General features: G+C 40.6%; 4 protein-coding genes and 1 long non-coding RNA gene across 22 annotated transcripts in view; 3 read left to right on the top strand and 2 right to left on the bottom strand.

Moving 5' to 3' along the window:
• LOC141803460 (uncharacterized) overlaps positions 1-27,132 on the top strand; it is a 51,028-nt gene extending 23,896 nt beyond the window's left edge. Inside the window, exons 3-4 of the long non-coding RNA XR_012599564.1 lie at positions 25,530-25,672; positions 27,069-27,132. This is a non-coding gene — a long non-coding RNA (uncharacterized LOC141803460). The remainder of the gene's footprint in view (positions 1-25,529; positions 25,673-27,068) is intronic.
• On the bottom strand, positions 1,028-4,411 carry LOC141803227 (kelch-like protein 10). Its single transcript, XM_074687188.1, has 4 exons — positions 3,928-4,411; positions 2,186-2,791; positions 1,675-1,824; positions 1,028-1,396 (listed from the first exon to the last, which is right to left on the bottom strand). The coding sequence occupies exons 1-4, from the start codon at positions 4,342-4,344 to the stop codon at positions 1,028-1,030; spliced, it is 1,542 nt and encodes a 513-aa protein (XP_074543289.1). The 5' UTR covers positions 4,345-4,411.
• A 29,774-nt stretch (positions 27,133-56,906) lies between the features above and the next one.
• eomesa (eomesodermin homolog a) lies at positions 56,907-61,834 on the top strand. Of its 9 annotated transcripts, none has more exons than XM_074687511.1 (8): positions 56,907-56,942; positions 58,077-58,183; positions 58,330-58,697; positions 59,140-59,294; positions 59,993-60,114; positions 60,313-60,471; positions 60,643-60,704; positions 60,828-61,834. In XM_074687511.1, the coding sequence occupies exons 1-8, from the start codon at positions 56,909-56,911 to the stop codon at positions 61,582-61,584; spliced, it is 1,764 nt and encodes a 587-aa protein (XP_074543612.1). In that variant the 5' UTR covers positions 56,907-56,908; the 3' UTR covers positions 61,585-61,834. The 9 variants fall into 9 exon arrangements, with proteins under 9 accessions (XP_074543612.1, XP_074543607.1, XP_074543609.1 ...); XM_074687506.1 differs by having other exon boundaries at positions 56,925-56,942; positions 58,077-58,249; XM_074687508.1 differs by lacking the exon at positions 56,907-56,942 and adding an exon at positions 56,949-57,298 and having other exon boundaries at positions 58,077-58,249.
• Positions 61,835-68,868: 7,034 nt separating this feature from the next.
• On the top strand, positions 68,869-118,187 carry LOC141803457 (sodium bicarbonate cotransporter 3-like). Of its 8 annotated transcripts, none has more exons than XM_074687498.1 (26): positions 68,869-69,037; positions 88,645-88,726; positions 91,131-91,280; positions 93,479-93,617; positions 95,067-95,227; positions 95,340-95,489; positions 96,522-96,881; positions 101,752-101,867; positions 102,635-102,792; positions 103,401-103,488; positions 103,610-103,756; positions 104,050-104,156; positions 105,099-105,273; positions 106,784-106,917; positions 107,016-107,261; positions 107,682-107,787; positions 109,509-109,670; positions 110,088-110,201; positions 110,306-110,467; positions 110,558-110,809; positions 110,969-111,037; positions 111,269-111,442; positions 111,679-111,816; positions 113,240-113,337; positions 114,148-114,264; positions 116,143-118,187. In XM_074687498.1, the coding sequence occupies exons 1-26, from the start codon at positions 68,996-68,998 to the stop codon at positions 116,222-116,224; spliced, it is 3,729 nt and encodes a 1,242-aa protein (XP_074543599.1). In that variant the 5' UTR covers positions 68,869-68,995; the 3' UTR covers positions 116,225-118,187. The 8 variants fall into 8 exon arrangements, with proteins under 8 accessions (XP_074543599.1, XP_074543598.1, XP_074543596.1 ...); XM_074687497.1 differs by having other exon boundaries at positions 95,340-95,528; positions 101,752-101,831; XM_074687495.1 differs by having other exon boundaries at positions 95,340-95,528.
• Positions 118,188-119,869: 1,682 nt separating this feature from the next.
• On the bottom strand, positions 119,870-127,577 carry LOC141802516 (homocysteine-responsive endoplasmic reticulum-resident ubiquitin-like domain member 2 protein). Of its 3 annotated transcripts, none has more exons than XM_074686045.1 (9): positions 127,448-127,577; positions 126,722-127,048; positions 125,710-125,787; positions 123,519-123,632; positions 123,230-123,360; positions 122,893-123,006; positions 122,515-122,805; positions 121,242-121,350; positions 119,870-120,961 (listed from the first exon to the last, which is right to left on the bottom strand). In XM_074686045.1, exons 2-9 carry the CDS (start codon positions 126,866-126,868, stop codon positions 120,794-120,796), a joined length of 1,152 nt encoding a protein of 383 aa, XP_074542146.1. In that variant the 5' UTR covers positions 126,869-127,048; positions 127,448-127,577; the 3' UTR covers positions 119,870-120,793. The 3 variants fall into 3 exon arrangements, with proteins under 3 accessions (XP_074542146.1, XP_074542147.1, XP_074542148.1); XM_074686046.1 differs by having other exon boundaries at positions 127,444-127,534; XM_074686047.1 differs by lacking the exon at positions 127,448-127,577 and adding an exon at positions 127,154-127,227.
• Between the last annotated feature and the right edge of the window lie 16,602 nt (positions 127,578-144,179).

Here is a 144,179-nt window from a genome sequence, read left to right as displayed (position 1 = left end):
ACCCTCAACCCTGAGTCCTGCTTCTTGTACTCCCTCAACCTTCTCCTCCTCACAGCCTCTGAGGAGAGGATTGTATTGAGCGGGAGCTTGAAACCATGCTTGTATTGTCAGAGGACTTGACGGCACTTACCTCCACTTGAACATTTAGTGCTGTCTTGCTGAGCCCGGACAGAGAATTGCACTATAGGGTCACTGATGAATTGCTATTTCTGGACAGGAGATAAACACACTGCTTTGTAGAGATTATCTTTCCAATCTGCGTTAGCATGGTCGAGATTTTTATCTTCTGTTTGTAAAGGCTGCATCACGCTTCAGTGATATTTAGTGGTGTTGAGTGATTATAGAACAACTGATGCATTCATGGGTGTCCTTCTTAGATCAAATGATAGTGGTCCTAAATTGTTCATCAATATCACACCATGTATTTCCTTCACCTCATTTTTTTAATGGAAACACTTGAATTAGTATTATTACCCAATGTTTAATACTTAATTTTGTTTGGTCAGAACACCATAAGAATATTTAATAATCCTCACCAGCAAAAAAATGTCACCGGGGACCTGATCGAAACTGACATATCATATCAATCTTCAGAAAGGGGTTCAGCACACTCAATCTTAGCCTTTGACGAAAACAATATTGAATCGAGCAGAGTTGGGTCTAGAGTCAAGAAGGCCGAGGTTTTCAGTCACTGACGACCACACAAATAAAGAGAAGCTCATCAGAGAGGTAAAAAGTTATGCATCTATGCTGTGGAAACACAAAGCAAATGCTTAACAGAACAGAGATGGACTGAATGTGGAAGTCTGTTTTTTCCACCATGGTACTATTTGATTCAAACCTTGTCTTCATGTTGGACACATTAACCTTATGAAAGGGAAAAACACAAAACTCTTAAACAAGCTGAAATGTTTAAGTCTATGAAGTAACCATAAATTAATGCAGGAAGTTTTTTTTTTTATTTCATTGTTTGATGCTATAAGTTTAGCCCGGTAGATGGTGACATAGGGCAGCAACAGACCAAAGTTTAGGACTGTTCGGAGTCTTCTGACTCATCAGACTCAATCCCAAACTCATACATCAGCAGGTTGTTAAAAGGCTCCATGAACCTGGCCATGTTGGGGAGCCAGGGCACCACGCAGCAGCTAACAGCGCTGCGTAAAATCTCCATGTTTGCGGCAGAATACCACTTGTTGGTTGTGGCGTCAAAGAACTCAACATCGCATGAGGTGGTGAACCCGTTGAAGCCCCCAACAGCAAAGAGAAAATCATTGATCACTTCGATCCCAAAGTTACTGCGGGGGTTCAACATGGAGGGCACTGCATGCCAGGAGTTGGTGCAGGGGTTGTAGGCCTCAACGCTTTGCAGGCGAGTGTTACCATCAAAGCCTCCAACCTGAAGGAAGAAAGTTGGGTGATCAGTTAAAATGCCAGATCCAGTTTTTAACACTTACCCACTCAGTGTCTCCATCTGAAAGTCATTGCAGTGAGTTAGTGTGTTGGTGTTAGCATTTAGCTCAATGCATTGCTTTGTTTTTAAGCTCCTATAGCTGTTTTGCTGTCCCATTGCATATGTTTGAGCCGTTAACCTTTGGCACCTTTTGTGAGGTAACAACAAAAAATCGGGAGATAAAACAGGAAAGCGTTAAATATTTATGCACTAAACAAACTCACTGCATAAATGTAGCCTGCATATGTAGTGATGCCAATTCCACTTCGCCTGCTGCTCATGGGGCTGATCATTGTCCACTGGTCAGTCTCTGGGCTGTAGTATTCACATGACTCCAGACACTCGTTCCCATTGAAGCCTCCGCAGATGTAAACCTGGAGGGAACATGACAGTTACAAAGAAAGTTAGTCTTTTAAGTGACAAAAACAAAACATAAACACAAACTAAGATCTACTTATAAACTAACTGAACATCTGCAAGCCTGGACTCAGAGTCATTGTAAGGTATGTTGTTCCAAACATGTTTTACATATCAGCTATTGAGGTGGCTGCTCTGAGAGAACCAATTAGCAAAATCTCAGTGAGATGAGTCTAAGAGTGCATTGAGAAGAGTATTGCTCAAGCTAGTTTAGCAAGGAGCTAACTACTGACATAATGCAGTGACTCAGTTAGTTCATTAACATCAGTAGTAGTACATAGTGGTGGTAACTGTAACTCAAAAATAGAAATCTCTCACCTTGTTGTTAAATGTTGTGCAGCTGGCGTCACTCCTCTGATCGTGCATGGGTGCGATCAGACTCCACTGGTTGTTCTCCGGCTTGTAGCGCTCAGCTGTATTGAGTCGTGAGTGTCTATCATAACCCCCCAAAGCATAGATGTATCCATCCATCACTGTGACGCTAACATAGCACCTGCGATAATGCATGGGGGCTACCTCATGCCAGGTGTACGTGCTCAGGTCCAACCGTCGAACGCTGTTGAAATACTCCGCTCGGTCAAAGCCGCCAACACAGTAGACACACCCGTTGAGGAAGACCGTCCCGTGGTAGGCCCTAGGACGCTCCTGATCATTTAGTACACTGACCCAGCGGTCTACTCGGACATTGTACGCCTCAATCCCATTTGTTGGATCACCCCCACTCCAGCCCCCAATTGCCAGCAGGATAGTAGGTGGCAGCCGAGGGCAGGCAAAAGGTGGCAAGAGACCAGTTATGGAGGGCCTCCTTGAGATGTCAGCCAGGAGTGCTTCGAGGGCCTCCATGCAAGCAGCGTTGTTTCTCACCAGCTCATTGGACATTACTTCCGATCTGATGAAAGTCATCCCCGCAAGAACCAGCCGGATCTATAAAGTGAAAAAAGACAGTGAGCCCATCTAACTTAAGCACAGTGTTTAGACATCAGCTATGACTCAATTATTTAATCCATTTATATCTTTGTGACTGAAATTTTGATTTGACAGTGAGTACATCTAAAGTCTTTAAAACTGCATCCATGTGTCTCTTGCCCTCACTCACCACCCATTCTTCCCTTTGTGTCTTAGTGTCTTCCATAAAGAATACATGACGAGACTCAAGGACAACACCTCTTTGGGGCTCATCCACAGATGCTCTAATGTCACAGTCCCATTCATGTATCACTGTGTATTACATTCCCAGTGAATTAGCAATGCAGGAGTAGGAGGGCGATAACAACAATGGTGTACTCCTGTGCTGTGTTTGTGAGTTTGTTGTTTATCTTTTATTTACACCATAAAAAACATTTTTTGTTTATTATGGGACTTTTGTCATGTAAACAAGGCCTTAGAGCAGTGGTCCCCAAACTATGGCCCAGGGGCCACCACATTTTTCCTGACCCCCTGAACCAATACCAGAGGCGCATTATGATTTATTTATTTTTTTTCAGTCTGGCCACGTGATTGAGACTTATGCATCCATAGAACTTAACTTTCTATTCCACCCTTCTGCAGTTTGTGCCCTATCTGAAACTCCTCCCTTAAAAAAAAATCCTGTAATACAACCATACTGGTAGTGAAATGTATTGTGCTGGTCACACTTTTTTTTACATACTGACCCTGGCCCCCTATCAGAGAACGGAAAAGTTGTTTCGCCCTGACGGGAAAAAGTTTAGGGACACCTCCCTTAGAGAAAACTTAATTTCGGAACAGTCTGTAACATTAGTTGGTGTGAAATTTCAAAAGTTTTAAATAAGAAGTTTAGGATATACACAGGGTCCCAGTGAGACAATCTCCCTGGCTGCTGGAAAATCTGAGACTTACACACATGCCATTACAACAAATGAGGCATGAGCGGGCAGTTTTGTTCAATGTCTGGGCTGAATTAACAGGTTTGAAAAAATTGACTTAGTTCTGAACTTATTTTTAATGATCTTCTCCCTGTTTTGATTTCTGTTGCAGTCATGAACTATGTCCACTCTAAAGATCTACATTTGAATAAATTCAGTAACAGAAAGTCATCAAACCTTTGACAGGAGCATTGTGATGTGTTTTTCTCTCTCTTCGGGGTTGTGATGTATCCAGGTAGTAACTGCTCTGAACAGGAACCTTTCATCACTGACGTTGAGCTCGTCTTTCTCCAGGATATCCAGCAGCTCCTCCAGAGAGAGCTGCAGAAACTCCTCAGTGGAAACTACCTTCTGAAAATGATTAGTGATGAAGTTAAAGGCCTTGCTCTGCAGTCCATAGGTTAAGGTGATGTTGCTGAACCTCCAGATGCCAATGCAGTTTTCTGGACAGAGCTGCTCGCCCAGGAAGTCACAGCAAGCTTTTACGATGTCAGTGATGTTAAACTGATCGGCAGCTAGCATCAGCTCCTGAACGTTGTCTTCATTCACAGAAACAGAGCCTGTGTAAGCAAACTCAATCATGAGCTTCATCATGTCAGGAGAGACGCCAGGGATGTCGAAGACCTTTTTGTCTGAGGGCGACCAGTTTTTGAACAGAGCTCTGTGGATTATTGAAAATCGCAGAATAAACAATTTACTTATTTCCCTTCCTGACATCCATGCCAATATTCTTTTTTGATTGTATGGAGAGAAATAATTGGATTAAAGATCCCCAAGTCAATGAACAGAGTAGCTGTGTATGAGTGTAACAGTTTAATACACAAACATTTACAGTGTATGTTCAAGAAATCAACATTGTGTACGTTTTGTGTTGTTAAATTAGGTTTCCAGTATTGAGTCAGAATACAACTCTATGACTAATATCACTGAACTCACTTTGGGATGTTGTTAAATTTTAAAACCAATCAGCAGTCAACATCAAACATCCCAAATATTCACATCTTTTTACTGTCATGGAAGTTTAGTTTTTTCAATCAAATGCAGTGAAAACTTGTATCTTGCTAATATCTGACTGTGTTCAGATGGAAAGGAAACCTGAACCCCCTGGTTAACTTTTGAAAAGTAAAGTTCCCTCTTAGTATCCCTGTCATCCATCAGTGATTTAACTTTGTCTTGTGTCACGAATGGTCCACAGATCAGAGTTACTTATTAGTTATTGTGATCAGTGTGTGTTTTGGGTTATGATCATCTGATCTCTAAGAAAGTGTATTTTTTCTGTCTGATTAAAGTTTGTAAAGTATCAACTGAGATCAGGTTATCTACTTACAGAAAGTAAGAGCTACAGTTGCTGAGGAAAATTTTGTGGACTTGAAATTCCACATCCTGGGCTCGGATGATGGCGTCACAGAAGGCCCCCTCCAGGCGGAAGTTGTTAAATAGTGAGTCGGACCACAAACCTTTGTCGTTCATTTTGATTTGGTTTGATGAGACCTTTCACTGCTCCGGCTGGTGGTTTGTTCTGTGAGTCTAGTATGTGTCAGATGTTGGTTTGGAGCCGATTGAATATCAACAAGCAAGCGTTGTCTGGATCAAACTTTGTAAAATAACAAAACTTGTTTCAACAACAACAGAACCTCAGTCTTTGGGGCCTGTGGCATCTGGGTTGAGAACTTAAGTCTCTATGAGGTGTTTAAACTTCTAAAACCCAACTACAAACCCACCTTAAAGGTACATAAAAACTAAATCTACCTTTATATATGTAGACATTAAACTGGACCCTTCAACAGGTTGAAGTAAACAAAGAACTAAACATGAAAGTCAGACAGTGTTGTCAGTCAGTATAAAGCATAAACAACAAAAACATTAGGATCAAGACTGCAGTCATTTACATCGCTTCCTACATTAAATACACGTCATCACAAACATTTACATTTTGGGGAATTCAGTCCTGACATTTCTGTATTTGAAAAATAGTGTAAAATTTTCAATTTTTTATGGTTTGCTGACATTTTTTTAGCAATTAATTTAATTAGTCCGGCATAGGTCTTTACATTTTATTAAAGTTTGGGATCAGGGTTATAAAAATGTGTAGCAAAAGTTTTTAAACATGTTAAGATATAACCTGATAAATGTGGTATGATGACTTATAAAGGGTTAAGAGTGGAGAAAAATAGGACTGAGATTGTTATAAAGGATACAATTATTTTGTAAATATACTTTTTTTTTTTTCATTTTAGAATCAACAGCTGCCAGGCTACCCCAAGAATAATTAATTTATTCAATTATTCATAAATTACTATATTTTTGAACGATTTAATTTGTCTAATTACTAAATAAAAATCTTGATCCATCGTAATTTATCAGTGATACAAAAACTTAGATCATGGCGTCATTTAGTTAAGTTCATGTGTCTGTAAAATCTCTGTTTCAGCAGGAGTTTATCTTTTTGTTTCACTTGTATCTTCAAAAGAACTCACATGTCCTAAGAGCAGTAACCTGTGAGAGCTCTGGCGTGTGTGAGACGCCCTAAACATCTGTCACTGTGCTTGTGTGTGCGTTTATGCATGTGTGTGTTTGTGCACATGTGGGTGTCTGTGCATTTTAATAATAAGGTGTTGACTCTGCCCTCTAAGGCTCACCTGTGGGGATTCCCAATAGTGTGTTATTTTGGACTTGTGTTCATGTATGTGTGTGCAATTTGTGCACATACATGTGTGTGTGTGCATGTGTGTGTGTGTGTGTGTGTGTCACTTTGGGAGTCACATATCCGTGCACCACAGCGCAACACCTGCCAGAGGCTGTGGCTGTTTATGACAGGGGCTGTGTGAGCCAGGGAGGACACAGTGGAGCATCGCCAGCACACACACACACACACACACACACACACACACACACACACACACACACACACACACACACACACAAAGAAAAAATAAGGTTTACAAAAAATGTAGTGATTGTTTTTGCAGTAATTCAGCCGCACAAATACAAAATTGACACAAGCAAACACTTCTAAACGGCCAGAAGTCACACCTACACAGCTACAGCAAAAACCCTCCTCTTTAAACACACACACACACACACACACACACACACACACACACACACACACACACACACACACACACACACACACACACACACACACACACACACACACACACACAGGAGTAAATGTAATAACCACAGGGCCAGTGTGATCTGTGTCTCTCTCCCTAGGTCTTGCTGGCTGTGCAGGTCCCCAGCAGCTCCTATATTACAGCAGAGGCAGGGGAGCCTGGCAGAGGCTGCGGCCTACAAAGTTCAATATAAACGAACAGTGGGATCTCCCAGGGACCTGGCAGGAAAAAGCTTAGCAAAGTTAAAGCCTCACCAGCCCCTCCTGGCTGCTCATGCCAATGAAACAACACACATGTACAGCAAGTATGGGCAAACAAACCTGTGCGTGTGTGGGCACAGTTTTACACTTACTGACAGCATTATGACCTACACTTTACCAACCCAGTGGAATGATCAAAACAGAAGACAGGAATGTTTGTTTTCTTTTTATTTTTTGGCTTTTTATGCCTTTAATTGGTGAAGATAAGACAGTGGATAGAGTGGGAAGCAGGGTGAGAGTAGGGTATGTGGAAAACAAGATGGATTTGACACTGAGCCTACCTCTCACGGGAAAAACCTCATGGGGCACAACCCAGACCGCAAGGCCATCTTTTTTTAAACAAACAAAAAGAAGAAATTTGATTTCTTTTTTTCTATATTTTTGCAGTTATTTTGGGGCTTATTATGCCTTTCATGATAGAGGAGAGGGCACTGGATAGAGTAGAAAAGGGGAAAAGAGTGGAGAGCGACACGCAGGAAGCAGGACTCGAATCCAGACCACCCACTCAAGGGCAAACCTCAAGGTGCACAGCCTAAGTTTCTAGGCCATTTGCACCCTGGCTTTATCTATATTTTAACAGACTTCAGTATGTATATTTACTATATCGCATAAATAGTATAATTTCTAATATTACGCAGTATGAACTTGGAACCCCAAATTAAGGCAATTTGTGTTAAGTAGATTATTTCTTTGTTGTAACAATGCTTTCTGGTAAATTAGCTTATACCAGTTTTTTTATTTATTTATTTTAACTTTTATTTTCATTTCCCTTTTATATAGAACTACATTTTTAAGGGATATGCATTTATATGATGAGCAGCAGAGTTGAGAATGTGGGTTGCTCCTGTGAAAAATTTCCCAAATCTCCTCTGGCAATGCCAAACAGGTTACCCTGGCATTGACTCTTTTTGTTGTTGTTGATTTAATCATTTAAGTCTGAAGAAACAAGTTGACAATCCGAGGATTTATTGTTTTTCTTGTTTTAGATGTCTAAGATAGAGGTTCTCAAACTTTTTTAGACCATGGACCCCTTTCAGGGTAGACATTTTTCAAGGACCCGATCATTATCGTATCCATGATAAGCATAATGTTGATACTATTGAATAGTGACTATGTAGCATTCTACAACAATAGAATTAGGCTACATTCATACTTTCCAAGTAATTCACTTTGTAAACTTTGAGAAAATGTTGACTCTGAGTTAGTGTTGAAAAACACACTGAAGTGCCCTCTTGGAGAGCAAGTGACCTGTCTGGGGCCAAACCATGTGCCACAGTGTGATCCGGGATGGCATATCACATTTAACAGCCCTTTTGAGTGGCTAAAAAGCACAATGTATGTGCCTCTTTTTCTTCTTACCCCCCATGCCCTTCAAAAGTCTGTGCACACTACTGCACCAGGGTGAATTTTGTTTGGAGTTTTTTTTCTATTGCTGTGAACAATGAGGTGATTGATATGTCTCAATCATATAAAATATGATCTCATGGAACAAAACTAAGTTGGACGAGGGTATCTGGGGAAAAAAAATGCTGATTTTATTGGTGCATGAGATCCTAGTTTGTATATACGCTTTTTCAATGATACAGCACACTTTTACAGTTGTTTTTAAATGATTCCAGGGACTCCAAAGCTATGGTTCATGGACCCTGGGGGGTCCTGGGACCCCACTTTGAGAAACACTGGTCTAAAACATCCACAAAGTATCATTTGTTTAAAGGAGCATTTTAGGAGTTGAAGATGCATTTTATGTGGCACTTTTTAGTATGATGATTATCCCTTTATGACAACAATCCAAACTGCTTTTAAGTTAGTAGTGACATTTTTTTTTTTCTTGATTGAGTGCAGAAAAGGAATCATTTGCTTTGTAAACAAAAAGAGAGTCTCTCCCTGACTCATTTTTGTTCTCCTCTTCCTCTGGCGCTCTCCATGCCCCTCAGCCTCCTCTCTGTCCTCTTTGCAGGGTTGCTCCCCTCTTCAGATGGCTGTGGATGCAATAATGACCCAACAGATGGGTTTATTAGAGGGCGGTTAAGGCAGCCAGCGGGTGGTTTGTTCAGGGGGAATGGCGAGCTGCAGCGCCAGGAGCTCTGGGTGAAAAGGAGACTGACAGGAAGCGAGTGACTCTGCCTCTCTCTTCGCTTGTTGATCCAATAGGCAGAATCTCTCCTTCGTAATGATCTCGGCCTCGACGACTGGTGTGTGTCTGTCCTCATGTGTGTGTGTTTCTGTGTCACACCCACACATATGTGCTCTCCTGCTTATGTAATGCATCCAGGCTTTGCATTGGTACATTTCGGTACATATGCCTCCATCTGAAGCATGTGCGCAGCTTTTGACATGCTAATGAGGCCGAGCTGGCTTTGTTAGCTACCTGCGTGTCAATGCCTGTTTAAGATGTCATCTGTCTCTTTCTGCCTCTCCATTCAGTGGGGCGGGTGGCGTGCTTTGTGTCTCCAGCCCCAGGTGTCAAAAGAGGTTTCTCCAACCCTCGTTAGTGTCCTAGAGAGAGTGTGTGTATTCATGTGTGTGTGTGTGTGTGTGTGTGTGTGTGTGCCCTGTTGGAGCATGCCTCTGTAGATCACAGGACAATATGGACCACATCAGATCATTGTGAGACCTTATTGTCCTCTCTGCACTTCTTGGTCTCTTTCACACTTGTTAGCTCAATAGAGTTGATTTAACATCTAAAGGCAGAAAAGTGGGACATTCACTCAGTATATGGGTGAAATCTGACATCAACGAGGAGGAAATTAGTAAATTAGTGTCTAATTAACTAATTAAAAGAAGATCAGAAGTTAGTTATTTATTATTGATTGAGAAGTAAATGTGGGGTGTTTTCAATTCTTAAAGAAAAGGGCCCAGAAAAAGAGAATAAACAAGAATTACTGTTCTTTTATTTATCATTTATAGAAGGAAGAGACATCAAAGAGTAGAAATACAAGAATAACAAGATTCAAGTACCAAATGTACAAGAATTAAGTTTAAACTTCATTATAAAAGAAGTTCTTTTAACAGGGTATAATTTATCTATATATTAAATCAATAACGGAGAACATCCAAGTCACAGCTGCCTGCGTTGAAACGATGAACATGGATCATCAACACCTCAAATCACCCAACACACAACTTGTCATTAAATTCATCAAGAATAAACAACTTTCTTACTCAGACTTCATTCCTGCTGAGATGGTGCGCAGAAATTTGAAAACTGCGTTCAGTGGGATAATGAGCTATTATAATTCACTGAGGCTTGCTTGTATGATTTGTTTTCGTTAATGAGACGATAACTCGAAAAAAAAATAAAAAAAAGTTCGAATTGGACCGCCTGACTTTCAAGTTCTGTGATATATTCCCCTTCGTGTGTCAAAATACAAGCCATGAGTTCCTGTTACAGACTCACGGAGGGGTTAGCTGAGGTGCGCTTGCTAAGTCGCTTACTTTGCAACAGGTGCATTGAGGTATTGATTTTTTAAATCCTTGGTCCAGTATGTGACAAAACCAGAGCCAGATACTTGGCTGACATCCTATTCTTGTTTTAGAATCATTTAGTAAAGCTGTCCGTCCGAAGTGCATTTAAGGATAAGATTCCTGTTCAAGGTGTTCCCTCATCATTTGATGGAAACATTCTTCCTCAAACCACCACTTTCTGTGTGTGATGACCTTTTCTGGCTCGAATAGATCAGCACAGCAGCTTTAAACACTTGGTTAAGCCTTAATTTGAAACTGTGAACTGCTACATGAATGAATTCAAAGAGAAAACATTTTGACTAAACATAAAGATAAATTTTGAAAAAAAAAAAAAAACAGAGCAAAAATATTCTGAGCTTTCTTTGACTAAATAGAGACTTGTACTGTAAAGGTAAAAAAAAGACCAAAAGGTGCAGGTGCTTGCGAAGTTGGAAACTTTCCATGGGAATTTTAAGGAATTGACAGGAGTTTTGACTGCATTTAACTAATCACATAGATGTATAAATATATTGAACATATTGGTTTGTTAAAAGTAGACATGAATGCAAACATGTCTAATGCAACATTTTTATGGATATTACAAATGAATTTTTCTGAAATCTAGCAAAAAATTTTCCACCCCTTTCGAACATAGTACAATTACTTCAAATCTAAGATAGTTGTCACTGTCCAGAGCTTAACTTTGTCCACCTTCAGTCTCCACATTTGAAAATGTACCTGTTTGTTGTTACCTCTTATTGTAGCCAAACAGCCCTCATAAATTATTTGAGAGTGGGACTTCATCACAGATTTTGGCTTTAAGTTTACCCAGTCTCCACTGCAGTAATGTTGACAATCCTGCAGGCTTACTGAAGAAGAGTAAAAATTTTCTTTCTTTTTAAATTTATCAGGCATGAAACTCATAAAACCTGACCCCAACCACATTTCAAACCCTCATTGTTTGATCCCTGTCATTTGTTTTATTCAACAATTTCATTCAATTTACATTTTTTTTTCCTTTTCTGGTAAAATAATATTTAAATAGAATGAAAATCAAAATCTTTACTGAGTGACTCAACCACTGTCCTGTTGTATGAAAAGATAGAAATCATCATCACACCATCGCTGCTTGTATAGATTTTGGGATTGCTCCACCACGCTCCACTGACACACACAGGAATGGCCTCAGAGGATCTGATGCTGCTGTGAGAGCACTCATCTGAGGAGTATGAGGCTCACGACACCTGGAGGGAGAAATCAAATGCTTGTTAGGGCCTGGTGGAGGGCCCTTCACGGTCTCTCACCTCTGAAACCTCAGCAGAGGATCCCCCCCTTCAAAAACCCATCCGGATGCTGGTGACCCCCTCCTCCCTTTGCCTCTCCTCTCTTCCTCTCCAAAGGTCAGCCAGTCCTGCCCATCGCCCCACTTCCCCTCCATCTAAAACCAGATAATTCAAAAAAAATAATAATATGAACACCAAGCTTTTATCCCTTCTCCTCTCTGGGGGTGAATCTATCCCCCTTTGTTGTCTCACTCCAGCAATGTACACATCACCTTGTCTCTCTTCATCACTTATGGATACCATGTCCTGAAATGGCACAAAAAAACTGAAGAACTGAAGAGTGGGTGGAGCGGGCGCCACACGGACAGAAGCTACAGTCCTCGTCCTGACATTATTTGTTACATGTCGTGTCACTCTCTGCCCACATTCCTTGTCTCTGTCAAGCTGTCCCATCAAAATAAAGTCCAAAAACAGTCTTTCAAACAAAGCTTTAATCTGCACATTGTGCTCCTCCTCTGTCATCGAGAAAACATCACAGAGTACACATACATAGTTAAAAAGGTGACGCAACACCACAAGTTATGTTCCCTAGCATAACTTTGTAACTCTTAAGGTAGGGTAAATAAATATTTAAAATATAAAAGACAGTGACACTGGAAAATTTAGAGGACGGAAATTTTAAGTACCGTTAAAGGGGAAGGAGAAAATGTTTGACAAAGGAATACGACAATATGGAGAGTAAATAATAAGGGTGATTAATGGAAAGAGACAGCATATTATCATTCAATGAATAATGCATATCAGCTTTTTTAAAAAGAAAAAAACATTATTATGATGATATATTTGGTGCAGTTGTCTGTCTGGACATAGTTTTCTGGCTCAGTTAAAATGACCTAGATCACATCCTCAGCAGTCGTGTGCTTTTCCTAGGCTTGGAAGGATTTTAGGCTAATTGACACAAGTTTATGTCTTGATTTTTGACAGGCTGTAAAATGTCCACACAATTTAATCAGAAGCCTCAAGTCACCTCATGCATGCACAAATTTCTATATGGATCTGGGCACATAGCTGTTTTAATCAAGCAACCTCTGGTCTGAAAATATGAAGCAATGCAAAGTTTGTCGAGTGTCCGCTTGAGGCTTGTCAGAGCCCAATTTGCAGCAACGATCAGAAATGAAACGGAAATAGATAAATTGATAATAATTAAGTAATAAAACCAGAAGTGCAATAAGTGATCCAAAATGTAACAAGGTGTTACTATTCAGGCTCAGCGTCTTATTACATTTTGGGTCAGTTATTGCACTTCTGGTTTTGATACATTTCAGGTCTTTATATATCTGGCTCTTACGGCCCATTTATCCTCCCTTCATATAAGAAAAAGTATCCGTCCTTCTCAAACAACGTTACCACCACTGCTCACATACTTCCATACATCCTTTACGTTTAAATTGCAGTTAACCAATACATCCACCTTGGGGGTCAGCCCAGAGTCAAAAGTTTATGACAAAGAAACTCAAAAACAATCATGGCGACTGTGGAGGAGGTATTGCTAATGTACTGCTTGCATTAAAGACAAAAACAGAGGCAGCGTTGTAGAAAGTGGAGGTCAGTGGGGCAGTTAAATACATCGCGAAAGTTCCACCATTGTTATTTCTTCTTCATGTGTCACTAAAGCTACGTACTGGGTAGTAACAGCAACACTGCCCCCATGGTTTCCAGTGGTACTGCTCTGTTTTATCTGTATCTGTTAGCTTCATGGAAACGTGCAGAAAAAGTTACAGAAAAAATAAGAACAGAGTTCAAAACAGCACTCTTTCTGTATCCTTATCCTTATCTAACGTTAAGCATAAAAGGGCCTTTACATTGGAAGTACCGGAAACAACATACACACCAAGCCAAAAAAAGCCACTTTCACATCAGAAATAAACATATTTACAGCCTAGCACAAAGCACAAAAATATGAAATTGTCTTCATTGATTTTTTTTTTAGATAATCAAAGCGAAAAACACACATTGACAACATACAAAAACAGTCAACAACCCATCCCACATGGACTGCCCCCTCAAAACAAACAAAAAAATAGCAAGGCAACACAGCACAAGGCACATGTAGGCACCGCACTGGATTTCTCAAAGATTAGACATTATCATGGATTCCACATTTGATAAAATTCTTTGGTTGACCCTTGAGTACAAAGCACAAAAATGACTTCAGTCTGAATAGATAATTTCTCTAACAGCACACTGTGTGGGGTGGGGGGTTTAAACTCGCCAGTTTAGAAGATTTTAAAATCATTCAAGATCCTTAGTTTACCCTGTGAAAACTCCCCATGAGTTTATCTGACTGACAGGCCGGCTCCCATAGCTGTTAGTGTGGAGGCTCATGAAGCGCCTCATTTCCAATATGGCCTCCGTTAACGAAGTTGCTTTAAAACTCTGTTTCAGAAACAGGTGGATGATGTCATGGAGATTACATCTTTTTGTAAGGCAGTCTATAGCCTAAATTAAAACACCCAAACTTTAGAGTGAATTTTTTTTTCTGAGGTCACGCCACTAGTTTAAAAGTTTTGTCTCTACTTACTTCACAGGCTTAAATTTTACATCAAAGTAAAAGACGCACATATGAGTTCACACATGTATCAGAAAGAGCATAACTCATGGGCACGCCTGCACAGACACAGCTCACCCATGTCTGTAATCCTCCTAATCTGTCACCATGACCCAGGGTAATGCCATGTCACCACAAGTGTTTGGCTCCACTTTCTTCTCAGCCATGCTGACACCCCACGTCTCCTCAGAAACTCTCCCTGACCCTGGCTGCAGCCCTCTGGCCTCCACCCCCTCCCCGCCCGATGATACCGTGGCTCCTTCTGCCCCCGTCTCGGGCAGCTACCATCGTCTCGGCCTCAGCTTGGCCTGGAGCCGACACCGCGGTACACAGGAACCCTGATTCAGGTGGCGTAAATATAGCCCGGCCTGACACTGAGTGGACGCTACATGCACCTGTAAACAAACTGAAGCATCACAAAACAAGCTAACCTCCCCGAAGCCTACAACGCAGCTCACAAAGGCTTACAACATCCAACATTGCCAGAATCTCTCGCGTCTCGCCTCTTTTCTTTCTTTGCATGACACAAGCGTTTGCGCCAAGCACCAATTGGCATGACAGTGTGACCCCCAACCTTTTTCTCCTTCCTTTCCGTGTCTCGTCATCATCCATGTCAACCCCCCCTCTTTCACTCTCACCCACACCCCTGCTCTTCCCCTCAATGACAATATCCTGGTAATGGTGGCCTTTGTTTTTCTTGGCCAGGGCGCCTGGATTTGTCAGGACGCATTTCCTGCCCGCAGACTGAGGGGGCTGCTGCTGCGTGGCAATCTGGGCTCACTTCTCAGGCAGCTAAACCCTTTGACACTGTGCTTTTTAATTAAAATTACATTATGATTAATCAGGCAGAAGGAGGGGCCCTCCCCCTCACTTGCACTCCCTCCCCCTCCTCCTCGCTCCTCATGCTCAGTTTCCAGGCAGGTTTGATTACAACCTGTGACGGACGTTCCTCACTGCCAAGCCGCTAAAGATGTGCCGGCAGATGCGGCGGCCGAGCCAGCTTGTCGAGCCCCGGGGTTGCGGGCGGCTGGGGAGAAGAGAGGGACGGAGAGAGAAAAAAACAGACGGAGAAGAAGAGAGAAAAACAAGAGAGGGAGAAAAAATTCAAGAGTGACAACCAGAGACTTAAAATCCTGCAGACACTCCAGAGACTGTGACAAGCCATCAGGCAGACTGACAGGCAGAGCTCCTTGAGAGGCCGTATTGATCCAGAGAGCTGTGTCGCGGCACACGCACTCACTCCCAGAACAGAGGAAGGAGACGGAGCAGACATGAAGCGGACAACCATTCCTCCCTGCAGCAGCACCAGGCGCCTGGATACAAGTACCTATACTTAACTCCAGTGTCTCGGCTGCTACTCTGAGTCTGATACAGCACAGGTGGAATGTAACCTGGAGCAGCGAGTCTGCTCACACATGTTTGCTTACTCAGGCTGAAAGAGCAATGTCAGATGTATGTTGAGACATAAAAACAAAAGGTAGAGCTGATGAGGAGCATGTCAATGAGAGAGCACAGCAGGCACAGCACATGGCATCAGATGGTGCTATAGTCTTTTACAAATCTCATTTTAAAAAAAATCAGAAAAGTAGCTTTAAAAAATGAACTTTTGTAAATGTTGATCATGACAAATTCAGAGCCTGTTGGAATTTATGAAAACAGCTGCTTGACACTTAGTGTAAATCAGGTCAAACGGCTGTTAGCACATCACGTACAGTCCTGTGACCCCGTCTTACATGAGCTACGATAAGTGTGAATGATACGCAATTTCATAATCGCATCCAAGATTTGACAGTGTGTGACATCATACATTTTTTAGCATAAATTCATGATCCTTTCTGGGTCTCAAAACTGTTTTCCCAGATCGCTCAGTCAAACTGTCAGTGAAAAAAAATTTGTGTCTAATTTTTCAAGATTTTATACAAGTGAGAACAAATTTAAACTCTAAAAAGAATTTCTAAAATCTAATCTCCAAATTTAAAATAAAAAAAAATTAAAAACAAAATTTTACATCCATGATTTAAATTCTTCTTTGTTTCCTCTTTCTGGTGCCTGTCTCTCCAAATCGCTGTCCTCCATTCAGCCCCCGGAGCTGAAACAGGCCTGTATTGAGCGTCCTGTGGCCACATTGACAGGCAGTATTAAAAGCCAGTAGGTGGTCTTTCACTGTCACCGGGCAGAAGCCCCTCGTCACAGCACATTAATTACACACTCTCACCGGCTCAAACTAGCCTCGCCTGCTCACGCATGGAGGAGGATTAGAGACGGAGTGAAGTGTGTGTTGTTTAAAATCAACAACTTAACCGCTCTTAGTTGCTGTTTTTTTTTTTTTTTATTTGAACATCAACGTTTATCAAGGACATGCAGCTAGAACGTTGACAAAGGGAAGTGAGCAGTCACTATTTTAAAATGTGAAAATGAGTTGCATCAACTTGAGTGGACCTTGTGATGGTGAGTGGGCAGGAAGGAGAGTACAATCTGGTTGCATTTGCCGTTTGCGATTAACTCTATAAATACCAATGTTGTGTTTTAAAAGAAAATGTCAGTGAGTTTCCGTCGATCCATGCGTGATTCTTCTTGTGCATGAGTGTCTAAACAAATTCCCCTCTGCACATAAGCACAGGTGAAGTTTGTGCGTTTATACAGTGCAGGTGCTTGCAGGTGAGCCTATGCATCATGTGTGCGCATGGACTATCACAGACCGAGTGCTGTCCGCTGCTTTCCTCCCTCTGACCTGACCCAGCAGTGAACTCTGCTGCCCTTACAATCCATACATATCGTTTACTCAACGCCCTCCCTGTCGTCTCGCCTAATGCATGGAGGCGTGAAACACCTCGTAATGCTCAATCACAGCGGGGCACAGCATGCGAGGAGCCATCCAGAGTGACAGGCCAGGCAGGGCAGAGAGAAGAAATACCACATCGCCCTCAGGGAAAGGGAAGACAGCGAGGTGGAGGAGAAGGAGGAGGTAAAGAAAAACAAAAGGGGGGTGAGGGGCTACAGGGGTTCGGATGAGGGGGGGTAAAGGAGGAAGAGAGTAGGGGGTCCAGGTTGGGAGGAGCTAGTCACTGAAATGTGGAAAAATCTGAAATCTGTCAGTTAGTCAACACGTTTACAGGTGTCTCATCACCACACACAAGATAACCGGAATAAAAGATCACACTGAACACAAATCCAAACATCCTGCGTGAGTAAGACATTCTCCTCACTTAAGACCAGTCTTCGACCACTCAGACATTTTTTGGAAATCCAGCAAAAATGAACAGCTTATTATTTCACCTGACACATATTTTGTTTCGACAAAGCTGATAACACAATTTAAGTGTTGTCAATCACACCTCTTCTTTTGCTTGTTAAACATCTGCTCATTCAACAAATGATTCAGTGACCTGTGCCTGGCGTCCGGTGTGTGTGTATAGAACGGACAATGTGCCTTCGGATGTGGAGTTGGAAGACAGCCTCCCTGGGTGTGGACATGTTGAGGAGGAACAGCCAAGGCAAGCACACAAGGGACAGGGCTGGACTGACATCCCACCAAAACAGGCATTGAACTTACCTCTAAAATGTGAAAACCTCTCAGGTGGTCATCTGATAGAGTGGACAGCGCCATTTACCATTGTACGGTTTTGAAGCCAAAATACCCCTGTCACAGGCGCCGCCAGTGGCAGCTGTTGTGCAGCCAGAGTCTGCGCAGTGGAGACTATAAGGGACGCAGACAGAATCTGAGTGGAGCCAGGTCACTAAAATAATATTTATTTATTTCGCTCCCAAGACTAATCTTGTCTTGGCTTTCCTTCCTGACATATTTTACAACTTACAAAAAAAAGAATGGCAGTTGTCAATCATCATTAAACGTGACATAAAGCCTCATTTTTAACCTCTAATAACTAACAAAAATGAAACTTGTAAGAGAAAAGGGGACATGGATACAAGGCAGCCAAACAACATCTTCAAATCATTACACCAATCAGATGTGAGAAACATTTCTATGACGTGTTTTCATTTTATAAAATTTGACCACAGCCCATCTAGAATGGCTGAGGAGATGGATTTTTTTTTACCTATACTGCAGCCAGTCACCAGGGGGAGCAGTTTTTGTGAGCAAGATAACGTCCATTTTTTTTACAGTTTATGTGCTCACCTGGTACAAAATGATGCACGAACAGAGCTGTCAATCAATCATTGTTTACATCAAATAACTTTCCAAAATTAGGGTGAGGTCACACCGACCTCCCATACCATACTCAAGCACAATTGGCCCACATGGCCCCTCGTCATAAAGCGCTGGTTTACATAAACGAGGGTCTCATCAGAGTCAGTACAGTGGGGAATATTGAGAACATGACTTTAGTGACTTTTTGGCTTATGTTAAGTTGTTTTGGTTCGATGCACTCCACCACCACACTTACACCTGCCATTGATTAAAATAAGTGTTGAGAAAAGAGGTTGCAGCAATCATACGCCATGTCTTTGCGGTCACACTGGCCAAAACGACCTGGGCTTCAGAGTTAAAGGGTGCTTGGGCGCAGTACGGATGGCCAGTGCGACTGCTCCCTTAGACTTCTCGGGAAATAGAGAAAAATATTTTTGTCATTATTTTTTAAAGTTTGACCTCTTTTCCATCTGTTACTGTGGGATGCAGGATGTACTATTTATAACATGTACTGCAGCTAGCCACTAGGGGGAGCTCTAAATCTTCTGGCTTCACAGTCAGAGTTATGGTTACCATTTCAATATACAGTCCGTGTTGCCATAAAACAAACTGCCAACTCAAATGCTTTTGGCCCTAACTGTCAGAAAACACTGTCACTTTGGGCAATCAATCCCTCTATGTGGTGGGAAAAAGAAACACTTTTGGTAATGTGGCGAGGGAAGGAAAAAGACAGTCAATTTGGAGTGGATTTCATTGTTCATTTCCCCAATCAAAGTACTTTTAATATCCCAGTTGTTTTTACTTTTGGTCTCTCAGTTAAGTCTAAATCCTAGGATAGCCTTTTTTTTATGCAGCTGTAGCCCAACGTACACCTCTTTCTCAATGTGACTATCAATATACCACAAGCCTTGTGATTGGTCCACAGTAGGCCATGCTTCCTATATTTACAACACTCCTATGACATATTCCCCTCTGATACACGTACTGGCCACTTCATTACGCACACCTGGAAGAACGTTGCCTGGTCTGATGAGTCTGGATTTCTGCTCCACATTCTGATGGTAGGGTCAGAATTGGGTGTCAACAACATGAAATCATGGATCCATCCTGCCTTGTATCAACGGTTCAGGCTCCTGCTGGTGGTGGTGGTGTAATGGTGTGAGGGAGATTCTTTCTTGGCTCACTTTGGGCCCCTTAGTACCAATTGAGCATGGTTTAAAGTCGGCAGCCTACCTGAGTATTGTTGCTGACCATGTCCATCCCTTTTTGAGCACAGTGTACCCATCTTCCGATGGCTACTTCCAGCAGGATAACGCTCCATGTCATAAAGCTGGAATCATCTCAGACTGGTTTCTTCAACATGACAATAAGTTCATTGTACTCAAATGGCCTCCACAGTCACCAGATCTCAATCCAATAGAGCACCTTTGGGATGTGGTGGAACGGGAGATTATCATCATGGATGTTCAGCCGACAAATCTGCAGCAACTGTGTGATGCTATCATGTCAATATGGACCAAATGCTCTGAGAAATGTTTCCAGTACCTTGTTGAATCTATGCCACGAAGGATTCAGGCGGTTCTGAAGGCAAGAGGGGGGCCAACCCAGTACTAGCAAGGTGTACCTAATAAAGTGGCCAAGTGCACAAGTTTCAGCTTGAATATCACATATCACTCATACTGATGACACTGTCCTCATGGGTTTTGGAGGAGTGTTGCAGAGCAGTGCAAACATATCAATGGAGTCAACTCTGAGGCACAAACCGCCTTCTTTGTATCTGATTTTGTAACATTTTTTTAATCAAAACGTCTCAAATACACTGTTTTAAATTCTGAGCAGTGGTTCTTAAAGATGCCAAGAGACAAACTTTTGCTTGTTTCCTCTGGAGAAAGAGGTAACTTCTGTTTTTTCTGATTTTGTCTCGTGAATGTTCTAGGTCATATTTTCAGTAAAAGAAAATCTTGCTCCACTGTAGTGTTTTTATTATTACGGCACGAGGAGTTGTAAGAGGAGCTCTCTTGTTATGTTGGCATGTTGTGTGTCAGTGTTCCAAATGTGGAAGTATCATGTCGAGTAGACGGTTTTGAGGTTTGCTGTCAGCTGATGAGAGATACTCTGTGTTATGAAAGGATCATTGAGTTTTGTTTTTTGTTTTTTTGCATCAAAAAGCACATAAAGCAAATAAAACAGCAAAATAAAATAAAGATGCAGAGTACAAGTGTCTGCTTCACCTGTTAGTTCAAGAGCCAAAGCATCCACCTTTTCAAATGCTAACACTACCATGATGAATCAGGAGTTGGTTGGATTGCAGTAGAAATATGGAACACATAGCAAGTTTTGCAAATAGACTATAAAGTTGTGTGCTTTCAACATTTTTTAGTCACCTGCGTTAAATTGAACATGGCATGGTTGTTGAAAAAGCTTTTACATGTTGAGTTTCCTGCAAAGCAAGTGTAGTGTTTTGAATTTACAAGCACAGAGTATTAAAGAAAAAAGAAATAAAGAAGAAGTAGGGAGGGAGAAAAAATGTTGAGAGAGAGAGAGAGGGGGAGAGAGAGACGCAACAGACGGAAGTCACACTTGTGAAGTTGAGGTGTGAAGGAAAAAGACTTGTTCATGTTTAAAGGCAGCTTTTTGGACTGCTGTTTTAAAACCCATCAATGTGCTGCTTAACTCTTTCTTTTCTGAAGGAGCAGAGCTGTTTTTTACAATTTACCAACAAACTTTGGAACAAGATGAAAAATTCAGAACAGTACCGTTAATGTTTGCGTGAAATAAGGTTTAATGTGCAGCCGGAATATTAAACATTTATTATAAATTCTTACTACAAAAACATCCAGCATTTTTCTCCCATGGTCTATTTTTCAAGGTGATTCTAGCAATGGCTAATAGACTGTGTACACTAAACATAAGACACTCCAGCCATCATTCTAGACACTTTTTATGACTCACTGGCACCTTCTCTACTTGTAAAAACCTGACTTGCTAGCATCTGAAGAATTTTACACATACATACATAAGCCTCAGAAAGTGTGAGACACTGATGCTGGCAGAGGGATCCATCCAATGCAACTGAGAGTATAAATGCTTTACGCTCAAAGTCAGCACAAATTTATATGAAATGAAAAAAAAGAAAGAAATGTAAACAAGAAGAGAGATCTCCTTCCAGCCTGGCAGAACCTCCCTTGTCCTTGTCCGTGCCCTGTGGACTCATGCCCAGGACCTGGACCTCTTGCGAGCCAAGCTGCCCAATGGTCCAGTTAAAATATGCAGCGCCACAAGGAAGCTTATGCTGCCCTATGCCAGTTTATGCCTAAAAAACTACAGGGTGTCGAGGCCAGAACCACAGTGAGAGGGGGGCCTGACAGACTGGCTTGGCATCCTAGGCCTTGGCTGGAATTTGAAGATGAGTGGACCCCTCAGAACCTGAGCGAGTGTCCCCTCCCTCTGCCCCCTCCCTGTGTTTCTCCCAGTGTCCAGGTCCTGCTGTGGGGCCGCTGACCCCGCTGACTGTGTGGGCAGAGACCCTGCTGACCAACACAAACACTGACATTACTGCCTCGCAGCAGGGAGGCAAAAACTCTGAAAGGCAGTGTGTGGGTTGATGTGTGTGCACGTGTGTCACTTCGGACTGGACCCGATGAATCAGGATGTCAAAATACTAACTGCACTGTCAGTTGCTGATCTTTGATACAGTGTATCATATAAATACTGTCAGACCCTTTGGTTTCATTGGTTATTGGCAGGGTCCAACTTTTACATGCAGAATAAAAGAAGTCTGTTTAAAGATACATTGACCAGGGAAACAGGGACTCACAGGATGCACAGATGCACAGACCTAAAGAGATGCAAAGGCCAGCAGAGATCATTCCAGGATTAGCTCGGTGTTTTGTTTTGTTTTGTTGTGTTTTACTGTCAAGGCAACTGGGGAAAAATTGTATGAAATTATTTCTAAAACTTAAATTTAACTGTTCTGGAAGAACTAAAGCAGCTGTTTGTACCAACCTAACTAACAGCTCTGTGTGGCTCTTTTTAAGTATTAGCCAAATGCTAATGCTGCCTTGTATAAAGCCAGTGTAACCTTTGTAGCAGTCTCTGTGGTTTTTCATCATGACCTCTGCATGCTAGGGGGAAGCCAAGTGTGACACTTGCACAGCATTAATGGGTTCCTCTTACACTTTGGTACTTCATTGAAGTTAGGTTCAATTTAGCTCGGAGGAGGGAAAACAATGTCTTGTGTTGATGTCACTGTTTTGGCACCAAACCTGGTACAGAGAGTATTGTTCATGACTTTTCACTACTATTTTGGTTGTACATTTGTTCATTATAGTTCATCAATACTTTGCTCCGGTCATGACCTCTGGCACTATATTCATTGTTTTATGGCTAATGCTGCGTTCCATTTGTACTCAGAAGTCCGAATTTTCAAGTTCAAGTGGGAACGCCCAGCTGGAAGGCCCCTCCAAAGTATGAATTTCTGACTTTTAAGCGGGAGCACCCACACCACCCTGAGTTCCCAGTAGAAAATTCTGAGTTCAGGGGCAAACAGTTATTAATCCCCTGTTATATTCTTTTTATTTTAGATTTTCTGATTAGTGTTTGTTACAATAAATCAGCTGTATATATGGTATTATTCAATGTTTATACACTGAATAACTGCTGTTATGACAAGTTCCTCTGACTTGGCAACTGGAACGCTGAACTCGGAGATGACGTCATTCCCACTCCCGAATTTCAAGTTCCAAGTACAAATGGAACACAGCATAAGTGCAGAAAATTTAACACTAACATAAGTCTCTAACAGTCAGTGACGATGCTAACATGCAAAGAGTAATCAGGCAAAATGTTAGCTGTCTCAGTTTAGCATTTCAGTTCTCTTAACAAAGCTTATGTCAAACTTACTCTCTAAGATGCACCCACTGGTTTCTGGAGAGACATTTTGGAGCACAATAAATGGAAGGCACAATGCTGTAAACGCATCCTATCTGTAGATCAACCTCGTAACAACAAAAAGGTAGGACACCCCCTACCTATAATACAAATCTTTGTTCAATTTTTTTCAAACCTGCTATTTACATGTCTAATTTTGCTGTTAAACAAGTAGTTCTAATTTGGAGCTTGTATGGTTTAACAAGCTTTTGTTGCTTACCCCAAGTGGACACAAGGGGAACTGCAGTTTCTTAAATTATCGTATTGGCTCAATTTTTTTTAACAACATGCACACTTACTTTCTGCCAAGATACAGGAGGTCCTCAACTTACACGGTTCTCGACTTATGTGGTTTCGACTTTACGACACCAGTAAATATATGTACGTGAGAAAAAAAGAGAAGGTTTTGAAGTTACACCGCTATGTCTGTAAGCACCTACGGCGCATTCTAGTTTTTGACGCGGAGTGCGTATGAATACACAGCTACACAGTGCTATGCAGTCATCAGCATCGTCCACATTGTCTCAAGTCGTGTCATAGTGTAGCTTGTCTTTGTTTGTGCTTGCAATTTTCTCAGTATCCTTACCTTTTTCACATCATGGAATTTGATTGTCTGTACTGTTTTCACATGAATATGAAGTATAACACATGTATTTGGATAGTTATTCAGAGATTTATGGGGTTTTTAGGGTCATAACGCTTCGTAGAAACGTAACTCAAGGACTTCCTGTATACTAGAAAGGGCCAACCACTCAAAGCTGATGAGGATGATAGGCATGTTATTAGTTTATTGTTTCAGGCAATAGTATACGACCAACTGAAATGATGACTTGATCTCAACTTTTTACAATTTCTACCCCCCTGGAAATGTTTAAGTGATCAAGTTTTAATGATAATTCATCAATGGGTTTGACATTTTTAGCAAAAGTGAAAAATTCTACCCTCTGAGTAGTGCTGGAAAAAGGTTGTTGTATTTTATTCACCAGAGTTAATGAACATTGTTCCTCACCAATCCATAGAGCAGTTGTGCAGAAATCTTAAGCTTGGACCACAGTGCTGGACCAAAGGACTGACAGACTGGTAGTGCCATTTGTTGCAGCACAATAATAGCTAATGTGGCTAAAAATGAACAAAAAGTCACAGTTTACATTAATCTGTGCAAGAAACATCAATTAAAAAGGACCTTGATGTCTTCAAAGATCAGTTTTGGGAGCATGCCAAATCAAACTCACACACAGAAACTACTTGAACACACACTAGCCCATCTGTAGTTATCTGTTTTCTAAACAGCTGAGAGACCTTGTTTTTCTGAGAGTGTGCTGTAACAAAGCACACTGGAGGTGTGAGCCTTCAAATGAGGAGACAAAAGAAGTCTGACTGCCCAGATGAATCCAAGATTTACTGTTAGGAAGCTTTTTTAGAGCGTGTGTACGTGTGTGAGTATTTTTAGTTTAGAAACAAAAGCATCAGATGAACACGAGCTTACATGAAGGCATGCATGCACAGAGAGGTGTAAATAAAAGGTGTGGTGTAAATAGGTGGGTTTAAAATAAGGCATGAGTGGTTTTTATGTGTGCGTTCATGCGTTTTGCATCCGTGTGCAGCGCCACAAAAGAGCAGCGGCGTGGATTGACAGCATAGTGGGGCTGGCCTCTGGCCGGCTGTGACCTTTGACAAGTCTCTGTCACTTCTCACCTCTGAAAGACGAGCTCTGTCATACCAACACTCACGACATCACATGCTCCGCTCCCCCCGCACGTCCTACCGTCTCTTCGATTAGGAGCTTAATGGATGTTTTAGTACTCTGCCACTTTGATGACAGCATGCTAATCTGCCACTGTTGGATCTCTGAGAAGCTGAAGGAAGAAGGAGGAGGAGGAGGAAGAGGAGGGGTGAAGATATCTTGCAGGTTAGGCGGGGCACTGACAATATAATCATGGTGAGACAGTGCAGTGAGGATTTTTTTTCTGTTTTCACACCCAGACCCAAAGGGGTGGTCCTGGTCAGGGCATCTAGCCGGAGAGCCTGGTCTCACCTCGCTGACATGGAAGCCACCCTGGCTGTCACTTTGCATCTCTGACGCCTTGAGAGGGAGACCATGAGCAGGCTGACAGGGGCAGGGGAAGGTGAGGACCCAAAATGCTTAAGACACACTTGGCTCTGAGCCAAACTCTGCTGCTCTGTAAACCAAAACCCCCACGTTTTTCTTCCTTCTCCCTCCCTTCGTCCTGACACTTCAGAGTGTGCACGTGAACTTTTATACTTTATGATCTTTCTAACCTTTACATTTCTGGAATAACATCTTAAAAGGATCTGATGGACCCATTAGTTCCTCTCTTTAGAGCTGATCAAGCGATTTGACACAAATGTCACCAGAGACAGATGTGATAAAAACATTTTAACACAAACTTTTAATTTAGTTATCTCAGTATGCAGACGACACCTTTAACTACGCTGCAGCCAGAGAGCCTCCCTTATGATGAGGTCACGCTTGCAAAAAGTGGATTGTTTGGAACAAACAGATTAAACAGAGATGTAATGAGGCACAGTGATTTTTAGAAAGGTGGTGGAGACAGGACAGAAAGTGAAAAAAAAAGATAAAAAGGAAGGAAAAAAACATGAAGAAGAAGAGTGATGCGACAAGAGGAAAAGTGAAGAAAAATAATTATAATGCTGATGATGAAGATGGAAGAAAAGGAAAAAAGAAGGGGAGTAAAGATCAGAGAGAAGGATAGATAGAAAAAAGAAGAATAGAGAAAGAGTAGAGAAAAGAGGAAAGGAAGAGGAGCGATGTAGAGGGGGGTAAAAAGAGGAAAAGAGAAGAAGAGAAAAAAGGAGAGAGAAAGAATGGAAAGGAAGAAAGAAAAAAGAGAAGAATATGATGATGAAAATGAAAACAGGTGCAGACAGATTGAAAATGAAAGAACAAAAGGTGATGATAGTGAAGAAGAGAAACCTACAGAGAAACGAGAAGAAGATGAAAGAGAAGAAGAAGAAGATTGGGATGGTAATGGAGAAGATTAATAAAAAGGACAAGAACATTAAAAAGAAACAGGAACAGAGGAAGACGAGTGAAGCCGGTGATGAGTTTCATCAGAAAAACAGTCTTTAAATGTAAGAATAAGTTTATTTGCAGCATCAAAAATGATTCAGTTTTTTATAAAAGCTCAGTAAGAACAAGTGTCATTCCCTTTGTTGATAATACAGCAGCCTATGTCACCAAGTTACAAATGCATTGTCTTCAGATTTCAGTAGATACAGCTCAGACCTACATGTGTCACCTCCCTGCATCGAAAAAAAAAAAAAAAAAACATGTGTGACTTTAAAGCGACCCCTCATGACTGGCAGATGTGATACCTCTGACTAATGTTTTGATACTGTGTAGGTGTTGGAAAGTGAACGAGGGATTCCGATCGTCTCACAACGATCTGAAAGTTGTGGGTGTACCAGCAAACAGCCCCAGTGGTTTCTGGTTTAAACAATTACATTTTTGTTTTTTGTTTTTTGTTTTTTGTCTTTCAGGGGTAGCATCAATCAGAGAGGATAAGACAGTGGATAGAGTCCGTAACAGGGTAAGAGTGGGGAGTAATATGCAAGAAACAGGCCGGGCTCGAACCTATGCCACCCGCTTGAGGGCGAACCTCATGGGGTACAGCCTAGACTGCTAGGCCATCTGCGCCCCACTTTTTTGTTGTTTCATTATTTTTTTAAGTGCTGAATTTGTTAGTTGGATTGTTTGGTCACAGAAAAATACTCCAGAGGTAAAAACTAAATAAATGAAAAAATATAAATAAATTAAAACTAGAAGAAACAATATTTTTGTTGAAAATCACATAAAAAGATTTTTTTAAAAATCAGAAAGACCCAACTTTTGAGCTCTTTTGCTCCATTAGGTTAAAAAAATCTGTTCAAAAGGACTCCTCTGTTTGAATTAACAAACCTGTACAGCACAAAACCTCACAAAGTTCCTCTTATGACTTGTGAGGTGTTCCCTGTTGGTGACTTGTTCTCCTGTGAGTGAAATTAAAAGCATGAGGTAAAAAAAAATGACTGATCTCTCCCAAGTCATTTCAGTAAGAAACTTCATGAGACGTCAGAACTAGAACGACATGAAAAACAATGCATCATTGTAAATGCATGTATCATGTGTTTGTGCATTGTAGGTTGACAAAAAGAGGCGCGTTTGTTTCATATGCTGCTGTCCCCCTTCAGCGCTTGTTGACTTCATTTCCCAGAAGTGGTTTTAACAGCCCCCACCCAGATCTGGTTTAATAAGTGAAGGCAGATACGCCAACGGTAACAGTAACAGCAAAGTGAGACAACACATTCCTGTCTTTTCACTACTTTTCATGGTTTTCATAATGAAAACATTGGATATTTATTTCTTTATTTATAATTATTTATTCAATTATTCATTCATTCATTAATACCACTGATACTTGAAAAAACTACTATAAATCTAACCGTACCACAGCTGTACCCTTTGTCGGTGGGGTTTCGCAGAGCAATCTCGGATTTTCCCACTCTTTTTGAGGTGACAAGATATGTTTCCAACAAGAAATCAGTGTTTGTGCATTTTCAGGTTTGCACAGATTTTCCGGAATGACTCATTTGGGTACAAACAGTTGCTTATCACATAGTGGGGTTGTTTGCATGACCTTGGTTTGTTTTTCTGCACAGAGAAAAATGAGCTTACCTTTGACCTTGGAGTTGTATAAGACCTTCAGAACTTTGCTTAGTGCAGTGCGTGGCCAGTTTTTTTATTAAGACAAAAAGTTTCACTGTCCAAGTCCCTCGAAAAAAGAGATGCAGCATTTGTTCGATGCCACCACTGTGAAGATTACATGTGTTTATCCTCCAGATATCTTGGAAATAAAGGTGCTATGTGATTTTCCACAGATATGGGCATGTTTAATGAGGGGCATTATGCTTTCCCATATTTTAAATACAGATATAAAGTAACAATGCTGGGTATCCATACTAAAAGTGTGTTGATTTTTAAAACCTTACATGTCACATGTGATCAAAAACGGTCCATTCTAAAGTTAGCACAAGATTTTTAAGAGATCTTCTCCAAAGATCTCTGGATTTTTCTAAGCAGTAAAGCAAATGATGCTATTACAGAAGGATTAGAGGGACGGTGTCAAAACTAAAAGCAATCACCGCACCTCTTCTTGAATGTTTGGTCATGTATGGGATAAAAAATTGTAGGCAGGGTAAAGGTCCCTTATACAAGTATTTCTTTGCACTTATTTATCAGCCATTTTTTTCTGGTCAAAAGAAGCTAGAGTGGCCTTTTTTTGAAGTTGGTGTGAAGGGTTTATTGTACTATGAGGCTTAAGAAAGACAGGAAATGTGGGGGAACAGAACAGAGGAAGATAAGCAGCAAAGGGTCAAAGAGATGGTGGCTATGGCCTCTGTACATGCACCATTAACCACAAAGTCATTTGTGGTTATTCTGCCTGCTATGTTAGACATAGTCTTTCAAGGAATTTGCTCTTTGGTTTTGGTCGTCTTCTTTTGCCCTTTTTGTTTTTTGTATAGCTTCAGTTCACAAAGTCATAACCTGTGCTCTCTTTTATTCAATAAGTCAATTGGGTAGAGTTACAAGGGTTAGCCTGTATCAAGTGCTTGATCCTGATTCATTTCAACTCTTCCATGCAGTGCTGTCACTGCTGGCTGACTGAAGTAAGGAGTTCATTCAACACAGAAACAAGTGGTGAAACAGTGGAGTGGTCCTTCCTCCAAATCAAGAAAACAAAGCACTTTCTGTGGCCGCTGCATTTCCATTCGTGGACTTGAGAAAAAAGTACTATAATTTTGTAGTTTCACCACAGTCCCTATGCTGAAATTGGCTGAATTTTTAACACCCTCATCTCTGATTATTAGTAGTTAATCAGAAACATGTAGCCAGTATGACATAATCTGAGGTTTTTACAGCGCCATTGAATGTAATGGAAGCCTAAAACACTAAGAATTAAATATTAAATGGACAGTTATTTTTTCACTGACATGAATTGGAGAAAAAAAATCATCAAAGAATGGGACTTTGTGCCCTCAGTGCACTCGTTGCTCCCTCTATCTAACACTGTCTTTTACAGGAGTGCATTGCAGGTACTTTGACAGATTGGACACGTGATTGAAAAAAATCTTGCATATTTTGAATGTTCAACTATCCTCTACTTAGAATAGAATAGAATAGAATAGAATAGAATAGAAAAGAATAGAATAGAATAGAATAGAATAGAATAGAAAATACTTTGTTTATCTCTGAGGGGAAATTCAGGAGTCACAGCAGCAATCAAGAAAACAAAAGTAAGAAAGTGTATAGAACGTGCAAAAAGGTCCATAAGAAAATAGATGATGTCAGCTTGTCCATCATTCTCCAGTTCAGCCAGCCTCCACCTCCACAGGGTCCAGGACTGAGCTTCTTCAGCAGTGTTCAGTCTCTGTCTCCTGGATCCTGTCTGTTCACAGCAGGTGAAGGTCTTCCAATGTGGCGTTGGTGTCTGATGTTAGCTCTGTTAGCCATGTCTGTGAATAGCATGATGCTACTCTGCCCTCTGGTATTCCCTCTGTTGCTGTTTTGGCATGGCTAGCTTGTCCATCTAGATGGATCTTACGTTCCCAATAACAATGGATGGAAGGACAAGATGATATCGTCACTTCTTAGCTCACACCTAAGAACCATCCTTCTCCTCACCTTGCGAGAAAACATCAGGCCTTGCACCAGTTAGCATTGACATGCTACTGGCTGACAACACCTGATTCCACCTGTAAACAATGCAGCCATGGTTACATGTAGGATCTCCAGACAAACACAGGAGCAAAAATATCACTGAAGACATAACAAGTTTGGGTAATCAAATGGCTGCTGTGAATTTACAGTAGATATACAATTAGTATGTGAAGAAATATATAAAGGTTAATTTTTACATCACGGATAACCAATGTTAGTTGTTAGTGAGGTTAGTTACAAAGCTGGCATAGGTGAATTGGATCCACTTTGATCCAACATGTGATTTTTCTGGTAGTGTTAGCATAGCATAGCTCTGCATAAAAACCAAGTGGCAACCTCCGGTCTAAGAATATAAGACAATGCAGAAGCGCTAAAAATCCGCTGTTTCTCAAGTGTCCACTGAGGCTGGCTCCGGAAATACTGGAAGTCACATACACACCAAGCCAAAAAAAAGCTGTTTTCAAAGCAGAAATTAACCTATTTACAGCCTGGTTCAAAAAACGTGTCCCATCTGAATCGCTAACTTTACTGTTGGCACACACTGTAGGGGGGTGATTTTTTTTCGAACTCAGCGGTTCAGAGAATATTAAGGTTGCGAGCTTGCCCAGTCAGAGGCACAGCTCAGGTCACATGACCGACAGGCACCCCATAGCTGTACGCAAAGCCCTTGCCACTACCAATATGGCCGCAGTGGTCAATGTGCTTCATTTTCTGTTTCAGAAACAAACAGGTGACTTCGAGGAGACTACGTCCACGTTTTATACAGTCTATGATAAAAACAAACAAACTTGATAGCCATCATCTTGCCTTGTTATCCATCTTCATCCTCTTCATTCCCCCTCCTCTGTCCTGATCCCACCGTTCTCTATCACACACTTGAACTTGTGCCCCCTGCCTTCTTGTTGACCTCGTCCATAGAGTGCTGTGAACCCACCACTGCCCCCTCTTTCCTTCCCTCCCTCCCTTCCTCCCTCCATCCATCCACCCCCACCACCACCTCCTCCTCCCCTTGTTCCAGCTCTTTTAGTACAGCAGACTGCCGATCCCGCCTGGCCGCCCCTCGCCGTCTCGCAGAAGTGCGAAAATAAGATGGCATTGGATCTATTAACACATTGGGCTGAGTGTTAGTGAGGGGGCCCCAGCCGAGACCACTCTCCCAAGGTCCGCCGACCGCCATTCTGCCCCCGCTCTGGCCGGGGGCATGGAGGAAGGTTGCAGAGGGAGGAGGGGGCGGTTGTGTGTGTGTGTGTAGGCAATTAGAGATATCTGTGAGCTGCAGGGGAAGGAGGACTTACACGGGGCATGCTCACACTTGTCCTGTAGAAATTTCACCTGGTCATCAACAGGAATCTTGTCAATTGATGGATCGATCAGTGAACGATCGATAGCTTCATGTCCCCACTCGTGTATCTGACAAACAAGAATCCCCGCTCGACGAGAAAGTGAATCTGGCGTTGCTAACATTGTGAAAAAACGAGTGCGACATTGTGATATTTGTATCAATTTTTAAGGTGATTTGGAGTATATTTCTTTTGGCGTGCATGTGTTCTCACCAAAGTGCGCGTGGCTCACTCGTGTGAATGTGTCTGTGAGTATTCGCGCGTGTGTGTGTGCAAAAAAAAAAAAAAAAATCCTCCCATCAGTCAGCATATTTTCTATTCATGAAGGTAAAACATAAACTGCCACATAAACTGCCATTTCTCAGATAACCTTGTTCCAATGTTATGATGACTTTACATGTGCTCGCATCCGCAGGATTTCACTCCTGAACTTGTTGGCACGTCGAGATGTAATGTGTGCTTCTCTCTTTCTCGGAGTGTGCCTCTACCTCGGTGCGATTACACGCCCACAGATCTACCAGCTCCATCACAACAGCAACACAAAATAAATAAATAAATAAACCTCACAACTTTTTGTCACACTTCAATCACATAACATTAAGCAACCGCATGTTTGGAATTAATAGACGGTGTTTGCTGCTATTTATTCGACTTTTTCTTTTTTAGCAAATGATGAATGAAGCTGCTCGCGCACAAAGGAACAGCAGCACAGTTTCGTATATCCTCATCCCATTTCTTTATTTATAAGACTCCTGTTTAACATTATTTTTTATTCTGTTTCTCGTGCTGGCACAGGAAGCAAATTCCGCCATCGCCCCTCTGCTGGACAGCATGTGGCCCTCCCTCACAGGGGCTGGTTACCAAGCAGATTAGACAAGATATTTACAGGTGTGAAAAGATGCATTCTTCTAATACAGTGTGAAATTCTTCTGTTAAGTGCGTTCCATCCAATAAGCCTGTTCACAATGGGATGAGAGAGACGCAGAAAGGAAGGGAGAGAGAAAGGGAATCCAAGAAGCGAGTTGTCTTGTTTTTTTGGCTCTGTATTTTAAAAGGAGCTGAGGCGTAGCTGAGCGCAAGTCTTAAGAAAAAGTGATAAAATATACAGCGAGAAAAGCTTTCAAAGTGTCTGGAAATTAAAGCGGAGTGCAGCAGCAGCAGCAGGGCGGGGGGGTGCGGGTGGGGGGTGGGGAGGACGTGGGTAAGGGGAGGGGGGGGTTGTCAGAGGGTGGTGGTAGAGCAGCGTTCAAGATGACTGCAATCTGCTTATGTGACTCCAGAGCTGAGTTGTCCTCAGAGGCCTCAGACTTGTACGGCTTTTTTCTGACATCCTACCAGCAGGCCAAGTCATTTGCATGTGGACGACACCTCCCAAGAAGGCTGATTGTCGTGTACTGTACATAATCTGCAACTTTTTCAAGTAATGAACCCACGTCGATTGAAGCTACGCTTCCCTTCCTGTGGCCTTGTTTGACCCTCGCTGTAAAGAAGTCGAGGAGCACGTTTCTCAGTTGGTCCAGAATCCAGCGGAAGGAAAGAGGACAGGAGGGTTGAAGGATCAGAGCAGGATTTGGGTGAAAGCAATAGAGTGGGGAGGAAAGGAGGGGGGGATAGGAGTGTTGTGACCACACGCCCTCACCCGTCGAGCGTGGCGCCAAGCCCAGACGAGCCTACGCTGGGCCAGCCCGCCTCGCTACGGAGAGAGAGGGTCATTCTGTACAGGAGTCAGGAACAGCAGCGCGGGGATCAAAGTGCTGCAAGTGCCAACTCTCCACCCCGTGAAAAACAAACAAATTCTCCTAGCTGGTGGATTATCACGACCGGCGTTGGCATTAATGAGTCTCAAGGTAGAGAATGCAGCACAAGAGCGGACGAGATATTCGTGGAGATACATGTGGAAATAGAGCTTCTATTTTCGTCTGTTTAAATCCAATTTAAGTTAAGAAAATGAAATGAAACGCTGATGTAAACTGGAGCAAAAGAAGTGTGATTTGAAAATTTGCCTTAAAATTATTTTCAGCACCTTCTCAATGCTTTTCCTTTTTTTTCCAAACACAAAAACACCTTGTCCTCATCTCCATCTCTACCAACAACTGTGAGATTTCACCAAAGATCAGAGTGCACCAAAGCTTCTACAACCACGGCTTCTTTTGATGCCTCGCTAAATAAAACTCTGGCTCCTCTTTTCTCTGTCCCTGCCAGTTGTATTAGCAGTTTGTACGGCCCGCGGCCTCTCATTCTCTGCAGCTCTCTCCCACCGCTTCAAATCGCCGCTGACACACGGGCTTGGCCGAGCACTGGGGCAGAGAGAGACCTCCCTAATTAATGGAGGCAATCTTGCAGCTTTCAAGCAGGCTTACGCTGCTTTTAATGAAAGGATTAGCGCGGTGCATTAAGATGTATTTAACCTCCAGCGCTAGCTCTGTTTCAATAAGTATTAAACAGGCCATTACACGGAGTGAGGGGGCTCAATTAAAGCAGACAAAGGCCAGAGTGCTGAATGTGGAGAGGGGAGGATCCAGAGGACGCTGCTCGCATTTAGCATCTGCCCAAACTGCTTAAACTGGTTTTCAAAGGCTGAAGAAGACAGCAAAGAGTGGAGAAAAACATGTAATTTATAGAATATATAAGCACATATTTGTGACTTGTCTTCTTGTTTTCCTTCCTGCGCTCAGCCTGCATGCTGAGGTGACATTGTTTTTAAGAGATGTATGTACTCTACCCACATTCGGAAACAGGAGCCAGAAATCTTATAAATCTATTTTCTAAGTTGTTGATTTTACAAAACAATCAGCCGCCACCATGCGCGCCGTGCCAGAACCCCTGCTGAACAATGATGGTATTGTTCACTTGGAAAAGAAACCTGGCGTGGGTTGCTGCATTTATCAATTTTTCCCTTTCTCTTTTTTCGCCCACTACTTGTTTGTCGTGGCATGGCGAAGGCCCATTTTGGGCCCAGCAGGTTGTCCTGTGCGCATGGCATCACCTAAAATTAGTTCAATCAGCGGTGGCCTTTTTGCAGCTTTGCCACTGCGGATGTTTCAGATCCAAAAAAACGGCTTTGTCTCACTTGGGTTTCGTGTTTGTGACCAGCCTTGTTATCTCTCTTTTTTTCCCTTTAGAGGAAAAACAATTAAATCTGGTGTAAATTTAAAATAAATATGTTATTTATTTGAGAATGCTGACTTCTTCATCCGTCCAAATTGGGAATAATTCACAAAAAGTAACAATCCTCTCCTGTGGGCACGTCAGAGAAAACTCAAATGAGGAAAATCTGTGTCTGAATTGTTCAACTCCTCAGCCTCACAGACATGACAGCCTTGTTATGCATTTAAGTGTTAATTAGTTTTCAGATCCTCTGCTCGCTCCCCATCTATCTTTCCGTCATGAGTGTATTAAGAGTGACGTGGCTCACTAGTTAAATACATTCCCTATCGCATGTCATTAGCCCCCTTCTGCTGCAGGAAGTGGCGAAAACACAGTCTTTCTCGGGTTGTCTTCCATCGAGATGATTAGCCTGAAACTACATTTTAAAAGCGTTTGTCAGGGCGCAGCGGGCTGCAGTGATCCGGCTAACAGATGGATCTGCTTGTGGATGATGAGACGGGCTGAGCGTGGTGTTTTCTGTCCACACCACCCTATAGATGTTTAACCCTTCAGCATTCAAGGGTGGTGGTGAATTAGGAGTGTTGTGGTTGAGCAAACATCGGTTAAATGTCTGTGAGATAGCTCTTTTGAAGCTGGTATGTTGTTGGAAGCTTGGGGATCAAGCTCCAGAGGAATGATTTCCTGCCTCTTTGACAACATTTTCAAACTAAAAACCTAAAAGTTGAAACTGAAAAGCACTAGTACTTTCTCATTACACCATCAGTGATCGACACACAGTAAGCCTGTGTTTGATTATCCATGACCTAAAAATGGAAGTTATGTTCTTACAAGAGTTGTTCAGTGATGTCAGTGATGAAGTTTTTTTATTATAGATTATCATGTTTTTGTGTTATGAAGATAAAGGCTGTGTTATGCTGTTATGTGTGACGCACGGAAATGAGACGCACAAGAGAATTTGCGCATCGACCGTAGGTGTCCATTCCCAAACTGCAGGGGGCGTTCAACATACGTCTACCAAAGTGCTGAACAAGAGGTTCTTTTACCTGATTTCTCTTATCTGCCGGGAGTAGCCACAATTTCACGCCATGAATTAATTACCACTTAGTTATCATGGTGATCTCTGTGTGAAGAGTCACACAGATGCCTGTACTTCTGCACTTTGACCACTTGGAGATCCCATTTTTCCGCCATCTCGTCCACGCATGACGTGTCTCTGTCCCGCAGGTTAGTAATTTTCGAGTGAGTGCGGCATGGAAATTTCCCACTCCCAACGTGCCAAGCATAAATCAGCCTTAAGTCTCAAGAAGTAAAGAGGAAGAATAGCGCAGAATGATGGTTTGTTTTTTTTTACCTAAATTTAGTTGAAGCTTTCATTAAGAATTTGATCTCTACCATCGTATACTGAACTCGACTCAGACATGAGTTAATGTAATGTTCAAAGAGCCTCCTCTTGAATTTGGAACGTCAGTACAGGCCTCATGGATTGATGAATGATACATTTGTAAATAAAGACTCTACATAGTCACCCCAAGGTGAAATGTCAAGCTACTGGTTGTTTTTACTGTAAAAAAGGAGCTAGTTCTGTGTATGTTCTAGTATCCTATCTCAGAAGGCACTGAAGTATGATACAGGTGGAGTCACGGCACACATAAAAACAAATTTGCTTCCCCTTACACAAACTTAAACACACATTTCATGTTGCTGATGTCAGAGATCTCCCAGGTTGGTAAAGCCAACAGCTAAACAAATTCTTGTATTGGTTTGAAGCCAATACATACAACTTGTCTATGAAGTCCTATGAGTGTAATATTTGTGTAAGTTACATTTTCTGTTGCAGTTTGGCTGCATTTGTCAACAGAGCTGTACATCAATCATCAAAACAGTTAATCTAAGCTAAGTTTCTGTAAAAGAAGGAAGATGGGACACGAATCAACACCAGAAATCATTTCCTCACATTTATTTGTATCTGATTCCAGCGCCAGGAAAACACAGAATGCAAAGCCTGAAAAGGTACAAAAGCCTCTATATGATTCAATTTACAGTATACAGTGGATTGACCCCAGTGAATACACCTATTGTCTATTTTTTACTTTTGGTATTTAACATAGACTGTATTGTTAAAAGATGTATGGTCACTGCTAAGGTATTTAAAGGTCCCACATTATGCAAAAATCACTTTATTAAGTCTTTTAGTGAAATTTGTGGGTCTTTGGCTTTCCTCCCAGCCCACAAAATGTGATATTTAATGACAAAACCTGTACTTAGTACTGTTGTGAATTTAAAATCCTGACTTAAAACGAGCTGTTTGGATTTTGGGGATTTGCCGACGTCAGCGATTCCCTTTTTTGACCAATCAAGAGCAAGTCTGACCTGATTGGTCCACCAGAGCAGATACCCCAGAACCCCCTTCCCTGCCCACCCCCCCACCGATCTCTCCAGCAGCAGGGAGTAGAATGCCAAAGTTGAAGAGCCATCACTGCTCTGTTTTTGGCCGTAAACAGCCACATAGTTCCATGCACAAGCTTCCCATCTTGGAAAAAGACAAGACTAAGTGGCTATAGGTCATTTATCAAGGAAATGTGCCAGCTACACTCACTAAAACTCTGCATGTATGTGCTAGTCACTTCACGGCCGACTGCTTTTCCGACTTTGGCCAGTACAACAGAGGGCTAGCAAATAGACTGGTCCTGAATCCAGGCACATTACCAACCATCCGCCAACAAACCTCGGACCCTGGAAATGTGAGTATTTTAAATACTGTGTGCTGTGGAGCAGATGTAAGAGCTTTTCCTCAGTGTCCCCCCTGTCTCTGTGTTAGCTTCAGGATGCTAACTTTAGCTGCGGTTCGCCTGCTGTTTTAGCCTGTAATGTTACGGTAAACTAGCTTTGCTGTTTTCTAAACATTGTGCACCTGAAGCTTGTGGCGCCGCTCTCAGTGACACTGAAAAGCAGGGCGTTATCAGCAGTGGCTCGTTTACAAATGAAGGCCACGCCCACTAAATCAGAGCGTTCTGAACAGAGGGGCTATAAAAGCCTGGAAACAATGCAGCTGTGCTTGATTTATTGGCTTTTTGGACCAAAACATGCTAATGCTTTTTCTTAAAGACATCAATGATCCATATTAAGCTGCAGAAAAGGAGCATAATATGTGACCTTTAAGTATAGCACAAAGTTCATTAGCATACAAAGTCAAAAATGTTTCAGCTCTGATAAATATAGCTGAATAAAAAATGCTAACATCGAGAGATTTCATAATTGAAGGAATGATTTATCCCAAAAATCACAGCATAAAATGGGAACCGCAAATCCAGATGTCTTTGCTTGGATTGTTTCTGAAAATTGCAGCGATCTATCAGTTTCTCTTCTCTTTGTCTTTCAGCAGCCTGTCAAAAGATAGCTCTGATAGCTTTTCAAACATATTCGTCCAATCAATCACGCAACAGCTCCTTCCCATTTTTTGATTTTTTTATTTTGTTTTAGAGTTTAGACGGTATTTAAGCCAACGCTGCCACTTATGTCCCTCTTTCTGCCACTCAGTGGGCGTATCCACAGTGACTTCCGCTTGTTGAGACATCACATGCATACCCTTTTTTGAGGACCTGTCACAGTTTTAGTCAAAAGAAACGCGACAAAATGTGTGCCGTACTAAGAGACACCGAACCAAACTGTTTGGTGGAAACGGGACTTTATTGTTATGTACCAAAAAGAATGCCCAGATATCAGAGTTAAAGATGGGAAGCCCCAAAAGCTTATGATTTCATTAAAGTTTGAGCTTCCATTACTATCAAAAGTTTTTAACAGTTGAAGAGGAGCTTTTTAGAAGCAGTGTTTAACTGAGTATATTCAAGCTTTATTGGAGTTGACTCGAGAAGTGCCAAGACCGGCAAATACCACTCCTGCTGTGTTCTTTGCACCCCGGTCGCAGCTCTCAGAGGTATCCCCTGCCTGTTGATCCTGTGAGGGAGCGAGAGAGGGAACATATGAAACAGGCGAGGGAGAGAGGGGGGATTTGTGGAAGTGTAAAACAAAGAGATGAGTGACGAGGTGAGACACGCCTTGTGTAATGTTGTTGCCGTGGAATCACAGCTTCAGTCCTGAGGTCTGATTTTTTAGCTCTTTCTCTCCTTCCTTGAGAACTGTCATTAAGTCATATGATCATATGAAGTGTAAGAAGTTGAGTGAGTCACACAGCAGAGTGCCAACTGTGTGTGTGTGTGTGTGTGTGTGTGTGTGTGTGTGTGTGTGTGTGTGTGTGTGTGTGTGTGTGTGTGTGTGTGTGTGTGTGTGTGTGTGTGTGTGTGTGTGTATGTGTAGCTTTCAGAGGTTCTTCTTCAGGTCACACATGAATAAGTAAATATGGTGGCTGTTTTTTTTTCCATGTTAGCTTTTTCTCAGATTTTTTTTCTACCAGGTTAAATTTATTTGTTTATTGTCTTTAACAGGTGCAGTGAGGACATGATCCCTCACTTGCTTTCCACCAGTAAAGATGCCAATTGTGCTTTTTGGCATCAACAACCAAGCAAGAGGTAACACTCTCAAGAATTCAACCTCCGCCTTTGGGGTGTTGGGTGAGATTTTTTGACACCTGTGTGCCCTATTTAAAGCACATTTATGCTAACATACACATCCATATGGCGTGTTCATATCCATGTTATGAGCTCACAGCGGCTTGACATGCAAGCCTGTTATATAATTTTGCATCACTTCTTCTTTTTAATTTTTGTAATGCTCAAAATAAGGTAGTAATGGTTTAAATTTTCATCCTTAAACCTGCAATGTGTAACAGCTTCAGCTTGTGCTATCATCAATTTCACACAGGATTGTTGTCAGCTGCATAAGTTTTAAAATTATTTTTGCTCAAAATAAGGACGTAATTATTTATGTCATCAAGATGTGTAAATATATATATATATGTATGTATGTATATATATGTTTATATATATATATATATATATATATATATATATATATATATATATATATATATATATATATATATATATGTTTATATATATATATATATATATATATATATATATATATATATATATATATATATATATATATATATATATAAAACTATATGTATATATATAAAATCATCATCATCATTATTATTATTATTATTATTATTATTATTATTATTATTATTATTATTATGACTATTTTTTTGAACATTTCTCCAAATTAGGTGATGCTTTTGTATGAGAAGATGTATAAGATGCTCAATTTACACACAGTTACAGCGTGTGTGAACAGAGAGAGGCGGAGCGAAAGCCACTACAACAGAGAGGGAGATCACACAGTAAGGTATGTCACACCTGAAAGGGATGATGGGTTACAATGAAAAGTGGGCAAAGTTTCAAAATAAAAGTATTAAGTGCCAGCAAGGATTAATCTACAAAGAAAATGCTTTTACTTTGAATTTTGTAACAGTATCTGTAGCTTTCATCACTTCATCTGACACGTGGTTAACTTTGCAGATTGTTCCTTTTCTTTCTTTTTTTCATTTTTATAAACCAAAGATCTACTTTTGGAATAAGAATGAGGTTAAGGTTTGAGGTTTGGTTTCTGTTTGTACCAAGACAAATTTTTTGTAACCAGCGCACCTTCAAGTGGTAAATAAACCACATTTGACAGACTTATACACCATGTGAACTTACAGGAAGTGTACCTTTAAAAAGACACACGTGTTTCAAACTCACGTTTGTTTGAACCATTCATGAATCCACTCTAGACCACCTCTTTAACCCCAAAAATAGTGGTTCCAGAGACTGGTGACACCCTGTGAGGCTAATCCAAAAACTGACAAAAAAAGCTTTTAAATATTCAGTGGTCTTTTTAACTCTAAGTCAAAGTGCACATGATTCAAAATGTTCTTTAAAGTTCTCTCAGCTCAGTTCTCAAAGCTGCCGAGCTTCCTGTTACGTCACTTTGCTGAACTGTAACAAAGTTGAACTGGCCCAAGCCAAGACTGGAGGCCTCAGCTGTGGCAGAGCGGAGCCAACGCATGCTGAAGGCCTTTACTGGGGTGACGAGAGCAAGGAGCAGGGAGCCAGTGCATGTTAGCTAGCTAGAGCGTTTGGTAAAAGTGCAGACAGCTTGGGAGGTGCTAATGAATGCCGGGCATTGCTAACCGTACTGTACCCAGGCTCCGGGCGCAGCCTGGCAGCCTCCTGTCCCTCCTGCCCGTGCGAAATGTGAAAGATCAACCGGTTGGAGGGAGCAGACGGGAGCAAACACACACACAAGTGCACACATACTTGTTTTAGAGCAAAAACAAGTGCACGTGTATAGATGAGTACACACACCACTATGTGTACACTTGTATATGGATACAAAGACTCACAAAAACAAAAAAATCTGCACAGGCTCACAGAAACAGCCACACAAAAAGTGCACCCACACACACACAGACAGACACACACACACACACACACACACACACACACACACAGGCCTGGCTCACAATGGTATCACATCATGAGGGCTCCAGCCAGGCCAAGCCATGAGGCCTCAGCTGAGATGATTCAAGACTCCCCGCTGGGTCGTCACTCAATCAGCCAGGTGGAGCTCCACTCCAGAATGACAGCAGAACTCCAACACTCCACGCTTCAGCCTCCAAATGTGGAAATTAATTCCTGCTAATCACAGAGAGAGCTTGTTTCCTCAAATGTATATTTTAAGTTGTAACTACAAGACAAATGCTTGTAGTTTGTGGGAACAGAGCACAAATTATATTTAGTAGATGACAGAAAAACTTTGTCTTCCATCTTTTCCCTTAGGCTGAAAAATGTCTCTATTAATCACATTTTACTTCAGTGTTCACTGTGGTTGTTTCGAAAACAAGAGAAATCATCTCAATACAAGTTATCAGAACTCAAATGCAGGACTTTGTAAAGGTTGATTTGTATAAATTGATTTGTGGAAAGGTTGCTGAGGTTGCTTTCAAGTGCTGGTGACATTTCACAACTAGAACAAAGAAGATCTTACTCCCCCACAACCTGGAGGATCTTGAATCTCCACATTTGAACCAGACACTTTGTAGTTACACATACTGCACACTCTGCATTATTTAGAAGAGAAATATGTTTCCCAAAACTACATTTTTTTATATTTATATAGACAGAAAAAAAATAGTGATAATATTTCATGCTCCAAACAAATGACAGTTTTTTACTGTGATAACCCTTACTGAGAAATCTTAAGCAGTGCTTTAAGTGGACAACAAGTGCCTCGACTACCTCTATTCACTGTCTGGTATTTGCATTTTTCCTATTTACGATTTCCTATTTACAGCAGCTTTTGTAACAATAGCTTGCTCTCTGGCAAAAACAGACAAGATAACGTCATGTAACGAATGCACATAGTGCATCATGGATGATGTATTTTAGATTCTATCATTGCATAACCCGTCACATGAAGAGGACAGGTGAAAGAACTGGAATACACTGCAAAAGTCATTTGGGTTAAATTTAGAGGTGGCAGTACTTTGTACTCGAGCAGAGGTCCAGAAGGTGAGGGTCTTAAAACGCCTTCCAAAATCAGCTTCTATTTCAAACTGCATATATAATCTTCTAAAGTCTGGAAAAATGTGTTGTTTCAAAATATTACAAAGAAAAAATAGGAAATGAATTACTTTAAAAAGAAACAAAGTTCCACAAAAAGATAAAAACAGTTCAGAATCTAAACTCTATTTGTAAGTTTTGCTTATTCAGTGAGTACATTATTGTTACACATGCCATTAAGGCTGTACTTTTGTCTTGTAATATCTTGAAGTAAGACATTTGTCTGGAGCTGTCAGCTGTTTGTGGCATAAATGAAGTCTTCTCAAAACTAGAAATAAGACAAAAAAACTTGTTTAGTTTTTCACTGAAACAATGCTCACTCAAAGACTTAAGTCCACTTGCATTAGGGTTTATGATGACAGAAGAATAAATTTAAAAAGCCTCATTTATATGAGTCTGCATTTCACATATTTGATCATGATTTTATGTCCTAATGTGCGTTTCATTATCATGTTTGTTGTGTAATCTCCCATGTGTGGTAATGTAGAGAAGACATGTGACAGCCGAGGGCTTGAACGTGAGACCTTCGCTCTCTGTTGTTGTAAGAGTCATGATCAGAAATACTCAGAAAATAACATTTGAAAGAAGTCAGGGAACTTTCACAGCGCTCAAAATGTGACCAGATTTGATTCGCTGTGTGTCAAAGGAGTAAAAACTTCCCCCCTGTTGTGACCCAGCTCCATAGAGGATGAGTGTAAAAGCTGTGAACTCTCATCAGGAATATATCCCAATAACAGAGAGATCAGCTGCTCTGAAATGTAAGAACACGGTGAGATTTTTTCTTCTGATCTGACAACCTGGCAGGACGGCGTCTTCTCTATTCTACACATTGTCTCTGTGAATTATACCCAGCTGTATAAGATGAATCATATTTACCATTTCAGCTGATGAATATTCATAAAGCAGTGTTTTGCATATAGCTTATCGGAATAGAAATGGATGCCTGAGGATTTCAGATTTTATAATCCATGACCTGCCATCTGTACTGTCCCTACATATTATTACAAATGATGATTTTTGAAAACTTTTTATTCAGTGTGAAAAGAAAAACGCACATTTTTCTGTACAGGCAGCATTAGGTATGTATATAAATCATTCAACAGCACGTCACTGCAGCTGATATGTTCATAATTTTACAGCATTATCAGGTTTTAACATTCAACTCCCACCTGGCTCTAAGGTACAAGATGCAATGCGTCAGTTTCCTCCCTCAACTTTCCCCTCCACTGTAAGAGCCACTCTCCAGCAAGTCGAGTCTCATTAAACGCTCTTTGCAACTTGTCTGGAGATGTATCTATTCATTAGCTTCAAAAGGGTGTCATGTGTATGAATTATGCTAACAGGATCTAATTAGCAGATGCAAATGAGGTTAGTCAAAATTGTACTGAAAAGACAGAAGAAAAGCTCCATGGGATAGTTGGAGCTCGACAGCTCACCAACCGCCCCCACGCTGGGCACCAAATGTGATGGTTCGCCCCTGCTGCTGCTCTATACAGGAGGCAGGACCGAACCATAAACACAGACGCGGGGAGGACAGCTGTTGTGAGGTATTCTTAGAAGAGCCGCACCCTCTCCTGCTCCTTAATGCAAAAACCCACTTTCTATAACTTCCTGTTTCGTGTTAGCTGTAAATGATTCCACTTGCGTCCCATCACGCTGCTCTGTTTGGAGCCAAAAGTTAACCCCCAGCTTCTTACACCCTCGATCCCTCCAACAAAACACACACACACACATGCATCCCTGTCTCTGTCCCACAAGACACAAGTTACACAACCAGCTGATGGAACTCCAGAATCCGGCGTGAAGAGGACTCACTAATAGCAGCCGCCTACAAGCTCCTGCCATTCTGACATCAGTGCCCCCAGACTGTGGAGAAGCTGGCAGAACTCGGGGAGCATGCCTTCTGGCCTCGGCAGGGAGGAAGGCCAGCAGGCTGCAGCATAACTCACATATGCAAACACACACACTTCATCCTGCAGTGGGAGTCGTGGCTGGGCTTGCTCACATGCTAACAGGGTTAGAAAGGGGAGGTAGCAACTGGTGACCCTGCTACAAAGAGAGGAAAGAGGGTTGTTGCTAATTGGTATGAGACTCTGAGTGCCAGCGCACCTTTGTTTTGAGCCACCATGACTCATTTGTCCTGCAAAAAGTGGCACAATGTCACTGTCAACTGGTGATTCACATTTGACGGATTTCAGGATCTTACTTTCTCTACTTACAGCTGTCAAGCTGAAACTGAAGGTATAAAATTCCCCAAAGTCCCCTGGGGTCTCTGTCAGGTACATCAAATTGCAACTACAGTGAGTTCATTTCAGGGATTGAACTCTTTTTGACTCTTTCTTTGAAAAGTTGACTTTGAGGAATCTGGTCAGTTACTTTCACTTTCCACAAGTGGAGAAAATGTCATCATTTCCCTTATTGGAGTATGTTTTGGAGTAGATATAGAAAGCTTTTTTTATTATTGTATAAAGCGGTCTAAAACATGGATGTAGGCTCACATCCCTCCTGTCCTCGCTTCCCTCCCCTGGCTCCCTGTGTGTTTTAGAATTGATTTTAAGATTTTACTGATCACTTTTAGAGCTCGTCAAGGTCTTGCACCAAGCTATCTCTCAGAAATGTTGGCACATTATGAGCCACCTTACCACCTTAAACCTACAGGTGGGGCTTTTCTGATCAATTCACATCAAGGCTCAGATCAAAAGGTCTTTCTCCACCAGGGCTCCTTGCTGATTTAACCCAGGAGATAAGGCTGGCAAAGTTGGTAACATCTTTTAAATCTCTTCTTAAAACTCACTTTTATAGACGTGTTTTTAAATAATTTTACCTTTTCAACTGTATTTAAGTGTAATTAATTTGATTTTAATCTATCTGTGGTTATTATTCTCTTTAACCCTTTAACTTATACTCCTTGTAACCCTTTAACTTTCACTCCTGAAATGCAAGGGATATGACATCTATCTTTTTTAAAATTGTTTTATATATGCTTTGTCAATTAAAATTTTTATTTCTTTTATTTCATTCTTGTGCAACCCTTTCCTTTTTTTTTCCATCTGATGCAATGTTCCTTTTTTTAAATATTGCATCCACTTACTACTTAATACCTCTTGACATTTGCCCTTGTTCCCTCTCGTTTTTCACCATCAAAGCACTTTAACAATTTTTTAAAGGTGCTAAATTAATAATAGTAAAAAATAATAATAATAATAATAAAAAGATAAGAATATATGTCTCTGAGGAGCACCCAAAACAAAGTTACAGCAATGAGAAATGAAACTGATGCCAAATCCTTCAAACTGCAATTCATTAAGCGTCCACTTGAGGAGTGCTGTAAACCCCATTCACACCAAGCCAAAAAAAGACACACACACATACACACAAAAAGCTACAAAAGTCTTAAAGGGCAACTAGGTTTTTTGACACCTGGACCTTATTTATAGGTGTGTGCGTGCTCATATACTCACTCAGACAAACATCGTGCAGCTCGGAGTCCTTCAGAAGTTATTTAGATCCAACCGATTTTAGCCGCACTTAGAAATAGAATTCATAGCATAGTTTTTGTTTTGCATTGACTAATCTTCATGCAGCAAACTCTGACTGCCACAAACATTGTAACTTGCTTGTAATTGATTTCAGTTTGATTGATATGGATATGAAGGCTAAGTGGATAGCGAGTGTTGCTGTGTACTGGGGTGCTAAAAAGTTAGGACCATTATCAAAACCAAACACTGACAGGGGCCCTGAAATTACAAAAGCACTTGCGGCAATAAGTAGATCTAGGTCTAATGTGCAATTTTCTATAGGGCACAACATCACTAGCATTGGTCCATTGGTAGAAAAAATAAATCAGGTGGTACAGGGTTGTTTACCAAGCCTCCTTTTCTTCACAAAGATTTTAGCACTCAGATGCTCTACTACATTATTTATCCCTCAAATGTTTAAATTACGCGAGCCACTTGAGCAGCCTACTGTAACTACACTTCCACCTTTAAAATACACCTCTCTTTTCATCCTTTTTGAATTAGCTTCAGCTAAATCCAGCTGAGAAAGTGAAAGAGAAAATAGCTTTACGGCGGTGAAGACCACCCACTCACATCCTCTGCAGCTCGAGGTGACTCATTGCAAGCTACCGCTAAACCACACAGGTGGGACACACCGTAGCTTGGTCCCCAGCACCAACATAGAGCGCTTCAAAAGTGAAAATAAAAATTTAGAGTTTTACACTGATTTGTTCAATTTATCCAGATAAATGATAAAGAAAGTTGTCTTCACATTCAATGCGTTGTGTTCAGATAAGTTTACGGTCTGTAAACACTGGGCCGTCCTGCATGCTAGTGCTACTCTTATTATTTCTTCCTCTGAAGTCACCTTTATAATTCTGAGACCCAGCATGAACTCTATAAGCTCCCAGTAAAACTTAAACACCCAACGAGGATCATAGTTAATTGCAATTTCTCAAGACATGATAGCAAAGCGAAGGCAGTTTTCTTCTTTGTTCATTTTGACTGCAGCATCCCCTGTCTTCACACCTCCCACATTGGTTTAACGTGTTGCATTGTCCCCCACACAGCTATTCACATACACACACATTCACACACACACGCAGGGGCGCAGCAAGAAACACACACAGACCCACACACTCACTCATAGAGCTATACGACGACCACAGCAGCCGGGGCTCCCCTTCTTGTCTGCCTCTGCAGTGAAGGTGTGATCACTGCTTAGGTTTGTGTGGAGGTGGGGGACGTTCTTTAAAGTTGGAGGGTGGGTTTGTAAGCTTAGTGTGTCCCCCCCCCACTGTCAAGTCATAGTTTGAACTGAAGGTTGCCCTCAGAGTGGATCCCCTACCATCCATCAGAGCTGTGAAGGACAGCAACTTGTTTCACCACGCAAACATGTAGCTCCCTGCACTGTCATTGGCTGATGTCTGTGGCGTGATTTGTTACATCATCCAAGTTAAAATCTAAAAATATTGTGCAATTTTTTTACTGATGCTTTGTTGAATTAGCAAATAATCATTGTACAATGCTCAGGTCAGAAAACAATGACACTATCTCCTTATTGCTAATTGCCATCATCATCGTTCTACTCTAAGAAATGAATGATGCAAGACAGATAGCAAGTATCTGAAATCCTACATACAAACCTTCAAAAATAAATAAATAAATAAATAAAAGAGATTTTAATTATGGTTAAGAGCACTGTGGATGTTCAAGATTGTGTAACTGAAATGAGGAAGAAAAAAGAAGAAGTCACCCCCAGGCTAATAATTTATAAAATTTACAGTAACATCTGCAGTAACTGAATGGGAACAGCAAACGATTGTGGGGGAAAAAATCAATAATGATACTGTAAATGAACCTATTAATGAAGGTACAGGTGTGATAAGCCCTGTTTCCACCAAGTGGTTCAGTTCAGTTTGTCTCGGTACGGCTCACATTTTATGGCGATTCCATTGACCAATCCCGGGACAGATCCACGAATAAAAAAGACGAGCCGTCCTATTTTTTAGGACCCTTTAGAAGGGGTGCCAGACTAAACCCATCCAATCTCGGAAGGTGGAGCTACAACACTGCAGACGGTTGATTGGTCGAAAGAATCGTCACTTGCCATGCGACAGTGGCTGTATTTCTCCTGGTGGCACAGAGTCTTCTCTGAAACAAAGCCTGATTGCTCTTTGTATCAAGAGCCACATGCAAATCACAAAGAAGACGAAATGCTGGATATCTCCCATCGCTGCTGTTAGTTTACCATGTAGCGTTTTTTTACCTTTGGATCTGTTAGCAGGGTACACTGTATCATGCTGCTATGGCGTCACACTATTATAAAACTGATATGGCTAGCAGCATCCAGCTTACAAGCCACCTGCCGCGAGAGGGCACGGTTGGCTGTCGAAATGCAACCAGGATCAGGCTTAACTGAACCAACCTGTACCAAACGGTACTGATCCAAACCAGACTGCATAGTAAAAAGGGGCTGTACTGTTAACACTTTTACAGTAACCCATTGGTCCATTGCTGCCAGGAATTTAATGTAACATTTACAACAGCCTTTTTAGAGTGCAATGGTTAAATCTTGATTTGGATGTATTCAATTTAGGAATCCGGCTTTGCACGATCAGGTAACCTCTCATACTTTTGTTTGCTTTCCAAAGATACAGTACGTACGCTCAACTTTATGCAAAAGTGATCATTTGATTGGATGATTATAAACTTTTGCCAATAGTGAATACCTTATACACGTTTTAAATTAAAGACTGAAGACAGGAATGGCACATTATGTCAACTGATAACAAGTAGAATCAGGACCTGTTAATTAACTTCTTTGCTTAAGATAATAACAACTTGTGCTGACAAGCTAACTTATGATTGATGATAACTTAGATTAGAGTTCTCATCTTACGGAAAGTCATGGGCTCCATATAGTCAACAACCAAATCTGGAAAGGGATCTCATACCTTGTCCAAAGGGGGCGCCAGAATCATCACAACCTCATAGATCCCCCAGTGTATCACCACCCAAGTAAAATATTTTGGATCATTATCAATATTTTGTGATTTTTTTTAGTACTTCAAGAGCTACATGTTGCAAAAATGTCAAACATCATGGTATGTTTGTTCAGGGTAAAATGAGAATGTTTTTGCTGAAAAACTTAAATGTTAAAAACAAAAAACTGTTTCACTGCTATTGTTATCCAGTGGGATCAAGCCCTCAGAAGTTACAAACAACACAATCTGGAGAGGTTTTCTTACCATTATAATCAATTAATAATCTTTTTGCAACCCCACATGTTTGGATCGTTTCAAATAATTTTCAGACAGTTGTGTTAAAACTGTGGGAACTACATGTGTCAAGAAAAGGGAGCCTCACTGATGTATAAGATACAGCTGACAAAAAGTGTAAGAGAAAAGGAGGGAAAGTGAAAGTGAGCAATAAGCAGCGTTCACGCACTTCAAAGAACTGTACAGAGTTACAAACCAAACCTCAGTTTGTTTTCTGTTGAAATTCTTTGACAGGGTGAAAGTAGAAAAGTTTCCTGTTTTCAATTTAAAAGATATGTTCAGGAAGTAAAAGGACGAGAAGATCTGATTGTAAATGTGCAAAAATTCAAATTCCTTTGATTGAAAAAAAAAAAAAATCACATATATTTTGTTGAAAAGTGGGCTTTAGTATTTGTTACCTTCAATATAGAGGTATGAATGACAGTTTTTTCTGTCTTAGTACTGAGATGATTTCCAGTATTGACAATCAACATGTGAAACTGGTAACAAATTTCTTATCTTTTCTCATCAAAAAAAAAATGTTTGTTTTATTTCAAAATTTCAATTTGTACGTAGAATCTGTTTTCCATTGAGTCAATACCAGTTTACACTCCCAATGCACACCCTGCATCTATGACTGAGCCATGAGTTTATCCATCAAACATTTGAAAACTGGATAAATAGCAGCATGCTTTTCATTGTTTTTGAGTAACCACAGCTTTTCAATGCATTCAAACACTGAGACATTATTCATACCACGCTGTGTGTAACACATGAACGACTAAAAGTCCAAATTTTCTTGGGGCTCCACTTGCTCAACAAAGACCAGATTTTTGAGCTGAAGTCTGGACCATTATCACTAGGTTTGGGTCCAGCCTGTCTCGGCTGTTCTGTTCTATCAAGGTCCACAACCATCAGATGAACCTCGAAACAAGCGCTCCCCCGTCAGACAGAATGTTTGGTCCATGTGTCTAGACCTCCACCATGTCTGACCCGCCAGCACAGAAGGACACACAAACACTCGACAGACGATCATACGGAACAAACACAGGCAGGCTCCTTCCCTGCACCATGTGACTTGGATATGCATGCTCACTGCTGTTCGTAATTTCTTATCATTGACACCCACCCCTCCACATCCACATATACACTTGTCAAATATGACACCTCTACCCACAAGGAAGAGACCAGGTTGTCAGCCCTCTTCTAGAGACTGACTAAAACTGTCCCACCTAGTTTAACCACAAGCCAACATGAGTGTACCTTCCTTTAAATGGCGTCTGCGTAGGTCTCGGTCCTCTGACCGAAACACAGGAAGGGCTTTTGCTCCTCCTTTACATCCCTCCTCTGCTCTCCAGTCAGAGAAGGAGCCCAAAGCATGGACCACTTCCATGATATGTGGGAGTCCCTGCTGTTTCAGTGGCTGCCAGGCAGGCAGCCTCTTCCCTCTCCCTTCCGAGCGTTTGGCTCCATAACCACGGGAGCCCATCTGATGTGGTCCCCCCATCTGACTAGCAGCTCTCTTCCCCAGGCCCAGACGGCTGCAGGGACCGAGCAGACGAGAGGGGCCGCAGATTGTTGTAGACCATTTACATGTAAATACAGAGACCGGGCCTGGATCTGGGTTCAATATTGAAGGTGTCCGCTGCACTGAGGTCCCTCTGTGTGTGCATATATGAGGGTGTGGGTGCACGCTGACAAGTGTATATGATTGTGTGTGGGCATGCACGTGCACATTTGTTGTGCATGTATGTGCATGGCATGATCCAGTACATCTAAATTATACAGCTGCCAAATTGCTGCAAATGTTTTAATACAAAAGCATTCTGTGGTCTCTAATTATATCTAATGGCTGCTGGATGCGCTTCTCCAGAGCAGGAAACAGAGCCTATTCTCAGGACAGTTTGGCTTTGATTCAACTATTTTTATATTTACTTGCACAAAGCAATAAATAATAACAGTGCTGATTAAAATGCAGCCAGTTCTTACATAAAGGAGGTCTTTAAGAGGGTTAAGATGATGCTTTTCCTTAGACAGGGGACATCCGAGGGCCTCCTAGCAGTGTGAGTGTAGGCTCAATCCCCCAGAGGAGCCTGGAGATGCCCAGGCTCTACCAGGGGGCTCAATCTTAAACCATTAATCATGTCTACATAACCTCCCTCCCACTAGCATATGCCTGCGGCTGGTAGACAGTAAGTCAGTTAGGGCTTTCCTCTGTGTCGCTCTAGAAGCTTTCATACCGGGAGAGAAGTGTTAAAAACTCTACATTCTCACTTCTGACTCACTGATTTAACCACATTGAGGCAGGAGCAGCAGCAGAATACTCCTGTGGTGTAAATCTGTTAGTCCAAAAAAAAAAAAGGAAGGCAAGAGGAGAAAAAAAAAATAAAAGGTCCTCCTGAAATGCAGTTTCTGAGTCAGGGTTAGCGATGTGATAAAAGCCCAGCTTGTTTGGCAGTAATAGTGCTATGGGAAAGGACAGAGGAACAGGGGTGAGCTCGGCTGGGTTGTCTTGGTGGCCGTGGTTGGTTGATTTCTTGGTTAGAGTATAGGACCCCCCCTCCCCTTCCTTCCTTCCTCTCTCACCACCGCATCTAACCCCAACTCTCCTCAAGCAAGCAAGAGAGCAATGCCTGTTAGAGAGGGCATGTTATCCAGGGAGCTTAATGCTGAGTCGATACAACAACGCCACCCTCCCTTACACCTCACGTTCCAGGGAACACGTATATCCAGTCTATGCTGTCAAACTTTTAGCACCTACTATTTTGCTCTGGTCCCTTAAGTCAATTCCTCCAGTGTTTCAAGAGGAAGAGGCAGGGAGAAGTGGGTCAGCAAAGGTTGATGTTAAGACGGGGATGAGGGTGAGATTCAGGCCATTGGTGTAGTATTCGCTGTAGGCGTCATCTGCTTCATGACGACACAGTGAGTGGTGGCAAAAAGGGTGAAAGTGTCGATTTCAGTAAAGTGATCCATTTAACAAATTCATCTTAGAGAGTGGTGCTGGCACTTTAACTTCATAAAAACTCTGAGAGGATCAAGTAAAAAAGGTTTCACAATAAAGTTCAGCCAAGTCAGTTTTGTTGAGAGTACATTAAAGCTCCTGCAAGTGATACCGTAATGAATTTATACATAAAAATACTTTATAGAAATAATTTTGATTTTGTTTTCTTTTGTAGCTCATAGGGAAAAATCAATATTTATTTTTTAGCCTGTTTTATAACCAGATGAAAACTCCCCACAGAAGCTTTAACAAAACAAAAAAAAAACAACAGCAGGTTAGATGGTAGCTTCAAAGATAAACCAAAACAACACAGCTGCAAAAAAAATAAATGAATTAAAAATTGGAGCCAGTAGGTCCTCATAACAACAAACAACATATTGGAAAGAAGTAAAAGAAGTATGTCTGGGTTTACAGCCCGCTGGTAATAACATTCCCACCTGTCAGTCAACATAACCACACCCCTTTCACGTAAAGAAATAGTCTGTTTAGACCGAAACTTTTAACTGGCATTGAATATGTTAAGCAGTGTAAAAATAGCAGTTTTAATATGGGCGTGAAAGGGAATTCTTGGTGTAGATTCTGCATTGTTTTCACTTCAGAACATAAAATCCTACATAGCTTTTTAGGCAGACATTGGTCGACTTATCTGTGGACAGAAAAAGTTCTGAGATGTACCCTGGGGCCTGTCCATGCAATATCTAAAACTATGAAACAACCTCAGAATTTATTCTGCAGTTTCAAGATGTTCCAGCTGGCTGTCCACCAGCGTGTCTCAATTTGCTTTCAGTTTCTGCTTAATGAAAGACATTTTCCTTTGTCACTGTTTCAAGGTGCTTGCTTATTGAATGATTAATGTAGGACCTCTACAGAAGCATGTTTCAAATATATGGCCTGAAGGTTTTTTTGTAATACATAGAAAGTGGCTTTATATAAACAAAAACATAATTGGTTTAATAAAATGAGACCTGAGCATGGGCGGTGTTCTCTTCTCTTTTGATAACCAGCAAGGAGTCTTGTTAGTGTTTGCTGAACAAGCTGAGAGAAAGAGGGCTGATTCCTTTTTTGAGAGAATTGCCATAGAAGAAATGAAAAAAATATACCACTGAGGTGACTTGTTATCAGATTTAAAACAAGAATCAATGAAAGAGTCTGAGACGGTGAATTCTCTTGCCACAGACTGTAGCTGATGGCAGCAACTGTGGTTACAAATTATTCTGATGGGGATAAAATTTAAAATTCAGCTGTATTCTGGTTGAAATAAGTTTTCATCCTTACACAATTTTACATCCTCAAAGCATATCTGGAGGATATTTATGCAGCATGGATCACAGGTTAAAAAGGGAGTTCATCAGAGTGTCATCTGCAAATCAATTGTTCGAGACATTTCTTTATTCAAATAAGACCCATTTATTCCATTTAGTTTCAACATCTAGAAAGAAATAACTTGACTTTAAATCTGCTATAAGGATAACTTAATCTGAGGTTAATTTTTAACAGTGAGAAAGAACAAGAGCAGCACAGATAGTTGATACTCACACTCCCTTCCATACTGTGTACCTGCTGCTCTCCCCACAGGCCTGGGGTGACACTTTCTATAATGCAGTAATCCAAAAATCATGTTATCATGCCTTGGGGAATCAAATACAGTGAGTGCAGCTTCAATCCTATTTCCCTGAATGCAGCCAGTACACCTTATTTCTCTAAGATTTGTCTTAACACACTGGATTATCATTGCTCCCTGAAAACCCGTGCATCACCCACGTATAGGGCTCACATATCCCCAGATAGATTTCTGCAATAATCCACCGCTTCCTTCTTTCACTGCAGACTAGACACAGGCATACAAGCAAAAGAACACACACATGCATGCATGCATGCATGCATGCAGCAACATGCTGACATTGAGAGTTATCTGTTGATATGACGCAAAGTAGCATCTGATGGTTTAATGCAATCTGCCGTATTGTAATGTATCTTGTGGAACTCAAACGTGCTGCATGTATGGAGAGAATTCCCACAGGTCCCACCCACTGACTGGCTGCAGATGGAGAAGATTCCCATTTCATGATAATTTGCTCCACTGGAATGACATCTGGCCTAAACATGAATATACTTTACATATTCAAATGTTCTGTGAGTGTAGGTAAAAGAGAATGTATTCAGGCAAAAATATGAACCCTTCTTTGGTCTGAAGGGAGAGCCCTGTGCTGCGTAAATCAAGAGGTGCAGACAAGGAAATAAGAAAAAGAATTGATGAAAGCAATATGCACCCAAATGGAAATTCATGAAAGCTGTCACCTTGGTATCTTTGAAGACAGCAGCATGTCTGTAACACAAGCTCTCCTCGTGTAAAGACTAGAGCTTTGATTCAATGTTAGTGATCCCTGCACACTGGAAAATATACTGAGGGACATCTTTGATAAACTTGTGAAATAAATTCTTTCCAATAAAAACGTTCCTGAGGATGATGATTTGCGGAGGAGCGCAGCGCTGACACATTGTGCACATTGCACCGGGTTCTGTTCCCAGCACCCCTCCCTCCAGGGGTCTCAGTGGCGAGGATCTCTAATGAGACTTGCGTTATTAATCCTTGCAATGGGGTACATGAATTCAGTCCAGAGCAAAGGCTTCAGCAGCCACCTCGGCCCATAAAACCTGGAATGTATTCCTTTCATGTGCTCTGTTGATGATCTACTCTGACAACAATATGGTAAGACTTCCCTTCCCCTGTCGCGCGGGCCCTGGCCCCAGGCCAAAGAGGGTCATCTCAGACACACTTGGACTTTTATAGGTGGTCAAGAAACATGCTGACAGGTCACAAGTGGGAGCTCCTTTATGAGTTGCAGCGAAACATCCACCTCATTTGGAATTAGTTTATTTATAGGTGGCCTGTAAATCACCTTTATTTTGTTTTCTGGCTTTCTAATGGCAGCAGAGTCTTTGGGGTCGTTTCTGCAAAACCAACAGTATCTCAGGCTGGGGCTGTTAAAACTGAAAGTATTAAGCTTGTTTTTGTGAGATTTTTTTCTCAATTGGTTTGTAATCATCTGTGAAACACCACCGTTAAGGACTGTGCTCAGTCAGGAAATATTTCATGCAAAGAAAATTTCTCTTGACTTTTATTTTAATAAGACCACCGAGGCCAGACTGATGCAGGAGGCCGTAAAAGGCAGGTTTTTTTCTGAAAATGGTACTTCCTTTGCATGATTTATCCGTAAATTGCTGATCATGCAAGGAAAAGAAAAGCTGTACATGTTTGCACTAATGAGGTGTTGACAGCTGAGGTGTGAAACATGGGACTTTGGTTCTTCTACCAATGCAGCTTCCTTTTAACCATAGATATCAACTTCAACTGAAGAACAAAATGAGCAGCATTTCTGTACACAGGTTTGAAAAGTATGTAATATTAAATCATCAAAATGCAAATGTTGTTGCTTTTTTCCTTTTACACAACCCTTAGTGCTTTTTGAATTCTGAGAAAAATTGCATATTTTCTGACAGAAATTGCAAAAATTGAGTAAATAACTGGCAGTGATCCTATTTTGTTGATTCTAACAGCTACCAAATTTGCTTATTGTACAGGTGTGCCGGTGGATTTCTGGATTTTCATACAAAAAGCAGAAAGAAACAAGCTGATCAGGTAAGAATCAGGGTTTGGTTCTGCTGCGGATAAGTGTTGAGAGACAGGTCAAAACAAATAATGGGATTGTTTTTTAGGCAAAAAAAGAAGTAGTTTGCTCCTGCACTGCAGTCTGAGAAGGGTCTCGGGTTTTGACTGACAGCTTGTTTGCTGTATGCATGTAGCCCCAGTCCCCCGGCGGCCCAGTAGCCAGCTTTACTGTCCCATTTATGACACCAGCCAATCTGCCTCCAGCCGAGATTCTCCCTCAGCTTTTCACAGATTTGTATCCCCATTTTCCCCAAATTCATCTCACCCCCTGCTCCCCCTCCAGCTTCCTTTAAGACTCACACATGCACAAACTGCCCACACACACACACACACACACACACACACACACACACACACATGCAAACACAGGCACAAGCTGAGCTCACTGCAGTCGAGGATGATGTAAAGTGAGATACAAATGGAAGAAGTGAGAGTTAAAGGTCTGTGTGCAGCTCTCCTGCAGGGCTGAGGTACTTTAATAGGAGAAATGAGGAGGAAATGTTACACTTAATGTTATATTAATCAGTCACTAGAGGGCACTGTTCCCTTTTATCACCAGGCCTGTGTGCAGTTTGTTGTGCGACATGTTTCCTTGATTATTTCTGGTTTCGGGAGCTTTCGATCTCTCACACTCTCATTCAGAGTGTGTGAGTGTGTATACGCGTTTGTTTGTGTTTGTGTAGGCCTACAGGCTCTCCCAGGCAGTTATTGCCAATTCTTCATCACTTTTTATTTCCTTTGTATGATATATATTTTTCATTTCAAATAAATGTCAGTTTTTAATTTCCAATAGCCACTAATTTTCAGGGTGCCTTTAACATGCAGGGAGTGTTACAGCATCATTTCCTTTTTCAAGCTCACCTATTTTAAACATTTTTTTAGTCTAAATGCAACAGCATAAAAAACTTCCCATGTATCATAGCGTATGAAATACCACTCAAAAATTACGCATTAAAACTCATGCATGTTTTTTTCTTTGTTTTTCTATCCGAATAAAACAAACTGCTTGGATCGACCTAGTTTGAAAGATAGGAACATAATTCCCGTTGTCTTTTTTATATCATTCGTTTCAATTTAAAAACCAAACCACAATTAATAAGCTGTATTCTAGAGGCAATAAAAACTGTGAAAAAAAATATTAACTGAATTTAATTTTTCTATTTCCGGAGTATCCGCAAAATGTGTTGGTCAGACAACCTCAGGGGAAAAAAAGGTGGGCAGCTTTCTTTCCGGGAAATGATGCACCTTGTTTAATTCACTCGACGTTATTTTTCGGACAGAAACAAACGGGATACTGGAATTAAATTATCTTAAATGATTTTCTTTTTTTTACTTTCGGCCTAAATGATTTATTTGTGTCGACAACTGTTAGTTTTATCACAACCAAGACCAAAAACCTGGAAGTGGAAGAGTCGACGGAGGCCAATTATAGGAAATAAGGTGCACATGTGATTTTTTTAAAACGTGTTGGAGTGTTAGCATACACAAGGAGAGAAAAATGTCTCACAGCTGTTAATGAGGGACAAGTCTGTTCGGTGAAGCCGAACTCATCTGAAAAGCAACATCTGAGTGAGTGTTTCTCTGCTCTGTTGGATGTGATGACTGAAAACTTGAGGCTGAAGTTTTAAGGTGATTGTGCTCACGCGCTGGGAGGTGTAGATGCAGGCCTAGTGACGTACGACAAATTCGAAGTGCTGGGGAAAATGTGCTGAATTTTCGCTTGTCTTTTTAGCCTCATGGGAAAACGTTTTCTCATTTTTATTTTCAACAAAATTTGGGCAGTAGTTGTATAATTTTATATGAAATATCACCTTCTCTTGAATTAAAAACCTCGCTTTCCGAACAGGCCTTTTTCTAAAACACTAGGATAAATATGAAGTCACAAAAGCCAGTTTAAGAAGTCTCCATTATTTCCACCATACGCTTTCTAATTGAATTAAAGTACAGCGTCCATTGGCTGTGGAGAGGGCTCGTGCCCCCGCATGCCTCTCCACAAGCTCCTCCTCCCTTCGCTTACAATCATTGGGTGTGTGGAGAACTACATCTTATAAGAGCCGCTCAACATCCCATGTCCAACCCATAATCTGATCTGTAAATCTGCAGGTGAGGAGCAGATTGAACCTCCTTCCATCATTTTGTCACAGAGGGAGGCGCGTGCAGAGAAACAGAAACACGCAGGGCGCGCGGTGGTCGTGTGTCGCCTCTTCGGCTGAGATTCTCTCTCTGGACTCTTGAAACTTTTTTCCTTTATTATTGCAAGATCAAAAACAATGCAGTTAGAGAACATCCTTCCCAGCGCGAGCATCAATTTACCCAAAACCTTTTACAACCTCTCCTCGTCGGACAGTGCCAACAACAGCCCGAGGCCGTCATCACAGCTCGAGTTCCAAGAGGTGGACCGGACGGAGTCAGAGTCCAGCGCACCGAAGAAGTACTTGGGCAACGGGATGCTGGGTGAGGGCGAAGGGGACACTTTCACTAAAACAGGGCCCGATGGGAGGAAAGGCTCTCCGGTGCTCGGTGAGGACGAGCTGACGAGCGCGCGGCGTTACAACATAGACGAACTTGGCTCTGACAGATACTTCATCTCGCCCTCCCAGGCGACTTCCGACATGGCGAATCCCTGTTCTCTCTTCCCTTACGCAGGACAGACCGGCTCCGTGTACACCGGCTCCAGCAGCTCCAGGTACCCCGCCTCGCTTCATTACGGATCCGTCCTCCCACCAACAGGCTTCTCCTCCTCGTCCGTGTGCACCGGCCGGAGCCAGTTTAGCAGCGGAGGGTACCAGTTCAGCCAGGGGCCAGGCTGTTTGTACCCGTCCTATCCTGGGACAGGGACAGGGATCGGTTCTATGTCTCTGCCGGGGTCTGCAGCCGGAGCCAGGGCACAGGTCTATCTGTGCAACCGGCCTCTTTGGCTCAAGTTCCACCGGCACCAGACCGAGATGATCATCACCAAGCAGGGCAGGTAAGCAGATGCGCTGAAAGCGTCACTAAAGGCCCAATGAAAACATTGAACAGCGATGTGCGCAAATTGAAAATGGATGTTTTCGTTTTTATATTCCGGCTTGGCCGATTTTCTTCGTCAGTTGCAGCTTCTGGCGTTTTTTTAAACAACTTTTGCTCATCTGCAAATTTTACGCACACGCTAAGATCTTCAATATGAAGTTTTAAGGGTTTTGGTACTTTAAATTTAATGTTTTCGTTTTTGCTAAACTGTTAATTTATTCTTACACTGCAGTTAGATACGACACAAAATGCAAAATGTACATTTAACAAAGTTTTAAATTAACAACTAATGTTTGAGACCGCTAAATTCGTCCGAGTTAAAGTACAAATATTTTTTTAATCATTGTTTTGCCCGTGTAATCAGCATTTAAACAAGTATTTTCGTTTCCTTTTGTTTGCAGACGGATGTTCCCGTTTCTCAGCTTCAACATCACTGGACTCAACCTCACGGCTCATTACAACGTCTTTGTAGAAGTAGTTTTGGCGGACCCGAATCACTGGCGCTTTCAAGGAGGAAAGTGGGTCACTTGTGGAAAAGCAGACAATAATATGCAAGGTGGGTAATGAAAAAAATTGCAAACCTCCGAACTTAAAAAAAAAATAAATAAAAAAATGACTCAACTGATGGAAAATGAATCTGATACTGTCCCCAGTTTGGAGAGCTTATAAAACAAATATGAGCGTAGAAGATGTTTGAAAAACGTCTTTTTTAATTTTTGTTTGTTTTTGATTTTTTTTTCATTTTGAGATGTCACTTTTTGTAACGCCTTTTTTTCTTGAAGGAAATGGTTTTGAATCCTGAGAAAAAAATATGTGTAGTGTCACTTTAGCACCAAGTGAAGTGTGAACTCTGCCACCTTAGAAAGCAGTTCATACAAACATATTTAAAAATGTTTGGTGATTTAAATGATAATTCAGTGATGACAGAAAAAAGATAGGGATGCATTGGAATTTGAATCATTAAATTGTTTTTTCCTTTGTTGTACAGTTAAAAATATTTTGTTTTAGACAAAAAAAATCTAAACAGAAAATGATTAACATGTAAATTTTTAGATTTCCAGTTTCTTTTTATACAATTCTTAAGATTTTACAAATGACCTTAATAGATACATTTACCAGCAATGGGGAATAGTTGTTTATAATCAAGAAATAGTTTCTGATATTCAAGTCTTGCACTGACACTCTCTTCTTTAATGTTTTTTCTTGTTCACTGACTGAAATGTGGAGAATAATTCGATGTCATTTCTTCTTCAGGTAACAAAATGTACGTTCATCCTGAATCCCCGAACACCGGAGCTCACTGGATGAGGCAAGAAATCTCTTTTGGCAAATTGAAGCTGACCAACAATAAAGGGGCAAACAACAACAACACACAGGTTTGATACTTACTTTTTCAATTCTCCTTCTGACTTTACACCTGAAAATAAATTCAGATTTTTATTTAATTTCATGTGTTTCATCTCTATTAATTGCAATACAGTAGAATTTATTTTTTTAACATGAACAAAAAATCATTCCTGCAGTCTGCTTGTGAGTCAGAGTGTTGCACCTCTCACACGTTTTCTCCGCTGCAGATGATTGTCCTGCAGTCGCTGCACAAATACCAACCGCGGCTGCACATTGTGGAGGTGACAGAAGACGGCGTGGAGGACATGAGCAACGAGGCCAGAACCCAGACCTTCACCTTCCCCGAAAACCAGTTTATAGCCGTCACTGCTTACCAGAACACAGATGTAAGCAGTTCATTAATTTTTCATCTTTTCATTGAAGAATTTTTTAAGAAGCAGCTCAATTAAAAGAGCCCATTTTAAAGTGTTGTACTAAGAAAAGTCTGTTTTTGTAATATCTCAGTGTTTACTTTCAGATGCTTGTTATTCATGCGACATTTCCTTGTTTTCTTTCAGATCACGCAGCTTAAGATAGATCACAACCCTTTTGCAAAAGGCTTCCGGGACAATTATGACTCGTAGGTGTCTTGCACTCAAAGCACTGTGGTTGATCTGTTTTTCCTGTGGTGCTCAATTTCCGCACATCTGCGACCCTGAATGTTTTCTCATAGGTATGTGTTTCTCTTAAATTTGTTGTGCAGGATGTACACCGCCCCTGAAAGCGACAGGCTGACTCCATCTCCAACAGACTCTCCTCGATCTACCCAAATCGTCCCAGGGGCCCGCTATGCCATGCAGCCATTCTTTCAGGACCAGTTTGTCAACAACCTGCCTCAGAACCGCTTCTACACCAGCGAGCGTGCCGTCCCCCAAACAAACAGCCTCCTCTCCCCACAGAGCGAAGAAGCCAGTGCAGCCGCCGCCTCCGCTCAGCGCTGGTTCGTCCCCCCAGTCCAGCAGCCGGGCTCCAACAAGCTGGACCTGGCGTACGAGAACGACTACTCCACCAGCAGCCTTCTCTCCTACGGCATCAAACCACTCTCCCTGCAGACATCACACGCTCTCAGCTACTACCCAGACTCTGCCTTTGCCTCCATGGCTGCAGGATGGGGCACCAGAAGCTCCTACCAACGCAAGATGACCACCGGCCTGCCGTGGTCCCCTCGTCCGAGCCCCCCAGCCTTCCCCGACGATCAGCTTGGGGTTACAAAAGACAAGCTGCCTGAGGAAAGCGCTCCACCTGCTTCTACCTGGATCGAGACATCCCACTCCTTGAAATCGGTGGACTCTACCGATTCTGGCGTGTACTCGGTGGTGTGCAAGAGACGCAGGATGTCCCCAGGGGGCTCGAGCACAGAGAACTCCCCGACTATCAAGTGCGAGGACTTGACCACAGAAGAGTACAACAAGGACAACCCAAAAGGCATGGGTTATTATGCATTCTACACAAGCCCCTAAGACTGTATTTATTAAGAAGTCAAATCTAAATCTTTGGTTTTTTGTTAAGTGCTCTCCTTTCCTTGTTAATGTCTTTTTTCTCTTTTCTCTAAAGGTGCCAAAGCTTAGTGTTCCCCCCCAAGCAAGCTGCACAAGGTTATTTTCCCAGGCCAGCCCCTCTCACATACCTGAGCAGAAACATGCATAGTGATTGTTGGTTTTCAAAAAGCATGTCCCCCTTTTTTATCAGTTTATTTTAACAACTTTTTTATTTTATTTTACAAATGTGATATAAATTTTTATTTGCCCCTGCGTATTTAAGTCGATTTCGTTGTACAGTATTCGTGCACTTTAGAATGTGATGTATCTTGTACAAATTGTCTTCATGGAGGTGTTATTAAATGGATAATAAAAACAGCTTTTCACAAAGCATTGTCCTGCTATCTTTCTCTGGATGATGGAGTCAGTTAAAAACAAACCAATGGCAGTCAAATAAATGGTGTTAATTGTCTCAATAATTCAAACCCCTGTTTTATGGAGTGAATGAACATTACAGGGGATGTGAAGTCCTATTGTGTTACATGGCTTAGAAAGGTGCTGTGAGTTTGAGCCTTTAAAATACCAGCTCTGATTGGCTGCTGTCAACATGCTGTCAATGCATCATGTTGCATTAAAAAAAGAACATTAATCCTGCTTCATAGCAGAACCACATTTGATACACTACTATAAATACAACCAGTTTTTTAACAACAGTAGCATAAATCAATAATTTGCTGTTAAATGTGAGAATAATGTTAAAAAATTCAACAGCAAAATTAAGCTCATTTTTCTGCTGTTTGTCAAAATATCTCTCACAATAAGTCATATTTTGGGAAATTTTTTGACAGCTTTTTTTAAATATATACAAACAGTATTTATAATCATATTAATCATCACACAATAATGACAAAAGAAGAGGATGTAGCTATGAGACAGCATTGAGTCTGAATGCCTGTTTCTGTTTTAAGGTCAAAGTCAATCTGGAGATGCCGCCCCCTTTTTAAGAAAATTTCCCCTTAAAATAAATCAAGTATTTTTGATTCTGATTTATCCTTAAAGTGCTGGATAGGACACAATGAATTGTATTTAAACACTGTGAGAATCTTCTAAGTTTCAGATTTTTTATGTCAGAATAGATTTGAGTTAACCATTTACAAAGATGCTCAAATAATGTTTGTCTTCAATTTGGGTTGCACATGTTGTTTGGTTTCACTTTCCCATGATGTGAATTTGATCGGGAATTCCTAATAGAATCACCAAAAATAGAGACATATCTCCTCTTGTCCCTTCTGAAAATAGAAACTTTTCAGAACCTGTAGCATTGATGCACAGAAAAGCTGAGCAATCCTCTTAAAGCTACACAGAAGAGTAACAAGGTAACACCACAGCTCACAATCGAAGCAAGCAAAGTGTGATTTTAAATAAGAGATATACATGTCTTACATGACACGACTCACAACACAGACCCAATTAGGTGAAAAGCACACAAAAGCACACAAAAGCACAAAGTCCTACTATCCCTTCTGTTGTTGCCATGGTGTTTTCACACATTTTATCATTTACACGAGTAATGCAACTGCATGCACGGCCTGAGTACTTCTGAAATATTATTTAAAAAAAGCTAAATGAAATTGGTCCGTCAACCATCCAACTGAGGGCAATGTACAGTTTAACACCTCTATTAATACTGTATATCTATGGCCTATCCAAAAGTGGATTAGACGAGATAAAATCCATGATAAGAAAAGTCATAATATTCACACACATATACTTGGCTCCTGTTCTCAGCACCTGTTTTTTCCTCAGTGAAAATACTTCAACCCCCCCCTCCATAAGAACCCCAATTTGAATTGATTTACATACTTGAATTGTAATTAATTCTGTTGTCAGACTCTTTGACAAAGTGAGGAGTCTGACTAACTCCAATTAACACCTCCTAACAAGGTAGAGAGCTTGATTGCCCCGGCCTCTCAGGAAAGCTGTAAGAAAAAGGCTCTTGGGGGGGGGTGGCTAGAGCCTGGAGAATACGAAATGTTTGCACTTGGCGCGTGTCAGCAAATTATATTTCTGAGCATCTGATGATGTTTTTCCTTCTCCTTTTCATGTTGTCTTGACCTCAGCTCATCAGCGGTTGAAGTGGGGAACGGCTGTCAAGATTATGGGCTGGATAACTATAGCAAGAAAAGAAGAAGAAAAGACAGACTGCAGGGATGTGTTAGCAGTTGCTAAACTATGAAAGAAGATGAAAACATACTTTTGCACTCATAATACTTGAAACCACAACTTCTTTGTAAATTAAAGCCAGTTGTAGGCTTGAGTGATATAAGAAAAATATGCAATGTGCAATTATGTTGTGATGAGAACATGAAGTGTGATAAATTACAATTTTACGTTGGCAAATTGACTTTAAGCCACAGTTTCTGTCTGTTTTAAGCACCATTGACTCAGTACCTGTGTTTACAACATTTTTCTTCTAATCCTAAATAAATCCAAATATAAATATAAATATATAAATTTCAACATTGAATTGGCATTGGTTTATTTCTGAAGGTAACTCACATCAAGGTTGAGCTTCATCTGACTGCATCAAAATGTTGTAAAAGCCGTTATACCTAGGCCTCCATCCAACCAAATATTAATATGCACACATAATTTGTGCAAAAGCATTAAATGTGTATCATAAATATTCTCACTTGTTGTGATACATTGTATTGTGCTAATTGAGAATACTCATGTTGCAATAATAAAGACAAAAATAGACTTTCATACCTTTAGTCCCTGAACACAAATTAGTTATGGGGTCACTTTCGGTCAAAAACATGTTGTATTTCAGGTGTATTTGTGCGTACTTCAGCCTGACTAACAAACTCTGTCACATACACAAGCTGCATCCAACCACTTTCACCAGCGGGGCATCATCATGTTCTACAATCCTTACCAAAGGCATGTTGGCATTGCTATCAAGCACTGAAAATGCAATCTCTGCCATCCTCCCACTGCAATAAATCTGTCAATAAAGCAGCACAGACGTCCATCTTGTATATAAATTCAAAAAATCCTCCTCACTCCTCTGCAGCTCTGCAAACATCCTCTCGTGTATTTGACGGATACTCTACAATGAGATTTTATTCATGGGAGCGCCTGACTGCTCCGAAAAACCTAGCAACAAGTCGATAGATTCTTTCTCAACCATTCATGCAAGAGGTGGAGTAATCAATAGACACCTCAGCAACATGCTTCCACAAATTCAAGCCGTGTTGACTTAAAAGAGATATGCGCATTGGGATGAGACTTGAAGAATTGACTGCTGGGTTGTTAACATTGCCAGGAACAATCTCAGTAGCTGTTATCTGAGGCCTTTCAGGACAAACTTGTAGTTTCTGTGCAGATTTAGTGAAAGTTCAGTTATTTTTCTATATATATGTTGGAGCAGTTGCACATCTGTGCCCTTCCCTCAGGCTGCCCATTGGTCACCTGGTTGTGAGTTCATGTAAGAAAAGGCCATGCATGCTGCTGAGACGTTGTAGCCAAGGAGGGCTGACATGTAAACCCAGATGAAGGCCTGAGGCTGTTTCCTCACCTTCAGTCACACACTATTACTGCTCTCACTGACTAAATGCAGCCACAGGCATGCGTGTGTGTCTGGGTCAATATCTCTTAAGACGTCCCCTTTTTAAAAAAGTAACCTATAGACTAGCTAGACTGATTATGTTTCCTCTTCACTGTACATTCACCCCTTTGATGTGTTGATAAATGTCACCTCTGTTGCATGGTTAAGAAGCCAGTTGGGATTACTCGATATTTTTCCTTGGGACTGGCTGAGGTCTTTGTTTACAACTCATGTTTTAAACGGTGATTTAGTTAATTGCCCTTACCCTACATCAAGTTACGATGGGGCTTAAGTTTAATGTCATTAGCCAGTTTATATCTGCTCTACTTTTAATAATTGCAGGGGAATGTTGGACAGGCTTCTGAGTTTCAGGCCTGCGTTAAAGCCAGATCCAGTGCAATGTATTACAGTTCACCACCAAGGGGAGTGACTTTATTATAAGCATATGTTCTTTGTTTTATTAAGTGGAGGTCACTGGCTTGAACCCTCCTCATCATGCTGACAAATGCTCTGCTTTTAGCTCTCACCAGGTGTCAATGTATACAACACAAAGCTTTATTTAGCCTCCTTTTGGACCTGGTTAATCAGCAGTAAAAGGAGGGGTGGGCTGACAGCAGTAATGCTCACAGGTTTGTTGGAGTGAGACCCTGGTGTGAGATGAGTCTCAAGTTAGCGGGGCCACAACTGTTTGGGGAAGGGCGTTGAGTGTTGGCAGAGAGTGTGGAGGTGAGAGGAACCAGCGGCCTCAAGTCGGTGCCATCAAACGATGTGTACGGTGCAGGAAGAGGCCCTGACTTACTGGTGCATGGATAATAACGGGGAGAGTATCCCGCAGCTAAGCTGCACTTAACAGGACATTGATTTCAAACCCCCGTGTTCCCTCTGGAGGGCAGGGGGAGGCACCTCAACAGGCCTAGCCCCCCCTTTCCCCACCTCCTCAGTCTAACCCTGAATCCCTGAGTCGATTGGTTACACCATGCCGGTCACTGGCCTCTAACCCCCCCCCATGCACACACACTCACACTGTCTCAACAGATTTGGAAATGATTCAGGGGTACTATGTTTCCCATAAGACCCAGCACGGTCTTTAGAGCAATGACTTGGGGTAGGGCATGCACAGGCAGCCATGTGGAACAGATCTGTGGTCAAAATCAATGCATTGGCACTTTGATGGAGCGCTTCAACAGCTGTGGGAATTTCATATCTCTCCTCTGACTCTCCTGGCACCATGAGAGGGCCACACTGCTGGAGGGAAACAACGTCCACTAAATCTTTGGGGAGAGAGGGACTCTTAATCTGGAGTTAGTACAAACATGACAGCCAATGATCATTTGGTGGCTTTAACCTTTTATGGAGAACATGGAGTGTTTTTTAACCAAGCTGCTATTAGTATCAGCTGATGCTCAAGTCTAGGTACAAGAATCAATATCGGATGGGAATAAATGCATTTGAACTTTGCTTAAGGAAGCAAGAGGTGACATTTCGATGAATTAGGTCTAATCTTTGCAACATCTGCGGAAACTTTTGTTTATTGAAGTCACTTTTTATTTCCAGACAAGGGCCGCAAATTCTACCAATGTAAAAAGTTGTGTACAAGTTTTCCACCTGTCTTGTTTCTTTTCTCCTCAAAACTTTCTTCCTCATCATCACCACACCTCTGCATGTCTATATGTGAGTCTCAGCACAGGTGGATAGCAGTGAGGTGCTTCTTCCACTTTTTGTCTAACTTCTGACTCATCTCCCCAGCTGCATTATACGAATGCATGTTTCAGGAGCAGTACACAGCACTCTTCTTTGTGCGCTAATGGGCTCTCAGCATCTTTAAGACTCAGGGTACAATTAAGAGGTGATAGTTTGATCTCCCACCTCGCAGTTCTATTTCTGAGCTGCCGCGTGATTCTGCCGGAGGTTGATGGGTGGGTGAGGAGCGGGCTCTATTTAAAGGAAGACACCCATGAACTCCACTGAAGGAACAGACTACTTTCTGTCTTGGCAGCTGCTGTGTTGCATTTCACTTGAGTTTATGTCAGGATTTTCTAACAGTGTAGGTTACCAGAGGTCTCAAATGTAACTTTTTTGTGGTAAACTCCATGGGGCCAGCAAAAAGTGTTATGGTCCAAGTAATCAAAGACGCAAAGACCAAGACAAACCATCATGTCTCCCAAAAAGATATGTCTAACTGCTTTTCAAAACAAGGCCTAAAATGATTTCCTTTGTTTGAAACTGTCTTTGTGAGTTAGTTCAAAAGAGGAGGTAATTGTCTCCATATTAAATGTTAATTTCACTTCAATATTTGTGTTGTATAGATGGCCAAGGTTGAATAAGAAGAAAAGAAGAACATTAAAAAATGAATTAAAATGTGTTAATTTGTGCTACTGCGTCCAACAAGTCACTCATGGAGCCAAAGAAAATAGTTGATACAGCATTGCCATCTGCTGGTGAAAGATAAATATTACAAAGTAATTGCTTTTAAATCGTCATAAATGAATTTGGTTTCCTTCCAAATTTATTCCCAGAGGCTCAGAGGTAATGGGAAGATTTTCTAACTTTGACTTAAACTGTGACAGCTTGTTTCCACTCCTGACCCGGACTTCTGAATTAATATAAAACCAAGTGATAAAAAGCAAGACTGTGGTTGTAATGTGAAGTGTCAGTCAGTGTTCAGTCATTTTTTTTCTGAATCTGTAATAATCAATACTAGTTATAGCATATTGTAAAAGCAATATGTAAGCAGGTTGAGGAGTCAGTCTGAAGTTATTTCATCATTAAAATCAGACTGCTTACATTATCTGAAGTCAGAAATTGCAATTAACACTCCTCACATCCAGCTTTTAGAAAGCTGATATTTGTTTTGAAGTAACAGTCTGTTAATGCCAAGCTATTTAACATTGATTTCAACAGTACCATTATCTCCTATTTCATCATGAATCTTGATCATTATAATTATTATTTAGATTAGTAATCAATTTTATGACCCAGTTTGAGATTGTTGTTGTATTCCAGGAGCTTTAAAAGTTAATGCCAATCTCCTTGTTCTAGTCTTATTGAGTCACACTTAATTCTGACAAAAAAATATATATACTTATTATTTTTATTATTATTATTATCATTATCATCATTATCATTATTATTATTATTATTATTATCATTTTCATTATCATTATCATTATTATTATTATCATTATCATTATCATTATTATTATTATTATTATTATTATTATTATTATTATTATTATTATAATTAATAATAATAATAATATCAATCAATGTTAATAATAATCATGAAATAGATAATGATCATCATCATCTTGAAGTTGGGCTTCTTTTTAAGGCTTTGTACGTGTTTACTTAGTCATGTGAACAAACATTGTTGCAGAGTCTACAGATCCTAAAACTTAAAGACAACAACTGAAAATGCTAATTTTTTTTCAAAGCTCTTGCTTTTCAGACTTACATTTTCAATGTTGTGATGCTCCTGTCTGCCCAGCTGGGTTATAAAAACAAAACAACAACAAAAAAAAGCCCGCTGGGACTTTGAGCCGACACGAAAATAGCCCCCGCCCCATTCATACGTTTTCCAACCTGATTGGCTGAGACAACTGGGCATTCAATGCCAATTGGTAATCAATCACTGTCAATCATTCTAGAGGCGTGTCCTTGGAGCGTCGTTATGGAAAGCACAATCAGTCGCCAGTTCACAGAAGTGTCACCCGGCCCGGTCTCCTCATCATATTAACCGGCGAAAAATACTGAACGTTGTGCATAAAGCTGGCGGAAGTTAAAATGGACGAACCATTGGAACAAATGAAGCCCCTCTTGAGAACAGTGAGTAACCGCCCATGACAGTTAACCGCTGGCCCACCATTAACGTTTGGTCTCTTTGTCCGCGGTTGCCCCTTGTTTGCCAAGCAGCCGTGGAAGTACGAGGGATGCTTGGGAGTCAGCTTCACCGGGGCACCATACGGCTGCTATTGTTAGCCGGCTTTCTACTCTCTGACACGTGGCAGGGATTCAAGTTGTGCTCGGTAGTCTTTTTAAAGTTGAAAGACGCATTCGTGGAATCAAAACTTGGAGAAAATTTGTTTTTCTGCTTATTTTTCTCGAGTTTCGTTACTCTATGTTTGTTTTCAGTACTTGCTAACGTAAATGCATTAGCCGGGTGCGAGCAGAGTCAGGCCGGTTCAGTGACGTTATTATCTGTAATGTAATTAAAAGATGTCCCGTTAGTGTGCAAGTGTTGACATAAGTGTTATTTATAATGTGTAAGTTAACTTGAGTATACAGATAACTACTTTAAGGAGCTTTAAGTTTAACATAAGTAGGTCGAGAATCTGTTCATGGAGCCTTTAATCAATAAACGTTATGTTCCAGCGGTAGCTTTCTCCTCACATTCAACAGGTCCACTCTTCCCTTCCCTTTATGTATCATGTTGATAAGATCTGTTGGTGCACTTACAGAAGTAAAAGGGCTCATTTGCATATCAAATGCGCCCAAAATAGACCGGCTTTCTTGTGTGACATTTCCAAGTCAGGAAGTGCTTCTAATTTTACTGTGAAAGCTTCTGTGTGCAGCTGGAGGGGGGCAAATGGACTGAAGAAACTGGGAGAGAAATCCTTTTACACCACATTAGGCTACTTCTGCTTAACTGTCCTCATGTGATGTTTTATTAGAGCTGTGGCTGACAGAATGAAGACACACATCCTGTCTGCTGGGTGTAACTTTACAGTCACAGACGAGCATCAGACACACAGGAGTGTTACAAGCCCAGAAAAGAAACAGGTTACAGAGATAAGTTTAAAATGTACGCAGACTGTGAGGCAGCAATGTTTTTGTTGGGTTGTCCACTACTTTGTTTGTGTGTGTGTGTGGGTGCTGAATTAAGTGCGCATGCAAGGACATGTGCATGCATCTGAGTAACTTGACCCCTTGCTGGATAGCTGCTCTTCTTCCCTAAGCACTGACGTTACACCGTGACACATCTCAAAGAACAAGCTGTTGGACGTCCAGCTTGCATGTATATTAAAAAAAACACAAGAATCTGGTTTCAACAAGACGGTCTTTGTACTTTCAGCCTTGTTGGTTGACTGAGACTGTCTTTGGAGGTCTTTCAAGAACTACTTTGAAAGGGAAATCAGACTGGAAGATGCGTGTTTGAGTCGTGACAGGATTGAGCACACAGGATCTATTACTACTTGGACATTTCAAGCCAGCTGATTGGTACAAAAGCACCCGGAAGACAGTTTTTTTTTTCACCCAGTAACAAAAATAGTATTAGAAAACAACAGGAACAAAACACAGGGTTAGGAAATGCAGTGCTGTGTTAGTGTGAAATTGATCCATCAAGCTTAAGCTTCATGTACAGACCTCTAGGTCTCTCTTAAAGGATTCCCTTTTATTTGTGTAACTGTTAAAGCAGTTTGACAATAAACACACATCTCTGTCTGATAGAAGAGTGTATTTACAGTGCTCACTTGGCACTACAGTGTAAGCTTTGATTGATTTTATTTCAGGTGTTTGCCTGCTTGCCAGGAGATCCAGGATTTGTGCGTCCTGCTGTTTAATTAGCAAGAGAAGGTTTAAGTCTAGCCGGAGTAGGCTCTATGACCTGGACTATTATTGACTGAGCACTTACTGCCTGGGCTAGTGAGTTTTTTATGAAGCCTGCTCTGTGTAGGGCATTGCTTTGAATAGCTTATTATGCTGAATGAGCCTCTTTGCCTGTGGAACAGAGCTCTGTACTTTTCAGCAGTAGTGTTATGATAATACGGTGTAAGTTAATTAATTCTTACTGTACCCAGCAGTAGCCTCATTGGTGTACACAACAGAGAGCCTCTTTGTGAGCATTTAACCTAATCTACTTTCTCTGAAGTATTTAAATGTTCATAAAATAATGAGGGAGATTACACTGTTTTCAGGCTACGAGACTAATATGTTTTCTGGAAAAAGTTTGCCAGAAACATCTGAATTACACAGTAATGTCTTTTGGCCTTGGAAGCATACCAAAGCAGCAACACTCAATCATATGCCTGCTTTGCTAATCACAAGATCACTGCTCCTAGATCTTTCAGCCCTACTGACTGACTTAAAACAAATCTGGATACTTTTATGTGTGCACAATAAAAGTCTGAGGTGTGTCTGTTATTGTGCGATGACAGAGAGAAAATCAAAGGATTTGAGATTGAAGCTGTCTAAATTGGATTATGTCTTATTCACTAAGCATACATAGAGGACTTTAAAGGTCATCCAATTAAAGAAAAACGTATAAAACCAATCATCTCCTCTATGCTTCTTAGCGTGCTCTTAGTCCTAATAGTCGCATGCACTGAGCTTGGTTTTATGTGAGGTCTTTCTGGTATTAACTGGGATGGATAATGGATTCTAGACTAAGTTCCCCAAGCCTCTTTCTTTTGTTTAAAGTCCCTTTCTAAGTGATCCTAAAAAAGTCTCACTTTTAGATATTTATGCCTGATAATTTACATTTAAAGTTATTTAAAATGAGATTATTAGGACAAACTGGTTTTTTGTCAGTACTTTTTCCAGTATCCATGGTTGGGTCGTTCAGGACTGGATTGATTACCAGCACCTAGAAATCCCTATGACAGCAATATGCCAGCTGACAAAGTTAACCAAAGCCGCAGTAGCTCAGCCCATAGGAACTTTGGTTTGTAACTGGTAGGTTGCTGGTTCAAGTCCTGGCAGACTGAGATTGTGATTTGGGCTGATAGCTGGAGGGACATTGGCATATTTCCCTGAGCACTGTCGAGGTGCCCTTGAGAAGGTACCATACCCTCAACTGCTCAATATTGTACGTTGCTTTGGATAAAAGCGTCTGCTAAGTGAAATTGTACAAATTGTGTACATTGTAGAAGAGGGATCTGTGTTTTCTCTGCTGGAATGAGTTCTTGGATATATTTTGTAGCAGTGGCAGACACTGGAGCTAGACTGTCAAAAAGAAAAGGGACAGATTAGCAAAACAAAGCCAAACAAGAAAGTTATAGAGCACAGAAAACACGGATTACGCTGTTTATAATAATGTGCATTCCAAACCACATGCAGCAGTTATTCTGCAGTGGTCTGTTCAAACATGAAAGTCAATCAGTAAGAAGAAAAGCCAGGTTACGTTTGCTCTGCATGATAAGGTTGGAGTTGGTAGATGAGCATTGGTAGGACATAACCAGGATTCACCAATGTTACTCATAGAGATGTCTTAGAGCACTGGGATGTGAGTAACACTACCCTTGTACTAAACTATGGTACAAACTGATTTACAAAGTATGCTTGTTGTCATGTTTCAAACAATAGTGCTACGTAATTGTGTTGATAAATTCTCTTTGTATCTGATAAAAAGTTGTCTTGAACATACAAAGTAGTGTGAAAAAGAGGTCTGCTTTCCTTTTGTTTGCCTCAAAACTAACGCACATTTTAGTAGTCGTCATGCCCTTCACAACTGTTCATGGGAAATGGGGTGGGGAAAACTGTTATTTAAAGTGATACTCCAGGATGGAACAAGTTGGGTCCTATCACAAGGTTTAGGGCAGAAATTACCCCTACAGCAGTGTTTTTGTGCAGCAGAAGCCCAGAGCGCTCGCACCAAAGACCCCCTCCCTGCTCCTCTGCCGGTTTCCTCTGCACTCAGACAGGGCCATATTTTACTTGACCAAAAACACAAATAAACGGACTCCCACCAAAAAAGTCTGATATCTGTCTGCATTTACGCTTTATTTAGAGAATTTTCAGCGTGTTACTTTCACACAAAAACACCGCTAAATAAGGCTCTAGTTCTCATTGTGTCTCTTCGTCCTGGCAGACTACCTGCGTTTGTTTATATCTGGCACGCCGCGCGCGGACTAATACGCTAAGCGGCGAGCGGCGAGCGGCGAGCGCCTCGTAGCCAGCTGTGGCTCTGCAGCGGAGGTAGCACCGTTTTACGACACGATGAGAACTAGAGCCTTATTTGGCAGTGTTTTTGTGTGAAAGTAACGCACTGAAAATTCTCTAAATAAAGCGTGAATGCAGACCGATATCAGACTTTTTCGGTGGGAGTCCGTTTATTTGTGTTTTTGGTCATGTAAAATATGGCCCTGTCTGAGTGCAGAGGAAACTGGCAGAGGAGCAGGGAGGGGGTGTTTGGTGTGTGCACCCTGGGCTTCTGCTGCACAAAAACACTGCTGTAGGGGTAATTTCTGCCCTGAACCTTGTGATAGAACCCAACTTGTTCCATCCCGGAGTATCACTTTAAGGTGAAAAAGCATATAGATGCATTCAGGCTGTGTGTGTGTTGTGGCTGTCATTCCTGGCCACACCCGATGGGTTACGAAAAATCTTCTGATGACTTTCCATTAGGGATGGGCAAGTACTGGTATCGGTTTCGGTGTACTAGCAGTATCTGTACTTGGTATTGGTGAGTACTTGTACTGGTATAAGTCTAAAAAAAAGTGGTATAGAACATCCCACCTTGTCATCACTAGTGTGTCTAGTATACGCATTCTAAATTTGAAGATGGGTGGCCGGGTTTAGTTTTCTGTCTCTGTGTTGGGGGGTTGCAATAGAGCATGTATCCACAGGAAAACACTGGATTCACACATTTTTCATCACAACTGAATTTTGTGCGAAGTTTTGCGTTATAAGGCCCCTTTAGACCCTCGAAAGAGTGTTTGAAGTGTCAGGAAAAGAAGAGTAGTTATCCATAGGGTTCCAAGAGGACCTCGGGCTGTAATAATCACCTGATCGATAGATACTGAAAAACCCTTTGAGATTTTTTTGGACACATTTGTAGTGTGGTTTTTCAGACTAGTCTATTTATTGTGCTGCCTTTTTACAAAGCACCCCAGGCAAACTGGATCATATGACTCTGATCATTTTACGGTGCAGCTAGTCTGCCGAATTCTGCCGTGAATGTAATGTTTGTATGAATGGAGTGAAAGAATGATCAAAATAACACTACTACTTTTAATTTTGTTTCCAGAATTCTTGGACAGCAAAAGGTTTGCATTACTGCTGACACAACTCAAATGCATTTGGTCAACATTTTTGTCCAGTCTTCACTCTGCACATGCTCCTGTCTACAGAAACACAGTCAAGTCTCTGATGCCTGGTTTCTACCTTTAGATGTCACTCTTTCTATTTTCAATCGTGCTCCCCTTTTTCACTAAGTGTCTTAATCTTAAATTTGGTTTCACCTTCATCTTTATGGTTCTGTGGTCAGTCTGCCTGGAGCTGACTAGTTATGAATGTCATGTCAACAGAGTATATCTGGACTGTACCAAGATACCCAGTGCTACCTTGTTATTCACTTTATTTACTGCTTCAGCTCAGGAACATTCTTTTTGCCCTCCTCATGTAACATTTCTTTTTATGGACAGGAAACAAATGACCCGCAGTTCTCAGTAAAATTGCAGGTCGTTGAAAGACGTGTCTGACCTTCATGCAGTGATCAGGATATGTCAAAGTCAAAAGGCGCACAGGCGTTGGGGGTCTAGTAATGAACACACGACTGTCTGTGCGTTTTCAATTCATTGCACCCTCTGAGGAATGCCAAGCGTACACGTGTGCTTGTTTCTATTTATCTGTGTTGGGGGTGGGTCTTCATTTGTGACCTGAATACCTCAGCGGGTGAGCTTTTGAATGTCCTCCAAATGTGTGTGTATTTCCTTCATGGGGTTGTGTGCGCGTGCGTGTGTGTGTGTGTTTTTAGGCACTTGGCTGGTCGAATGAAATATTCATGGTGGCATGGTGGGATTGGCTGCTGAGCAAAGAGCGGGCTGACAGGGTAAAGCAGAGCAGTGTGCGTTTTGAAGCAGCTCTCCCTCTCCCTCCCTCCTTTTCTCGGTATAAAGAGATGAGCGGAGGATGAGGGAACATACAAGTGCGACAGTGTCTCTGTTGGTGCTTAGCTCACACACACCTTCTCCAGCAGAGATAACCAGCAAAAAGAGGGAACTGGCTGACGTCGCTGCTGCTTAGCTTTGATGTTTTAGTCTAAATGGAGGATCAGAGTGAAGGGGAGCATGTGCTTACGGTACGTCTGGTCCTGTGTGGCTTTTATGTTTATCGGACTGTCGTGTCTGCACCTCATCAAGTATCAAGTGGCTCCATTTGTGCAGAGATGTTTGTGTGTGTCGGATTTTATAGCGGTTTGTCCTCCTTTGTTCTCCAGCGGTACAGCAGAGTGGTGATCTGTGCTAATGAATGGGGCAGGTGGTTGGTCAGCGCGTTTGGCCAGAAGGAAAAAGGCGTTAGGTGTTAGGATGTGCCGGGGTGGGAGGTAATGTGAGAGACAGGGGGGTGAGAAGCCGTTACCTCATCGGACATGCCTCTTGAAATGGAAACGTTTCCTTTGCCACTCTTTTGATCGCCTCGAGGAGCGGGAAGGAGGCAGACACAGTTATGGCTGCTTGGAGGAGTGGGACAAGGGGAACAGGAAGGAGGAGAAGAGAGAAGGAGAGAGAAAGAGGGAGGGAGATGTCAGTGTGCCAAGGTAGCTGAAATCAAACAAGGTGCATGCTGTCAACAGGGATGATCACTGAGTCAGAGGAAAGACAAATAAAATGTGAATTTTCAATCAAAATGCAAAATTACCTCACCAGATTGGCAGCTATGAGCTTGATGGGATCTGTTTTTTTTGTGTAAAGCTTTGTCTTCAGAGTTGTAGCTGTTTCAAAGCATTTATATTGTATTTTAACACTCATAGCAAGCAGAATCTGTTTCCAGCTGTGTATACTATAAGATTAAAAGACACAAGCTTCTCAAAGGCTTCTAAGTTGAGCCCTGTTTGAATGTGCTGATGCACCAGGCAAGTAAATATCTGAATGATCATCAAGATATTGCTCCACAATGAATTCATATGTGTTTTGAGGTTTGAATGAAAGCTGCTGGTAAGCACTGTTAAATGTTTTCACTTTCGTCCACTGATCATTATGTGGTCAGCAGCCTCCTGTAACCCCTCAGATGTCCATCCCTGGTGTTTAGTCTGAAAGCAGAATAAATTGGTAACATAATTTAACAGTAATTGGCAGTAAATCGATGTCAATATTCCCATCCTTAGTATTTAATTGTGCGTTGGCAGTGAGAATTCTTCAGTAATCTCGAGGGACAGGTCTCTCACCATGTAACACATTTCTTACGTCAGTCTTTGTTGACTGGACTGGGTCCCAGTAAAGCAAAGGCTGGCAAAAGGACTGGGATTAGAGGGAACTGGGCCTGTTGGCTTGGTGGATCGCTGGTTGTTTCATTCACTGTCTTGTTGGCTGAAGAGGTGTTTGGCTGCTGTTGGGTTAAATCATCCCACACGAACAGAACAGAAGGGAGGTAAACGTGGTTGTTATTGTGGTAAAGGGCTCTGTTGTCTTGTTGAGTAATAACTGTGGGTTTTAGTCATGGTAATGGTTTTGTCAAGCACAGTACGTGTGGCTTTTCTGACTTTCCGTGCCCCCACATTTCTATATACCATGGCATGAAAACATAAACCGGTATATTAAATTTCAGAACTTTTTAGACATACATTTACATCAGCTGGGGTTACATTCACTGTACTATAAACTCGGTGAGTGTACCAAACACAACCAACCACCACAAATTGAGCATTCACTTGGGTGGTGTACCCCTTTAAGCTCAAGACCTCAAATGAACCCGTAGATTTAGAAGGGATGTAGCTTTGCTGGTTCTTTCTTGCAAACACCACTACATTTCTGCAGATGCACACACTTCCAGTTAGTGATGACCCACAAGAGGAGCCCTGTCTATCCTGACAGCCCTTCTCAGAAGTATATAACTGACTGAACCGACACTCCTCACTTGTTCAAAAACAAAACAAAACAAAGCAAGAAACAGAGCTTAGCTGCCTTACCTTACATCATTCAGTGTCAAGCTACTTTTTTTTATCCAACTATTAAAAAATACTTTAGTAGTCAGCTTTTAATTTGCAGTTCTCAGCCTGTCCTAGCATTTTTTTTCAAACTCCAAAACTATTTTCTTTCTCAGCAAAAAAAAAAAAATTAAATGCAATCATTTCCAGTGTACTGTATGTTTAAAAGGAATGTGAGGACTTTCTATGTGATCTTGAAAAAGCTCACTTCTAGATGTATGCCTGATCGTAATCCACGTTTTAAAAAGGACATATCATGCTGATCCGTGATTTAATACTTACATATAAAATAATAACTTTGAAAACAAGACCTTTCACCCCCTAGATTTTCAAAAAATTAGATATTGTATTTTTTTCTGATGTCCTAGAACGAGATTTGATGCCTCTGAAAATAGGTCATTGACATTTGGCTTCGAGATTTCGACTTTCATGACGACACGAGGATCCTTTCTTTTTATTGGAGTAATCTGATAAAGCAGCTCCTCCTCTGTGATGTCAGTTAGTCACACAACCGCCACCGAGGGATACACCCACCAAGAGCTGAGTATAAATAAAGCTCCCTACTAGCTCTGGCTAACTTGACTGAGTGCTGGATGCAGGGACTCTGCTCTGCTTAGCAGCTCGGCTTTACATGGTGAATTAGCAGTTAAAACACTGTAATTTTAGCAGGCGTCGTAATACTTGTGAGACTGTGATATTTGCATGCTTGTTCTGACATGCACTGTGAACCTGGACAACAATAATGCTGCGGTAATAACATAGTGACGAACTGACGGTAGAGGCGATCTTTCGACTACACTTTCAGCATAATGGATAAATCAGACAGAGAAAAGTGAAGGAGCAGGATGGAGCCCTGTTATAGAAATAGTTTATTGGTGAAGTCTGCCTATATTTCCACGTATAAACTATACATGTTACAGTACCGGTTTGACTCACCACACTGAAGCGTCCTGAGATGATCTGTGTCGAGGTGGATTTTCTTCCTCCTGAGCTGCAGAACCGTCCGGGTCTGACTCGGGGTCCAACACAAAAGGACGTATCATACACTCTGCCATCTTATTAGTGCTATCAATGCCTTACGGTGAAGTTTTGGCAAACAGCAAACTCGCTTGGTCTGCCCCATCCAATATGGCGATTTTGTAAATACTGCCATGCTGCAAAAACCGCCCCCTGGCTCTACCCCCTCCGCCCCTCTGATAGAACTGACCAATCAGAGCACAAAGGGCTGTGACGTTGCGAGGTTACTGGAGGTCATTCTGGAAATGGAGCGTTTCAACGAGATCTTCAGAATGGCCTAAACTGAGGATATTGAGAACACTATTGTGGGGCAATGAAGGAACTAAATGACTTGTACTGAGGGCAGAAATGCTTTACAGGCATCCTAGTCTGGCATAGTGGAAAGGAGAAACAAGCATGATATTTCCCCTTTAAAATGAGATTAACTGCGAAAATATACGAGTTTTCTGAATGCTATTTCTCAGCTTCCAGATTGGGTCACACAGGACTGAATTGATTTCCAGCATGTAGAAGTCTCTACAACAACACTATGACAGCTGATGACGTTTAGTAGGGAGTAGAGAAATAAGTGTTTTTCTTTGCTGAAAACAGTTTCTATGATTATTTTTTTTGATGGTAGATACAGGAGCTGGACTGGCAAAGAGAAAAAGAAAAGAAGAGCAGAAGAAAGCTTAACAGGATCATAATAGAGCACAAGCTAAAGGCTAAACCATGAGCTAAAGGCTAAAACATGGGCTAAGTTGTTTGTCACAATGCTCATTTCAGCCCACATGCAGCAGTAATTCTGCAGTGGTCAACCAGAGGTGTTGCTGCAGTCAACTCTTAACAAAAAGTCTTTGCAGTCCTTTCACTTAAAAAAAAAATCAACACATCACAAAATATTGTCTGTTGTCATGACATATTTGGTGATCCAGCTTCCACATATCTAGAGCATTTGTCAACTCCTGCTGTATGATCGTTTATAAGACTTTCACATCGATGAGTGGCTTGAAGTACTCTGCTCCTTAGTGTAGTTATGACCTGTTGCCCTCAAGGTCCAAAGTCTGTAGTGAGAGCACTTCATCCAATTTGCTTTCAACACCTTTACCTGTTTTTCACAGAGGTCATGAACTACTTTGGTGCAGAAAACATTGTTTGAGTGTAGTTAAGGTGACGTAAGTCTATACCCGCAACATTGACTGTATATATAGACATTTACAGTCAATACAGCATCATTAGTGATGCATATAAATCAAAACTTAACAGAAAACTAATTGCCAGAACATATTTACAATTATATTATAACTATTCCACACACTACATCAAAGATAAATGGGAGAACGAAGCTAAAACAACCATTTCAGAGGAGAATTGGTTGAATATCTGTAGATCTTAACGAAATACTTTGAACCAAGTTGTGGCCAATGCTGGAGAAAGTGTGGAAATCCTCTAGCAGTTCGTTTCCACTTCTTCTGGGGCTGTCCCACTATACGCCCCTACTGGTGTGAAATAATATATGATTAACTCAATAATAAGTCTTGAGCCAGCGGCAGCCTCTGGTCTAGGAATATGAGACAACGTGGAAGTGCTAAAATCTGCTGTCACTCAAGAGGCGGGCTTAGAGCCTCCTCACTATTAGCTACAGGGTGCCTGCCTTATATTTTTAGACCAAAGCTTGTCGCTTGGGCTAGAGGAGGAAACAAGGTGAGACTGGGGAGTGGCGATACCCACCGTCCCTTTAAATACGTGAGGTATGTGTGTGACGTTGGACTGCACAGATGATGATGTTACGTGCTGGGCTATCCTGCTTCCAGACAGTGAAATCACCAGAACCAGGTGATGGCGCTACAGATTTCCAGCCATATTGGAAGTGTTTCTAATCAAGTAGGCAACAAAACCGTCATTTTTTTGTTCACCATCAGCATTTACCACACAACAGGTTAGAATGACAGCAGTGTTGTCATGTTTCTGCCTGTCAAAACTACTCAGCATGTCAAAGTAGTGTGTGAATTCTGACACCACTAGAGCTTTAGCTTTAGCACATAGTGATCAGAAATTTAATTTTATAGAAACATTGCATCCCCTCCTCTGTTATACTTGGAAAATCCTTGTGTACATGCTAAGCCTCATGTTTACTCCCAAAGTTCATGTGAACCATAAATCCCCACCTTTGCATTCAACCTCACACTTTGAGCTCAGCTGTCTAAGCTGTTGTAAAGGGTGTTAGAAATCCTTACATGTAGACACACTGACCGTGAGTGTTCAGCAGCCTGTTATCCCTTATGGGTAGGAAAAGTGAAGCAGATAGTGGGACACTCTGAGTTTTCTAATTTGGATGTTTGTGATGTGTTCCTTGTCGCATAATGTCCTCCTTCAATAGCAGCTTTAGAAATTATTGTGAAAGCTTTTTTTCCCCAATGGGCACCCTTAAAAGCTTTTTTTAACAACTAGAGGCAGAAAAGCATCTACTGTTTCTCACATCTACCTCAACAACAAAACTGAACGATTGCGACATTTTTCCATCACCTTCATGGTTGTGACATTTTGGATAAAGCTTAGTTTCTGTACAAATTAAATAAGTGAAAGCGAAAATGTTGAGGTTTTTTGGGGTTTTTTTTGGAGGGGGGGTGCATTTCTTCAAGACAACCACATAAGAAGACAAGAGGATCAGGGTTAGAGCTACGGAACATAAACATGAGAAATAATGAGGACAAGAGTGACACTTTTTGTGGTGTGATTGGGCTTGTGTTTGGCACGTCGCCTCTCTGATTGTTATTTGGATCCCACTCTCTGCTTTTGTCCTCGCTGAAGTGTACTGAGAAAAGCCAGGCAGAGCTCATCCTGTGTCATACTCCACGAATGCTGTCAGTTTGTCTCACTCCAAGTGGTGCTATGTTCCCATGTGACATCAAAGGGGCTCTGATGTCAGTTCCCCACCATGCTGGACATCTATTTCCTCAGTGGTATGGGAAGAGGAATGTTTGAATCCCATGAGTAATGTTTCTGTCATGCGGCAGCACACACGTCTTGGACTGGGTTCTAACTTACAAGTTCTTAGACGCTCCTAGTGACTCATACTGTAGTTACACCAGAAGTTATTGTCTATTTATCTTTGTATCTGAATTACAACCTGACTTTTTTTTTTCAAAAATTTAAATCAACTAGAAAAGAATTATCATTGTGTCAAGGCCTGTCACGATAACAAATTTTGCTAGACAATAATTTTCCAAAATATTGTTGCTGATAAACGATATTATTGTCAATACTGTTTTGATTTTTTTTCCATTTTTTCATTGATGTAATTATGATAAATCGGATAATAAAGTGAGCACACCATATCAAAAGCAAGAAACTTTAATTTCTAAAGAGTATTTAACCGAATTAAAAGGTCAGGATCTTTAAAATAAAATAAATTAAACAAAAAATATAATAAATTTAACAAACAAGAAAGAGAAAAAAAATACAATGAAAATGAAATGGACTCTCTTTTAGAAAAATACATGTCAATGAAAATAATTAATACTTATCAAAAACAATAAAACATAAACCCTGTCTCTAAAGAAAAAATGAAACTCCAAAAAAAAACAACAACAATAAAAACTATAGCCTAAATAAAAGGGAGTTTATACAGTTCCTGAATTGTTTGCAACATGTACTTTTTCCCAGTCAATCCGTACTGTCTGTCAAACATTTTTAACATTTCTGACTTTCAACCGTACTGAAGGGCTGCATTTCTTTGGCAATGTAGCTGTCTTTGAGCGCCCATCATTTGGCGCATCTATTTCTATTTACTTTGCAGACAAAAGCCTCAGTAAGAGCGGAGAACAAGACTCCACTGCACCTCCCCTTCTTCTTCTTCGTCGCCACTATTTTCAAACAAATGGGACATATCAGCTTGTTGGTGTTCAAGAGCTCACACTTTGTTCATTCTGATAAAAACCAAAATATTCCCACACTGGGACTGTGGCAGGCGGCTTAAGAACCGTATCTTTCGTGCGGTCACTCATATAAGCGTGTGTTTCCTCCTTACCCCTCAGGACGCTCGCTTCAGCTCTCTCCGTGTGTACGCGCGAGCAGCCCCGTCTTCACCCCAAAGATCGCATTTTTGACAGATGCTCACTCCGCTATAAATCCGCTACAGAAACTATGCACCCAGACGTTAGTAAAGATAGACGTAGGGAGCCGTCTTCACACTCGGCCTCTTTGGTCGAAAGAGAGGAGGAAAACAAACATGCATGCACGTGTCAGTTTATCGAGGCTGGCAAACTTACCGAGGACGTTTTTATTTATCGTTTGGTTAATTGATTTATTGATTATCGTGACAGGTCTAATTGTGTCCATAACATAAAAAAACTGTCTGCTTTTCTGTTGCCATAGGACAGAAAACAAAGCTGGACCCCTGTAGGCTCTTCTAGCTCTCCTTCCTGTATATATCCAGCCAGAGACACATCTGCCTTCCATCAACAGTCCTCTATTGGTGTCACTGACTGTTAGCTTTCCAGCTGACATTTTGCTTCTTCCAAGCCCTCTCCAGTGGCGCTGCTCCTGTCCCCCAACCGCAGCTGTGCTTTGTGGACATAATAGCCAATCACCTCCCCAGGCCGACAGGCTGCTGGTGTGAAAGTGTACTGGTTTATTTTGGAGGAGGCTGTGTGACAAATTGCATCATGTGTTCTTAATGTGACCCAGGCAATTTGAGGGCACGACAGGCTTCTACACGTGCGCTGTACAAGGGCGATGACAGCGTGTCAATTGATGTTCGTAGGTAAACAAGTGTTTTTATTGTCAGATTTTGCAGACGTGGTATTTTAAGAAGATTACAAATAAGTCGATACCCATGGAGCGGGGAGAGTTTAAGCGAGCTTTGTGTGCTGCGCTTGTAAACAGAGCTTCATGTGATTCCTGCAGAGTAGGAAATTGGAAGCAGAGCATGTTTAAAACTCTCTCTGTCAGTGAATTTAGAGCCAGAGATCCTGTTGCTTTAACAGAATCCCATTATACAATTTGATTTAATCATTAAAACCAAGTTAAACCCACAGTCATTTTGAATTACACAGATTTGAACTAAAAGCAACTGGTCTAACAACAGCAGTCCAAACAAATAAGTGCAGATGTAGGTTTTATGTCCTGAATTAAGTGCAGATATTGAACTCTAAAACCTTTTTCCTAACCACCTACTGCCTGCTACGCATATATTTAAAATGTAGCATGTGCTGCATACTGCTTTTGAATGTAGTAGTATTTAGTGTTACTGTTCTTTTGGGTCTAGCTTGAGTATACTATGCTGATTTTCAGTTTTGAAAATCAAAAGTACAGCTGATGGATGTTTTGCCTTTAATTTATTATGAATTTACACAACATATTACATGTTTACATTTCAGTCATGAATATGCAAACAGATTGCCGGATGGAGCATTTTATATACATGAGTAGGTAGAGATACAGGAACAATTCAGTTAAAGATAGAAGAGTGATTCTGTAATTAGAGGTACATTTGATGTCCATGGGATGTACTATCAATATTACTAAGTATTAATTCCAAGCAATGACCAGTTGTACCGTGGGGCATTTGGTTGATATTTCACTTCTATTAAATACAGAAAGTGAAAAGGTTCCATGATTTATTTAGCTTAAACTGCAAATCATTTTTTGGAATGTGCAGTTTTTGGGCTGTCTGATTTCTTAATGTCAAGTTTGCTCTTTAAAATTAACACTAGAATACATGTTTGTGAATATTATATTCGGTATTATTTGCCTCACAGCAAGAGGGTATCCGATTCGATTCCCCGCTTGGCTGGTGGGCCTTTCCAAGTGGAGTTTGCATGTTCCCCGTGCATGACTGGGTTCTCTCTGAGTACTCCGGTTTCTTCCCATAGACCAAAGACTCTAAATTGTTGGTAGGTGCGAGTGTGTGCGTGAAAGGTTGTCTGTCTGTGTCAGCCCTGTGATTGACTGGCGATCAGTCCAAGGCGAACCTCGTCTCTCACCCAATGACAGCTGGGATAGGCTCGAGACAGCTGCAACTTTAAACAGAATAAGCAGTTTGGAAAATTAATGAATGAATGAATGAAAATAATTAAGTTTGTGTGTGTCAGAGAAATCAGTGTCAACCATGTTACCAATTGAAAAAAGGCATATAAATCAGCAATGGTTTGTTCCAAAGTCACATGAAATCAATTAAATTAAATCAATTAAAGTCACACCCTTTTGATTGTCTGTACATGGTGCACTTTAATTGTTTGTCAACTGTGTTACCAACATTTCCTGTTGTTCTTACTATAAATGTTAAAAAGACCAAACGGTGAAGAAAATGCACAGAAATATGAGGTGATTAAGGTCTGCAGTTATAACCTGACACGCCAGACGGACAGTTTCATATATCCGCCACGGAATTATTTCACAAGTCCATCTGGGTAGCAGCTCTTCCGATTTGTTCTCAGAGGCGAGACTTTAAAAAAAATCTGCAGCTGGTGATTGGACGACCGTTCTGATTAACACACTCACCACGGACCAATCCACATCAAGCCACGGTATGACGTAGCTTATGTGAGCCGAAGCTTCTAAGAAACAATAGATGAACAACTACTGAATCACGAGAAACAGCTGTGAAAAAGGTGTTAGTCGACAGTTTCCGTTTTTATAAATTTAACTTAAGAATCAAAGGAACGCTGACAAGTATAAAAGTCTGCTGATGTCACGTCTGCTCCCACAGCTCCCGCCTCCCCTCCCTGATTGGGCCGGTTAGAATTTAGCCGAGTGAAATCGTTGGTCATTGGAGCCTGGCAAGATGGACCTGCAGGAGTTCAGAAACTGAATCAGGCAGGTCCGTCTGCTCTGCAAGGTTACTGCAGTTAGCACAAGAGCCAAAAATTGGAGAAAATGACAATCGTGTTACCCATCACAAAATGTAAGTTGTAGAGACAGGTTTGTTCTGTCAACCATGTTACAGGTGATTTTTGTGCCATATTTATTTTAAATTTTCGCTGAACTGTGATATGAATGATGAGAGACATTTCTAGGGAGCGTAGTCTGACATAGAAATGTTATATTATTCTAAATTAGCTGTAATATGGATTTATGTTGAAAAATAGTCACAACTTTTGTCCATAACACAGTTGACAAATTAGAATAAATATAAAACACTCAAAAACGCACATATTTTTTTCACATTTTTGTATATCTGAAATATAGCCCTAATTATTGAATCACTCAGTAGCATTTTGGAAAATAGCCTTAGATACCATTCACTGTGTTTATATTACTCCCAACCCCAGGAAATCAGTTCAGTTCTCTTCACCCTTCATGTGCTGTGACTCCAGCTACTAGACATAGATTAATTTCGTTCTCCTCTTCTCCCTCACTGCAGCTGAATTATTACCGCTCCTCATCAAGGAACTGTCAGAGAGCAACATGGCTCATTATCATGCAAATCCACGGGCAACTGAGACTCATACAAGCACACACACCCACAAACACACACTCACACTCTCAGGCTAACAAGTGAACACACAAACATAACCACAGCTGGCATCTTTCAGAGAAGGTGGGGCTCTTTATTGGAGATGGATTGTTTTAATATCTGTAAGGGAATCTGAAAGTCAGTGATGACGTATTTGAAGTCATAAAGCAGTGATAAAACAGGAAGCTCAGGGAATAGACGTGCGTGCTTTCCCATCAGAATGAAACTTGAGAGTTATTGACCCTGGTATCATCAATGTATCATGTATTCTCATCCTCCAGTTGAAGCTTTTGTTGTATCAAAGTGTTAAGGAGCAATAAGTGTAGGGCCTATGTAAGCAAGTATGTTCCAGAAGTGTTGGTCTTTGATCTGTTGAGACTCACCTGAGATATGCAGAGTTTTTTTTTTCATAAGCTCTCTTCTTCAGCCTGTTATTCAACCATGAACCGTCAAAACTGTTGGACTACAAGATGCAGTGGGATTGTATCCGTGCCACTTAGCTTCAAAGACCTGGTATCTATTTGTCTTAAGGTCTGCCATCAGTCTTGTAGTTGGAGGCAGCATTAGCTTGCAGCCAGCCTGTGATATTTTTACACCCGTGTATCAATGTGTGTCTAAATTAAGCTCCTTCCGTTTCGTAATGCCTCATATTAACACAAGTATTGCCCTGCAGTGTATCATGCAGGCATCATTTGAAGTGATTCAACACGGCAGCTTAATTTATTGTATTTGTTGATTGAGGGGACTGGCTTGATGCTGGTGGTATTGATGGAGGTTTGGGGTGAGATAACACAACAAGTAGCCAAAGGTTTCTGGTCCTCTCATTATTTTTAAGCCATCAGCCTGGGTTAGTGTTGGTGTCAGTTGCTGATTCCTTGATGTAGACCCGCAGGGACTTCCCTCAGCACATTTGGTTCTGTTTTTGGCCGCCATGCCGCTGTAATTGGAGAGCGTCTCTGTGGCTGCCTTAAATGTTGTGGCACGTAAAGGCAGGAGTCAGGGGGTTACTAATAACAGGGCTAGTTAATAATTGGACTAACTTGGATGTGGGTTAAATAGGTGCAGGGTTTGATCTCTGCTTTTGTCTTTTGAAGATTGAAAATGGACTAAGTTTTAGAGGTGGGCTTTGTTAGTAAGTTATAATTGCAGCTGAACTCAGGTCAAAGATTTGGCTAACGTTGTACGGGACGGTTCAATTAAATGTAATGTGAACACACGTAAGATGCTCGTTTCCTCTTTCTAAATGCTTGAATTCATCATATTAAGAAGTGCAGAAAAGTAATTAGTATAATAAACACATCAAAGAGGCATCAGCAAAATTTGTCTTCTTTGCTTGGAGTGATTGTTGAATTGTACCACAAATTATAAAACAAACAGATGGAGTCACAGAGAAGGCACTGGGACCTCTCAGCTACATTTTGGCTGCTGAACTCTTAACTCTTCTTACATACAGAAAATAGTTTTACAGTATAATTACCTCCATCAAGAAGGTTATGTTTTGGGGAGAGTTTGTGTGTTTGTCTGAACAACATAACTCAAGAAGTAACAAACAGATCTTGGTGAAATTTTCAGGAAATATTCAAAATGGGATAAGGAAGAAGTGATTAAATTTTGGAGGTGATCTGGATCACCGTCTGGATCCAGGTTTTTTTTTTAAAGGATTCTTTTTCATTGGGAGATGGGCCGTTTTCATTATATGTGTGTATACTCCATAGAAATGGTCGGATTGCTTTGCAAAACAACACAAGACAAGGTCACAATAATTTCTGAATGATGTAAAAGTATGATCCAGATCCTGGCTATATTCTGGATACTAAACCTGCAACTAACACCACATTGTAGCAGACAGTCTGCTGAAAGGGAGTATAACATTAAAGTAGGACTTAAGTGTTGTTTGACAATCACAATATGCTTGGCGGAGGTCTGCACTCTCCGAGTGCTTTGCTAGATGATTGTATGCCAACGGGAAAATGTCATTTAAAAAAAAAAGACATTTTATCATTCTCCTGTGGCTTTTCAGTGGATGCTGCCATTGTTGCGTGCATTGATGCAAGGCAGAAGGATATACCTGCTCAAAACCTCTGTATAAAGCGAGTAGAAACATAGCTAGAGGGTCACCCAGATCATTTACGCCCTCTTATGTTTTGCTGGAGTATTGACATAATGACGGCAACAGCAACTGTGATGTAGAGTCTGAGCAGAGTCAACGGAAAGGCATTAACCAGACTTTGGGGCTTGAACTGTGGAATAAATTACCTCACAAGAATAACTGCTGTGTCTGAGTTCTGTGGTTACTTTTAAAGGCGTTCCTGTGATAAAGCACGGTCATAACATGTCTGTAGGCTGAAATGTATCCTGACAGCTGTGTCTCCTATGATTCCATCCTTCTTTCTCTCCATATAAGGTCACTTATTTTCTCTCTGGTCATATCCTTCATTTAGATGAACACTGCTAACCTTCAGGTGCTGCTGTTATACACAACGTTTATCACAGAGCCCATAACGGTTAATATTTTTTAATGCAGACTCATTAGAGAGTGGATATTGGCACACAGATAAGTGCTTATAATATTCCAGTTATAACCTGCTGTAGAAGGTAAAAAAACAAATTAATTAGTTGTTCATTAGCTGGATAAATGATTTAATGTCTTCTGTCAGCGTGTGTTTCTTTTGTGATACATCTCCAACATGATCAAATATTAATTTCTACTTCTCATTAAGCATGCTTATTCATATTTTTGTCCAGATCTTGATATGAGCTGTTTTTGTTGCCTGCAATGTTTCAGTTGTGAGAAATTGTGCTGGTATTGTCAGTAATTAAAAAAAAACACATTAATCACCTAACTTTGCCTCACCAACTGATCCAATATCATGCCATGCCAGGGAGTGAGTGAGCTGTAAAAGCAAGTCTCAAAATATTCCCAAGTCTAAGAAATCCAACACTGGTATTGCAACAACAGACTCAGGTTATGAATTGCTATTACAAACCTACACTCTGATTCTTTACAAAGTTTAATAAAAGTGTGAATAACTTATTGTATATGGCCCTCATAATTATTTGTGTTTCTCTTTTTCCCCTGCTCTCTGTCTATCCTTCTCTCTGCTGTCATTTCAGGGACTAGATGAGGAGGCATTAGTTGACCACGGAAAAACCAGCTTCACCACTCACACAAACTACGAAAGAGAAGATTTAGAAAGTAGGTATCAGACAGCTCATATTGAGTTCTATTTCTCGGGACCGTTTCCTTTTGAAGGCTCGCATGAAGTTGGAATCCCTTCATGACAGTCAACTTTTTCCTTTTCTATTCCTGCCAAAATGATTTTTCATCTTCAAACTAAGTTGATACACAAGGCCCAGTAACTTGAGACTAGAGCTGCCAGGACATAAAACTATATTACTTACAGTACAACATTCATTTTATTGATTTCATAAGAGTATCTGTCCCTCCCTGGACAAGTGAAGATGATGACCCCTGACTTAAAGGGGACATATCATGCTGATCCATGATTTAATACTTACATACGAAATAATAAAGTTGAAAACAAGACCTTTCACCCTGAATTTTCAAAAAATGAGATATTGTATTTTTTCTGATATCCTAGAACGAGATTTGATGCCTCTGAAAATAGGTCATTGACATTTGGCTTTGAGATTTTGACCTTCATGACAACACGAGGATCCTCTCTTTTTATTGGAGTAATCTGATAAAGCAGCTCCTCCTCTGCGAAGTCAGTTAGTCACACAACCGCCACTGAGGGATACACCCACCAAGAGCCGAGTATAAATAAAGCTCTCTACTAACTCTGGCTAACTTGACTGAGTGCTAACATAGTGACGAACTGACGGTAGAAGCGATCTTTAGACTACACTTTCAGCATGATGGATAAAACAGACAGAGAAAAGTGAAGGACCAGGATGGAGCCCTGTTATAGAAATAGTTTATTGGTGAAGTCTGCCTATATTTCCACGTATAAACTATACATGTTACAGTACTGGTTTGACTCACCACACTGAAGCGTCCTGAGATGATCTGTGTCCAGGTGGATTTTCTTCCTCCTGAGCTGCAGAACTGTCCGGGTCTGACTCGGGGTCCAATACAAAAGGACGTATCCTACACTCTGCCGTTTTATTAGTGCTATCAATGCCTTACGGTGAAGTTTTGGCAAACAGCAAACTCGCTCGGTCTGCTCCATTCATTGTGGTGATTTTGTAAATACTGCCATGCTGCAAAAACCGCCCCCTGGCTCTACCCCCTCCGCCCCTCTGATAGAACTGACCAATCAGAGCACAAAGGGCTGTGACGTTGCGAGGTTACTGGAGGTCATTCTGGAAATGGAGCGTTTCAACGAGATCTTCAGAATGGCCTAAAATGAGGATGTTGAGAACGCTATTGTGGGGAAATGAAGGAACTAAATGACTTGTACTGAGGGCAGAAATGCTTTACAGGCACCCTAGTCTGGCATAGTGAAAAGGAGAAACAAGCATGGTATGTCCCCTTTAAACTTAATACAGTATGCCAAAGTAACTAAAATCACTAGGTGGTGTAAGGATGGAAAGGTTTAGTGTGAGACCATGAACAGCTTACTGCTCTGATAGATACCAAGGTGGTCCAATGATCATGTCTTCAGCTTTTCCTCAGTCCATTTGTCTATTCTCTTCATTACGAATTCCAGAAACAAGATTTGTGTTGCTGTAGAAAGTGGTACAGGCTAGCTGGCTAGCTGACAACATTAGCTGAAAACTGCTATGTTCAGCTACTCCCCTGTACTATTTACTTGTTACACGGTGTCACCGGTAATACCATATGCTTCTTTTTAGATCATTTCATGTTTTAAGAAAGATGGTTATTGTTCTGACCAGTTATAGAGACAGCTTTACTTGAGACACTTGAAAGGGGAAAGTGATGAAGCGAATTGAAGTGATAAGAAATTAGCCACACCACAATCGTTGTCATCCCCACACTAAAGCCTTCACTGTTTTTTCTTCTCTCCTTTCCTCCAACCCAGCCCTCATTTTTTATGCTGACCTACTCTTTTCATCCTCCAATAATATCTCACTCTTTCCTTCCTCACACCCCTTTAGCGTGCAGCTTTCTGTTGGTCTAAGCTGACTGTTTTTTTCCACACTCTTTCATCTCATCTGTTTCCTCCCTTTCCCTCTTCCTCCATCTCACTTTCTCTCCATCTGTTCAAGCCCGTGCGGATGTCGCTCATGCCTTCCTCTGAGCGCTGCGTCTCCGTTTCACTCCCGGGTTCCCTCTCAAATCAGAGAGCGATGACTCATCTGTGAAAAATGACTATTGGTAGAGAATGTAGGGCAAAGTGGGGCGTTTACGTCTCAGAACACGGTTCCTGTGTGGCAGGAACAATAATGAGGGGAAGTGGATGAAACACTGAGGGGGAACTGAGGGGTGAAAAGTTAAGTGTTTTACTGAGGCTTCCATCAAGTAGGTTATCTGGATCACCAAAAAGAAATGTAAAAACATATTAGAGCACACTTATTTCTCGGACGTTATCTCTTACATTTGAATCTTCTAGTTTTCCAAATAAAAAGAAGTTATACATAAAAAGTGTTTAATTTGTACTTTTTGTTTTCTCCAGGTCACAGAGCCGTTTACGTAGGTGTCCATGTTCCCCTTGGAAGGGAAAGCAAACGGAGGCATCGTCACCGAGGACACAAACACCATCGAAAGAAGAAAGAAAAAGACAGCGAGGAAGGAAAGGATGATGGAAGAGAATCCCCTTCTTATGGTTGTAAATCATTTCTAAGATGCCTTTTATTTGCTGCCTAACCAATGTTTTTTAAATTCTATTTCTGTCTCTAAATCCTTTTCTCTGGTGTTTTTCCATCTCACTGTTTATGTCTACCTTTAAAATCCTTCCACTGTGGTTATTCACACACCCACGGGACACAGACAATAAACAGACTCTTCCTAAAATCCAGTAGAGACAGACCTGGCTTAAATTTGATCTACCTTTCAGCGTCTTTTTATTGGTGGGGTTTATTGCCTGTTGGTATAAATGGAAAATGTATTTTACTGACAAATTTGGATGTACACAAAAAGCTAGAGCCAGTACATATCTGTTGTCACTTGCAGCCTTGTTAACAGAGAAGTAACAGGAAAGTAGGGAGTGAAAGGTGTTTATTAGATTTGGATCCTCTCCTTCTTTAACAATGCATAAATTTCCAGGTTAAAGCACGACCCTGTTAAAGCCCTCTGTGTGTGTCAGCCCTGAACAGTTCTGAATAAAACATTTAGCTCTTAAAGGCATTAAAGGCCACTGGGTACCTGCTTCTGACGCTGATTGAAGGCTATGACATTTTACACATTTGTGTGTGAAGCTGCTGAATCACTGCAGCAGCGAGACTCAAATACACCCGAACGATACTATAAGAGCATTGAGGGTTTACAACAACACTATGAACCTATTGTCGGTGTTTCATTCTATTCATTAAGGAATCAGAGCATCTTAGAGGAAAAGACACATATTCTGCTGCACTTTCCTCATCTAGACACTTTGGTCTGGAGGAAAATTTATTTTTATATACCATGGAGAAACGCCCGCATTTCCTGTTCAAGCTATGGATTTGGTGTGATAAAGACAGAGACTTGTGAAGTATGTGTTTTGCAGTGTTGGAAAGTATTCCCCTTTTTAAGTTCTTTAAAGAGGGGGTATCATCTCTTTTTTCAGCTTTATACTGACCCACTGTAGAAGCTTTGCATGATTTACAGCTCTGAAAAGTCCTGTTTTTCTCACACTGGTGTTTTAAAAAGACAAGTATTTCAGCCTTTATCTGAAACGCTTGGTTTAGTTGCTGTCTCTTTGAGGCCCCCTGCTCCGCAAACCCGCTTTCTTCTGATTGGCCAACCCACAAGGAAAAGAGCTATGGGCAGATCTTTGTGTTTGAGGCCTGCCTATTTGAATGTGTGTTATACCACTTAAGAGATCCTTATGCAATGATTTCATGATTTCAAGAGGTCTCATGTATATCTTGTGGAGATCTGGTGCTAAATTTAGAATGGACGATTTTCAGCAGTTCACAAACTGACTCTGGGATTTGGTTTGAAAATTTTCATAGGTTAATTAACTTGTATCCATGTTTAAAATGTGAAAGAGCACGTAACCCCCCCCCCCCCCCGTTTAACAGCTTGCTTGAAGATGTCATAGCTTTTCCCACACTCCCCTAATGTGACAGAAGTTATAGTAGTAGTAGTTGATTATGTATCTGATGAAATGCTGATTTTATGTGTCTGTGGTTTGGCTAATTCATGACAAACTTTCTATCAAAGTCATTATTTTCACGATTGTGTTAGAAAAAAAAATCTTTAGGGTTAAAGAAAGGGTGTCATGTTTGCTATATTTAATGCCTGGAACATCACCAAGGCTAAGGTATGAAGTTATTAGAGGCAGGAAGGTCAGTATGCGATGAGCTCACAGGTTCATATACAAACCTGACCTCCACACAGTGTACCTCTGAGCTATTTGAACACAACACTCTTAGGGCTTTTTTGCTTCCAGTCATTAAATTTCATTTCTTCCTCTTTAGGGCAAACTCCAATATCTCCCTTGTTTCTGTAAAGTCTGAACTTTTATTCAACCAGACCTAAAAAGAAAATTGCTGGGAAGCACTCAAGTTTGAGAATCCCTTCATGCATATTTCTGCTCAGGATTTGTTAGTCAAGCTTGCAGATTTGTTTTCTATTCAGCCATATAAAACAGTAATACCAGCAACACACACAACTCTCTTTCTCTCAAACATAGCTTAAAGAGTTATGGTTCATCCCCCTAAGTCTCTTTTTTTAATGTAATCAGATTGTATCTCTTCCTTTGTGAAGGATTTTCCATATCTGAATTCACAGAAAAAGTGTGACTATCAGGAGTACATTGTGGTCCATAATAAAAACATTGCTAAACTGACCTTTGGCTTTTTCTCGCTCTTTGTGCAGACACACCATCCCAGCGGGTCCAGTTCATTCTGGGTACAGAAGACGATGACCTGGAGCATGTCCCTCATGATCTTTTTACTGAGCTGGATGAACTCTCATTCAGAGATGGCAGTGCCACTGAATGGAGGGAGACTGCCAGGTCAGATGGCATCTTTGTCTTGAGAGCTATGTCAGATAAAGCAATGTCGTATGGTCTGCTTTTGCACTAATGTTCACTTTTTAGGGGTTAAATGAACTGTGTTCTAGCTGTGTTGCAAACATGGACTTAAAAGCTTGATTAGGTGTTTTTTTCAAGTTATCCGTCACATATTCTCGAAACATTTCAGTGGAATCTGTCTAATTCCAGGACTTGTCATTTGAGTCTCATCTTTTAGCAGAAGTATTGTACACTGCAAAAACTGAAATCTTATCAAGTGTTTTTGTCTTATTTTCAGTAGAAAATTCCTTTTCAGACTCAATATGAGCCAAATTCACATGACCAATCCAGAAAAATATCTTGTTTAAAGTTATTTAAGGACCAAAATGAGGTCTGAATTGCTCGTAACCAGTAAACAAATCTGCCAATGGAACAAGAGAAAAGTTACTTGTATTAAGACATTGTTCTAGTCTCAAGGAAATTTTCAAGCAATTTTTTCTTGTTCCATTGGTAGATTTTTTAACTGGTTAAAAGCCATTCAAACCTCATTTTTGTACTCTGATAACTTCAAACAAGACATTTTTCTGGATTGATAAGTTGAAAGTGGCTCATATCGAGTATATTAAGACAATTTTTACTTAATAAAAGACAAAAACACTTGATAAGATTTCAGTTTTTTGCAGTGTACAGTTTGGCCCGTACCAGGGAGCTTTATGAAAAAGTGCAGAAATACAGATGAAAAAAACATAGAGCACTGACAGAAGGCTCCGTCCTGATCCGGATCTGTATGTAACATTGAGCGTAAATGGGCCTTTATTATTCTGTCCCTCTGTTACCACCGTAGCCTCACACTGGTGTTTGAGAAAATCTTTATTTTAGTCTCTGACGCTCTATTTTATTTTAGCTGCTGTCTGTTTATAACTCTCTACTCTGAGAACCCTCTTCCTTCTGATCGGCCAGCCCTCTGGAGGCAGGAATTTCTACAACATAAGAAAAAGTAGCACTTTGAATAGCTGCTTGTTTATGAATCCTTATGAACAAGTATTTTCACAAATCTGTCCTTTTTTATTTTTTTATTCATTCATTTTAATTCCTTATGGGAAATAACTCCAAATAACAGCAAGGTCTGACTTTGAAGATCTGATGTCTGTGGCTGCCAAAAGCTGCCACATCGCTCCTTCTATTTCTCAAATCTGTAGTACAGTACTGATGTGAAAGAACACAGGCTCTCACAGCCTTGGGTTACATAACTTCAACAGGGTTATTTCACAAAGATTTCTAAGTTCAAAGTTGTAACTTTGAAACAGCTTGGCGTGTATTTTAGAATAGGTTTGAAGAGATACTGCTTTAGTTTGTTTTCTGCTAGAAAGTTCTCCTTGAACTGTAATACAACTGTTTTCTGGTCCATATAGGTCAATACAGGTCTGAGTGTGTGTGTGTTTTGATGTGCAGGTGGTTGAAGTTTGAAGAGGACGTAGAAGATGGTGGGGAGAGGTGGAGTAAACCCTACGTGGCTACGTTGTCACTACACAGCTTATTTGAGCTGCGGAGCTGCATACTCAATGGCACAGTCATGCTGGATATGAGGGCCAACAGTATTGAGGAAATTGCAGGTGAAATAAAAAAAAAACATGTTGACTGACCCAGAAATCTTTGTTTCAGGTGTTAACTTTTTTTAATTTCCTCTTTTGTTCATGTCTCTACTCGTGCTGTTTCCTCTCTCAGACATGTTAATAGACAGCATGGTGGCATCTGGCCAGCTGAGGGAGGACTTGCGCGACAAGGTGCGGGAAGCCATGCTGAAGAAACACCACCACCAGAATGAGAGAAAGCTCAGCAACCGCATCCCTCTAGTGCGCTCCATTGCTGACATAGGCAAGAAACATTCTGACCCACTCTTGCTTGAAAGAAACGGTGAGATCCTACTATGCGCTCGCATTTCTTTTTCCTCCATATTTTCCACCACTGGGGAGCTGTTCCTAAAAAATCCACTGTTCAAATCCCTCAATGGCAGCGTAGAAGGTGGATGGTAAAAAGTGAGTAAAATCTAGAGAATGATCTACATAGAAACAGTCATCCCCTTAGTGAAAGAGAAATCTGGGTGCTAATGACTGTGCTAACCCGTATGGCTGGCCTGGCTTGGGTTTTGGATTAATGATTGTTTTTACTCCTTAGGGTGACACGCAGGAAATATTGCTTTACCTGCAACCAGAGTCAGCATTGTTTGTTCTTTTGACTGGGCATGCCCGCAGTGGTGTTAATGTATGGTGTGCATTTCTGATCTAAGAGTCATAAGAACAAAAGAATTGTCGAATTCTCTACTTCTCTGCTTGTGTTTCTGCCAGGCTTGCATTTTCATATCATTAAACCTGAGACACAGGTGTGAAAGGTCAAACATGAATATTTTATGTCCATGGTTGGGGATGGTGATACTTGCAGAGTGAACGATGTGTGTCTGTCTAAGCAGGATATATGACTGGTCTGTTGGTGTAGAGCACACGTTTGCACTGACATCGTGCTAACTCATCCTCTCCTGCATGCAGGCCTCTCTGAACTCTTGAGTTTTGCTTTGATCAGTCTCGTTGCGTGATTGGTTTGTTTGGAGATGAATGAGACAAGTTCTTTGGCCCTCGTGGACCCTCCTACATGCCTCACTGAATCATTCTCAGTGTCTTCTGCACACAGCCATGCTTTCGCTCACGTATATGCAAGCACGAATCTCTCTAACTACACCTCTGCCACGCTCTTGCTGCCCACCCCTTTCCGGCTGTGTCCCCTCTCCTGATACCATCTCTGTGATGTACTCCTACTTCGTGTGTTTTTCTACTCTGCTCCATCCCTTATTCCTTTCCCTCCTTTTCTCTCCCCCTTTTCTTCTCCTCTTTGTGCATTTGTTTCCCCTGTTAGGAGAGGGCCTGTCCTCTTCACGTCTCTCCCTCCACAAGCCGGGGGCGGCCTCCTCTGTCTCCAACCTCTACCAGAGACAAGAGTCCAAGGTCTCCGTTCTGCTCAACCATCTCCTGCCCTCTTCTTCCTCCAACACTGGGCCCTCCTTTGGCTCATCCTCCCCCACCACCCCTCAAAGTACCCCCACTCCCTCCCGCTCCCACAGCGCAGGCCCCGGCCCTCAAGGTATTCCTGAGGTGGTGGTATCTCCCCCCGAGGATGACGACCCTCCAAACTCGGCAGAGGACGAGGCGGCATCGCCACATTTCGTTCGGAGAGCATCCTCGGCATCCCAGGCTCTCGAGCTGCTGCCCTTAGAAGGCAAATATCAGTGTAGCCTGCCAGTGTGAGTCACGGCTTGAACAGAGAACACTAGCACTAGCATGAGCTCTGCCTCCCGTTAACTTCCAACCCTCCCCACCTGCGGCCATCTCATTTTTAGCTCACAGCAAGGCTCACAAGCTAAGACGCTACTCCTTCTGTTTTTTATCCACAAAGTTTTTCTAACGTCTCCTTCTTCCACCCCATGACTCTTGCTTTTCTCCTTACCTTGTTTCAATCCCTCCTTCTAACATCTTTCTGCATTTTAACCTCTCTACCCTTCTTTCTACCATATGACCTTTTACTTCTTTCACATTTTCAAGACATTTCTTAGCATCTGTGCCTTGCTTGGCACTGTCCCCTTCACACCTCCTTCCTCGTGGATGCATGGCTGTCTTCTTAGATACTTCGCCCCAGAATGCATCTTGTGTCCTGTAATGTTTTATTTCCACTTACAAAAAACCCATCTCGCTCGTCTTAGTTCATGGCTTGAGGATCACTTAGATACAGATCAGAATCTTAATCAATTAGTCTGGATGTCTGCTTGTGTTATTCAATGTATGTGTGAGGCAAAATATGCAGCTGCACGGTATAAGAGCCTTTGAACCAAATACATACAGCCAGTCCAGATTACACAGCCATATATAACTTCACAGTGAAGATATCTCATGCATCACGTCTTCCCACACATTTTCTCGGTCTTTTATTGTTTTTGTACAAATTTAGACGAATGAAATATTAGGTTTCTGTTTTGACGACACTCAGGAGGTAGAATTTGCACGGCATCAGCCTGATATGAGTCATCAACACAATATGAACATTAGAGTGCACTTTGAGGTTACGGTGCTCCCTTATAACGTGGCCTAGATTTTACTCTGCATGCACTGCTTTGGTGTGGATCTTGTTAGCAGGAAAAAGCAAGGGACTCATTAGTTTTGCGGCCCTCTGCTGTTCAATCTGTTCACAGAAATAGGTTTCTTCTGAAGGCCTTTTTTTATAGGTAGTACACTGAGAGCACAAGTCATGATAATGCAAAGGACTGAAAGTTCTGGACGGATTTATCCCAGTTTTGATTTCCTTATATTTTTGTTATACGATGTAGAGGCTTTCGAGATAAGTCTCAGATCTTGTCATTTGTAAGAGTTTAATCCCCATGTGACCTCTCTATTTTAAAGAGACATGGATATCTTGCGCCTTGTCTTTTCCATCCCATCATTTGGCACCCATACTCTTCCTCCTCATCAATTACTAAGTATAAACATTCTTTTACCCTATTGAGTGAGGTAGTGGGGGCAGCTTGTGCCAGCAGCATAGCTAAATATAAGCCAGAGACCAGGGTGGCTCTTTCGTACTGTATGTACTATCATTTTGGCAACTACAGTGACTTTTCCTCCCTCTCAGTCTAAAACCAAACCTTATCAGTTTATTATTAGACCTTGTGTGCGTATGAATGTGTGATTATGTGTTTGAAATGGAGCAATTCCCATGGCGAAATAAAGTATGGACCTTTTAGTACTAGCAATCATTTGGTGGGAGCTGAATCTGAAAGGTTGGGGTGGTCTGATTATAGCTGACAAGCTTCTGTAATTGTACCCCCTGCAAGGAAAATACACAGAATTTCCCAAGAGGCATGTGCCTTGCCTTCAGAGTGTGGGTTATTACTCAGAAAAGAGTTTAAGCAGTCATTATTACTGCTGAATAACAGTGCATCTGTGCAGTTTGACAGCCCTGATTTTAAACTGCAGTTTAACTGATTATTATACAGAGATACATACTCAGACAGGAAAGTCCCCTAAATATGCCATTCTGGGTAAATTTTGGGATTCAAGCAACAGACTTGCTTTCAGGTTGAACTAAAGGATGCTGTCTCTCCCCGTCGGGGTTGTCTATCCCATAACTACCTCCTAACCATACATTTATCCTTCAGTTACGTAGCTAAAGATACAAACACATTGGCAAATAATTGTATTTAAAAGATGAATTTGTTGATTTAAAATGATTCATGAATACAGATTTTAAAACGTATTCCAAGTGATTTGACGGCAGTAGTGCTCCACTGTTGTCACTAGGGTTGCTGGACAGTGTCCACTATTTAACATCCATGTTGTTTAACCATAGACTGCATAAAACATGGACGTAGCCTCCGCAACATCACCCGTCTGTTCCTGTAACCGTGAAATGAAGCCAATCTGCGGACGCAGCCACACTTAATATGACGCTGGCTGTAAGTTTCCTTTCGAACAGCTACAGGCCGCCTGACAGTCATGTGACCCAAGCTATGTCTCTGATATGACAATCAAACAATCCTAATAACTTCTAAACCCCGGAGTTAAAAAACATTTACTCACCGATAGTAAAATCAGCCTTTAAGACCCAAGCCGTTATTGGAACCAGGCTGTAAAAATGCTTTTTAATGCTGCAAAAGTCTGTTTTTATGGCTTCCAGTCTTTCTGCAGACAGCCTCAAGCGGATTCTCGTAGAACAGCAACTTTTAGCACTTCTGCATAGGCCTCATTTTTACCAAGCGGAAGTTGCCCCTTGTGTTTAGCCTGTTGAATTGTAATATATACAGATATAAAACTAAACTAGGACTTATCCCTGAAGACCTCTGCTGTGTTTCAACAGCTCTTATAAACCCTATGTCCACTGACATTTTCAACTGAAGGTCTCCAGTTTGCAGGGTCACTCATCAAACCGTAACACCAGGAGCTGATAGAAACGCATTCACACTATCAGGCTCTAAGGAGACGATTATTTAGGAATTATTAAACCCAAGTGAATCACCACTGTGTGTGCAGTTATTGTAAATGGAGAGTGCAATAAAATCAGCAACGTTCAGCTTTCAAGCGCCACCTCCCAAAGTCCCTGTAAATCTGGAAGTACTACCCCTCAGGTAGGGATGTTTTCAGGGGTTAATTTGCCATCCCAGTACTACATTTGCTTTAGACAGTCAAAATGCATGTAGTTCCAAGGGAAAAGTTTTGTGGGGAGGTGCAGCTCAACATGATGCTAACAGAAGCAGTTATACCTGACCTTTTGGTCTGTAGTGTTAACAAGCAGACGCTGAACTCTCTGAACTCTTTTCCGTGGTTTGAATGCGTGCAGGGAATCCCTGTTGCAAACACTTCCTGTTAATCTTTCAGTTTAAGAGCTTCAAAACATAAATCCTTCTTGTCTTTTAACTTAAATTTTTTCTTCTGTTTGTACTTTTTTTATAATTGAAATTAAATTATAATTGTTTCCTTATATAATCTGTGTATTTATACGACTTCCAGCAATCTTCATGTTTTTCTATTCTCGGACAGCATTGTGTATAATTTGTAGCACTTAATTACTTTAAATAACATAAACATAAATCATTCTATTTCTGTAGAAATACCCCAAAGCCTGCTACCCCACACATGAGTCAGATAAACAGTGTAAACTCAGTTATTTATGTTAGTATTTGCATATGAATAAGTCAGCACAGCTCCACTGTTTAAATGGCGAGTATGGGGGAGCATTCCAGGGCTTAGCCTTCCTGAATGAAGTGTGTTGGCGGACGCAACCTAAGCTAATCCCCCCCTTATTCCAAGAGGCTTTATCGGGTATGTGAGCAATCATGCTCCTGTTCAGCAGTCACAGCTACCCAGCATTCACTGGGGTTACTTTAGAGTACAATTCAAGGGTATGGATCACAAATTTTTGCAAGTACAAATCGCGTGCTCTCGTTTTGATTTGTAATGACATATGAACAGGTGGCATATTTCTAATTTTTTGTTTTTTTCATTGTGGAGGTTGGCTTGGTTATTTCCTGAGAAATGTGTCAATGTGGAAAATAAGTGAAAGAAAACCTGGTAAAAGAAGTGTTACTCTGAATTTCAGAGGATAGTATGCAATATGCTATCCTTGGATTCAAATGCATCGCTCCCTCATTTCATCTCCCACTCTCATGTCACCTCAAGTGCTAGCGTTTCCTGGATCTGGTATGGCTCAAATCAAATAAGCAAATGTTGAAGTGTGCAGCCAATTACACTCTGAAATAAGGTGCTGAAGTGCTGGAATCTGAGGAAGGTGAACTGTCAGGCATATCAAATGCATCCTCTCACCTTAAACTCAAAGCTGACGATGTTCAGGCTTAGCAGAGCTGAGTCAAGTGCCAAAATAATGAGCTCAACAGACGAGGAGCAAACCAGCATTTGTCAAATATGTCCTGCTCCCTGTGGAGAGACGTCAGTGTTCCAGCAGTTCTCTACCAAATCAACAAATTTAGCAGGAATTCATGTTCTGGTAGAGGTAGTAGCAGTCTCTGTGTTAAAATTTAGAGCTACTATCACTTTAATCAGGTTAAATAGTGGACACATCTTGATTATTGGGGAACAGTGTATCAAGGCAACTGTGTCTGTTAACCAGAAGCTCTATGTGCTTTTCACACATTAACACTATATAGAGCTGTCTAGTTGCATCCAGAGACGACTAATAAACAGAAGAAGGTAATTCATAACAAACTTTGAAGCATTTGTTTTTTTTCCTGCTAAAATAGACGAATTAAAAGCAAAGAAAGTCAAACGCCAACCTGTGTGGGCAGAGGCATGACTCAGGGATTTTGTGCAAGCTTTGTTCGCCAAGAGCTGAAAACAAAACATCAGAGAATTTGGTTCTTGTTTGATGAGCCTGCACGAACATAGAACAGGTGTAAAATTACCTTAACAATTCTCTCTTTTGTGTTGCTCAAAATGAAAGCCAGAATAAAGAAAAAGATGAAAGATAAACAGCATATCATGGTGAACCACACTGGTTTTGGAGATCAGGCTTTGCTTCCTGAGTACTTACACATTGTCCGTCACTGCTTTGTCCCCCCCTGCTTCCCCTCTCTGCGTGTACCTACCAGGATCAATGGTGTCTCCCAACTCTGTCCCCAACAACCTGGACGGCAACAAGGCAGTGGAGAGGAGGCCGTCCAAAGCAGGGGTCAGTAGAGAAAGCAGCAGTGTCGACTTCAGCAAGGTAACCTGAGCACAGTACTGAGCACAGAAACCAGTCCATCATGGTGGAGGGGCCCCATGAGTTCATCGGCGTCTTCCACAGACACTTCAGCGGTCTGTGTTGAAAACTGCCTGTATGAAAGCCACCATGACATTACCCATCAGCCCTTTTTTTCTTTTGGACTCAGTAAAAGGCATCTTCAGACATTGCTCTATCTGTGATGGACAGAGAATTGATCATCACAGAAAAAGTCCAACAATTATGTACCTGTGTCTGGTTTTAGAAGATTCCTCCCTCGCATGGCCCCCTTTCATCCGACCATTTTAAAGCGCTTCATCCATTAAAGAAATGGCAGGCCGCCATATCATTATAAAACCATTATGACTGCCAAAAACAAGGTGCAGTGTTTATATGAGTCAGAGGATCTGAAGGAGGGATGAACGCAGTCTTTCTACACAAGGATAAAGAAGTTGTCATGCTTAGATCTGTTTTTAGAAAAGAACATAACAGATATTGATTCAGGAATATAAGAAATGCTGCACAGCAGTGGACAATCTTTGCTCAGTACTTAGTGTTGCAAATGTAGCGTTCAACTCTCAAAGCATCTGAGCGACCTGCTGTCATCTTGTGCATACATTGTGTACTCATCCATATTTGCATATGCCTCTTTGTACACTGTGTTTACTATTCCAGTTTTCTCTTCTTTGTTTCACCTCTAAAATTATGCACACTTGCCTATAAGTCTAATTCTTGAATTTCTTCTGTGTAATTTGGGGAATTGGTTTTAGGTGGACATGAATTTCATGAAAAAGATCCCCCCTGGTGCCGAAGCTTCCAATGTACTGGTGGGAGAAGTGGACTTCCTGGAGAAGCCCATAATTGCCTTTGTAAGGCTGTCCCCTGCAGTCCTTATCACAGGCCTCACAGAGGTGCCTGTGCCCACAAGGTACAATAATGAGAAATTGAATAATGTTCAGATAAGCTTTCTATTAAAAAATGATGTGGTTGAATTAAAGACTCACATTCTGGCTAGTTATCACACCCTGGTAGCAATTTCAAGGGATCTGACACAGTCATTTGTTAACACCTGGTTCGGACGGGACTAATTTAGCTCAAGGATTTGGTGTCATATTGAGCAAACAAGCAGAGTCTTCAAGAAATGGAGAGAATTCTTTAATATCTATTTCATACTTAAAGAGGGGGTATTGTGCTTTCTTATATTATACAGACGGATTTTAATTTACACTGCTTGATGTTCATAGTTTTGAGTTTCAAACAGCTATATATTTATATGTTGTAGAAATCCCCAAATCTGGTCTTCAGAGAACTTGCCAATCAGAGGGAAGTGGGTTTGTGGAGTGGAAAGCCTTAAAGAGACAGTAGCTAAAGTGAAACGTTTCAGACAGAGACTGAAACAAAGGTTTTCTACAACACCAGTGCTAGAAAAACTAGGTTTTGGTTAACTGTAAATCATATCACTGTAGTGAGAACAGTGAGTTAGGTTGTGGGATCAGCCTTATGCTTGATATCAACAAAAATGTGTCTCGTCCAAAGGTTTCTCTTCCTTCTTTTGGGTCCTCATGGGAAAGGGCCACAGTACCACGAGATCGGGAGATCTATGGCAACACTAATGACAGATGAGGTGAAGAAACAACTGTTTATTTTTTCCTTGACATGACTTGAAACACATTAGTTTTTTGTGACCAACTAAATACTTCATGCTGAAGTGTTTTAAGATCTGCTTTTGAAATGTGATTCTATAGATTTTCCACGATGTGGCATACAAAGCCAAAGACCGCACAGATCTCCTTTCTGGGATTGATGAATTCCTCGATCAAGTGACTGTCCTCCCTCCTGGAGAATGGGACCCCACAATCCGCATTGAGCCTCCGAAGAATGTCCCGTCTCAGGTTAGAGAGTCATAATGTCTCACATCTCTTACTCCAGAAATAACACATATCTGCCTTATTTCTAAACTTTCAAATCGACGATGTGTTTTAAAATTATATAAAAGACCTGTTGTTGAACTGTAACAAGCATTCATAAATTTGCCTGGGAGGTTTCCCTTTAAGTTGCATTAAGCACTTACCTGGAACCATCATTATCACACTGAGAGTGCCCCCTTATGGACTCAAAACAACATCGCTACAAAAGAATTTTGATGGACATAAACCCATGAGATTTAATTTCCTTTGACCTGCAGATGAAGAGGAAGAGACCATCCCAGCTCAACGGCACTGCGTCTCCAGCCGGGGAGCTGGAAAAAGAGGACGACCACCATGCAGGGCCTGAGCTGCAGAGGACGGGGAGGTGAGTTTAAATAATCATTTGACTTACTATAACTTATGAAAACACTTCTTATGAGGAATAACTAGTTGAATGAGAGGCTGCAGGAAAAAATCCTTTCAGGTTAACATAATACAGAGGATTACTGTCCTGTTTAGAGTCTAATTAGTTGTCTGTTTAGTTAGTCTACGACTGGAAAATATTGTGCTTTTTTCTTTTTTTCTTTGATGTCACAAACATATTAACTTCACCACCATGAATTTTATACACTCTGCAGACACCTGTGTACTGTACTCTGTGAACCTTAGTTGCTGACATTTATTGGTAACTCGCGCCACATCTCTGGAGGCCAGGCCACACAGCAAAAAAATGTGTTCGTTTGAAACCTCAGCCAAACACACACACACACACACATACACACACACTGGATGAATACACATCAGTTGGGAGGCACTGTATTATTTACAGAGTCACTCTTCCTTCAAACTGCTTCTATAAAAGGCTCACGCTACAAGAGAGCAACTAAGGGACATAGAAGTGCAAGAAGCCAATATAAAGAAAGCTATAAATAAAAATGGAGTCCGTACGGAAAAGACAGCAGAGCTTTTGGAGGCTTGAGGATACTCTTGAGGTGTGAGTAAAAAGGTAATGAAATGAAGACTTTTGGCAGAGCAATATGAGTGGTGTCAGGGAAAGAGATGAGGAATTACTAGGTGGCAAATTGAATCCTTCAAAGGTAGGTTAAAAAGAAAAAAGGTCAGAAACAGAGAGGGGTGTGTGATCAGGGAGTTCTTTGATACATGTAAAAAGACACTGAGTATTTTCTTCCTCAGCTTGCTATCCAAGTTTTGGGCTTTGATTTTGAAAAAATATATTCATTACTTAGAGCGCAAGAGAGTTGTGACTGCTTCATGAATGCAGTAACTTGGAAACTCATATATTCAAACACCCTTCCTTCCCTCTCAGGATATTCGGAGGTCTGATCCTGGATATCAAGCGGAAGCTGCCATTCTACTGGAGTGACGTCAGGGACTCGTTCAGCCTGCAGTGTCTAGCCTCCATCCTGTTCCTCTACTGCGCCTGCATGTCCCCTGTCATCACATTTGGAGGTCTGCTTGGGGAGGCGACAAAGAACAACATAGTGAGTTAGCTTTCTCAAGGGTTAGCACTTGTTCTTTTTATGGCCCTTAAAGGAATCAAAGCATTAACTCTGATATTTTAAAGTAGTTGTCATGACCTGTTGACTTATGGTGCAGCGAGCATGCGCTCTTAAACCATGATGTCAAAGCTCCAATCTTTTTTTAAAATATATGCATAAAGTACACAATACTCAAATTATCTTTATTTTTATGGTACCGTTTATACAATTAAACATGCAGCCGAAAGTGCTTCACAAAAGAACAAAGGGATAATGAGTCATAGCAATAGAGAAAAATAGTCAAAAATAAAATAAAAGTATATTAAAAAAAAAATCAATCAACATAAAAACAGATGAATACCACAAAATCCAATGAAATGAAAAAAATATATTTTACTGTCTTAATTTTTACTGTAAAAAATACACCCAGAAGGGGGTAACTTAAAATTTAAAAAGAGTGAAAAAGATCAAATGCTTAAAAATGAAACAAAATGAATTGATAGAAATGAAATTAAATGCATAAAACAAATCAAAGTAAAATGAAAATAAAAAACATTAAAATTATATAAAATAAGGTTAGATGTTAAATGAAATACATTTTACCTAAATAAAGTAAGTTTAGATAAAATTAATAAAAGTCAAAATTGTTTAAATAACATGATCTTAAATGAAACTGATAAAATTAAAATGAAATATTATGGATAAGAGTAAATGATTTTATTGAATAAAAAATAAAAAATACACATTTTATAATTTACTCAAATTAAAATGATTTCAAATTTTAAAAAGAAAAAAAATATTGGAAAGTTTAAATGTAAAAAAAAAGCATTTACATAGAATAAAACAAATGAAATCAAAGTCAAAAGAAGAATCATTTTTTAAGGGGATCAAAATCAGGAGTGAAGCCCTTTAAGATAGGAGCCATACCCACTGATTGTCATATGTTCATTATTTTCAATTTTATTTATTTGTTTGTCCGTAATCTTCCACCATCTTGACACTCTATCTTTACTCTCGACACTCTATTTAACACTGTGAGGTCTCTATTTACTGTCATAAACAGGACGTGATTTCCCAGCCTCCTGTACACAAACCTCTTATCACACTGAAAGCTGTTCTAGGAAAGCGTCTCTGCCTTTTTATCACCTGACTCGCTGTCTCTCTCTCTGGCTTTCTCTTCTGATGTCTTTACAAGAGGAGGCACTGTTGGCATAGGGACAATCTGTGAACTGGTGTGTGTGATGCATCTGAGTAAACTCAGCAGACGTGGGCTAATCACAGATATGACTTTGGACAAGTCAGCGGGGTGGAAACAATCAACCATCTTTGCTCTCAGTCAGGCACAGCCAAGGATTGAATCAAACCTCTGTGTGTCCTGGTTGGGTCGGGTCTCCTCTTCACCTGTGTTTTCTCTCCTTCAGTCTTTCCTTCTCTGTCTTCCTGGGTATGGTTGGACCTCCTCAGACACTCCTTTCTCATTCCCTCACTCCTTCCCTCTTCTGTGTGTCTGCAGAGTGCCATAGAGTCTCTGTTTGGGGCCTCACTGACAGGAGTGGCGTACTCCCTTTTTGCAGGCCAGCCTCTTACAATTCTTGGCAGCACCGGTCCTGTTTTAGTGTTCGAGAAGATCCTTTTCAGATTCTGCAAGTAAGTACGAAGAAGTTTGAACACATTTCTTCTTGATTCCAGTGGTCCAGTGTGTCCTCTTGTGTTTCTAATGATCCTCATCCCTCTGTTTCTCTCAGTGATTACCACCTCTCCTACCTGTCACTGCGTACCAGCATCGGTCTGTGGACGGCCTTCTTGTGTTTGGTCTTGGTGGCCACAGATGCCAGCTCCCTGGTCTGCTACATCACCCGGTTCACAGAGGAGGCCTTTGCTGCGCTCATCTGCATCATCTTCATCTACGAGGCTCTGGAGAAGCTCTTTCACCTGGGGGAACACTTCCCTGTCAACATGCACAACAGCTTGGACAACCTCACGCTGTATTCGTGAGTTTTCAGATTTGGTTTGCTCTTAATCTGTTGAGAGAAAATGCATCTAAAACAGATTCTTCCTCGTAATTAGGGAAAAAACATGTCGCCTCTTCTGCTCTCTTCAGGTTAGGATGTCATATGAAGAGACTAAAGGTTACACAAGTAGTGTGTTGTGCTCTAATTAAGCACTATAAATAATATCCCTTTGGAAACACTCAGCTCTGGTTGCTGAAAACTGTTATTTTACCGCCTTGAGTGGTCCCAGTACGCCCTCCCGAGAGCTGAAATGAAAATAGACTTTGGAAAACAACTGATGCAAGGAGAATTACTTCAGCCTGTGTTTTCAATTAAACTTCGAATGAACCCACCTTTTTCTTCCTTTTCTTTTCTTAAGAGGATTTAGTCTTTATTTACAATTTGTTCCCCTTTCCAAAGGTGTCATTGCTCCGAACCAACCAACGCCTCAGAGAAGCTCATACAGGAGTGGAACCGCACAGGATACACCCCTGACTCAATCCCATGGAGTAGCCTCAATGTTTCGGTAAGACCTACTAATCTTCAGTTTGACGCAGAAGATACAGAAAAAAGCACTACTATCATTTCACGTTGTACTAAAATCTGAAATACAGCGCTAACTAGAGCTGAAACAATTCCTCGAATAATTTGATTAACTCAATTACAATAATGACCGAGGAATTTTCTCTGCTTTGAGGAATCGTTAAATTTTTATGATGATCAAAGAGTGTTTTTTAATCTAGAGCTGGCGCTATTTTTTGTAACTTTTCAGGCCCTTCCAGCCTCCTTTTTTTCAAAATAGCGATCAGCAACAAATCTAGCTTTTTTTCTGGAGTTTGAAGACTGACGTGAAAGCATGCAATGATCTGCATCAGCCGCTTGTCAACAAGCCGCACATGCTGAGCCCCTCCCCTATCCAAAACCACTCACAGACCATCTCAGATGGACGTCTTGTTCACGGCAGTCTCAGAGCACGGTTACACTGGCTATCTGGATTGTCATGTATGATCAATGGCATATGATCGCTGCGACCACTTCTCGAGGGCTGTGTCATACCAGAGCGAATTAAAACGAGCCTAAAAGTCACTGAAGTTAGTAGCAGTGTTCTCCTTCATTGTGCAGGCAGGTAGAGTATGGCACAGTTTGGAAAGGGTGGCCTGTGTGACCATGCAGGAGAGTGCGTATAAATGAGTGAAGGAGGATCGATGTTCTAACATTAAAAAAAGTCAACCAAACAAAGTTCATTTGTTGTTCTAAACACATTAACAGTGTGTTATTACACTTTTTTGTCCTCCTACAGTGTTATCCTTCTTCTCCTCAGCGTCCACAACTGTTACATGCAAATGACGTGTTGTGCAAATTAGGTTATTATGTCATTTGGTGATTTAGTTAATCTGTAAAACACAGTACTGTTGAGTGAAGGAGATGAAAAACAGAAACATAATAGAGCTAGCTGAGCAGTTGTCAAATTAAGCTCACAGGTCAATGATGGATAAAAAAATTAAGTTGCACTGTGCTCCAATACAGCAGGGATCATCATTTTAGTCTGAACACTGCAAAGACTCAGAATCTTTCAAGAATGTCTCATTCCTAGTTAAAATGTCCAACATCTTGTCAGATTGCATTGAATTTAAAATTTATCACCCAAAGTCACTTGTTTTTACACTTGCTTGAAACAAATTTTCATTTAAAAATAATTGCTCTTTAACTAAACAAAAATGTGCTTTATGCGATTACTTGATTAATCAATGGAATTTTCAGTAGAATACTCAAATACTAGCTGCAGCCCTAATGCTAACCTTACGACAGCCACGTAGACATGGACCCAAATATTCCGCTTGCATTCGGTTTATTTGCTCAAACAGAAAGATTTTAACCTTTGTATACACCTCATTCCGAAAGAAAAGTGCCAATCCGAATGGACATTTAATCGGTTTCACAGGGGTGGAATATTCCTTTCCCTCAGGTATCATGTATCCACTCAAACGGAAAGTTGTCAGGGTGCGTTCTTTCAACTCATGTTCAGATATGACGTAAAACGCAACTAGAGACATTCCTTTATTTGTTTATGTTTGATTGCACATGCCCCATTGACTATTGTGTTTGATTATAGCGGCGTATGTAGACCAGAGATTGGAATATAGCTTTCCATGTAAACTATTGTTTTCGGAAAAGTCATTCAGAAAGATTCACTTCGGAAAGACCAAAAACTCCTCATGTAACCTTGGCTATTGTCTTTGTCTCTAGATGTGTAAGATCCTGAAAGGAGAGTTCATAGGTGAAGCCTGTGGCCATCATGGACCCTACATCCCAGATGTTCTCTTCTGGTCCATCATCCTCTTCTTCACTACCTTCTTCCTCTCCTCTTTCCTCAAGCAGTTCAAGACAGAGAGATATTTTCCCACCAAGGTGAGACGCTTCATTAATTTTGTTCCAATGCATTCTGTTACTGTCTGAAATCTATATCTCATCTCTGAAAAGGCTGTTTTTGCTTTAACACTCTGCATGCAGCCAGGCTTCTTGGACTATGCAAATGTTTACATTGTGTCCGTCATTAGTATGCAGGAGCGGTCTCATGTACAGAAGAACAAATCTTCTTTCATCCTCCCACACAGTACCAGCTTGTCTGTTATCACTTGGTGTTCTGTGTAGGCGGGTGCTGGTATTGTCTGTATTATTATGGTGTTACTGTTGACTCCAATGTAATTGTTTCTGCTGTGTATCTCAACATTGACCTGACATAAAAAGGCTGAGTGAATTTAAAATAACTGCAACAATGCTAAGCTGCAGTGTATAAATATAACAGCCTCTGTTGTGTACGTGTAGGTGCGATCCACTATCAGTGACTTCGCTGTGTTTATAACCATCATGATTATGGTGGTGGTGGACTATCTGATGGGGATCCCTTCTCCTAAACTCCACGTCCCCGATCGCTTTGAGGTAAGCATCTATTCAGTGGACAGTCACACATACACAACTCTGCTGGATGAATGTGCACACCTCTACCTCTTCTTCACTGGTTTTACTTTTGCTTTTCTCTTCAGCCAACGTCAAAGACCCGCGGCTGGCTCATAGATCCACTAGGAAACAACCCCTGGTGGACGCTGCTGGTGGCGGCACTTCCTGCTCTGCTATGCACCATCCTCATCTTTATGGACCAGCAGATCACTGCAGTCATCATCAACCGCAAGGAGCACAAGCTCAAGGTCAGCACGGAGCTGCAGTTTCACTCTTTATTAGACAACCAACCCATCCCTCTAACTCTTGGCATCTCTCTCCTGCCTGTGCGTTCACAGAAAGGCTGTGGCTACCACATGGACCTGCTGGTCGTGGCGATAATGCTGGGGATCTGCTCCATCATGGGCCTGCCGTGGTTCGTGGCAGCAACCGTCCTCTCCATCTCCCACGTCAACAGTCTGAAAGTGGAGTCGGGCTGCTCTGCTCCTGGAGAACAGCCAAAGTTTCTTGGCATCCGGGAGCAGCGGGTCACTGGATTCATGATCTTTGTTCTGATGGGTTGTTCTGTTTTTATGACGTCAGCGCTCAAGGTAAGAAACAAAAAGCAGGTATACATCCTAAGTGTTGATATGGCTGAAAACAGGTGTCGATAATATTTTGTATTTATTTATTTTTTTTAATGTCTTTTCTCTGTGAGTTGAATATTTGACTCCATTGTTACACTGTCACTCCATTTCTGCACCTAACAGTTCATCCCTATGCCGGTCTTGTATGGAGTCTTCCTCTACATGGGTGTCTCTTCCCTCAAAGGCATTCAAGTAAGGCTCTCTGCTGCTCTTTGAAGATAATACACCCTTTATTCTGAACAGCAGCCACAGTCATGAACTGTTACCGAAGATAAATGTGCGTCTTCTAGTTCCAAACCTTTGATCGTAATTCAGAATCCTTAGGGGCTTTTGTTAAATGTATTCCATCTCCTGAATAATGGATTGAACACCCACCCCACACCCACTCACCAAGCTTTTTTTTCTTCCCATATTTCTCTGCAGTTCTTTGACAGGATCAAGCTGTTTGGCATGCCAGCTAAGCACCAGCCAGACTTGATCTACCTGCGCTACGTGCCGCTGTGGAAAGTCCACATGTTCACGCTGGTGCAGCTCACCTGTTTGGTTCTGCTCTGGGTCATCAAGGCCTCTGCTGCTGCTGTTGTGTTTCCAATGATGGTAATTAGAGCCTGTCATGCACTGTGACGCATTTGAGTATCTCTCTGTAACCTGAGATTTTTGGAGTGTTACCAAACAAGAGATCAGTGGAGTTTTCCAAATTGTGATGTGCCTATAGAAGTGTGATTACACACATTTCTGACCTGTTTTTCTCTCCCTGTGACAATATTTTTTGTCTATTCTCAGATGTAAACGCTCTCATAATAATTACTTACTCCTTTGTTGATTATCTCCAGGTCCTGGCACTGGTTTTCGTCCGAAAGCTCCTGGACTTTTTCTTTACAAAGAGAGAGCTGAGCTGGCTGGATGATTTGATGCCAGAGAGCAAGAAGAAGAAAGAAGACGATAAGAAAAAGAAAGCACAGGAAAAGCTGGTAAAAATCATTTTATTGACATTTAGCTTTTGTTTTTTTCTGTTTTGAGTGTTGTTAAAGCAGATGTATGAGAAAAGTATGATCTTTGAAAAAGATAATGTTTAAATTTTTTTTGTTTTTGAGCTGCAAGCTGTCGTAACCAAACAGAGTTTTGTTAGCCTCATGTTATAATTACCTAATGAATAATATGATAACAATTAATGAATACATAAAAATAGTGTGCTTTATGTTCTTTTTGTCTGAAAACCTTAAGATGTGACATGGGCTATGATGCTATGAGGTGTAACGATTTCTTTAATGGTAAAAAAAAATCATAATGATAATTCAAACTTTGTTTATATTAAAATCAAGGCGAGAATTTCTCCTTTACTCAGATTTCAGGTCCATGAAAGTGAATGGGCTGTGATTTGTGCCATGAGGAACTGAATTTGAATCATTGTATTGAATTTGAAAGGTATGATCTGAAAACCAAATTTAATTTTTAAAAATGTTTTTTACCTATTTGAAAATTCAACTCTGTACGTTCCTTAAATTCAAAACTACAAAATTCAATTTCAGATCGGCACAGTTCAACTTTAGTTTAGCGCAACACAAGATTAGCGCCCTGCGCCCAGGGGCAGTTAATTTCCATCAGTTAGGCACAGTAATATGGAAAATAAATAAATAAATAAAATAACTTAATTTAAACTTAGTTTTATTGACAAAAACTTTGACTTCCTGAAAAGTTGATGGGCTTATTCTTCTCAAAACTGATGGCAACTGTGTCAGAAGAAAACAAAATTTCACAAACATAGAAGTGGATGCGAGGAGGATTTCTGTGAACCTGTGCTCAATTACTCTTCCTCACAGACCTAGATGACGTCATAGTCAGGCCACAATAAATTAACTTTGAATTGTAAAACTGAATCTGAATTTTGCAAACTGAAATTAAATTTAGTTTTTTTGAATTTAAGGAATCGAGAGTCAAAGTTTCAAGTTGGTTAAATAGTGTTTCAAAGCAAATAAATTCAGATTCAGTTTCAGATCATGTTTTTCGAATTTAACACCATAATTTAGATTCAGTTTCTAATGTAACAAATCATAGCCCATGGAAAAGTGCTGCAGGAGCCTGTGAATGAGATCAAGCCAGAGATATTTGCGTTCTGGATAATTAAGAGTTATAACAGCCGTGTAACAATAGCTATGGGAAAAAAGAAGAGAAATTAACTTTTAAAGAATATTTTATGGAAAGTAATCTCATCAGTCACCACATGAGACTCTTAACTGACAGTTTCATGAAACGTTAAAGTAATAAAATCTAATAAAACACAACCTGAGGGGATTCCACTTCATGCATACTTATTCTGCTCCGTCACCCTCCTGGTGCCGCGCTGCATTGACAGCTCCTCTGAGAGTAATGCTTCTGATGCTGATTTTAATCCAGGAGGAGGAGTCCAGACTACAGGAGCAAGAGCTGGGGCTTAAGGTCGGCTACGAAAGCACAAACCTGCTCAACATCCCGGTGAAGACGCTCTCAGGGAGGTGGGTCTGACACATTATGTGATGTAATAAGAATCATTCTTTCTAAATCATAAATAATAATGAGACATGTAGTGTTTTCTACTTTTCTACTCTGATTTAATGTTGTAATTTTATATTATGTGACTTTTGAGGGAGAAAAATCCACTTTTATAATGGTGTAAAAGGTTTTATGAACTTCACACAGAGTAAATACCATTCTGCTTTTCCCTGATGAGTAATAAATGACATGGTAAATCATAAACAAGCACCATGTTCTGAGACTGGATATCCTGACCGTGGCAGTCAGCTGTGTGTTATTATGTCCGTCTTGAACAGATCGTACAGAATAGGACTAGTGACCCACAGCCTCCCAATGGACAACGAGGTAGCAGGGCTGTGTGTCTGATGCAACACATCTGACCCACATGGCTGCACTCTAACCTCACTGATACTCTGACAGTTAGCGCATGGCTAAAACTGTCACACCTCAGAAAGCTAAAAACAGAAACAGTAGCTTTACATCACCCGGCTGTGTGTGCTGTTGGGTTTTACTTTGAGGGTCTGTGTTGACATCTTTAACCTGTCCAACTAATAATGTGCACACATCAGCTCCCACATCTAAAGCATACACCACTCGCCCATTCTAACGTGCAGCAGACTGTTTGTGGCCTGTCTTTATTTTAATCTCTGCATGCTGTTGTCTGCTTGTTTGGACTGTCTTGCACTCCCTCTGATTTGATGTCCACTTGCTGTCTTCTCTTTCTGTTTGTGTCCCTCTGTGCGTGTGTGTGTCTTTGTGGTAATTGCGTGTGTCTTTGCATGTTTTTGTAGTTCTGATTCTGACCCCTTGGTTGTAAATATCTCTGATGAAATGGCCAAAACCGCAGCGTGGAAAGCAGTGAACTCGAGTGCAGAGTCATGTGTCCAACCTGAGAAACGTAGTCGAAGGTAGCTATGACATCGTCCTGGAGTTCTTCGGGAGTCCCTCATCCGATAACGAAATATTACTGATAAAACAAAACAACTAAAATGTGACAAAACTCTGTATCCGAGAGAAATTTTAAGAGCATCTTTATTTAAAAACACAGAAAAAAAGGAATCAAAGCAAATGTTTGTCATTCTGAGGAAAATTTGTCTTTTCAGAATTGAGATGAGTCACATTCACTTGATGCGTTCAGAGAAACGTACTTAAAAGGTTTTCAGAGACAGACATGACACCTGAATTGCAAACAAAGAGAGGAAATAAAGCCAATTGGGGTAAGAAAAGAAAAGAATAATGTCCTGTGACAACTGTATAAGTCATCTTGAAATAGTCTCACTTTTTTTATATTTTCCTGTGTGTAATCAAGAATTTAAAATGCCATTATCAGCACCAAAATCCATTATTTCTAAATGCTTGTTTTCAGTTACTATGGTCAACTCCCCCATTTATGGCACGTAGACAGGAAGTCTCTATAATGACACCACACTGGCCCACAAGGTTTAGCAGTGAGAAGCAAGATCTGTGGTTGTCTTTGCTGAAAACGATCTTTGATTGAATGAATGAATGAATGAATGAATGAATTTATTTCGAACATGCAAAAAAAAAAAGAAACAAAACAGAAATAGGTCGTCACCATAAACAAACACATGCATACTAAACTTAAAAGAAAAACGAAGACTGCAGCAACAACCTGCATGATTGAATTTTCATAATGTTGTAGACTGGAGCAGCTGGAAAAAAAGAAAAAGGACGTCAGAGCAAAACACAGTTAAACTGGAGAATAATAGAGCACAGGCTAAACACGGGTTTAGCTGTTTGTGATTATGTCCACTTCAGCTCACAAGCAGCAGTTATTCTGCTGTGGTCCATTCAAACTTGGGAGTCTATTGATAAAATGGAGAGTGAGGTTACGTTAGCTCTGCTTGGTGAGGTTGGAGCTGGTAGATGAGCACTGATAGGACATAACCAGGATTCACTAACGTTACACATTACAGACATGCCCCAGAGCACCCAACTGTGAGTAGCATGAAATATAGTCGGCTGCTAATCTACGGTACAACCTGAGTTTACAAAGTTTAAATGTTGTCACATTTCGAACAATATATCTATGTAACGGTCAATAAATACATAACCTCTTCACTTTGTTTCCATTAAAAAGTCATAGATGAAAAGAACGACAAAGAAAAGAAGTGTTTAAAAAAAAATTCTTTGTATTCAGTTAAGTCCAAAACAAATGCATTTTTGGCAAGGACCACATCTTTAAGACAGTGGGTGATGTTACTCATGGGAAATGGAGTCTTTATCTCAGAAAAACACTAATGATTCTGGATAGTCCTCACAGCGCCTTAAATTCACAAAACAAGTATTTTTATTGGCGCATTTTTCACTCTTTACAAACAATTCAGGCTTCACGTTTGTCGATGATTATTTCTAAAACAATGGTAAAATACGTTTGATTCCTTGTGCTTCATTTTTTGATATGAGCAACTTTCAATTAGAATTTCTTTTGGTGCTTTGACTCTGCAGAACGTGTGTTTCTGAGGGTCGGAGCTTAGAGTTACAATCTACATGGGACAGATTTAGCTCAGTTTTCCTCTCCTCATGCTTCTGAGACTTTAATAAAAAGTGGTGATCACACTAGGTGGACCTCCTGAGGACAAAAAAAAAACAAAATCCAACACAGAATTTTAACCCCAAAGGCTTTTAACAGTCCTATCAACAAAAAAGTGTTCACAGGTGAAACAGTGTTGCACAGTCACTCTTCAGTCTCACATTTGCAGCCTTTGCATCACCATAACTTTAACAAACACTCACTTTGTCTCTTCTCCCTCTGCATGTCTCAGCCAAGAGAAGGTGGCGTGCGTTAGAGTGGACGTCAGCCCCGACACACCAGGAGGAGGCTCTGCCACCGAGGCCTTCCTGTGATCAAAGGGAGGCCCTCATCCCCTTTCCTGACACTTCCTACACAACACTACACCCCACTGACGGGCGCCATCTTGGTGGTTAAGTGGGGTTTTTAACTGCTGCGGCGTGCCCTTCTCAGGGCTAGGCTAGCGCCTCCCCATGGACGTTGAGTCCTCCTCCACAGTGGTGTGCAGACGGCTGCCTTGATGCACTGCAGACGTCTCAGAGGAATGAAGGAAATCTGCTGTCACTGCCCACCGACGCTCACTGTTTAGGGACCCTAGCAAACATGTCACATTGAAACCACACATGCCAAAGGAACGGGCCTCACTGGTGGGGATCATGGACTGAATTTTAACCTACTGTATATTTTATTTCATTTCACTGTTGTCCTTTTAGCTGCTCTTGATTTTATTCTTTGATGCTCATGTTAGATTAAAGCCATACAGGTACTGTCAGTGCCCGTGGATTATACGTCATGGTTAATCTGGTACTGTTAGTGACACAAACCAAAACAGAGGTACAAACACATGACAACACACCACACTACATGACGTGTAGAACTTCATACACCATCTCTCCTGTGTGTAAGAGGGGAGACGCACTCAGTGTTGATATTGCTGCTCATAAGTACGTCAGTTCTTTTCACTGTAAATCTCACTGTTCTTACTGTACGTAATGTTATAGAAATATCAGTATACATGTATGTTTGGATGTAAACTGTGTTATATTCATTTGTAACATTGTAGAGACCTATGTCAGAGGCCATATAAAGTCTGTACTGTACAGGAAGCACTTTGCCAGTATAGTTTCTTACTTCAAACAGATTGTCGTGTATTCATGGGGAAAAAAAAAAACTTGCTGTGTCCATAGAGCTGTGGTTCAAATGTCAGTTCAACAACTCAGGAATCTTGAATGATTTCTGACTGTGGTCACTTGATAAACTGCTCTCTGTATTCCTTTCATCGCTGGTGTCACAACGATTTTAATAAACGCTGTAAATCATAAGACGTAGTGAGGTGCAGGTTAAACATAAGCAGTTGTGATCCCAGTTAGTTGCACCTGTTTTTATACTGTCCGTATTACTGTTGGTATTAGTGTGTCTGTGTGTGTGTGGTGTAGAGATAAATCTGTATGTTTTAGCGCTGCAAATCATTTTATGCAAAATATTTCTACCGTAAATGTAAAAAACAAAAAAAGTATAATATTCTATAAAGTTGTTCTTATTTTGCGATGTGCAGTCGTGTTTTAGCAATAAGTATCCCATACTGTGCGCTGTATGGACTCATGAAGCGTGGCTACTGTTCGGGCGATGATTTATGTGTCTGTTTCATCAGCTCTGTCTGTGCGTAGCTGCAGTGACAAATACAGACATTAGCTTACGTGCCTTGTCCAAGCTCTTTATGTGAAAGTCTTGTGCTCATGGGTCAGATTTCTGGAGAGGATGGCACGTGGACGGGCGCTGTAGATGGTTGTGAGGCAGACTCAGCTCATTATGTTTGCTGTAGTGTTATTCCATGTTTCAAACTGACAGATTAGAAAGTGTAACTTTGAAAACAGTGTCTGTGTGTGTGTGTTTTACTATCACAGCGCTAGTATTTCCTCACAGCATTCTGTATTCAATACTGAAGTTTTGAATGATCAGTGAATGATAAAAGCAGACATATTAATTTCCCTACACATAGGGACCATCAGATAAAAACGTAAAATCCACCAATCAAACTCCTTTGATTTCACATGAAGAATTTTTATTTGGATGAATAATGCCCTGTTCTTTCATTTCATTCATCTTGGACTCTAAAAGGTGGACGTCATTGAAAAGGTGGTACTTTTTACCATCACTTAGTAAAAAAGTTTTTGTTTTTGTTGTTTTATTTGTGTTGTACAGACACTTAACATCAATGAAGCACACTGAATCCTTGAACGATGACTTTTTCATGTCATGGCCGATTGGTGCAAAGCAATAAAAGTGAATACATGGTGATTTTCTGCCGTCGTCATTTGAGTCACACTGTGAGCTGTGGAGAACAGTATTAAGTGAAGGAAACGGACGGAAAGATCAGAAACTATTTTGAGTAGCACAATACATCTATCATTGTAAAAACCTAAACAGAAAGTGGTTACATTTTATGTAAAACTGCTCCATTTCCATATTTCTTTGTTGCATCGTGCCCCCAAGTGGATTAAGGAAGTACAATGATGGTGTCAGTGGTGGCAGATTAAATTAAGGAAAAACAGCAATAAGAGCATATAGCTATTTTCTGAAATAGCTAAATTAAATTATTTTTTTTAATTCACACCTTTGAACGTTATTATTAGGTTCTTGAGGAAATTGTCTAGAGACTTTGAACAATCACATTTATTTCTTTGGGTAATATATTTTCTTTAAATCTTGATAAAGAATGAATTTCTTTAAAAACACAGCTTTATCTTTTTGGGAAATAAACACTTCTAAAATTGGGCAAAGAAGCACCACTTGACACAAAATTGAAAAAAAGAATATGTTCTGGTGAAGAGTGGGAATGATGAAATGAAAAATGAATAAAATCTTTCATGAAGAAAAGCACAGGTCTACAGTCAGAAGTGTAAAGTATTGATCCTTTTTTTATATAACCTATGATTATCTTTTATTATTTAGGTCTTTTTTGTGTAATTTAGTGTTTGTTTTCTGTCTCTTTTAGCAGTGTTGTGTCACTGCTGGTATTTTGTGTGTTGTATTATTTCTTAGATGTGTATCTGCTGTCATGCATAGTGTCTTGACCATATTAAGTAATAATGTAAAGTAAAAATAATTATTACCATTATCATTTTTTAAGTTAGCTAAATAACATTTCTTCTTCCTTTTTTGTTTGTTTTTGTTTTTTCCTGCTTGCTTCTGCCTGTTGTTGGATTGGCCTATAAGTGTATTCTCTGAGCATGGGGTTGCCTGTCCCAAAAGTTTGAGAACACCACAGATGAAGGGGATGAACCTGCCGAGGTACTGTTTATAAACTCTCTTTTTCATTATATTAATTTGGATTACTTAGGTTAAAATTCTGTCAAACATAAAATCCTCAATTAGGGTATTTACAACTATTCAATCACCAATGCAAGTGTCAGACGTAAAAGCTTGACTCCGTAAAATTGAACCAAAATAAATATGTTCAATCTCTAGAGCTCTAAGATAATGTCAAAGATACTGGTACTGAGTTGTAGTCCACTCAATGTAAAGATAGTTCAGTGACTTGTGAAAAATAAACTCATGTGATGGTTTTTTATGTTTTAGACAATAGGGGGCAGCAGAGATCCATTATATATGCCTGGACAGAGGATGCTGTGCTGCCTTTGCATTTTTACTGCAGAAACTGGATTAAAGCAATAATAAAGTGTAATAGTTATAAATCATAAACATCTGTGCCCCTTAACCCTTAAATCTAGTGGAAAAAAATCCAGATCAATGAACATAGATATATAAATTTTAAAGCATTAGATTTAAGTTTTAATGCTTTTATTGAAATAATAAAGTATAACTGAATCCTTCAAATGCATGTTTGATAATGTTCAGAAAGAATGTGCTACTTTTTGAAAAGAAACATGTCTGACAAATCACATTTCTTGTAAAAAAACAAAAAAAAAAAACAAAAAAAACACTTACACAGATTATGAGGTAACTGTTTTGTATGCACTAATAAGCTATGTCTGGGAGGTTGCACAATTCTGGGTACTATCATTCTTCAAGCAACATTTGAAGGATTTTGCATTTTGGAGATTTTTTTTTTCTAGTGAACATCTTGTTTTGAATCACCTGGAGATAGGCGCTGTCAGTATTTTAGGTGTGGTTCCTAAAGAATTAAAGACATTGGACTTTAATTCCAAATTGGAAAACTTCAGAGTATAAAACATAAATATTGTACAGCAAAGGACTAATTGAGTGTTGAGCAGTCTAAAACATCTGGTCAAAAAGACCAATTTTTGCCTGTCAAGCCACCTTAAGTTTGTAGACCTCAGGTAATGATGGTGCATCATTCATTGATCTTCTCTGAAAACATCACCACAGCACACCACATGTTTCTACACATTTTATAAACTTTCACATAAAGTTTTCACAGGCACTACATCTTCCATTTACTCGCTCAAGTGCAGCTTTTGGACTTTTGAACTGTCATATTCTGACTCAAGCTACGTAACGAAAAAAAATCATTAAAAATGGAACAATTTAAACTAATGTTGCAGCTTCTCGAAGAAAAAAACATTCAGGAAATGAAAGAAAAGTGCTGCATTTGTTTTTTAATATATGTGCCTGCTGTCCCTATTTTATAAGTAACAGAAAACAGTGTTTGTTTGGCTGTTTACATGAGGCATCACTAGCGCTCCTTGTATCTAGCCGTTAACTAAAACCTCTGTCCTACGACAGATTTTGTGTTTCTTCTGACAAACAAAGAAGCTCAATAAAAGAGTGTGTCCTTTTTCACCTTAAATCAGTCAGTGGTGTTTTGGCTCAGAGTCTCTGATATGTAACAAAGTCATCTAGACAGAAACCAGATGAGAGAAATACAAGTTTCTTAAGCAAGTAGGATCCTCATCTCTAAGTCACAGGTGTCCCCTCATGGTTCAGTTAGCAGCATTTGGAGGCCCCTCCGGGATCAGTGACATGAAGAAGGTGATGATGAAGGACCACGTGGAGGACAAGAAGCCTGCATGGGGGCCACTGTTTGGATCATCCGCTCCTTCCTCCCCGCTTTCCCCATCGTCATCAGAGCCGTCGTCCATCAGTCCTTCCTGTGCGGGACAGGGACAAGAGACAGGAAGGTGAGGAGGTGAAACTCACTTTATGAAATGTTGGATGCATTACAAGAGTTTAGATAAAAGACTTCAAACAACCAAAGAACCAAGTTGTGTTTGTGCCTGTGATAGCTATTTCTGGTTTTGATGTCTCAGTGGTAAAGCTCAGACTGTGCGACTCTACAGGGTTTGTACTGCAGACAACAACGACACTGATAACAATCCTATCAGCCTTGGTAATGTTCTTTCTGCGGCTGAGAGAGAAAAAGGCAGCTACCATTTCTTGCAGGTTGAGGTCGTGCAGCTCAGCCTCCATCTCATCCTGATTGGCTCTGTCAGGAAAGAGTTCATCCTCCAGATTAAAGGGAAACCAGCCGGCCTGATGCCTGCGAGCAGACAACAAAAGGAGGTTACAAAGTTCACAAATAACTTGATCCTTTCGTTTAAGTCATCCTCCGCTTGTTCTTCATCCAAACTTTAAAAACATCTTTATGTAACTAGGCAATAAATCTTATACTGTTGGACAGCATATTAATGTCCCTATTAAACAATGCATAATTTTGACGAATCTTCTCCGCCAATGCCAAACAGCTTGATCTGCTGTTGTGATTGTCTCTTATTTTGAGCCTTTGGTTCACCCATGTGAGGACAATCAGTCATTAACCCTCTGGATCCCAAACAATACCATTTATTTTTAAATAACTGTCATTTACAAACTGTCTGTCCAATCCAAAAACTGGGTAAAAATAGCATAATTGTCTGATTCTCAAGTTTCTGAGAGTGCCTGAATATTAAGTGACATCAGCAATATGGCTAAGAGAAGAGGAGAAGGGAAAATTTCATCAACATCACTTTCATTCTTGTGTCTTCTTTTAAAATTTGCAGAGAATAAACTGGTTGCACTGGGTAAATTGTATAAAAACAAATAATTCAACACTTCTTACTGCTTTCAACAAGCCCTGAATGATGGACATACACCCTGTATTATTGCTTCAAAAATCCTTTGAATTTTGCCTGAACCTATAGAGGTTTAGGACTTTATATTGTAGGAAGAAATGAGACCACAGTGAGTAAAAACAGATTCCAAACATTGAAAAGTCATAGATTCTTTGAATGCAGTGCCACCATCAATATTTTTCCTATGCTCCTAAGGATTGTGGGTACCTAAACCTAAACCATTCCTTATTTTATCAAGTTTTAAAAGGATAAAATTAGAGGAATTAAATTTCCACTTTTTTTCTAATTAAGGTTTGGCTTTTAAATTTTGTTACACCGAATAAAAATATTATTGAGTTACATCAGCCGATAGCCATAGAGATGCAGAATTTCACTTTGCAGAGAAGAATGAGACCACAGTGAGTGAAAATGTGAAGCAGAAAAACAACTATAAACTGCTAGGGATTCTGAGGGTTAACATCCAATCCAGCACATCAACAAATAAGCTTCACAGTGGAACAAGCTGTTTGGCATTGGCAGAGATGATTTGGCAAGTCCAGTGTAGGACCATATTATCCACATTCAAGCTTATAAAACTCCTGAGGGCCACTTACAGGTAGAGCACCAGCATAGCCATCATCACCATGATGAAGCGGCTGAAAGAGGAGTAGAAGTAAACCACGCTGAGTAAGATGACGGCGCGTAAAAACGTGTACAACCAGTCCGGCCAATCCCGGTTCAGCTCCTCCTCATTTAGGATCTCCCCTGCCTGTGCATTCATCTGGACTTCCGGGTTGTCTTGGACATTTCCTGGAGGTTGCTGGTCTGGCTGACCCGGCCAGTTGGACTGAGGGAGCGGCTGGTCTTGCAACAGGTGTTGTTGGGAGGAGGCAGACAGTAAGTGACTGAAGAAAGAGGAGAGGAGGCTTTTATTTTGACAGTCTCATTAAACACTCAGAAGAAATGCAGGAATAGAAACATGAAGGACTTACTAATGCATGTAGAACTGCTGGGCGTACAGCTGCTGCCACCATAATAATGTCATGGGGTTGTAATAAGTGGGCGTGTTCGTGGGAGGAGTTGACAATGAGGGGTACGGATTCCAGCTGAGGAGAAAAACACATTAATGGTGATTAATTGTATATTGGCACAGAATCTTCCATTAGCCAGACCTCGATCAATATGAGTGTTTCACAAGCTATGATGACACTGGTTTCTTCTGTGTCACTAAGACGTGACATCGACATGCTAAAATAACTGTAACACTTTCATAAGAAGCCGTACCTGGACTGCAGCACTTCTCAAACTTTCACTAGTCAAACAGCTCACCTGTGTATAAATTGTGAATACATATGGGGATCTGGAAAGTGTCCAGTTCTCTGTCTGAGTCCATCACCGCTTGCTGCCGTAGAGGTCTGGCTCTGCTGAGCAGTGAAAGAACTGGTTGAGTTCTGCTGAGGCTGTAACCACACACAAGAAGTTCTCCATGTTAGTCATTGTTAATGCTCCTCATAAACCCTCAGGGAGTCACAGATGGCAGCAGAGCCATGGCTGATGAAAGAGAATGTGTCGATGATGAAATGAATGGTAAGGTGTGATGAGTGTGTGGCTGACCCACCGTGGGACCTGAGGAGCTCTCCCGGGGCTTGTTACACTGGCTGCGGGGGGGCTTTGGTGAGCTGGGAGGCGTTCTTGAGGCGCACACCAGATGGAGCATATGGTATTCGTCCTGCTGTGGAAGCCAAGCCGGATCATTATCAAGCAGGGCCGAGGTATTGCATGATCGAAGAATCAACAAACTTCTGAACTTTTTTGGCTTCACAGAAAACTTCTGACATCTGCCTCAGATTTAAAAACGTAAACCTAAGTGACTTTCTGAAATCTGTATGACAAAATTACAAGAAAAACAGAGATTTCTTCAAAAAACAAACAACAACAAAACTTCCATAGCCAAAATAACTTGGGCCCTGTTGCATTGGCATGTGCAGCAAATTCTGGAATAAAACATGCAACTTAAGTTAAATCAAGAAAGAAAAATAAGAATAGACAAAAAATAAGTAGAATGTTTCTGCCAATGCCAGACTTCTGTCACCATCTGCCTTTTTGTGTGAAATGTGTTCAAATTCATTTTCTTTTAGAATAGAACCCAAATTTTAAATGCACCTTAACCAAATAGGTTCCACTGACACACTACACTGGTACCCAAGTTTTCAGAAAAGAGCTAAAAAGTATCTATCTTCTGTAATAATAGCCTTTCTATTATCTATTTTTGTTTTTCTATTTATTATCATTAAAACAACACTGTCATTATCATTATTTAAAGTATCTACTTATTTATTTCTTTAAATTATTTTGGGTAATATAGTCTTTGTTTCTGCACTATAACTCCTTTACACGTCTTTTTTTCTTGTTGCTTCTGTTGTAAAAGTAAATAACTACATAAATAAACTGGAAAAGCACTCAGAGACTGCAGACTTCTACAAAGCATATTGTGATTGCCACCAACACTTTTGTCCTTCTTTAATGTTATACTCCCTTTCAGCAGACTGTCTGCTACAACTTGCTGTTAGTTGCAGGTTTGTACAATGATTTGTTACCTGACAGTGTTGAAAATTATGATGACCATAGGGATGGGTACCTTTCACATTTGAAACGAGGCAGTACCGATGCCCAGTACCTGGCAATCGGTATCGGTACTCAACGGTACCAAGTTTCTGTACTTCTTTGTGTTTATGTGGTAAAAAATATCAATTTTGTTTAATAATGAAATATAAAAAAAATTCAACTTAACAAATTTATTCTTCAATATATAACCTTGCAATGCTGTGTTCATGTCCAGCATGGAAAATCACCTACTCTTCCACTCCTTCACAGGGATGCATTTAGGTACCTAAACATGGTACCTTTTGGTTTTACATGAATCGATACCCGGTACTTTTGACAGAATTCGGTCCGTACCTTTTAAAGTACCTAATTCGGTACCCATCCCTAGACCCAGAACATATTTCATATTCCAGATCTTAGTATCCAGAATATTGGCAGGATCTGGATCGTATTATTACATCTGTCAGAAATTATGGTGACCTTGTCTTGTATTCTTTTGCAAAGCAATCTGACCATTTATTGTGGAGTCTTACACACATACGATGAAAATGGCCCTATCTCACAATAATAAAGAATCCTTTAAAAAAATCCAGGATCCAGACGGTGATCCAGATCGCCTTCAAAATTTAATCACTTCTTCCTTATCCCAATTTGAACATTTCCTGAAAATTTCATCAAGAGCCGTTGGTTACATTTTGAATTATGTTGTTCACAAACAAACAGACAGACAAACTCTCTTTAAAAAACATAACCTCCTTGCCGGAGGATAAAAAAGCGAAACCACTGTAAGTGAAGCGCCCCAAAAAAAGGCATGCTCAAATCACTCCTTGATTTGTCAGCTGCGTGCCCCAGAATTAACTAAAGGACACTTTAAGGCAAGAAAGAAATTATCGTGCAAAAGGAGTAGACTGTGGTCCCCTTTATGATACACCTAAAGCTACAACAGCTCCCGCTCTTCTTACAAAGCTATCCTCAAAGTTTTGCAGCCTGCCTGCAGGGATTTTCTCCCGTTCTCTAACGTATATCTGAGGTCAGTTGAGGATGTTGACCGACAAGCCCTGACTCATAATCTACAGGTCAGAGCAGCTCAAAGATGTTGAATAAGATTGAGGTCCACATAACACACTGTTCTTCTTGTTAGCTTTCATGTTGTTCAACCAGATTAAATCTAGTAAATATTCAATCTGTCAGAAGACTCAACCAACCTTCCTGAGCACATCCTTTAATGTGAAGTGATCCAAAAGCAGCTTCCCAGAATACACCAGCCTCTGGTCTTTGGAGCTCTAGAATGACAAAATCATACTTTTAATTGGGTCATGGGAGGAATTATAAAAACTGCAGTCACTTGATTGAGCTTATTGTTCCTCTACATATTGGTACCTATTTGTGTGTATCACATCTTAAAAAGTAGATATTTTGTAAGGATGAGAAACAAGGATGAGAGCATGGTGACCTCAATAGGGTTAAGTAGGTCTTAACTGCAGATTACTAATGCTGTAAATCAAGGTCAGAGTGTCTCCTCCTAAAGCTCACATACGCTGTTTGTTCATTCAGAAAATGTGTGAGCGTTTTCATTCTGGAAAAAAAGTGGCCACCGAATGGGGAGTATTTTTCTCTCTGCAATAATGACTACATCAGGACAAGAGCAGTTGAATCTAATTTTTTGGCTACCCCAGGGCATAAAAATCTGTTTTCACTGTGCAAACTTTCCCCTGTTAACATTGAATCTCTGGGGGAATCTGAGCTTGCTTCATTATTTACATAGCTCCAAGGAAGTAATAGCTGTTGAACTGTTATACACACCAGGAGGTTCAGTATTAGCAAAGGATCATGCCTCAATAATAAATGGTGAGCCATGTAGGCAAAACTCAATTTTATCAGGTGTAAGCATTCCCTTTTCTTTAACTGACACACAGGCTACAGGGAGCTTTAAGTTTGTTTAAAAAGTCTCCTCACTTTGGAAAACACAGCTATAGTAACTGATGGTTTGTGCCAGGGAGGGGACATTGGTCACATGTCTCTGTAATCAGTTTGTCTCTGACTGCGTTCTGTTACACTAAGCACTCAAACAACAAAACCCAGGATATAAATCTCTCTTGTGATTGAACAAAAGAGATTAGCTGCCTTGCACGACAGGGTAAAGACTACACAAGTTCTGTACATGTTTTTTCATGTTTCTTTTGAAGCAGCTTCAGTGGACTGCAGCCAAATACTCACTGGTTTGCTTGGGTACACATCAGACAAGTGAGCTTTCAGCTTCTCCACAGTCCAGCTCTGGCAGCAGTTGATTGTCTGGTCAGTGTACTTCTGATTGGGTGCCCTGATGACAAGGGTAACAAGACCGTCCACAACACCTGGATCCATGGCACAACACCATTTGACTCCAGTCGAAAAATAAGAGTACGGGCTCAACTCCGTCTAGGAGTTTTCAAGTTGAATCCACCGGGACACCATCAGAGTAGCAGTTTTCTGTTAAGTCATATGATGCTAATCTGGAACAGCGAGATGTTAGTGCAACTTCTCCTTACGGTACACGGTTGAAGCCTGGGGGTGACAAGAAAAAAAGAGAAGTTAGCGTGACCAAAACGTCGCTTATAAATTACGTTCAACGTTACGAATTATTTGACAAGAATTGTCCGTAGTTAGTACCCTAACTATGGAGTATAACGCCTTGACACGCGTTGAAACTGACAACAACTTGCATTACTCTATAACGACGATATGACTGTCTAATTAGTAGAGACTGGAGTAAGACAATTTACGATTTAAGTAACCATAGAGACATGTCAAGAGTAATAGCTCACTTGCTAAGCTAACATTAGCACCAGAAGGTTTGCTAACACTCAATCACGCCAAGCCAAACCAAACCAGTTACGAATTAAAACGATCGCATTTATCATTATATCACTCTTCAAAAATAAGTAGTGATTTTTCATTACCTACCTACTTCATCCTTTAAACTGTAGTGCACAGCCTACTTCATACGCCTATCCTGCTGGGTGGTGTTCTTTTTCTTCTTCGTGTTTTTTTAGGACGGCATCCACATCAACAATAACAGCTTATCGTCGCCATCTCGTGGTAGAAAGGATCATATGTGAAATCCTGTCTGGGGCAGAACAAAATTTAAGTACACTACTGGACAAACTGTTTTCCACATTTCATGCTGTAAACATTTCAAGGTTGAGTCTACAGGATTTTCCTAATAAATTTCAACTTTTACATGAATTATCCTACTCAACCGTCACTTCTCGGCCTTTGCATGTGTGTGTGCCTGTACGTTGACGTTTCGGTGATATGGGTGTTATCGGGACGTCGTTACCTCAGCCAATCAAAGCGCGCCCAGTGCGAGCGTGACTTTGCTTGTTTGATTAGCCAGTGGAAGAAGCTATCCCGAGCGCTAGGGATAGTAGATGTTGGACAGAGAAAGATAAACACAACCAAAGTGAAACGATACGCCAAACAGATATAGCTTTTTTCTAAAAGGGAATGAAGCTTGGCTCAACTTTCACTCTCTTTGGGGCACATTGAGAGCAGCACCGGTGGAGGATCGACGCCAGTTGGCTTTCTACTAAGCAGGTATGTGTGGAATCTCCGTGATTGGCTTGTGCTAACATGCTAAGTCAAGTGCTTGGCTGTCGAGTCTCTTCCACGTGAAAACCATAATATAAACTGTAAAAAACGCGATGCCGCAGGTGGTTGCAAGGCTGGTTTGTGTGTTTAGGCTCTCAGATCGGAGGCCGTGAGTGTACGCCGCCGCTGGCACTTCAAAGAGGAGGACCCAGTTTGACTTTGTGTTTGGGTCATTCTTTAAATGCGGTGCCTTTTGCGTCCCCAGCCTAAATCCAGCTGTATTTTCTGAAAATAATAGAATAAAAAAAAACTTTTTATCCGAGTGAAATTTCACTAATTATCTGTTAAAACACAAGGATATAACTCATAAAAGTTAAACAGTTTTTTAAAATACCATTTAGAAAATTAAAAATGTGCTATTTTGCCATGTCCCCAGTGCCCTTTCCACTGTTTCGTTCAAGAAAATTATGTTGTTTTTTTATTCAGCTATAAGGGGTTCTTTATATATTTGATAATTTCATCATCAAAAAAAATATATTTTTGTCTAAAATTGCAGTTTAATATTTGTCCCTGGATTTAGTGTCCACTGTGTTATCCTAAGTAGCCGTACCTCTAAGAAGGCTCCACACACATCAGCATGATGCAGGCTTTTGATGTGGTGTCATATCAGAGGAGGGAAATTTAACAGTGGTAAGATTACTTACTTTTCTTTTGTTAATTTAATTATAGTTATTCTTTTATGATGAAGATCTATTGTGGTCAATCATAAAATTTCCCAGTTCTATGAAGAAAATTATCAAATACCATAATTTTAAAAGGTTCCTGGGTAAAAATATTGATTTCTTGTCAGCTATCCAAAATCCTGTTAGCTTAAATGCTAATGAAGCTAGGCTAAAAGCTATTTTTGTTGTAAAATGTCCACCGTGTTATTGTCCACAGTGTTATCCTTATATGGACAAGGTGGACACAACACAGTGGACACATTCACTGTGACATATATTTTTAAAACTTTAAAAAATATATTAAATTTAGCAGATTGAGATTGACTTTTATGCTTTTCATAAAGCTTAGAGTCATGTTTTTAAGAAGATACATCAAAATAAAATAAAAAGGACTTTTTTTTTTTTTACCATTTCTATGACCCAAAAGGCACCGCATTTAAAGAATGACCCGTTTATGAAAAAATAAAGCTTACTAACAAGGAATTAAAAATTCCCGCAGACCCTACCTTTCATATAGCACTGCAGTTTAGTCTAATTCTATGTAATCAGGTTAAAGTTAAAAAAAAAAAAAACATGTATTACATCTTTGTCAGTTGATTCAATTCACATTGTGAAGTTTTATTCTTGGTCACTTGTAATTTAAAAAGAAAAGTAAAAGGCTTTATTTCGTGAGTAAAGTTATTGTGTTAAATGCGTTAATCTGTGAGATGATGATAGCGTAGGCTAGATGATTGTAGATCAAAATGTTCAACGCAAACACGATGAATTAAAAATTGGATAAAAGGATGTGAACTAGCACAATTAAACATCTGCTAGTCAGTTGAATTAAATATTACTGTATTTTCAGTTGTGTAATATTTGCCCTTTGATAACAACAGTCACAGCACATGAAAAGCTGCTATTTATTCAACAATGCTCCAAGTTTTCATTTTCTATTGAACTGCACATGGCTTTCATTGCCCCCTGTTCAGAACGAGTGCCTACATTCATGACTCACTGCTGTGAAAAGCTCAGTGGCAGGAGGAGGTTTTAATGAAGCTGTAGCATCAAGGGTTGTAATTCATTTGTATTATGCGGTCAGAGCGTCATTTGGGTTTGCTTTGTGTTCACTTTCAATCACAGACACTTGTCCACAAGATTTATAGATGAAACAAGCCTGGTTGATTTTTAAAGGAAATAAAAATAATGAGAAAATCTATTTTCCATTTAGGACTGGAGTGGCTTATTGGATTGTTATTTTGTTGTAGGTGGCATTTCAAGCATTTCTGTTTTTGGTGGCTGCTTTTGAGTTGTGTTTGTTCATGATGATGCTGAATTCTTAATTGCTTCTCAGATGTGGATTCTTAAACACAGACTTACCCAAGCCAGATCTAAAAAAGTCATGATGTTGTGGATTTGGATTAGGACTTGATTATATGTGACTGGAAAAAAACAATGAAAAAACCATTTCTTGAATTTTCGAAAATAGGAAAGCAGTTGCACCAATCAGCAGCTTATTATATTTTTCTACCAAGATGTAAACATGATGCTAACTTCAGTGTCTGGTTGTTGTGGTTGACTTGGTTGAATTTGGTTTGTAGCAGCACCTGGAACTTGAGGTGCTTGTGTTTGGGATGGGTATCTTTCGCATTTGAAACAATGCAATACCAATGCTCGGTAACTGGCAATCAGTATCACACCGGCCCCAATTTTCTGTACTTTTTTGTGTTTATGCGGTAAAAAACATATATATTTAAACATGTTGTATATATTATATTGATTTTATGTGAATCAATACCCGGTACTTTTGACCGAATACAGTCGGTACCAACAAAAATATTTGGTACCCATCCCGAGGTTGTGTTGTAATTTGTCATGGTTTTGATGTTAAAGGTCTCTCCGCTACTGTTACTCTTATGGGGATTAAGAAAGTAAATTCTATTCTATTCTATTCTATTCTATTCTATTCTATTCTATTCTATTTTGAAGATCATCTTTCCAAAGATTTTGTCACCTGTTTTAAAGATGACAAGAAGAACAGTTTTCTGCTTCTTCTCAGTCTAATGGAATATGCTCAGAGAGGTCATTGGTGTTTCTAGATCATATTCAGATGTGGTTATCTCGTAGCTGGGTACATTTTTAAATGACATTTTCAGATGCAGTAACAAATTTGTCTCACAGAAGGTGGTCTCTGAAAGTCATTTGAGCCCACGCAGTGACTTCCACGACAGAGTCGTGCATGTTTTTGGTGCAGTGCCGCCATCCAGTGTTGGTTTCTAACCTTGTCCCTTTTGTGCTGAGATTTCTTCAGATTATCTGAATCTTTTAAACGTGTCATGTGCTGTGAATGATGAAACGTACAAATAGTCAGGGACATCAATCTAGAATAAACATTTTGCTCTCTCAGCCTCACATCAATAGTCTAAATGATTTTCAAAGTATACAAGTCTGCCTCTTCAGTTTTTTTGCAACACCCCTTCCTTTTTGGAAATGGGGTTGTGTAATAAATCATGAGTCCTTGTTAAACATGCTGCCAGAAATGGAATAATACATGAACTTTCAGTGTTGCAGTGTTTTTGAAGTTGTACTACGAATACTTGCAGAGTCTGTGAAAGCCTCTCTTTCTACTGACTTTCTCCAAGCTGCCTGCTACGCTGTCTGACTCTGTTAGTGCAGAGCAATCCTCTCAATCCATAAAAGTTTAAACATGTGAGGCTCACTTACGCAGGTGCTTTGGTTAACCTTTCAACATGCAGTGGCTGTCTGTTTTTCCAATGATGCACTTCTGAATTTACAGTGTCGTAAATGATACGCTCTGGGCGACTTTTTCTTACGTCACCCCCCTACAAGTTCAGCTGATGTCAAGTTTTGTCTGTTCAAGGCTTTTCTGTACCTCAGCTCAACTCTGGCGTAGGTAGGTAGTACTCAGCAGCACACAGAGGGGTGCTTTCACTTTCCATTGTGAGAGTTGTGTTAGTCATGGAGGCTTTAATATGTCAGACGGTGTTGTGAATGAATGCTGATGTAAACGATTTAGGAATACCGCAGGGGAGCATGGAGGAAAGTTAATTGAATCTAATCTAGTGGATACATGCATCTTCACCTGACCCTACATGACACTCAGTCTTCTCTCATAGAGTCTTACTCATTATTTATGACATTTGCCCTTTTGCAGTAAGATTAGTCAAACATTTCAAAGCAAGCAGCTATCTGTTGATTCGAGCTGTCAGTTTGTGATTCATGTCGCATTGTGCTTAAATGGATTGTTTCCCGCTGTCAGAACTAGTGACTGCAATTAGTGACTCATGGTTGTGGAAAAGCAAAAAGCATCACTGGGGGGTGGGGGCTTCAACTACTTTGAACTTCTGTTTAGCTTTGTTGAAGATCATGTGGAGTTTGTTTTAACTCTCAGATAAACATGAATGTCCTGCAGCCTCATTCCTGACTCACTGTCTGATTTATTGACATTTTTATTGCCTACGCTGCTTCGTTTATACAGCTGCTTCTCAATGACTTAGAATATCATGGAGAAGTTAATTTATTACATTAGATCAATTCAGAAATCAAAACTCATTGATTATACATCCAGAAGGGAATGTTTCAAGAATTATTTTATTGTAATGAGTCTGACGTAAAGCTAATGAAAACCTCAAATTCAATATCTCATAAAATTGAATAATACATGAGACCAATTAAAAAAAAAAATTAACACAGAAATTCTGGCCTCAGCTCATCTTCAACTGGATCTAGTGTCTTTCATCTTTCTTATGACAACAGTTCAGGTCCAGAGAGTTTCCTGGCCAATGAAACTCAATATTGTTAAAGCAATTTAACTAGCTTTTGCTACTTTTGGCAGTGTGGGCACGTGCAAAGTCGTGCTGAAAAATGAAAGCAGAATCGATCCTGCTTTTCACCGGTTTAAGCTGTTTGAGGCTTTTTGCTGACGATCAACAACTTTGCCACTAACACTTGTCTCCTTTCATATGTCAACAAATCAGACATGCACAAAAGGACACCGACCTTGTGTCTTACATTAGTGTCACTTTTGCTGAATGGCCTTTGTTGTTGTTACCATAGACTGTAGAAAACATGGAAGTAGTCTCCATGACGTCACCCGTGTGTTCCCGATGCAGTGAAAGAAGCCCGTCGGTGAGCAGAGCTGTGTCCCTGATTGGACCATCAAATGAGCCGGATATCTTATAAACTACGAAGTTAGAAAAAAATTCACCCCCCGTACAGTGTGTGCCAATAGTGAAGTTAGTATTTCAGACCCAAGCCGTTTTTTTGAATGGTATGCAAACATGGTTTTTAATGCCGTAAAATTCAGGGTATTTTTGGCTGTGTGTGTAATTGACTTCCAGTCTTTCTGCAGCCAGCTACAAGCTTCTGCATAGGCTTCATTTTTCTAAATTGGATGTTGCCACTTGGCACTTACCTTAAATTTTTTTCTTCCATACGTCGCTGTTTTGAGTTTCATTATTAGGTTTTCAACCAGTAGCGGCTCATTTTTTCTGGCCTACATCATAAATTTGTTTATTTATTTGAAAGTAAATTCTACCCTCCGTGTCAGCTTGTTAGCAGCTGGAGCTGCTACGAGAGACTGCGACAGGCTGTAAGTGTGAGTGACGGGGGAGAAGCTCCACAGCTGTAGCTGTAGCTGCTTATTGATGAAAAGACAGATAATCTTTAAACACAACGCTCGTCATTTTTAAGAAAGGTAAACAAACTGGGGATAGATAAAGCCTCTGAATCAGTCCAGAACAAGTATGGTAGAACTCAGAAGATGCTCCAGTGGAGGGTTATACTTCAAGATCGCTGACTGGCTCATTTCACTGTCAATCAAAAAGGGATTCGGCCTCAGACAGATCATCCAATCATCATGCAGAAGCCCAGCGTCCAGGCCAGCCCACTGCCTCATAGACCCCCAGAGACGCTGAGCGTCCAATGGATGGGACAAAGCCCAGCGTTTATCTAATGACCGTCCAGTTTCCACAGTGGAACAACCCACTCCAGGCTTCACCGCTGAAGTCAGAAGACGCCCAGCATCCGATTGTGTTAAAGCGCTGAGATGCTGCTGGGATGAATGAGAAGGAGGTCGAGCCAGTTACCTCTGATAGGTAGCTGATTCTGAACAAAAGATGACGGAATTCTGGCATATATTTTGTCAATGAAATTTACACACAGCAGTACATATCACCACTTTTTCGGGGACATTTTAGGGGAAGCTGAGCTTCCCTTGCAGTCTTAGAGTACACCACTGTTTTCAACCCATGCAGACAACAATGGCTCACAAGAAATGGGTAGCTTCTTTGAATGTTTTACTGGGAACTTAAAGTTTCTTGACCTTCTGGTCAAAAAACTTAGTGTCTTCTGGACAACAGTCAAGTCAACAGTTTTTCCCAAGGTTGTGTGTACAGAACTAGACCAGAGGCCATTTAAAGGATCAGGAAGCCTTTGCAAGCATTTCTTGACGTTTAGCTAAATTAGCTTTAGCTTCACTTTGGATTGGATCTATTTAATGATTGAGTTAAATTGAGTTAAATGAGTTCCACTTTTTGAATTAAATGAACTTTCCCTTTATATTCAGCTGTATTGAACTTCATGAATGTTATTCTGAAGGCACTGATGTGTCATCAAAACAGGGTTCCCATGAGCATCAATCTAACACCTATGAACAAACCTGTTGCTTACACTGGGTGGCAGTGTGCATTCATTTTTACACCATAACCTAGAGACTAATGAGCCTGCAATGCTGAGCATTTCTATGAATGCAGCACCAACACCTCTTAAAATGTTTAAACAAATACTGTGCATGCTTACAACATGTTAAGAATGCAAAGGCCTGACATGCATGACATTCTTTTGCACAGAGGAGTACACACTGTGAGCCTTGAAGAAAGAAAGTAGTTAAACCTAATGCAGCACACACCTCATTTTCACACTGTGCAGAAAAATGCAAAGCAAAGTGTAGCATTGCTTTGTATGCATAAGAAAGCATGCATGTTTTATCATGTCACCCATCATATGTCAGTGATTTGAGTGAATGGTTGCATGCATTTTAATTTATGTTGGCCTTCTTATAGTTTGAAGTGGATTCCTGCAACTTAAGGTGCAGAAAACATTGGCTCTGATGTCTAATCTGTCTTAACCCTACTCTCCTCTGTTCATTCTGCAGCACATCATAAGCCCTTGTTTGAGTGCTGTAATAGACCGTTGATTAATCGAGGTAATATCTAAAGACTCATTTTGCGTCAGTGGTTTAAGGATATCGAATTGAAAACTTTTCTTTTTAAACTGCATAAGTGTCTTACGCACACAAGTCTAGCCAGTCTATAGACAGGCGTCCCCATGGAAACAGGTTTCCTGAGCTCCATAAACAGATTTCCTGATAGAGAGGGAGGAGACAGAGGCAGGGGAAGAGGACAGGAGTTTGGTTGGTTCATACACCTTGCTGTTGGTGTGCAGAAATTTTGCTGCGTGCACATGTATGCAAAGAGTTTTTAGATGCCATTTGCTGCAGCTCAAAGCACTTATGAATCACCTGTCATCTTAACAGAGCCAAGGTATTTTCTGTCGGTGCCCTCTCCATTAGTTGTCCTCCTGCATGAGCATTAGCTGAGAGGGCGGCTAAATGAAAACGGCCATCACACTGTACAAATGACTCAACCTTTTCTCAGTATGTAACTGCTCTGTGTCACAGGAAGGAAACGAATCAGGCAAGGTCAATTACACTCCATTTGGCTGAAAGAAACCCTCCCACTGGTGCTGATAATGGATGAGGGGCCCCTGAAATTTCACTCAGAGGATATTTTCCCCCCTTCTTTAATCTTGAGAAGGGTCACCAATTTCATCAAAGGCATGATGACCCCATGCTACATGTTCACAAAGGGTCCACCACTGATGCATGCACCACCTGTGGCTCTGCCTTAAAATGGTTTTATTTCAGTCGTGCTCAGAATAGTTGAGTAAACTGTGAATGGAGAGCTGAGTAGATACTGGGCGTGCACCCTTCACACAGACACATCTTGGCAGAAGCTTTGTGATCCACAATGGTTCTCCCACGTTGTTAAATTATTGGTTCTAGTGGCTAAAAATAGCCCCTTAAATCCAGCCTCAAGAATTACACATTATTACTGGTGTTCAGTCAGTGCCTCAATTCAACCCATGTATTAATAGGAAACTGTGATCTAAAAAACACACTTTTAGAAACCACAAAGACTTGCATCACAAGATGTTTTATTATCAAAGTTAGCGTAGGCTCTTTTTATATTTAGCAAGCCTAAAAAAACATAATCGCTGCTCGTTTTGTCCGCTCAATTGAACTGACTGAAAAAGATTATTTTAGTTCAAGTTAGCAAAATGTACAAAATGAAACACTGTGAAGTGTCCAAGCTTTTTTTTATCCTTACAACAGCCAGTCTTACATTCAAGCATAAAAAACATTTTGAGTTGTTAAATATCTAATAGTGTAAGTCTTCCGCATTTACAACAGAAATTAAAATCTTTAAACATTTAGAAGTAATACTATTTCAAAAAAGTAGGCTGCTTTGTCACTTCTTACTCTAAATTTGTGATTTCCTAACTAGGTACGCATTCCCCCAGGGGTACACAAAGTGAAGTAGGGGGTATGCCAAAAAAATACAAATAAACGCATGATTTGTAATCAGCTTGATTACATTTTGAAACTGGTGGATAAATACACATAGGCCACAGTCTGAGGGGCCTGCTCACATTTAAAAAGAAAATCACATATATTGGCCACACTCTAGTCCTCTTTGAATTGCACTGTCAAAATAAATACACATGCTACAGTCACGCTGGTTGACTGACACCTGTGGGTGTGTCCGTGTAGAGTTGCTATCACTCATGCTGGTCGCCCAGCGAACTGCCAAAAATAGATGAATGGCTTAAAAAATAAATTGCATTTGCAGAGACATTAACTGTAGTTGCTTACTGAAAATGCTGGTATATGTATCTATTTTGTGAGCGATAATTCACCATAAGAGATTTTATTTGTAAGCTATGCATTCTAATTATGGGAGGTGGTGGTGGCAGGTTTCCAGATACTTTTCTTCATCTAGCTGCTATAGAGTGTTTTTACGTGATGTAATCAACTTTTAACTCCTAATAATTGTCTGAAGAACAGAGAACATTGTGGCTAGCTTAACTCATCAGGATGTCCAAAGTAGTAATCTGTCATTAATCTCAACATTGAGCTTGTTCACAGCATTTGTTGTCAGGTAGATCATGTTCTCTGCCCATAGCATCTTAAGATCTCACTTTAGTAAAAGTACAAGATAGATTATGTTTTTGATTGATGATTGATATGACTTGTGATTGATAGTTGTGAGACAAGGGGCAGAACCTTTCTTCTTTCTGCTCCCTTTTCATTCATATGTAAGATTCCTATTTTTGGTTTTAAATGTTTTTTCTGACAAAATGAAATAAAGCCAAATTAAATTGAGAGGTAATTCACAGCAGTAAACAGTACATAAGTAACACTCAGTGTCTTTTAGGTGGCTTTCTTAAAGTGCCGGAAAGTGAGTCCATCCCAGTAGGACATTTTCTTGTGGACCCCCCCCCTGCCATGAAAAATATAGTAGTAACTAGGGATATGCCATATCATACCATCTACAATAATACTGGTATAATTATTTTGAATATATAAATTTGTCATTTCGCGATATTTACGGTGCAGAGAAGCAATGACGTATGATGCCCCCTACTGTGTACAAAACAACAATGGCCGAGAGGGAAAGTAGCACCGCAGCATCAACTTCGTCCTCTCATGAGGATTTAGTGCCTATAAGAGGAGCTACCTCAGTGATGTGGAGGTTAGGGATGCACGATATTGGATTTTTGCCGATATCCGATATGCCGATATATCAAAACCCCTTATGGCCGATACAGATACTGATACCGATAATGACAAATTTGTTTGTTTTTTTTACTGTAAAGAAAGCTAAGTCTATCCTGTACTGGCATTTATATGTTACTCTTATTGTGACGGTCTTATTTGTTTAAGAAAGACACATAAAACAAGACAAAAAAAAAAAATTGACTTTACCATAAATAAGAAATGTATTATTTTTTTAAACTCAAGACATTCAGTATTGAAATACAGAAAAATAATTTCTTTAGATCACATGAACTTTAAATGTACAATGCATTTTTAAACATAACCAAGTTGCATTTGATTATTTTAGAGCTACTTTAACAACCTGGTGACAGACACAGAGCTCTGCAGTGCAAATAAATGAAGTGCTACATTTTATTTAAGGAGCTGATTTTTCAGATGAAAAATAATAATAATCCTAACTGAATAGCAACTTATCGGCTGTGCATATCGGCAGAAATTTTCATATCTGCTGATACCGATAAACGTGTTTTTAAGCTTTTATCAGCCGATACCGATATTGTGTCGATAATATCATGCATCCCTAGTGGAGGTGGTTTGGCTGTCCAAAGATCAAACACACAAAGATCAGTCCATGCCTTCGCCACACAGCAAAACACAGTAAATGCAAAATGTGCAGGATAACTATTACTGCGTAGTGTGGCGATACCACGGACATGTTCCTCCAACACATGGTCGAATACAACCAGGCTATGAAGACACGTGGGGAGGATGCGAAAACTACGTCATCGTCGGTGGAATTTTTTGCCTCTGCGACCAACATGTGGTCAAGCCAAACATCCGAACCCTGTACTAGCATCACCCCTAATACACAAGTGAGTGCCACGAAGCGCAGCTCCGCAGATTTTGGGCATGTGCCAGTTCATGCTGGATGTGTCTCTGGGTGCGTCTCTGGAGCGCTGCGCTGCGCAGCACAGTGCAGCGCCCACAGCAGCTGGATACCCAAGATCACAGGAGAACCACATGTTCCTGTAGGAATCCCACCCATGACAACGACAACAACTTTCACGGTAATTAATCAGTATGTCAAGCCCATCTGGTCCTCCCCGAACTTCAGCAGCTTCCGTCCATGCCTTCTCCTTTCTGTTGGTGCCCTTATAGAAAGAATGTGTTGTGTGAAGTAGAATTATGAAGTTTTTTGCCCGCAAGATTAACTTTTCCTCCTCCAAAATGTCAGATTATCTCTGGATCTGACCTACTTGCTATGTTTATATTTCAAGCTTGTGTAGTCGTAGTAAGTTGGAAAAGTGCCCTCCATTGTGTATGCAAAAATGATTTTATTTAGAAGCAGCAACCACTAATCAGATATTTTTCATTTTTACCCATATCATCATAAATATCGTTTTCACAAATTTTCCGTTACATTTTGTGATATAATTTTGAAGGCTATATCGCCCAGCCCTAGTAGAAACCATTGCTCTACACTGAAAACATAAAACAGCTGAAAAGATGAATATTCATTGGTCAAAAACGAACACCTGCAGCAGCTGTTTGTGGTACATTAAGTGAGGCAGAGTGGTGACTCTGATCTGTTAATGAAATGCTGACACAGGTATTTGGCCAAATTCCAAATATCAACCCCGATAATCAGCCAGGCTGATAATGGGTCAATTCTAGAGGTCTATTTCAAATAATGACAGGTTTTAAAAAATGTGAATTTATTTCAAAGTATTATCTTTAAAAAACACTGGACTTGTGTTCTGTGTGCTGCAAATCCTGTGCATCAGAAATTCCAAAAATGGCCGCCCAGAATCAGAAAGTATTTATAACTGCATAACTCATCCATTATTGTAAAGATAAAAGCAGAATTTGGGTCAAGTTTTGTATAAAACCATACAAACTTAACAGATTTGACTTGTTTCCCACTCTTCTTTGCTTTCACAAGACCTTGAGGTGACTTGGCAACGACAGTCAGTGGCGACAGACTAATTTGGGAAATGCACCAATACGTACACATAGGGAGTCAAATTATCTACTGATTAAGTGTCTGAGATTTTTTTTGTTTTGCTTTGTCTATTTTTGGATTAGCCTTTTAGTATATTCCCACAGCAGGGGTCACTGGTCTCCAGCTCCAATATTTTAGGGAACCCCTGCTGAAAAAGTTTCCTAGGCCCCTGGTAAAGGGATACTCCTTTTAACAGTTCTTTAAATTTTATTATGTATCCCATTTGCTAAAAATATGTCAAACAGGAGTTACATAAAGTATTTGTGTAATGAGTTTTTAACAGAGTCATCAGTGATCTGAAGGCGTACACTATTTTAAAGAGTACTGACAAGACAAACATCTTGACAGCTACAGCCCACCATTAAAAAAGTAAACCACCCACTTTTGAATAATTAATCGTAAATTTAAGCTTTGGGAAACTTCACATACTTTTTGACAAGTTTTGAAAGCTTTTGATGAGTTGATTCAAGTCAAATTTATTTATAAAGCACTTTAAAATAGCAGGTGACCAGAGTATTGCAGAATGGATAAATGGCACAATTTAAAACACCACAACACAAACAAGCATCAAAAAAGTAAGACAAAATAAAAATGACCTTTCTTTCTTTCTTTCTTTCTTTCTTTCTTTCACTTTAACTGTTTCCCTTCGTCTGTCTTTCTTTTGCTTTTTGTTTTTTTCCTTTCCTCTTTTCCTTTTGTTCTTTGTTTCTTCCTTTCTCCCTCCTTGCTAGTGTGTATTGCTTCCTTCCTCTTTTTAATCCTTTCCTCCCTTTCTTTTTTCATTCCTTCTGTTGTTTGTGTCTGAGGCAAAGGATGTAGGTTTAAAGTATTTTTCAGGATCAGTCTTTGTAAAAGGTAACGACCAAATATGGATTAATTATTAACAAAACTTTTACTTTAAAACAACACCAAATGCACAAAAAATCATTTTCTTATCAGTACCTGGGGTATCAGAAACTTGAAAAACAAGAGTCCAACAGCACACCAAGCTGTTAGCAGTATTTTTTATGGCTGCATTCCACATACAGAGCTCTGCTCCTCATCCCTGAAATGCATGTTCTTTACAAATGTGGCTCTATTGAAAGAGGAAACAAACAGACTTTATAGAAAACTGGAAACAAAACTGCATTTTTGAGTAAGTTCTTAACAAACAAGGCCTCAATAAGTCACAAGTCACACTTTGCCATTCTTGTATAACCATTTTCATGTCAATTCACATTCCATTACCTTACTCCTACTGCTTGATGTGATTAATTTGGTCCTATCAAAGATGTTTACTGTCATCCCACTAAAAGGAAAGAATAAAAACTTAAATAAAGCAGTAAGTGGGTTTGTTGTGTGAGGCATGACAACTCGTAAACTCCCCTCCTCTCACAAGGCAAGACACAAAGCATGAATGGAGGTGCAGCAGACTGTCAGTGCTGTCAATGGGCTTGACTACTCATTCAAGAAAAAAAAAAGCGCTGCAGTAAACAAGCCGCTGAAAATGCTCTCTCCATCTGTCGATATTGGAATAATGGGTGTGAAGCCTGGGCAATCGGCGCGTCAAGCGAGGAACTGCACTTAAGTCAAAGTGCTGTGCAATGCTCAAAGTGTCTTGTAATGAGCAAGTTTGCACTTGAGGGCATGTTACTATGGCAACAAGTCCATCAGAATGCAGGACACGTGTCGTCCATCTCCACATGAGATGTGAAGAAGGGGACAACCAGGTTGAATCGATGCACTCTGCAGAGTCACAAATGGTTTCATTAAGTTCAATTAGCGGTTGTCCATTTGATAACAAGGCACTGTTTTCTTTTTGGCTCCTCCTGTCTCTATTACATCACAGCTCATAACTGGAGGACATCTGCATATCCTGAGGCTAACCATGTGATTTAAAGCTAAACTAACCTGTGGATCATGGCTCGGGGTGCTTGCCAAGCTTCAGATTTCTGCTAATCTGTTTGTGTTGTGAAGCAGAAAAGACCATTCAGTCAAAATTCCTGACTACCCAGAGGTGGAAGGCACCAGACAGAAAGGTGCAGCCAGTGAATATTTTCCCCGCTCTTTATCGGAGTACAATTATAAAGTAATTTCACATATTTGTACATAAAAATTAACCTTTCTTTTTGAAGCTGTTTTTAAAGGTTATCTAGCCACATCTGTCACTTTATACATTTAAAAACTTTCAGTTCACCTTATTTAACACAAATGTCTCAATGTTTGGTTGAGCTCAATGAGATATGTGTGAAATTTCAGAACTCATGACCTAGTTCTGCAGCTGACAGCTTTGTAAGAGCTTGTTGCCCTGAGAGTCCAGCATTGCTCCAGTTCAGACCTTTGGGAAGTTGGAAATTAAATTAGAGGGAACAGACCAGCTCAATTTTGCTAATGTTTCTTTTAATGCCAGGTTTAATAAAGAGTGCTTGACCCAGCTTGTGTCAGGTTTTTAAACCTCCCAGTTGAATTCAACACCACCCACATATTTAACCTGAACCCAGAACTCACATGGGTGACCTCTTATCTTTTACTGCATTTTCCCCCATAGTCAAAGAGAGGTTATGATTCTTTCCCATATTCTAAACATGCATATAAAGTAATAGTGTTGGATGTCTATACTAAATGAGCCAATTTTTAACCTGCTGCATATTACTGTGTTGTGGAAGTCCTTGAATCTGTGTGTAAACTGCTCAGACTATCTGTCTCTATCTTCAACTTGGTTTATGACATGTGAAAAGGGTGGGCCTCAAACACAAAGGTCTGCCTATAACACTGCCCAAAACAGGCCTTTGGAGAGCTGGCCAATCAGAGTAAAGGGGGTGTTGAGGAGGGAGCCTTAAAGAGACAGCAGCTTAAATGAACCCTTCAGATGGAGACCAAGATGAGGGTTTTTCAAAAAAACAGAATGAGAAAAATAGGGACTTTCTGATCTGTAAATCATATGGGGCTACCAAAGGGATAGTATTAATTACCCAAACAGCAAAATACTCTTTGTATAAGAGTAAACCAGTTAATTGTACGTTAAGTGTGTCTGGTTAAACTTGCAGATAACTACTTGATCAGAGTCATGGGTAACCAGGACAGGCATGCGGGTGTTTACCTGCAAGGAGGACTGAAGATGAGTGGTGCTAGCTCTGCTAACTTAAGCTGCACTCTGAAAACCAACCAAATGTACCTTCAGCATCATTGGTTTGTCATACCTTAAATTTATATTTGTGACAATGTTGAACATTCCTTGCAGATATCTGCAGTTTCATTTAGCAGATGCTTTTGTCCAGAGCGATGTACAACACAAGCAAGAATTCAGACAGAAGGAAAAACCTAGTTAGTACGACAAAGTGCTGCAAGTTATCTGGCTGCAGGTGCTGCCATTAAATGCAGAGTTGTATTTTTCTTCTTATTATTTTGTTTAGGTTTTTTTTTTTTAATAATGTAGAATAATCTAGCCAACTAACCATAACCAATTGCTGCAACAATATACTTCAACATGAGTGGTCTATTGGTCTGTTTTCCTTGCTGCCAGTTTAGACAGATGCACATGTTCGTACCGATCATATACTCATTAAAATGTCTACTCAAACTAGAATTTACAGTTAATAAAAAGCCAAATGGGTGTAGCTGTGTCATTTCACCTTCCTATAACTGTATTTTGTGAGTTTGTAGGCCACAGGAAGAATCTGCAATAATCCCATATGTGGCTGTTTCCGTGAACCGCTCTCTAGATTGAATGCCAGCCTGCAATAGTTCCTCAGCACACTGTTCTAACTGCTGTCTCGATTTGAATTGTATGTTTGGGATAGGTCAGGGTTATATATGATAAAAAGAGAAGTGTCTGTGCCTGAAAGCAGTAGTTACATAAATCAATAGCTGCTACCACTTGGGTTGCTAGGTAATGAAACAGTTGCTGCTCACCCGATCTGAAAAGAAGACAAGTCCCTGAACTTTTCCCTTTTGAATCATTTCATATTCAGGGCATAGAGGCAGGGTCAGACTCTGCTAGGACAGCAGTGGGAACATTCACAGGTGGCTTTCTTCTCTTGTCACAGGGTTCACCTATGATAGACCTGCTGCACTTGACCCTGACCTGCTTCCTGAAGCGGCCTGCAGCCTCCAGCAGTGTTGTTCCATGTCCGCCTCTTAGGTCTTGTCACAGAGTATCCATTGGCCACCTGACAGCAGCCACTAGAGCCTGTCAGTATCAGAGCGATGTATTCAGCTCCATTCTCTTTTTCCCCTCAAGGGCAGCCGACTTCCTGTTGCTGGGTTACACTAATTGCAGCATTAGTATTCTGTGTCGAGCCACCGCCGGAAGCTGAGACTCCGCCAGACACCGATGGCCAGTGCAAGCCTTGTAATTACAACACCGCAGAGACCCTCTTTACGCTTTGTCTGGTTTTCTTAACCTCATGCAGCTTCCGTTGTGACTGCGTCTGTCCCTCTTTTTCCTGTTTATTATCCTGATCTTTCACTTACAGGGGGTACGGGGTCTCATTGTCCTGTCTCCTCTCTCAGACCTCCTCTATTGGGTGATGCTCCCTGTGATGCAGGGCCCTCCTGTGGATT

This window comes from Halichoeres trimaculatus, unplaced genomic scaffold (assembly GCF_033239565.1).
Source record: "Halichoeres trimaculatus isolate MK-OKI-2021-1 unplaced genomic scaffold, fHalTri1.1 fHalTri1_scaffold_14, whole genome shotgun sequence".
Taxonomy (NCBI): domain Eukaryota; kingdom Metazoa; phylum Chordata; class Actinopteri; order Labriformes; family Labridae; genus Halichoeres; species Halichoeres trimaculatus.
This window is presented reverse-complemented; position numbering and strand designations above follow the sequence as displayed.

Excerpts from the sequence above, each read along its gene's own strand:
- LOC141803227 (XM_074687188.1), bottom strand. The coding sequence starts at position 4,344 with ATGATGAAGCTCATGATTGAGTTTGCTTACACAGGCTCTGTTTCTGTG. Across the intron at positions 2,792-3,927 it reads TCACAATGCTCCTGTCAAAG|ATCCGGCTGGTTCTTGCGGG; the intron begins GTTTGATGACTT and ends TTCACTTTATAG. Across the intron at positions 1,825-2,185 it reads GCACAACATTTAACAACAAG|GTTTACATCTGCGGAGGCTT; the intron begins GTGAGAGATTTC and ends TGTTCCCTCCAG.
- LOC141803457 (XM_074687495.1), top strand. The coding sequence starts at position 68,996 with ATGGACGAACCATTGGAACAAATGAAGCCCCTCTTGAGAACA. Across the intron at positions 107,262-107,681 it reads GACAACCTCACGCTGTATTC|GTGTCATTGCTCCGAACCAA; the intron begins GTGAGTTTTCAG and ends CCCTTTCCAAAG. Across the intron at positions 110,202-110,305 it reads ACGTCCCCGATCGCTTTGAG|CCAACGTCAAAGACCCGCGG; the intron begins GTAAGCATCTAT and ends TTTTCTCTTCAG.
- LOC141802516 (XM_074686045.1), bottom strand. The coding sequence starts at position 126,868 with ATGGATCCAGGTGTTGTGGACGGTCTTGTTACCCTTGTCATCAGGGCA. Across the intron at positions 125,788-126,721 it reads ATGTGTACCCAAGCAAACCA|AGCTCCAAAGACCAGAGGCT; the intron begins GTGAGTATTTGG and ends TTGTCATTCTAG. Across the intron at positions 122,806-122,892 it reads CAGCAGTTCTACATGCATTA|TCACTTACTGTCTGCCTCCT; the intron begins GTAAGTCCTTCA and ends CTCTTTCTTCAG.
- eomesa (XM_074687504.1), top strand. The coding sequence starts at position 58,000 with ATGCAGTTAGAGAACATCCTTCCCAGCGCGAGCATCAATTTACCCAAA. Across the intron at positions 58,698-59,139 it reads ATCATCACCAAGCAGGGCAG|ACGGATGTTCCCGTTTCTCA; the intron begins GTAAGCAGATGC and ends TTTTGTTTGCAG. Across the intron at positions 60,472-60,642 it reads CTGCTTACCAGAACACAGAT|ATCACGCAGCTTAAGATAGA; the intron begins GTAAGCAGTTCA and ends GTTTTCTTTCAG.